Source organism: Salmo salar, chromosome 15 (genome assembly GCF_965601325.2).
Source record: "Salmo salar chromosome 15, fSalSal1, whole genome shotgun sequence".
In the NCBI taxonomy this organism is placed as follows: Eukaryota; Metazoa; Chordata; class Actinopteri; order Salmoniformes; family Salmonidae; genus Salmo; species Salmo salar.
In genome coordinates this window covers 24,534,355-24,678,533 of record NC_138305.1, presented here as the reverse complement: position 1 = coordinate 24,678,533, position 144,179 = coordinate 24,534,355, and the positions used below count along the sequence as shown (strand labels likewise).

General features: G+C 43.7%; 3 protein-coding genes across 4 annotated transcripts; 1 reads left to right on the top strand and 2 right to left on the bottom strand.

Annotated features, from left to right (window-relative positions):
* Positions 1-36,851: 36,851 nt before the first annotated feature.
* LOC106571041 (dihydrolipoyllysine-residue succinyltransferase component of 2-oxoglutarate dehydrogenase complex, mitochondrial) lies at positions 36,852-58,530 on the bottom strand. 2 transcript variants are annotated; one of them, XM_014143684.3, is made up of 15 exons: positions 58,188-58,530; positions 53,730-53,763; positions 46,545-46,587; positions 46,242-46,306; positions 46,067-46,141; positions 45,892-45,947; positions 45,391-45,499; positions 43,782-43,910; positions 43,562-43,641; positions 43,277-43,374; positions 42,876-43,006; positions 42,419-42,492; positions 41,123-41,206; positions 40,024-40,191; positions 36,852-39,846 (listed from the first exon to the last, which is right to left on the bottom strand). In XM_014143684.3, the coding sequence occupies exons 1-15, from the start codon at positions 58,320-58,322 to the stop codon at positions 39,712-39,714; spliced, it is 1,416 nt and encodes a 471-aa protein (XP_013999159.3). In that variant the 5' UTR covers positions 58,323-58,530; the 3' UTR covers positions 36,852-39,711. The 2 variants fall into 2 exon arrangements, with proteins under 2 accessions (XP_013999159.3, XP_013999160.2); XM_014143685.3 differs by having other exon boundaries at positions 46,078-46,141.
* Positions 58,531-59,083: 553 nt separating this feature from the next.
* On the top strand, positions 59,084-74,618 carry LOC106571040 (prospero homeobox protein 1). Its single transcript, XM_014143679.3, has 5 exons — positions 59,084-59,241; positions 60,032-61,616; positions 68,504-68,605; positions 68,922-69,116; positions 73,181-74,618. Exons 1-5 carry the CDS (start codon positions 59,144-59,146, stop codon positions 73,346-73,348), a joined length of 2,148 nt encoding a protein of 715 aa, XP_013999154.2. The 5' UTR covers positions 59,084-59,143; the 3' UTR covers positions 73,349-74,618.
* A 2,639-nt stretch (positions 74,619-77,257) lies between these two features.
* Positions 77,258-131,166, bottom strand: LOC106571050 (uncharacterized). The gene is given in 23 exon segments (XM_082961616.1): positions 77,258-77,744; positions 79,468-79,658; positions 80,136-80,242; positions 81,025-81,076; positions 92,639-92,722; positions 94,749-94,832; positions 95,031-95,114; positions 97,104-97,280; positions 98,288-98,407; positions 104,184-104,246; positions 106,273-106,439; positions 108,148-108,329; positions 111,103-111,283; positions 111,706-111,807; positions 112,013-112,145; positions 114,139-114,283; positions 120,013-123,009; positions 123,182-123,537; positions 123,540-124,079; positions 125,679-125,879; positions 126,324-126,515; positions 126,958-127,179; positions 130,309-131,166. Coding segments are annotated over 22 exon segments (6,909 nt in total). The 5' UTR covers positions 130,882-131,166; the 3' UTR covers positions 77,258-77,744; positions 79,468-79,511.
* Between the last annotated feature and the right edge of the window lie 13,013 nt (positions 131,167-144,179).

The window sequence follows — 144,179 nt, the reverse complement described above, 5'->3', positions numbered from 1 at the left end:
GTTGGTGGATGGTGGATGGTGGTTGGTATAGTTGGTGGTTGGTGTAGTTGGTGGTTGGTATAGTTGGTGGTTGGTGTAGTTGGTATAGTTGGTGGTTGGTGTTGTTGGTGGTTGTTGGTTGGTGGTTGGTGTAGTTGGTGGTTGGTATAGTTGGTGGTTGGTGGTTGGTGGTTGTTGGTTGGTGGTTGGTGTAGTTGGTGGTTGGTATAGTTGGTGGTTGGTGTAGTTGGTGGTTGGTGTAGTTGGTGGTTGGTGTAGTTGGTGGTTGGTTGGTAGTTGGTGGTTGGTTGGTATAGTTGGTGGTTGTTGGTTGGTATAGTTGGTGGTTGGTGTAGTTGGTGGTTGGTGTAGTTTGTGGTTGGTATAGTTGGTGTTTGGTGTAGTTGGTGGTTGGTATAGTTGGTGGTTGGTGGTTGGTAGTTGGTGGTTGGTAGTTGGTGGTTGGTTGGTGGTTGGTATAGTTGCTGTTTGGTGCAGTTTGTGGTTGGTGGTTGGTGTAGTTGGTGGTTGGTGTAGTTTGTAGTTGGTGGTTGGTGTAGTTGGTGGTTGGTGTAGTGGTGGTTGGTGTAGTTGGTGGTTGGTGCAGTTTGTGGTTGGTGGTTGGTGTAGTTGGTGGTTGGTGTAGTTGGTGGTTGGTATAGTTGGTGTTGGTGTAGTTGGTGTTGGTGTAGTTGGTGGTTGGTGTAGTTGGTGGTTGGTGCCGTTTGTGGTTGGTGTAGTTGGTGGTTGGTGTAGTTGGTGGTTGGTGCAGTTGGTGGTTGGTGTAGTTGGTGGTTTGTGGTTGGTGTAGTTGGTGTAGTTGGTGGTTGGTGCAGTTTGTAGTTTGTGGTTGGTGTAGTTGGTGTAGTTGGTGGTTGGTGGTTGGTTTAGATGGTGGTTGGTGCAGTTGGTGGTTGGTGTAGTTGGTGATTGGTGTAGTTGGTGGTTGGTGCAGTTTGTGGTTGGTGTAGTTGGTGGTTGGTGTAGTTGGTGGTTGGTATAGTTGGTGGTTGGTGTAGTTGGTGGTTGGTGTAGTTGGTGGTTGGTATAGTTGGTGTTGGTGTAGTTGGTGGTTGGTGCAGTTGGTGGTTGGTGTAGTTGGTGGTTGGTGTGGTTGGTGTAGTTGGTGGTTGGTAAAGTTTGTGTTGGTGTAGTTGGTTTTTGTGTAGTTGGTGGTTGGTGTGGTTGGTGGTTGGTGTAGTTGGTGGTTGGTGTAGTTGGTGAGAACTAATAATAGTCTCTGAGAACAAAGGAAAGTGTCACCGTCAGTCTCGAGTCTGAGGCGACTGCCGAGGAAGCAACATCCCCCTGCCCCATATTGTTATGTTTGATCATAAGTTGAGTTTGCTCTGTTTTCTGTCAAGTACAGTTGTCCTGGTTTCACTCACTGGTTGTCCTGGCTTCACTCACTGGTTGTCCGGGAATCACTCACTCGACAACCGTAGAGACCTTCACCACGTTAATTACAACAATAGAGACCTTCACCATGTTAACAACAACAGTAGAGACCTTCACCATGTTAACAACAACAGTAGAGAGCTTCACCCTGTTAACAACAACAGTAGAGACCTTCACCATGTTAACAACAACAGTAGAGACCTTCACCATGTTAATAACAACAGTAGAGACCTTCACCATGTTAACAACAACAGTAGAGACCTTCACCCTGTGAATAATAACAGTAGATAACTTCACCATGTTAATAACAACAGTAGAGACTTTCACCATGTTAATAACAACAGTAGAGACCTTCACCATGTTAATAACAACAATAGAGACCTTCACCATGTGAATAACAACAGTAGAGACCTTCACCATGTTAATAACAACAGTAGAGAACAACAGTAGAGACCTTCACCATGTTAATAACAACAGTAGAGACCTTCACCATGTTAACAACAACAGTAGAGACCTTCACCATGTTAATAACAACAGTAGAGACCTTCACCATGTTAACAACAACAGTAGAGACCTTCACCCTGTGAATAACAACAGTAGAGACCATCACCATGTTAACAACAGTAGAGACCTTCACCATGTTAATAACAACAGTAGAGACTTTTACCCTGTTAACAACAACAGTAGAGACCTTCACCGTGTTAATAACAACAGTAGAGACTTTCACCCTGTTAACAACAACAGTAGAGACCTTCACCCTGTGAATAACAACAGTAGAGACCTTCACCATGTTAACAACAACAGTAGAGACCTTCACCATGTGAATAACAACAGTAGAGACCTTCACCCTGTGAATAACAACAGTAGAGACCATCACCATGTTAACAACAGTAGAGACCTTCACCATGTTAATAACAACAGTAGAGACTTTTACCCTGTTAACAACAACAGTAGAGACCTTCACCATGTTAATAACAACAGTAGAGACTTTTACCCTGTTAACAACAACAGTAGAGACCTTCACCCTGTGAATAACAACAGTAGAGACTTTCACCCTGTTAACAACAACATTAGAGACCTTCACCCTGTGAATAACAACAGTAGAGATCTTCACCATGTTAATAACAGCAATAGAGACCTTCACCATGTTAATAACAACAGTAGAGACCTTCACCATGTTAAAAACAACAGTAGAGACCTTCACTATGTTAATAACAACAGTAGAGACCTTCACCCTGTTAACAACAACAATAGAGACCTTCACCCTGTGAATAACAACAGTAGAGACCTTCACTATGTTAGTAACAACAGTAGAGACCTTCACTATGTTAACAACAGTAGAGACCTTCACCATGTTAATAATAACAGCAGAGACCTTCACCCTGTTAACAACAACAATAGAGACCTTCACCCTGTGAATAACAACAGTAGAGACCTTCACTATGTTAGTAACAACAGTAGAGACCTTCACTATGTTAACAACAGTAGAGACCTTCACCATGTTAATAACAACAGCAGAGACCTTCACCCTGTTAACAACAACAATAGAGACCTTCACCCTGTGAATAACAACAGTAGAGACCTTCACTATGTTAGTAACAACAGTAGAGACCTTCACTATGTTAACAACAGTAGAGACCTTCACCATGTTAATAACAACAGCAGAGACCTTCACCCTGTTAACAACAACAGTAGAGACCTTCACCATGTTAATAACAACAGTAGAGACCTTCACCATGTTAACAACAACAGTAGAGACCTTCACCCTGTGAATAACAACAGTAGAGACCATCACCATGTTAACAACAGTAGAGACCTTCACCATGTTAATAACAACAGTAGAGACTTTTACCCTGTTAACAACAACAGTAGAGACCTTCACCGTGTTAATAACAACAGTAGAGACTTTCACCCTGTTAACAACAACAGTAGAGACCTTCACCCTGTGAATAACAACAGTAGAGACCTTCACCATGTTAACAACAACAGTAGAGACCTTCACCATGTGAATAACAACAGTAGAGACCTTCACCCTGTGAATAACAACAGTAGAGACCATCACCATGTTAACAACAGTAGAGACCTTCACCATGTTAACAACAACAGTAGAGACCTTCACCATGTTAATAACAACAGTAGAGACTTTTACCCTGTTAACAACAACAGTAGAGACCTTCACCCTGTGAATAACAACAGTAGAGACTTTCACCCTGTTAACAACAACATTAGAGACCTTCACCCTGTGAATAACAACAGTAGAGATCTTCACCATGTTAATAACAGCAATAGAGACCTTCACCATGTTAATAACAACAGTAGAGACCTTCACCATGTTAATAACAACAGTAGAGACCTTCACCATGTTAAAAACAACAGTAGAGACCTTCACTATGTTAATAACAACAGTAGAGACCTTCACCCTGTTAACAACAACAATAGAGACCTTCACCCTGTGAATAACAACAGTAGAGACCTTCACTATGTTAGTAACAACAGTAGAGACCTTCACTATGTTAACAACAGTAGAGACCTTCACCATGTTAATAACAACAGTAGAGACCTTCACTATGTTAGTAACAACAGTAGAGACCTTCACTATGTTAACAACAATAGAGACCTTCACCCTGTGAATAACAACAGTAGAGACCTTCACTATGTTAGTAACAACAGTAGAGACCTTCACTATGTTAACAACAGTAGAGACCTTCACCATGTTAATAACAACAGCAGAGACCTTCACCCTGTTAACAACAACAATAGAGACCTTCACCCTGTGAATAACAACAGTAGAGACCTTCACTATGTTAGTAACAACAGTAGAGACCTTCACCATGTTAATAACAACAGCAGAGACCTTCACCCTGTTAACAACAACAATAGAGACCTTCACCCTGTGAATAACAACAGTAGAGACCTTCACTATGTTAGTAACAACAGTAGAGACCTTCACCATGTTAATAACAACAGCAGAGACCTTCACCATGTTAATAACAACAGTAGAGACCTTCACTATGTTAGTAACAACAGTAGAGAGCCTCAGTTACAGAAAATCAACAACATCAAAAAGCAATATATGTAAAAATCATTTAAAAAAAGATTCAATAAACAAAACAAATATATCTAAACTTTCACATCAACCAAAAATGTATTAATAAATATCTTTATCTATACTGCATGCGAGATAAGCTAATATTAAGACAAGCTAATAAAGAATATGAAATTGCAAAGATAAATACATCTTCAAAAACACTATGTACTGTCGTAAATAAACATCACTTGTAAAAACATTTATTACCTATTTTAGTCGATCAATAAACCTACAGACAGTTTGGGAGAAGAACAAGGGGACATTTCTTCAGGACCTGAAGCTCAATACCAGAGGCTTCTGTAGCGCTTCCCACAGTCACATGACCAGAGCGCCCTCTAGTGGCCTCATCTTTGGAACGTTATAAATATTCTTCATTACGTCATAATTAATCAACTTTTTTTTTTTACTCTGAAAATCCGGTGTTTCTATGTTAAATGGTTTTGTTATATTTCAGTCTTCTGTGATGTATATATAGTGTATTATTGAGATGCAAACTCAAAATGTAATACATTTCAACTCTATATCTGATATGGTACAGGTGTCTTCTTTATTTTAAACCCAGAACCATGTGTGTGAGGTGTTTACTTTAGGTTCAAAGTAAATTTGTTTAAGACTACCAAGAAACACTCTGTGTGACCCTGATTCAGCCACACTGCAGTAAAAGGTTAAGTTGTTCTATACAGAGAACCAAACAACAACACACACGTCAGACAACATAACAAACCTTAAAGATTCAATTGTTGAAACGGGGGTTAATATGGACAAGATGATTCATGTCAAAGGACTATTTATAAACTAATTCCATTTCAGTTGACAGATCTGAAGGACAGAATATGTTAATGTAATTTATAGTATGCTCCAATTGGCCTATGGATGGATTGGTGCCCTCATCAATATTATAAATAGATCTATCAAGGATTTTAGATCTGTGAACATTGAAGGTGTGGAAGCTAGGGACATAAATGGAACTAAAAAGGAACCAATCCCTGTGATTCTCACCTGCTGGTGGGCGGTTCTTCCTGGTTTTGTAAATCGTAACTATGGCAACCATGATGGTCTGTGCCACAAAGATAACTATGTCGATGGACAACTGGACACTGTTAGTGGTACCTGGACAATAGGACAGACAGTGATCAAACACAAACCTTAACGTATTAACGCCATGCAAAGTTGATTTTCTGTTTAACAGCTGCTCTCGAGTGGCGCAGCGGTCTAAGGCACTGCGTCTCAGTGAATAGAGGTGTCACTACAGTCCCTGGTTCAAATCCTGGCAGTATCACATCCGGCTGTGATTGGGAGTCCCATAGGGTGGTGCACAATAGCCCCGGGGTAGGCAGTCATTGTAAATAAGAATTTGTTCTTAACTGACTTGTGTAATTAGATTAAGATTACAAAAGTTCACAGTTCTTAAAAAAATGCATACAAAATAATAATAGGAGAAGTAGCAAAGATAATGTCCTTAAGCATCAAGTAAAGAGATACATAACTTCCCCTCAGATTATGGAAACTGAACTGTCTCAGACCCAGCCAGGAGAGGCTTCAAATGATACCATCCCACTTTGGACACCAATAACATCTTGACTATGTTATTAGGTGATTGAACTAAGGTTGCTATAGTATTTTTACTAGCCTGTCACTTTTTTATTTTTTATTTTTTTATTCACTCGATTATCTCACTTTTCCAAAAATGAAGTTTGTTAATGAATTTTGTTTGGCCACAGAAACTATGTTTTAAGTGAGAAGTAGGCAGGTCTGATGACCGAACAAGAAATTATAGTCTATATAAAACAAGGTTTGTAACACAAAGCAGTCTATATAAAACAAGGTTTGTAACACAAAGCAGTCTATATAAAACAAGGTTTATAACACAAAGCAGTCTATATAAAACAAGGTTTATAACACAAAGCAGTCTATATAAAACAAGGTTTGTAACACAAAGCAGTCTATATAAAACAAGGTTTGTAACACACAGCAGTCTATATAAAACAAGGTTTATAACACAAAGCAGTCTATATAAAACAAGGTTTATAACACAAAGCAGTCTATATAAAACAAGGTTTATAACACAAAGCAGTCTATATAAAACAAGGTTTATAACACAAAGCAGTCTATATAAAACAAGGTTTATAACACAAAGCAGTCTATATAAAACAAGGTTTAAAACACAAAGCAGTCTATATAAAACAAGGTTTGTAACACAAAGCAGTCTATATAAAACAAGGTTTATAACACAAAGCAGTCTATATAAAACAAGGTTTGTAACACACAGCAGCCACTAGAGGGCACTGAACACCAACAGTCTTTTCTCATGAGTTGTGCATAAATTAACTCTTTAGTTGTTTAGGCTAAATAACATCTGGAGAAGTGGGATATGGCATCACAGAGAGGGAGCAGGACTTGGGCCTGTTGGCCACGTTATAAAATGGGTGAATATCAGTGGTGGCTGGTGGCACTTAAAATTAGAAGATGGGCTCACAGTAATGGCTGGAACGGAATGAACGGAATGGTATCAAATACATTGAACACGTCGTTTCCATGGTGATGCCATTCCATTTACTCCATTCCAGACATTATGCTCATCTCTGACCATCAGGCTTCTTTCTATCTACAAGCCATCAGACTGCTGAACACATGATACCAACAGGCCCAGAGACAGTTTCTATTTAGTGTACAAGCCATCAGACTGCTGAACACAAGATACCAACAGGCCCAGAGACAGTTTCTATTTACTGTACAAGCCATCAGACTGCTGAACACTTGATACCAACAGGCTCAGAGACAGTTTCTATTTACTGTACAAGCCATCAGACTGCTGAACACAAGATACCAACAGGCCCAGAGACAGTTTCTATTTACTGTACAAGCCATCAGACTGCTGAACACAAGATACCAACAGGCCCAGAGACAGTTTCTATTTACTGTACAAGCCATCAGACTGCTGAACACAAGATACCAACAGGCCCAGAGACAGTTTCTATTTACTGTACAAGCCATCAGACTGCTGAACACAAGATACCAACAGGCCCAGAGACAGTTTATATCTACAAGCCATCAGACTGCTGAACACTTGAACTGCATTGACTCTCTGCACCTTAGCACACATGAACTCACTCATACACACACTGATATACAGTGTATACACACACACACACACACACACACACACACACACACACACACACACACACACACACACACACACACACACACACACACACACACACACACACACACACACACACACACACACACACACACACACACACACACACACAGGACAGCTTGCCACCCAGTCTGCCACAAACCCAGCCTGCCACCCAGCCTCTTCACAGTCTGCCACAAACCCAGCCTGCCACCCAGCCTCCTCGCAGTCTGCCACAAACCCAGCACCCAGCTGAATTATCCCTCAGGGGTTTTTACAACATAACATGAGTCACACATTGATGCTAGAGTTCATAGGTCACAATGAGAGATGACTGACCGGTATTGTCCTCTGTATCTAAGTCTACTGGGTGGCAGGCTGGGTTTGTCTGATAGTGGTAGTGGGGTGGTAGATGTCTAGTCTACATTATGGCTCTAATCTGATAGTGGTTGATGTCTAGTCTCCCTTATGGCTCTAATCTGATAGTGGTAGTGGGGTGGTAGATGTCTAGTCTCCATTATGGCTCTAATCTGGTAATGGTAGATGTCTAGTCTCCCTTATGGCTCTAATCTGGTAGTGGGGTGGTAGATGTCTAGTCTCCATTACGGCTCTAATCTGGTAGTGGGGTGGTAGATGTCTAGTCTCCATTATGGCTCTAATCTGATAGTGGTAGTGGGGTGGTAGATGTCTAGTCTCCATTATGTCTCTAATCTGGTAGTGGTAGATGTCTAGTCTCCTTTATGGCTCTAATCTGGCAGTGGTGTGCTAGATGTCTAGTCTCCATTATGTCTCTAATCTGATAGTGGTAGTGTGGTGGTGGATGTCTAGTCTCCATTATGGCTCTAATCTGATAGTGGTAGTGGGGTGGTAGATGTCTAGTCTCACTTATGGCTATAGTCTGATAGTGGTACATGCCTAGTCTCCATTATGGCTCTAATCTGGTAGTGGGGTGGTAGATGTCTAGTCTCCATTATGGCTCTAATCTGATAGTGGGGTGGTAGATGTCTAGTCTCCATTATGGCTCTAATCTGATAGTGGTAGTGGGGTGGTAGATGTCTAGTCTCCCTTATGGCTCTAATCTGATAGTGGTAGTGGGGTGGTAGATGTCTCGTCTCCATTATGGCTCTAATCTGATAGTGGTAGATGTCTAGTCTCCATTAAGGCTCAAATCTTATAGTGGTAGTGGGGTGGTAGATGTCTAGTCTCCCTTATGGCTCTAATCTGATAGTGGTAGTGGGGTGGTAGATGTCTAGTCTCCTTTATGGTTCAAATCTGATAGTGGTAGTGGGGTGGTAGATGTCTAGTCTCCTTCATGGCTCTAATCTGATAGTGGTAGTGGGGTGGTAGATGTCTAGTCTCCTTTATGTCTCTAATCTGGTAGTGGTAGTGGGGTGGTAGATGTCTAGTCTCCTTCATGGCTCTAATCTGATAGTGGTAGTGGGGTGGTAGATGTCTAGTCTCCATTATGGCTCTAATCTGGTATTGGTAGATGTCTAGTCTCCCTTATGGCTCTAATCTGGTAGTGGGGTGGTAGATGTCTAGTCTACATTACGGCTCTAATCTGGTAGTGGGGTGGTAGATATCTAGTCTCCATTATGGCTCTAATCTGATAGTGGTAGTGGGGTGGTAGATGTCTAGTCTCCATTATGTCTCTAATCTGGTAGTGGTAGATGTCTAGTCTCCTTTATGGCTCTAATCAGGCAGTGGTGTGGTAGATGTCTAGTCTCCATTATGTCTCTAATCTGGTAGTGGTAGTGGGGTGGTAGATGTCTAGTCTCCATTATGGCTCTAATCTGGTAGTGGTAGTGGGGTGGTAGATGTCTAGTCTCCTTCATGTCTCTAATCTGATAGTGGTAGTGGGGTGGTAGATGTCTAGTCTCCATTATGGCTCTAATCTGGTAGTGGTAGTGGGGAGGTAGATGTCTAGTCTCCATTATGGCTCTAATCTGATAGTGGTAGTGGGGTGGTAGATGTCTAGTCTCCTTTATGGCTCTAATCTGATAGTGGTAGTGGGGTGGTAGATGTCTAGTCTCCTTTATGGCTCTAATCTGACAGTGGTAGATGTCTAGTCTCCCTTATGGCTCTAATCTGGTAGTGGTAGTGGGGTGGTAGATGTCTAGTCTCTATTATGGCTCTAATCTGGTAGTGGTAGTGGGGTGGTAGATGCCTAGTCTCCATTATGGCTCTAATCTGATAGTGGTAGTGGGGTGGTAGATGTCTAGTCTCCATTATGTATCTAATCTGGTAGTGGTAGATGTCTAGTCTCCCTTATGGCTCTAATCTGGTAGTGGGGCGCTAGATGTCTAGTCTCCATTATGGCTCTAATCTGATAGTGGTAGTGGGGTGGTAGATGCCTAGTCTCCATTATGGCTCTAATCTGATAGTTGTAGTGGGGTGGTAGATGTCTAGTCTCCTTTATGGCTCTAATCTGGTAGTGGTAGTGGGGTGGTAGATGTCTAGTCTCCATTATGGCTCTAATCTGATAGTGGTAGTGGGGTGGTAGATGCCTAGTCTCCATTATGGCTCTAATCTGATAGTGGTAGTGGGGTGGTAGATGTCTAGTCTACATTATGGCTCTAATCTGATAGTGGTAGAAGGCTAGTCTCCTTTATGTCTCTAATCTGGTAGTGGTAGTGGGGTGGTAGATGTCTCCATTATGGTTCTAATGTGTTAGTGGTAGTGGGGTGGTAGATGTCTAGTCTCCATTATGGCTCTAATCTGATAGTGGTAGTGGGGTGGTAGATGTCTAGTCTCCTTTATGGCTCTAATCTGGTAGTGGTAGTGAGGTGGTAGATGTCTTGTCTCCATTATGTCTCTAATCTGATAGTGGTAGTGGGGTGGTAGATGTCTAGTCTCCTTTATGTCTCTAATCTGATAGTGGTAGTGGGGTGGTACATGTCTAGTCTCCTTTATGGCTCTAATCTGGTAGTGGTAGTGGGGTGGTATATGTCTAGTCTCCCTTATGGCTCTAATCTGATAGTGGTAGTGGGGTGGTAGATGTCTAGTCTCCCTTATGGCTCTAATCTGATAGTGGTAGTGGGGTGGTAGATGTCTAGTCTCCTTTATGTCTCTAATCTGGTAATGGTAGTGGGGTGGTAGATGTCTAGTCTCCCTTATGGCTCTAATCTGATAGTGGTAGTGGGGTGGTAGATGTCTAGTCTCCTTTATGGCTCTAATCTGGTAGTGGGGTGGTAGATGTCTAGTCTCCTTTATGGCTCTAATCTGGTAGTGGTAGTGGGGTGGTATATGTCTAGTCTCCTTTATGGCTCTAATCTGGTAGTGGGGTGGTAGATGTCTAGTCTCCTTTATGGCTCTAATCTGGTAGTGGTAGTGGGGTGGTAGATGTCTAGTCTCCTTTATGGCTCTAATCTGGTAGTGGTAGTGGGGTGGTAGATGTCTAGTCTCCCTTATGGCTCTAATCTGATAGTGGTAGGTGGGTGGTAGATGTCTAGTCTCCATTATGGCTCTAATCTAATAGTGGTAGTGGGGTGGTAGATGTCTAGTCTCCATTATGTATCTAATCTGGTAGTGGTAGATGTCTAGTCTCCCTTATGGCTCTAATCTGGTAGTGGTAGTGGGGTGGTAGATGTCTAGTCTCCATTATGGCTCTAATCTGATAGTGGTAGTGGGGTGGTAGATGCCTAGTCTCCATTATGGCTCTAATCTGATAGTGGTAGTGGGGTGGTAGATGTCTAGTCTACATTATGGCTCTAATCTGGTAGTGGTAGTGGGGTGGTATATGTCTAGTCTCCCTTATGGCTCTAATCTGATAGTGGTAGTGGGGTGGTAGAAGTCTAGTCTCCTTTATGTCTCTAATCTGGTAGTGGTAGTGGGGTGGTAGATGTCTCCATTATGGTTCTAATGTGGTAGTGGTAGTGGGGTGGTAGATGTCTAGTCTCCATTATGGCTCTAATCTGATAGTGGTAGTGGGGTGGTAGATGTCTAGTCTCCTTTATGGCTCTAATCTGGTAGTGGTAGTGAGGTGGTAGATGTCTAGTCTCCATTATGTCTCTAATCTGATAATGGTAGTGGGGTGGTAGATGTCTAGTCTCCCTTATGTCTCTAATCTGATAGTGGTAGTGGGGTGGTACATGTCTAGTCTCCTTTATGGCTCTAATCTGGTAGTGGTAGTGGGGTGGTATATGTCTAGTCTCCCTTATGGCTCTAATCTGATAGTGGTAGTGGGGTGGTAGATGTCTAGTCTCCCTTATGGCTCTAATCTGATAGTGGTAGTGGGGTGGTAGATGTCTAGTCTCCTTTATGTCTCTAATCTGGTAATGGTAGTGGGGTGGTAGATGTCTAGTCTCCCTTATGGCTCTAATCTGATAGTGGTAGTGGGGTGGTAGATGTGTAGTCTCCTTTATGGCTCTAATCTGGTAGTGGGGTGGTAGATGTCTAGTCTCCTTTATGGCTCTAATCTGGTAGTGGTAGTGGGGTGGTATATGTCTAGTCTCCTTTATGGCTCTAATCTGGTAGTGGGGTGGTAGATGTCTAGTCTCCTTTATGGCTCTAATCTGGTAGTGGTAGTGGGGTGGTAGATGTCTAGTCTCCTTTATGGCTCTAATCTGGTAGTGGTAGTGGGGTGGTAGATGTCTAGTCTCCCTTATGGCTCTAATCTGATAGTGGTAGTGGGGTGGTAGATGTCTAGTCTCCTTTATGGCTCTAATCTGGTAGTGGTAGTGGGGTGGTAGATGTCTAGTCTCCATTATGGCTCTAATCTGGTAGCGTGGTGGTAGATGTCTAGTCTCCTTTATGGCTCTAATCTGATAGTGGCAGTGGGGTGATAGATGTCTAGTCTCCCTTATGGCTCTAATCTGATAGTGCTAGTGGGGTGGTAGATGTCTAGTCTCCATTATGGCTCTAATCTGGTAGTGGGGTGGTAGATGTCTAGTCTCCTTTATGGCTCTAATCTGATAGTGGTAGTGGGGAGGTAGATGTCTAGTCTCCTTGCCTTTAATCAAATCAAATCAAATTGTATTTGTCACATGCACCGAATACAACAGGTGTAGTAGACTTTACAGTGAAATGTTGAATACAACAGGTGTAGTAGACCTTATAGTGAACTGTTACTTACAAGCTGTCACAACGTCCACAGAAGGTGGCGCCTCTCCTCGGTCGGGCGGTGCTCGGCGGTCGTCGTCGCCAGCCTACTAGCTGCCACCGATCTATGTTTCAGTGTCTGTTAGTTATGTTTGTTTTTTGGTTGCACCTGTTTCGTGTTTGTCATTAGTGGGGAGGGTATTTAGTTCTTCTGTGTTTAGGTAGGATTCGTGCGGGATTGTTTTATGTTACGTGTGAGAGGGGTTGGAATTATTTAACGTAGTTGCATTTTGCTACGTATCGTTTAGCCATTAGGGTTGCCGGGCTGCGCCCCGTATGTCTTTTAGAGTGGAGTTTTCCTCTCGTCATGTGACTTCTGTGCACCCTGCCTTCTATGTGGATTTTGCCCCTTGGCAGTATTAAATGACGTTTGTTCAAAAGGACCTCAGTCTCCTGCGCCTGACTCATCCTTCAAGTGTTCTATCTGCCCGTGACACAAGCTCTTAACCAACAATGCAGTTTTAAGAAAATACAACAAAAAAAGTAAGAGATAAGAATAACAAATGATTAAAGAGCAGCAGTAAAATAACAAAAGCAGGGCTATATACAGGGGGTACCGGTACAGAGTCAATGTGGAGGCTATATGCAGGGGGTACCGGTACAGAGTCAATGTGGAGGCTATATACAGGGGGTACCGGTACAGAGTCAATGTGGAGGCTATATACAGGGGGTACCGGTACAGAGTCAATGTGGAGGCTATATGCAGGGGGAACCGGTACAGAGTCAATGTGGAGGCTATATACAGGGGGTACCGGTACAGAGTCAATGTGGAGGCTATATACAGGGGGTACCGGTACAGAGTCAATGTGGAGGCTATATACAGGGGGTACCGGTACAGAGTCAATGTGGAGGCTATATGCAGGGGGTACCGGTACAGAGTCAATGTGGAGGCTATATACAGGGGGTACCGGTACAGAGTCAATGTGGAGGCTATATACAGGGTTACCGGTACAGAGTCAATGTGGAGGCTATATACAGGGGGTACCGGTACAGAGTCAATGTGGAGGCTATATGCAGGGGGTTAGGTACAGAGTCAATGTGGAGGCTATATACAGGGGGTACCGGTACAGAGTCAATGTGGAGGCTATATGCAGGGGGTACAGGTACAGAGTCAATGTGGAGGCTATATACAGGGGGTACCGGTACAGAGTCAATGTGGAGGCTATATACAGGGGGTACCGGTACAGAGTCAATGTGGAGGCTATATACAGGGGGTACCGGTACAGAGTCAATGTGGAGGCTATATGCAGGGGGAACCGGTACAGAGTCAATGTGGAGGCTATATACAGGGGGTACCGGTACAGAGTCAATGTGGAGGCTATATACAGGGGGTACCGGTACAGAGTCAATGTGGAGGCTATATACAGGGGGTACCGGTACAGAGTCAATGTGGAGGCTATATGCAGGGGGTACCGGTACAGAGTCAATGTGGAGGCTATATACAGGGGGTACCGGTACAGAGTCAATGTGGAGGCTATATACAGGGTTACCGGTACAGAGTCAATGTGGAGGCTATATACAGGGGGTACCGGTACAGAGTCAATGTGGAGGCTATATGCAGGGGGTTAGGTACAGAGTCAATGTGGAGGCTATATACAGGGGGTACCGGTACAGAGTCAATGTGGAGGCTATATGCAGGGGGTACAGGTACAGAGTCAATGTGGAGGCTATATACAGGGGGTACCGGTACAGAGTCAATGTGGAGGCTATATACAGGGTGTTACGGTATAGAGTCAATGTGGAGGCTATATACAGGGGGTACCGGTACAGAGTCAATGTGGAGGCTATATACAGGGGGTACCGGTACAGAGTCAATGTGGAGGCTATATACAGGGGGTACCAGTACAGAGTCAATGTGGAGGCTATATACAGGGGGTACCAGTACAGAGTCAATGTGGAGGCTATATACAGGGGGTACTGGTACAGAGTCAATGTGGAGGCTATATACAGGGGGTACCGGTACAGAGTCAATGTGGAGGCTATATACAGGGTGTTACGGTACAGAGTCAATGTGGAGGCTATATGCAGGGGGTACCGGTACAGAGTCAATGTGGAGGCTATATACAGGGGGTACCGGTACAGAGTCAATGTGGAGGCTATATACAGGGTTACCGGTACAGAGTCAATGTGGAGGCTATATACAGGGGGTACCGGTACAGAGTCAATGTGGAGGCTATATGCAGGGGGTACAGGTACAGAGTCAATGTGGAGGCTATATGCAGGGGGTACCGGTACAGAGTCAATGTGGAGGCTATATACAGGGGGTACCGGTATAGAGTCAATGTGGAGGCTATATACAGGGGGTACCGGTACAGAGTCAATGTGGAGGCTATATACAGGGGGTACCAGTACAGAGTCAATGTGGAGGCTATATACAGGGGGTACAGGTACAGAGTCAATGTGGAGGCTATATACAGGTGGTACCGGTACAGAGTCAATGTGGAGGCTATATACAGGGTGTTACGGTACAGAGTCAATGTGGAGGCTATATGCAGGGGGTACCGGTACAGAGTCAATGTGGAGGCTATATACAGGGGGTACCGGTACAGAGTCAATGTGGAGGCTATATACAGGGTTACCGGTACAGAGTCAATGTGGAGGCTATATACAGGGGGTACCGGTACAGAGTCAATGTGGAGGCTATATGCAGGGGGTACAGGTACAGAGTCAATGTGGAGGCTATATGCAGGGGGTACCGGTACAGAGTCAATGTGGAGGCTATATACAGGGGGTACCGGTACAGAGTCAATGTGAAGGCTATATTCAGGGGGGATGCAAATAGTCCTGGTAGCCATTTTATTAGCTGTTCAGGAGTCTTATGGCTTGGGGGTAGAAGCTATTTAGGAGCCTCTTGGAACTAGAATTGGCGCTCTGGTACCGCTTGCCGTGTGGTAGCAGAGAGAACAGTCTATGACTAGGGTGGCTGGAGTCTTTGACAATTTTCAGGGCCTTCATCTGACACCGCCTGGTATAGAGATCCTGGATGGCAGGAAGCTTGGCCCCAGTGATGTACTGGGCCGTACGCACTACCCTCTGTAGTGCCTTGCGGTCGGAGGCCGAGCAGTTGCCATACCAGGCAGCTCTCGATGGTGCAGCTGTAAAACCTTTTGAGGATCTGAGGACCCATGCCAAGTCTTTTCAGTCTCCTGATGGGGAACGGGTTTTATTGTGCCCTCTTCACGACTGTCTTGGTGTGCTTGGACCATGTTAGTTTGTTGGTGATGTGGACGCCAAGGAACTTGAAGCTCTTAACCAGCTCCACTACAGCCCCGTCGATGAGAATGGGGGTATGCTCAGTCCTCCTTTTCCTGTAGTCCACAATAATTTCCTTTCTCTTGCTCACATTGAGGGAGAAGTTGTTGTCTTGGCACTACACTGCCAGGTCTCTGACCTCCTCCCTATAGGCTGTCTCATCGTTATCGGTGATCAGGCCTACCACTGTTGTGTCATCAGCAAACTTAATGAAGGTGTTGGAGTCGTGCCCGGCTGTGCAGTCATGAGTGAACAGGGAGTACAGGAGGCGACTGAGCACGCACCCCTGAGGGACCAACGTGTTGAGGATCAGCGTGGCGGATGTGTTGTACTCCTCAATAACATTGGAAAAATCCCGGAACATATTCCAGTCTGTGCTAGCAAAGCAGTTATGTAGTTTAGCATCTGCTTCATCTGACCACTTTTTTATTGATCTGGTGCTTCCTGCTTTAATTTCTGCTTGTAAGCAGGAATCAAGAGGATAGAATTATGTTCAGATTTGCCAGATGGAAGGTGAGTGTGAGCTTTGTACGTGTCTCTGTGTGTGTGTAAAGGTGGTCTAGAGTTGTTTTCCCTATGGTTGCACATTTAACATGCTGGTAGAAATGAGGTTAAACTGATTTAAGTTTCCCTGCATTAAAGTCCCCGGCCACTAGGAGCGCCACTTCTGGATGAGCATTTTCCTGTTTGCTTATGGCGGAATACAGCTCATTGAGTGCGTTTTTAGTGTCAGCATCGGTCTGTGGTGATATGAAGACAACTACGAAGAATACAGATGAAAACTCTCTAGGTAGATAGTGTGGTCTACAGCTTACCATGAGATACTCTACCTCAGGCAAGCAAAACCTTGAGACTTCCTTAGATATCATGCACCAGCTGCTGTTTAAATAAATGCATAGGCCCCCGCCCTGTTTCTTACCAGAAGCTGCTGTTATGTCCTGCCAATAGAGAGTATAACCAGCCAGCTGTATGTTGTTAATGTCATCGTTCAGTCACGACTCAGTGAAACACAAGATACAGTGAGGGAAAAAAGTATTTGATCCCCTGCTGATTTTGTACGTTTGTCCACTGACAAAGAAATTATCAGTCTATTATTTTAATGGTAGGTTTATTTGAACAGTGAGAGACAGAATAACAACAAAAAAATCCAGAAAAACGCATGTCAAAAATGTTATAAATTGATTTGCATTTTAATGAGGGAAATAAGTATTTAACCCCCTCTCAATCAGAAAGATTTCTGGCTCCCGGGTGTCAGTTGGCAAACGTACAAAATCAGCAGGGGATGAAATATTTTTTTCCCTCACTGTATTACAGTTTTTAATGTCCCGTTTGTAGGATAAATGTGCTTCCAGTTCGTCCCATTTATTTTCCAGCGATTGAACGTTAGCTAGCAGGATGGAAGGCAAGGGCAGATTTGTCATTCGTCGCCTGATCCTCACAATGCACCCTGATCTCTTTCCGCGAAATCTTCATTTCCTTCTTCAGCTAATAACGGGGATCTTGGCCTGATCAGGTGTCTGTATTATTATTATTATTATTTTATTACTTATTGATTACTTTACATGTATAATAAATTGTATATTTTGGGGGTCAATGAAGGGTGAATAGGAACTTGGTGTGTGGAAAGTTACCGAGTGAGACAAGGGGAAGTACAGAAAGGTCATATTCTGTTCAAACATGTTATTGCTGAATATTAATATTTCTAACGAGGAACAGTCTAGTGTCAGTTCCGGATAAGGCAGGCCGGTTGCTGAGGAACCAGGACAAGGAGGGATGTGGAACTCAAATTGAGATGAGGTCAATAGTTGAAGAGAAAATAAACCTCTGGGAGGGGTGGGGGGCAGAGGGGCCCACCCCAAAGACCATTTAACTACCGTCCTATCTCACACACACTTCCACGCCTATGAATGTTCTAGACTTCGGCAGGGGCCATGACAATACCAGTAGGAGGAACAGACTGTGTTTCTGCCCAGCAACAGAGGAGTGTTAATCTTAGTCATACGAGGAGGGGGTATGTTGTGTCTGCAGTGAAATCACCCAGTGGGCTGAAAAAACTTGGTTTGAACCTAACAAAAGGGAAAACCATTCAAAAAATGACATGGCCTCCTAAAACTGGTTATAACACATGTTCTGTTTGTGATATTAAGATTCTAACGACAGTGTGTTTTATAGACTTACTTAAGAAAAGTCAAGGACGGAGCGGGATTTGACTTTAATTATGACTGCTTAGTGGTTTTAGTGTGGGTTTTATAGTAAAAACATGTAAAAATGTATTACCTTGTCATGTGACATGAACACATCCATTCATGATCAAATCAAATCACATTGTATTTGTCACATGCGCCGAATACAAGTGTAGACCTTACAGTGAAATGCTGACTAACAAGCCTTTAATCAACAATGCAGTTTTAATAAAAATATGTATTAAGAAAGTATTTACTAAATAAACTGAAGCAAAAAAAGAAAGAAAGAAAAACTAAAAATATCAAATAATTATAGAGAAACAATAAAATAACAGTAACGAGACTATATACAGGGAGTACCGGTACAGAGTCAATGTGGAGGCTATATACAGGGGGTACCGGTACAGAGTCAATGTGGAGGCTATATACAGGGGGTACCGGTACAGAGTCAATGTGAGGGGGCACAAGTTAGTCGAGGTAATTAAGGTAATATGTACAGTTGAAGTCGGAAGTTTACATACACCTTAGTCAAATACATTTAAACTCAGTTTTTCACAATTCCTGACATTTAATCCAAGTAAAAATTCCCTGTCTTAGGTCAGTTAGGATCACCAGTCTATTTTAAGAATGTGAAATGTCAGAATAATAGTAGGGAGAATGATTGATTTCAGCTTTTATTTCTTTCATCACATTCCAAGTGGGTCAGAAGTTTACATACACTCAATTAGTATTTGGTAGCATTGCCTTAAACAATTTAAACTTGGGTCAAACGTCAAACCTTCCACAAGCTTCCCACAATAAATTGGGTGAATTTTGGCCCATTCCTTCTGACAGAGCTTGTGTAACAGAGTCAGGTTTGTAGGCCTCCTTGCTCGCACACGCTTTTTCAGTTCTGCCCACAAATTTTCTATGGGATTGAGGTCAGGGCTTTGTGATGGCCAATCCAATACCTTGACTTTATTATCCATAAGCCGTTTTGCCACAACTTTGGAAGTATGCTTGGGGTCTGTGTCTATTTGGAAGACCCATTTGCGACCAAGATTTAACTTCCTGACTGATGTCTTGAGATGCTGCTTCAATATATCTACATAATGTTCCTCCCTCATGATGCCATCTATTTTGTGAAGTGCACCAGTCCCTCCTGCAGCAAAGCACCCCCACAACATGATGCTGCCACCCCCGTGCTTCACGGTTGGGATGGTGTTCTTCGGGTTGCAAGCCTCCCCTTTTTTCCTCCAAACATAACAATGGTCATTATGGCCAAACAGTTCTATTTTTGTTTCATCAGACTAGAGGACATTTCTCCAAAAAGTACAATCTTTGTCCCCATGTGCAGTTGCAAATTATAGTCTGGCAATTTTATGGTGGTGTCACGGTTGTCGTAAGAACGGGACCAAGGCGCAGCGGATGTTGAGTTCCACATATTTATTACAAAGTGAAACTTTAAGCAAAAACAATAAATCAATGAATGAACAACGAAACGTGACTACGGTTCCGTACCGTGGACCGTCACTGGAGGTTCCGGACCATGGACCGTCGCTGGAGGTTCCGGCCCGTGGACCGTCGTAGGAGGTTTTGGTCTGTGGACCATCGTTGGAGGTTCCAGACTGTGGACCGTCACAGGAGGTTCCGGACCATGAACCATCGCCGGAAGCTCTGGACTGGGAAACGTCGCCGGAAGCTCTGGACTGGGAACCGTTTCCGGAAGCTCTGGACTGGGAACCGTCGCCGGAAGCTCTGGACTGGGAACTGTCGCCGGAAGCTCTGGACTGTGAACTGTCGCCGGAAGCTCTGGACTGTGAACTGTCGCCGGAAGCTCTGGACTGTGAATGTGCACTGGAGGCCTAGTGCGTGGAGCCGGTACAGGTGGCACCGGACTGGTGACACGCACTTCAGGGCGAATGCGAGGAGCAGGCATAGGACGTACCGGACTGGGGACGCACTTCAGGGCGAGTGCAAGGAGCAGGCACAGGACGTACCGGACTGGGGAGGCGCACTGAAGGCCTGATGCGTGGAGCCGGCACAGGTGGCACCGGACTGGTGACACGCACTTCAGGGCGAGTGCGAGGAGCAGGCACAGGACGTACCGGACTGGGGAGGCACACTGGAGGCCAGATGTATGGAGCCGACACAGGTTTCACCAGACTGCTAACCGGATCTTCTGTTCGAATGTTGAGCAGAACACACTTGCACAACATCTCTCACCTCTCTCTCTCCCCCAACTTCTCCATTGCCTCCCTGACAGTCTCTGGCTCTTCCCGCGGCTGAGCCGCCTGCTCCATGTGCCCCCCCCCCTAAAAGAAATCTTGGGGTTTCGGTGGCCATGGTCTGACGACACGCTCCTCCAGAGTTTGCCATTCGGGCTCTGGAACTCTCCTTGGCTCGACCGGCCACCCCTTGTGCCCCCCCCCAAAAAAAATGTTGGGGTTGTCCTTGGGCTTTCTGTGGCCACGAACCCTGGCGTCGTCGCTGTCCTCCATTATTACCTTCCGTCTGCCGCCAAGGAAGGGTTTCGCATCCACCCATCACTTCTTCCCATGTCCAAAACTCCTTTACCTGGTGAACACGCTGCTTGGTCCTGGTTTGGTGGGATATTCTGTCACGGTTGTCGTAAGAACGGGACCAAGGCGCAGCAGATGTTGAGTTCCACATATTTATTACAAAGTGAAACTTTAAGCAAAAACAATAAATCAATAAACGAACAACGAAACGTGACTACGTGGTGCACATGCACAAACACAAAACAATATCAAACAAAACACAGGTGGGGAAATGGCTACCTAAATATGATCCCCAATCAGAGGCAACGATAAACAGCTGCCTCTAATTGGGAAACATATTAGCACCAACATAGAAATAAACATACTAGATCACCCCCTTGTAATGCCCTGACCTACTACACCATAGAGAACCAAGGGCTCTCTATGGTCAGGGCGTGACAGGTGGTTTTGGAGCAGTGGCTTCTTCCTTGCTGAGCGGCCTTGCAGGTCTGGGATTGATTTGCGCTTTTCGCACCAAAGTACGTTAATCTCTAGGAGACAGAACGCGTCTCCTTCCTGAGCGGTATGACGGCTGTGTGGTCCCATGGTGTTCATACTTGCGTACTATTATTTGTACAGATGAACATGGTACCTTCAGGTGTTTGGAAATTGCTCCCAAGGATCAACCAGACTTGTGGAGGTCTTTGCTAATTTCTTTGGATTTTCCCATGATGTCAAACAGAGGCACTGAGTTTGAAGGTAGGCCTTGAAATACATCCACAGGTACACCTCCAATTGACTCAAATGTTGTCAATTAGCCTATCAGAAGCTTCTAAAGCCATGACATCATTTTATGGAATTTTCCAAGCTGTTTAAAGGCACAGTCAACTTAGTGCATGTAAACTTCTGACCCACTGGAAATGTGATACAGTGAATTATAAGTGAAATAATCTGTCTACAAACAATTGTTGAAAAAATTACTTGTGTCATGCACAAAGTAGATGTCCTAACCGACTTGCCAAAACCATAGTTTGTTAACAAGAAATATGTGGAGTGGTTGAAAAATGAGTTTTAATGACTCCAACCTAAGTGTATGTAAACTTCCGACTTCAACTGTATGTCAATACATTGCAGTCCATTGAATATATTGACATAGCTCATCTTTTCCCATTGAGTGCAATGTATCGACACAAGCATCAGTTGACAGTTATCTTTTCCCATTGGCAACGGCAAAGCTTGATAGGAGCATGGCCAGTTGACACAAGCATCAATCGGTTGATCCCTAACTGATAATGAGCTTCAATGTATTTCTCTTGTAGGACTTCCTTGCAGATCGAAAAGAGGGCCTAGTAGAGTTGTTCCAGGGATTAGATAAAGAGGGAAGCAGGTCTGTGGAGGAGCACAGGAAGCAGGTCTGTGGAGGAGTTCAGGAAGCAGGTCTGTGGAGGAGTTCAGGAAGCAGGTCTGTGGAGGAGTTCAGGAAGCAGGTCTGTGGAGGAGCTCAGGAAGCAGGTCTGTGGAGGAGTTCAGGAAGCAGGTCTGTGGAGGAGTTCAGGAAGCAGGTCTGTGGATAACAAGGAGTTCAGGAAGGCTGAGCAGGTCTGACACCACGAGCAGTAGACTGACAGAATACTGTCACTCACAATCACAATTGATTGAACATGAGTAGATCAATCAATCAGCCAAACAACCGATAAATCAATCAACCAAACAACAACCAATGAATCAATCGATCAAGATTCTTTTGAATTTAGTGGTTAAAATAAGCATTGTGTTTGTGTATTGCAGCAAGTTAACATACTTATTGTTTCAACTGCAGATTGCCCCTTTAAGGAGATTAGAAAGTCATAGTTTGTACATAGAGTCAAATGTGTTTTGTCCATGTGTCACAACTCCTACCGAAGGTAGCTCCCCTTCCTGCTCGGTTGGTGCTCGGCGGTCGTCGTCACCGGCCTACTAGCTGCCACTGATTCCCTTTTTCCACCTTTCTGTTTATTGTTTGCACCTGTTGTGTGTTGGGCTGATTAGCTGGGTTATTTTAGCCAGTAGGCCCGCCTGCTCTGTGTGCGGGATTGTTTTGTGTATTTTGCGTCTGTGCACGCTCGTGTTTGAGGTGCTTTGAACGTGGGTTTCCTCGGACTGTTTCAGTCCCCAGTGTTTGGGGCATTTTGTTTTTGTGTGCGCCCTGTACCTCCGTGGGGTGGCTTTGTGTTCGCCGTGTGTGACATTAAAAGCACTACCCTGTACTCTCTGCTTCCTGCGCCTGACTTCGCACCCACTACGCCCAGAGCCTTACAGAATCCCGCACCATCTGAATGGAGTCAGCAGGAGCAGCTGCCACCCCCCTTCCCTCGATGGAGGAACACGTCCTCCATCACACCACCGTTCTCCATCGGATCGGATCTGCGATGGATCAGATGATGGAGAGAATGGACCGATGGGAGAGGAGTGGTCTCCTCTCTCCACCTCCGGTTCCTCCGACGTATCCACCTCCTCCTCCCCCTGCGTCCGGCTCCGGCGCGCTTCGTCTTGCGCTCCCGAGGGATTATGATGGAGCGGCGGCTGGGTGCCAGGGATTTCTGCTCCAGCTCGAGCTGTACCTGTCTACCGTGAGACCTACTCCCTCGGGGGAGGAGAGTGTGAGTGTCCTCGTCTCCTGCCTGACGGGCCGAGCTCTGGAGTGGGCCAACGCGGTCTGGAATGGCCCAGACTCGGCGAGGGATCATTATCCAGAGTTCACCCGCCACTTTCGGGCCGTATTCGACCACCCTCCGGAGGGCCGAGCAGCGGGTGAGCAACTATTCCACCTTAGGCAGGAGACGAGGAGCGCGCAGGACTTCGCGTTGGAGTTCCGGACCTTGGCCGCTGGGGCTGGGTAGAACGACAGGGCCCTGATAGACCATTACCGGTGTAGTCTCCGGGCGGACGTCCGCAGGGAGCTAGCGTGTCGGGACACCGCTCTCTCCCTCGATGAACTGATAGACATGTCTATCCGGCTGGACAATCTGCTGGCTGCCCGCGGGCGTTCGTAAAGGGTCCTGTCTGTTCCACCTCCTTGCATTCCCGCCCCTATTCCTATGGAGTTAGGGGGGGGGCGTGCCGAGGGGTACCGGAGGAGGAGGCTCCTCCTGCACCAGCTGTGGTCGGAGAGGACACACGGCCGACCGGTGCTGGAGGAGCCAGTCTGGGAGTCGAGAGGGCAGGCAGAACACTTCTCGGTCACACCAGGTGAGTCAGCACCAAACTCACCCAGAACCCCCTGTTGGTCACATGTTTGTATTTATTTGTTTTCGTGACTTTTCTCCCTCTTCCCAGCATAAGGCGCTATTCGATTCAGGTGCAGCTGGGAACTTTATGGATCGCGAACTCGCCATCAAGCTGGGAATTCCGCTAGTGCCGATAGATCCCCCCTTCCCCATGCACTCCTTAGATAGCTGGCCATTAGGGTCAGGGTTGGTCAGGGAGGCCACGGTTCCACTGGACATGGTAACGCAGGGGAATCATAAGGAATGGATTAGTCTCTTCCTTATCGATTCGCCTGCGTTTCTGGTGGTGCTGGGGGTTCCCTGGCTGGCTAGTCACAATCCCCGGATTTCGTGGAGACAGGGGGTTCTCCAGGGGTGGTCAGAGGAGTGTTCAGGGAGGTGTATGGGAGTTTCCATCGGTGCCACGTCGGTGGAGAGTCCAGACCAGGTTTCCACTGTGCGCATTCCCCCTGAATATGCCGATTTGGCTATCGCTTTCTGTAAGAAGAGGGCGACCAAATTACCACCTCATCGACAGGGGGATTGTGCGATAAATCTCCAGGTAAACGCTGCCCTTCCCAAGAGTCACGTGTACCCATTGTCACAGGAGGAGACGTTGGCTATGGAGACATATGTCACGGAATCTCTGGGACAGGGGTACATTCAGCCCTCCATTTCACCCGTCTCCTCGAGTTTCTTTTTTGTGAAGAAAAAGGAGGGAGGTCTTTGTCCGTGCATTGATTATAGAGGCCTAAATGCCATCACGGTGGGGTTTAGTTACCCGCTACCTCTCATCGCTACTGCGGTGGAATCATTTCACGGAGCAAGGTTTTTCACAAAACTGGACCTCAGGAGCGCGTATAACCTGGTGCATATTCGGGATGGAGACGAGTGGAAAACCACGTTTAGTACCACATCGGGCCATTATGAGTACCTCGTCATGCCGTGTGGGTTAAAGAATGCTCCAGCCGTCTTTGAATCCTTTGTAGACGAGATTCTCAGGGACCTGCACGGGCAGGACGTGGTTGTGTATATCGATGATATTCTGATATATTCCGCCACCCGCTCCGCGCATGTGTCCCTGGTGCGCAAGGTGCTTGGTAGACTGATGGAGCATGACCTATACGTCAAGGCTGAGAAGTGTGTGTTCTCCAAACGACCCGTCTCCTTCCTGGGTTATCGCATTTCCACCTCGGGGGTGGTGATGGAGTGTGACCGCATTAAGGCTGTGCGTAATTGGCCGACTCCAACCACGGTGAAGGAAGTGCAGCGGTTCTTAGGGTTTGCCAATTACTACCGGAGGTTTATCTGGGGTTTTGGCCAGGTAGCCGCTCCCGTTACCTCACTGCTGAAGGGGGGGGCGGTGCGTTTGCGGTGGTCGACAGAGGCTGACACAGCCTTCAATAGGTTGAAGGCGCTGTTCACCGAGGCACCCGTGTTGGCGCACCCGGACCCCTTTCTAGCAATCATAGTGGAGATGGACGCATCCGAGGCTGGGGTGGGTGCCGTGCTATCACAGCGCTCGGGTACGCCACTGAAACTCCGCCCCTGTGCTTTATTTTCGAAGAAGCTCGGTCCGGCGGAGCGTAACTATGATGTGGGGGACCGGGAGTTGTTAGCGGTGGTAAAGGCCCTGAAGGTGTGGAGACACTGGCTTGAGGGGGCTAGGCACCCTTTTCTCATCTGGACCGACCACCAGAATCTGGAGTATATCCAGGCAGCTAGGAGACTGAATCCGCGTCAGGCAAGGTGGGCCATGTTCTTCACCCGATTCAGGTTCACCATTTCTTATAGACCAGGCTCCCTGAACACGAAGGCCGACGCGCTGTCCCGTCTCTATGACACGGAGGACCGGCCCATCGATCCTACTCCCATCATTCCAGCCTCTAGGCTGGTGGCACCGGTGGTATTGGAGGTGGACTCGGACATCGAGCGGGCGTTATGGGTGGAACCTGCGCCTCCACAGTGTCCCACGGGTCGCAAGTACGTGCCGGTTGGTGTTCGTGATCAATTGATTCGGTTGGCTCACACACTACCCTCTTCGGGTCATCCTGGTGTGGCGAGGACAGTGCGGGGTCTCAGGGGGGAGTACTGGTGGCCCATCTTAGCTAAGGATGTTAGGTTCTACGTCTCTTCCTGTTCGGTATGCGCCCAGAGTAAGGCTCCTAGGCACCTTCTTAGAGGGAAGCTACAGCCCCTCCCTGTTCCACAACGGCCATGGTCTCACCTGTCAGTGGACTTCCTGACTGATCTTCCCCCGTCTCAGGGGTCTCCCTACGGCCCTACAGACTGCGGAGGCGCTATTTACCCACGTCTTCCGGCACTACGGGGTCATCGTCTCTGATCGAGGTTCCCAATTCACGTCCAGGGTATGGAAGGCGTTTATGGAGCGTCTGGGGGTCTCAGTCAGCTTGACCTCCTTTTATCACCCCGAGAGTAATGGGCAGGCGGAGAGAGTGAACCAGGAGGCGGGTAGGTTTCTGCGGTCGTATTGACAGGACCGGCCAGGGGAGTGGTCTAGGTACATTCCATGGGCGGAGTTGGCCCAGAACTCCCTCCATCACTCCTCTACTAACCTATCACCCTTTCAGTGTGTTTTGGGTTACCAGCCGGTCCTGGCACCATGGCACCAGAGTCAGACCGAGGCTCCTGCGGTGGAGGAGTGGGTGCAGCGCTCCAAGGAGACCTGGAGAGCCGTCCAGGAATCCCTCAAGCAAGCCGGTGGACAGCAGAAGAGGAGTGCTGACCGCCACCGCAGTGAGACCCCCGTGTTCGTACCGGGAGACAGGGTCTGGCTTTCGACCCGAAACCTGCCCCTCCGCTTGCCCTGCCGGAAGCTGGGGCCGCAGTGTGTGGGGCCTTTCAAAGTCCTGGGGAGGATAAACGAGGTGTGTTATAGATTACAACTCCCTATCACCGTATTAACCCCTCGTTTCACGTGTCTCTCTTCAGGCCGGTGGTAGCTGGTCCCCTGCAAGAAGGTGAGGTGCCGGAGGTCCCTCCGCCCCCTCTAGACATCGGGGGGTCCCCAGCGTACACTATACGGGCCATTCTGGACTCGAGACGCCTGTTGAGGGGCCTGCAGTACCTCGTGGACTGGGAGGGGTATGGCCCGGAGGAGAGGTGCTGGGTACCGGTGGAGGACGTCTTGGACCCGTCACTGTTGAGGGATTTCCATCGCCTCCACCCGGATTGCCCTGTGCCTCGCCCTCCGGGTCGCCCTCGAGGCCGGTGTCGGCGCGCTGCGGGAGCCGCGCGTCGGGGGGGGGGTACTGTCACGACTCCTACCGAAGGTAGCTCCCCTTCCTGCTCGGGTGGTGCTCGGCGGTCGTCGTCACCGGCCTACTAGCTGCCACTGATTCCCTTTCCCCCCCCTTTCTGTTTATTGTTTGCACCTGTTTTGTGTTGGGCTGATTAGCTGGGTTATTTTAGCCAGTAGGCTCGCCTGCTCTGTGTGCGGGATTGTTTTGTGTATTTTGCGTCTGTGCACGCTCGTGTTTGAGGTGCTTTGTACGTGGGTTTCCTCGGACTGATTCAGTCCCCAGTGTTTGGGGAATTTTGTTTTTGTGTGCGCCCTGTATCTCCGTGGGGTGGTTTTGTGTTTGCCGTGTGTGACATTAAAAGCACTACCCTGTACTCTCTGCTTCCTGCGCCTGACTTCGCACCCACTACGCCCAGAGACTTACACCATGGCACTATTTAATCTACTGTCTTTGTCACTGCTGGATTCATTCCACAGTCAGTTTACTGAGCAGTAATAGGCAACCATTGGTAGTGAGAGAAGCAGAACAGTGACCACTGGTGTAAAGTGAACAAGATGGAGGACAACATAAATAAACATCAGGCTGTGAACCAACGAACAAACAAAACAAAACTGAATATTCAAGGTGGTATTGTAGGGATCTACACTCGTCTTCCCCACTCAAACCCTTCGTGGTGATTGGTGAATATGTTTGACCTTTAACCCCCCCAGCCAGCTGCGACGCAAGGAGGGCACGTCAGTTCAGCCAGGTGTTCCAGAGCCTGATCTCTCCCTCTGTCTCTCTTCCGGGCTCTCCTCATCGCCTCCGGCCCATTCTACAGCCAGCATTAATCTTCTGCTACGACAACAATAGACCCAGAGAGAGATACACAGACTGAGAGGCAGGAGGAGGAAGAATAGAAGGCCTTGGTCCAGGCCCGTATCAAAGGCAGCCAGAGGGAGGCAGGAAGAATAGGGCCAGATGCAGACAGGCGTGTGTCTGCTTTGTGAATGTGAATGTACGCATGGCCTGTAAAGGAGACGAATGGACGGACAAATTCTTGATGAATATGCACGCAGATCATTACTTATGCAGGCACAGCGTTGGGTGGAAATAAGGCTGATTGTGTCTCAAGGTGTGTTTCTTTATGGAGAGATTATGGAGAGATTATGGAGAGACTTTCAGTAGCTGAAAAGGCTTCAGTATAACAGCAGCTGGTGAGTAACGGTGCCTGTGGTTTGGGAGTAACGGTGCCTGTGGTTTCGTGAGTAACGGTGCCTGTGGTTTGATGAGTAACCATGCCCATGGTTTGGGAGTAACGGTGCCTGTGGTTTGGTGAGTAACCGTAACTGTGGTTTGGGAGTAACGGTGCCTGTGGTTTGGGAGTAACGGTGCCTGTGGTTTGGTGAGTAACTGTGCCTGTGGTTTGGGAGTAACCATGCCTGTGGTTTGGTGAATAACGGTGCCTGTGGTCTGTGAGTAACTGTGCCTGTGGTTTGGGAGTAACAGTGCCTGTGGTATGTGAGAAACCATAACTGTGGTTTGGGAGTAACGGTGCCTGTAGTTTGGGAGTAATGGTGCCTGTGGTTTGGTGAGTAACCATAACTGTGGTTTGGGAGTAACAGTGCCTGTGGTATGTGAGTAACCATAACTGTGGTTTGGGAGTAATGGTGCCTGTGATTTGGGAGTAATGGTGCCTGTAGTTTGGTGATTAACCGTGCCTGTGGTTTGGGAGTAACGGTGCCTGTGGTTTGGGAATAACGGTGCCTGTGGTATGTGAGTAACCATGCCTGTGGTTTGGGAGTAACGGTGCCTGTGGTTTGGTGAGTAACCATAACTGTGGTTTGGGAGTAACGGTGCCTGGGGTTTGGTGAGTAACCATGCCTGTGGTTTGGGAGTAACGGTGCCTGTGGTTTGGGAGGAACGGTGCCTGTGGTTTGGGAGTAACGGTGCCTGTGGTTTGGGAGTAACGGTGCCTGTAGTTTGGGAGTAATGGTGCCTGTGGTTTGGTGAGTAACCATGCATGTGGTTTGGTGAGTAACCATAACTGTGGTTTGGGAGTAACAGTGCCTGTGGTATGTGAGTAACCGTAACTGTGGTTTGGGAGTAACGGTGCCTGTGATTTGGGAGTAATGGTGCCTGTAGTTTGGTGATTAACCGTGCCTGTGGTTTGGGAGTAACGGTGCCTGTGGTTTGGTGAGTAACCATAACTGTGGTTTGGGAGTAACGGTGCCTGGGGTTTGGTGAGTAACCATGCCTGTGGTTTGGGAGTAACGGTGCCTGTGGTTTGGTGAGTAACGGTGCCTGTGGTTTGGGAGGAACGGTGCCTGTGGTTTGGGAGTAACGGTGCCTGTGGTTTGGGAGTAACGGTGCCTGTGGTTTGGTGTGTAACGGGGCCTGTGGTTTGGTGAGTAACGGTGCCTGTGGTTTGGTGAGTAACGGTGCCTGTGGTTTGTGAGTAACGGTGCCTGTGGTTTGGTGAGTAACCATGCCTGTGGTTTGGGAGTAACGGTGCCTGTGGTTTGGTGAGTAACGGTGCCTGGGGTTTGCTGAGTAACGGTGCCTGTGGTTTGGGAGTAACAGTGCCTGTGGTTTGGTGAGTAACCGTGACTGTGGTTTGGTGAGTAACAGTGCCTGTAGTTTGGTGAGTAACGGTGCCTGTGGTTTGGTGAGTAACGGTGCCTGTGGTTTGGTGAGTAACCGTGCATGTGGTTTGGGAGTAAAGGTGCCTGTGGTAGGTGAGTAACCATGCCTGTGGTTTGGGAGTAACCATGCCTGTGGTTTGGTGAGTATCCGTGCCTGTGGTTTGGGTGTAACGGTGCCTGTGGTTTGGGAGTAACGGTGCCTGTGGTTTGGTGAGTATCGGTGCCTGTAGTTTGGTGATTAACGGTGCCTGTGGTTTGGGAGTAACGGTGCCTGTGGTATGTAAGTTAACATGCCTGTGGTTTGGGAGTAACGGTGCCTGTGGTTTGGGAGTAACGGTGCCTGTGGTTTGGTGAGTAACGGTGCCTGTGGTTTGGTGAGTAACGGTGCCTGTGGTTTGGGAGTAACTGTGCCTGTGGTTTGGTGAGTAACGGTGCCTGTGGTTTGGTGAGTAACGGTGCCTGTGGTTTGGGAGTAACTGTGCCTGTGGTTTGGTGAGTAACGGTGCCTGTGGTTTGGTGAGTAACGGTGCCTGTGGTTTGGGAGTAACGGTGCCTGTGGTTTGGTGAGTAACAGTGCCTGTGGTTTGGTGAGTAACCATGCCTGTGGTTTGGGAGTAACGGTGCCTGTGGTTTGGTGAGTAACGGTGCCTGTGGTTTGGTGAGTAACCGTGCCTGTGGTTTGGTGAGTAACGGTGCCTGTGGTTTGGTGAGTAACCATGCCTGTGGTTTGGGAGTAACCATGCCTGTGGTTTTGTGAGTAACGGTGCCTGTGGTTTTGTGAGTAACGGTGCCTGTGGTTTGGTGAGTAACCATGCCTGTGGTTTGGGAGTAACCATGCCTGTGGTTTTGTGAGTAACGGTGCCTGTGGTTTGGTGAGTAACCATGCCTGTGGTTTGGGAGTAACCATGCCTGTGGTTTGGTGAGTAACGGTGCCTGTGGTTTGGGAGTAACGGCGCCTGTGGTTTAGTGAGTAACGGTGCCTGTGGTTTGGTGAGTAACGGTGCCTGTGGTTTGGGAGTAACGGCGCCTGTGGTTTGGGAGTAACAGTGCCTGTGGTTTGGTAAGTAAATTTATAAGGTAAACCAAATTCCAAATTTTCCTAATTGAAAATAATTTAAATTGTAATCTTAGAAGGCGTTTAGACAGGCAGCCTATTTCTGATATCTGTTCCAATAATTGGTCTTTTGACCAATCACATCAGATGTTTTCACAAATTATAGTTGTCAGAGCTGATCTGATTGGTCAAAAGACCAATTAGTGAGAGATTTTTATTTTTTTTATCAGAATTGGGCTACCTGTCAAAAACACAGCTTTTGTGTACTATCTGAATTGACTGGAATGAAAATGGAATTGACCCCAACCAGGACCGTCTCTGGTAAAGAGGCATCACAAGTCGTCCGATGATGAGAATGATGTTCTCACCCTTCTCCTGATGTTTTGATGTGACGGATGTGTGTGTTCAGCTCAGATAGTGTGGATGGAACATGACTACAAACACTTGTTTCCTAAAGTGCTTTTAACCCACTGATTTGGTTTTTTGTTTACTGTTGGGACTGTCATGTGAGGTAATATCTGGTAGAAAGGCTTTTGTCTTTTAAAAATAGATTTGATTTGGCACTACGTTTCACAGTGAAAAGATAGATACCTATTATATTGGTAACGACCAAGCCATCTGTAATGCGCTAAATTGACATTTTGTGGATCTGATGCATCTTCTGCTAACCTGATAACTGTTCATTGTGCTCTGTAGTAAAGAGGCCCCCATTGCACCAAGACATAGTGGTTTTGACACCGGATCAATCAGCTTCTTCATGTGATACTGTTAGCCATGGAATAGTGATGGTAATATAGTAGTACTGTATTCAACCAGATACAACAGGAGTATAATACAGCTCTATTCCCTACACTGAAGAAGTTGTATCCATTATAAAATATCCCTTTAGATGCTAATGCAGGGTAAGCTCACCTAAACCCAGAAAAGAGGACTCACCAACAGAGAATAACAAGACTAGTCCAACAGAGAATAACAAGACTACTCACCAACAGAGAATAACAAGACTAGTACAACAGAGAATAACAAGACTAGTCCAACAGTGAATAACAAGACTAGTCCAACAGAGAATAACAAGACTAGTCCAACAGAGAATAACAAGACTAGTCTAACAGAGAATAACAAGAATACTCGCCACAGAGAATAACAAGACTAGTCCAACAGAGAATAACAAGACTAGTCCAACAGAGAATAACAAGACTACTCGCCACAGAGAATAACAAGACTACTCGCCACAGAGAATAACAAGACTAGTCCAACAGAGAATAACAAGACTAGTCCAACAGAGAATAACAAGACTACTCGCCACAGAGAATAACAAGACTAGTCCAACAGAGAATAACAAAACTAGTCCAACAGAGAATAACAAGACTAGTCCAACAGAGAATAACAAGACTAGTCCAACAGAGAATAACAAGACTAGTCCAACAGAGAATAACAAGACTAGTCCAACAGAGAATAACAAGACTAGCCCAACAGAGAATAACAAGACGAGTCCAACAGAGAATAACAAGACTACTCGCCACAGAGAATAACAAGACTAGTCCAACAGAGAATAACAAGACTAGTCCAACACAGAATAACAAGACTAGTCCAACAGAGAATAACAAAACTAGTCCAACACAGAATAACAAGACTAGTCCAACAGAGAATAACAAGACTAGTCCAACAGAGAATAAGACTACTTGCCACAGAGAATAACAAGACTAGTCCAACAGAGAATAACAAGACTACTCGCCACAGAGAATAACAAGACTAGTCCAACAGAGAATAACAAGACTAGTCCAACAGAGAATAACAAGACCAGTCCAACAGAGAATAACAAGACTAGTCCAACAGAGAATAACAAGACTAGTCCAACACAGAATAACAAGACTAGTCCAACAGAGAATAACAAAACTAGTCCAACAGAGAATAACAAGACTAGTCCAACAGAGAATAAGACTACTCGCCACAGAGAATAACAAGACTAGTCCAACAGAGAATAACAAGACTACTCGCCACAGAGAATAACATGACTAGTCCAACAGAGATAAACAAGACTAGTCCAACAGAGAATAACAAGACTAGTCCAACAGAGATAACAAAACTAGTCCAACAGAGAATAACAAGACTAGTCCAACAGAGAATAACAAGACTAGTCCAACACAGAATAACAAGACTAGTCCAACAGAGAATAACAAAACTAGTCCAACAGAGAATAACAAGACTAGTCCAACAGAGAATAACAAGACTAGTCCAACAGAGAATAAGACTACTTGCCACAGAGAATAACAAGACCAGTCCAACAGAGAATAACAAGACTACTCGCCACAGAGAATAACAAGACTAGTCCAACAGAGAATAACAAGACTAGTCCAACAGAGAATAACAAAACTAGTCCAACAGGGAATAAGAAGACTAGTCCAACAGAGAATAACAAGACCAGTCCAACAGAGAATAACAAGACCAGTCCAACAGAGAATAACAAGACCAGTCCAACAGAGAATAACAAGACTAGTCCAACAGAGAATATCAAGACTAGTCCAACAGAGAATAACAAGACTAGTCCAACAGGCCTGTTCGGAAAAAAAATGGAAGAAAAACAAAATACTCGAATAATTTAGGTAAATTACCTCTCTGATGTTGGCTTAATGAAAACCAATAGTTATTTCTGCCGTTCCTAATGGTCCATCTGTCATCTGAATTAACACAAAGCCTTTTTGAGGCCTTATTGGACAAGCTTCATTGGATATTCATATGTTGGGGCCAAATTTTCAAGACAAATACAACAAACAAAAAAAACTCCATCACAACCGAATGAATGAATATCTATGCACCTTGCAGTGTAGGCTTGGTCTAACGGAGCATATACAACACATAAAAAAAACTATCTTGATCGGCGCTAAAAGAATCTGGAGTGGCCAATAAAAGTAAATCATTAAATGAAAGACCCCATTGGTGTTATTGATCCCTGTATTCATTAACCATTAATTAAGGCCTCCTGTATTATCATGCTAATCTAACGTTATCAACCTGTTGTTTTTTTTATTTTATTGAAATTTCGAGTGAACGAACTTGTGTGTTTTATTTTTTTTTTCTCCTTCCAAATGGCGTTGTTCAAACGTTTGTGTACTGTAGGTGCTGGCACAGAAACAAAGACGCAGCCATTAGTAGCCATTGTCCTCAATGATTATTAAAGTAAACAGAGAGTATAGAGGGGAGCGCTCGCCTTACGGAGGCAGCTGCAGGCACTTGAGGGGAGCGTCCGTGAAGAGGAGAGGAAGAGAGGGGAGGAAGGGCCCGGGCCAAGCAACCCACAAGACTCTCTGTTAGAGAGGTGAGCCCATTATTCTGAGGCTTCTAGAGAACAGCAGAGCGCTAAGATAATTAGCTTAGAAGATCATGGTGGTTTTCATTACACACCAAACTGAAGAAAACGGATTAAAACGGAGAGACTATCAGGACTCAATAAAACTGCTTGTTATCCCTTTCTGTTGAAAAAGGTTTTGCTACAGTGTGCCTTAATGAATAGGGCCCCAGATCTATCTCTGGGTTAGGATTCATCTGGGTATAGTTCAGCAGTGTGATGACAGACACGGCAAGGAACAAAACGTTCTGTTCCCACTTCCTATTAAGGGCCAATCTGTCATTGCTACAATCATTTCTGGACTTTTAAATTAATTATATACACTGAGTATTCAAAACAATAAGAACACCTGCTCTTTCCATGACATACAGTGACCAGGTGAATCCAGGTGAAAATGTTGATCCCTTATTGATGTCACTTCAATGTCTCCTCCCCCGAATGGGAGAAGACAGGTTAAAGAAGGATTTTTAAGCCTTGAGACATGGATTCTGTATGTGTGCCATTCAGAGGGTGAATGGGCAAGACAATAGATTTAAGGGCCTTTTTAAATGGGGTATGGTAGTAGGTGCCAGGCGTACCGGTTTGTGTCAAGAACTGCAATGCTGCTGGGTTTTTCACGCTCAACAGTTTCCCGAGTGTATCAAGAATGGTCCACCACCCAAAGGACATCCAGCAAACTTGACACAACTGTGGGAAGCATTGGAGTCAACAAGCATTGGAGCCAGCATCCCTGTGGAAGGCTTTCGACACCTTGTAGAGTCCATGACCCGACGAATTGAGGCTGTTCTGAGGACAAAAGGTGTTCTTAATGTTTGGTATACTCTGTGTGTACCAATTGATTCTTCAAGAATACAACGTATAAATGCCTTGTGAGCATAGTTCAACTGTCATACCCCAACAGAAACCAAACTACACTCTTGTTTGTAAAAATAAAATGGCAGAAAACAACAATTATAGCCTACAAAATATTGTTAAAGACCCCATGCAGTCTTTGTAATTGTATTATTTATTCATCACTGTATGTCTAATAAATCATAAATTTCAGGAACAATAAATGTTAATTTCAGGAACATTTCCCTGAGCCTCCTTTGACCCATGAAATGCTCAGTCTGATTGTGTGTGCGTTAGGAAACAAATTGGAAGATATTTCCATACACAGCCCTAGTTGGCTGATAGGACGGTTTAGAGCCCACCCCCTTTACCCAGATGAACAGTCATTGGTCTATTATAATCAGATCACATTGTGAAGTCATGATGTGGGCCAAAAGTTCCATCCCACCTGAACAGGCTGAAATTCCAGGAACTTTTTTTCCTAACCAGTTCTTAGACAAAAAGGGCATGACCATCATTTTCACAATTTGAGAGTGTAATTTCAACGTCATAGTGAGGAAATATATATATTTTTAAAACAGGTAAATATATATTTTTCACTGCTCTTCCCCTTTAAAAACAATTTGAATATCATCAATGGTGAGTCCTTGCATCCATAGCTCTGTCTATGTATTTGAGTGGGGTTACATTTACACTCTCCTTCCAGACTCACATCAAACATCTCCAATCCAAAATTAAATCTAGAATTGGCTTCCTATTTCGCAACAAAGCATCCTTCACTCATGCTGCCAAACATACCCTCGTAAAACTGACTATCCTACCGATCCTTGACTTCGGCGATGTCATTTACAAAATAGCCTCCAACACTCTACTCAACAAACTGGATGCAGTCCATCACAGTGCCATCCGTTTTGTCACCAAAGCCCCATACACTACCCACCACTGCGACCTGTACGCTCTCGTTGGCTGGCCTTTGCTTCATAATCGTCGCCATACCTACTGGCTCCAGGTCATCTACAAGACCCTGCTAGGTAAATTCCCCCCTTATCTCAGCTCACTGGTCACCATAGCAGCACCCACCTGTAGCACACGCTCCAGCAGGTATATCTCTTTGGTCACACAGAAAGCCAATTCCTACTTTGGCCGCCTTTACTTCCAGTTCTCTGCTGCCAATGACTGGAACGAACTACAAAAATCTCTGAAAGTGGAAACACTTATCTCCCTCACTAGCTTTAAGCACCAGCTGTCAGAGCAGCTCACAGATCACTGCACCTGTACATAGCCCATCTATAATTTAGCCCAAACAAATACCTCTTCCCCTACTGTATTTATTTATTTTGCTCCTTTGCACCCCATTATTTATTTCTACTTTGCACTTTCTTCCACTACAAATCTACCATTCCAGTGTTTTACTTGCTATATTGTATTTACTTTGCCACCATGGCCTTTTTTGCCTTTACCTCCCTTATCTCACCTCATTTGCTCACATCATATATAGACTTATTTTCTACTGTATTATTGACAATATGTTTGTTTTACTCCATGTGTAACGCTGTGTTGTTGTATGTTGTCAAACTGCTTTGCTTTATCTTGGCCAGGTCGCAATTGTAAATGAGAACTTGTTCTCAACTAGCCTACCTGGTTAAATAAAGGTGGAATTTCTCCAGCCTTCTCTGTTGTTTACCGAAATAGTGTTTTTTTTGGGGGGGGGGGGGGGGGTTCTGTTCTGTTATTATTTGAACTGCAGATGCCCCTTTAATTACACCCCGTTACCAGTCCACTAAGAGGGTAGTCACGCGGTCTGGTTGACTGGTTCCTCATAAGGTTTCTTCCTTTTCCTTATGAAATAAAGAGTCGACACCAGAACACTGATAAAAGCTCCCACAGTTTAATTGCGCAACGTTTCGACCCATGATGCATCTGTCCTTTATTTCATGGTTATTTTAATGTTTTTTTTTTGTTGTACCCAGCACCTGCATGTTATTGGATGTTTGAAACCAATCTGCCTTTTCCTTGCCACTGTACTTCTGCTTTCTCTACAGGGGGGGGGGGGTCTGTGATCCAGGTAGGGAAAACTATAAATACATCAGATAAAATCAGAGAGGAGAAGAAAAACCCAAGACGAGAATCTGTACATAAAACTCTGGGATGTTTTAAATGGGTTTCCTTTCAAATTAGTTACAAGTATTGTATACAGCACATTGAGAATCTGCTTCCTGGGTTCAACGAAGAAGAGCATATCATGAAATACAATTGTGCATGCTGCTAAATTGTGCGACTTGAAGACTGAACCAAAACACTGGCCTGGGTGTTACACTGCATGTTGCCTTGTCATGGACTGACAGAACTATCTCTAGAGGGGGAAGGAAGGGAAGTGGTTTCTCTTCTCTACCAAAAAAAGCTTCAATACAATGTGGATATGTCTGTTTATGAAATGGCACCCTACTCCCTGTATAGGGGCCCTAACCTTGTAGTGTCCTAATATAGTGAATCGGATTCTATGTAGTATGCAAACAATGTTTGCGGTGGTTTGGATGAGAGGAGCAATGACACTCAGTGGACAATCATCCCAAAGAGGCAGGAGAAGTTCCTGCAACGGGGGAAGCCAAGAGACTAGACATGAAGAGGTGACCCTTTAACCCCCAGGAATAGAACTGTCAAAACACAGAGCCATGACATGGGACAGCCATACAGTACAGAGCCATGACATGGGACAGCCATACAGTACAGAGCCATGACATGGGACAGCCATACAGAACAGAGGCATGACATGGGACAGCCATACAGAACAGAGCCATGACATGGGACAGCCATACAGAACAGAGCCATGACATGGGACAGCCATACAGAACAGAGCCATGACATGGGACAGCCATACAGAACAGAGCCATGACATGGGACAGCCATACAGAACAGAGCCATGACATGGGACAGCCATACAGAACAGAGCCATGACATGGGACAGCCATACAGAACAGAGCCATGACATGGGACAGCCATACAGAACAGAGCCATGACATGGGACAGCCATACAGAACAGAGCCATGACATGGGACAGCCATACAGTACAGAGTCATGACATGGGACAGCCATACAGTACAGAGTCATGACATGGGACAGCCATGCAGAACCATGAAATGGGACAGCCATACAGTACAGTCATGACATGGGACAGCCATACAGAACAAAGCCATGACATGGGACAGCCATACAGTACAGAGTCATGACATGGGACAGCCATGCAGAACCATGAAATGGGACAGCCATACAGTACAGTCATGACATGGGACAGCCATACAGTACAGTCATGACATGGGACAGCCATACAGTACAGAGCCATGACATGGGACAGCCATGCAGAACAGAGCCATGACATGGGACAGCCATGCAGAACAGAGCCATGACATGGGACAGCCATACAGTACAGAGCCATGACATGGGACAGCCATACAGAACAGAGCCATGACATGGGACAGCCATACAGTACAGAACCATGACATGGGACAGCCATGCAGAACAGGCGATTTAGAATGGACTTCATCTTGTCCGACTGAGCAATTCTTTAGGCTAGAATGATAAAAACACGTATTTGGCGTTAATAATCGGTAGCATGGATAGACTACATTTACAGCTGATTGACAAGCCCTCTGGGTGCTAAGAGGAACACCGTAAAATCATTACGCTTTTTTGGCATGTGACCATTTCTTGATGTAAGTGCTTTGAATGGAAAAGTCTAATATTGAGACAGATCACACCTGGTCGGTTCATCAGAGAATCAGTCTAATATTGAGACAGATCAAACCTGGTCGGTTCATCAGAGAGTCAGTCTAATATTGAGACAGATCAAACCTGGTCGGTTCATCAGAGAATCAGTCTAATATTGAGACAGATCAAACCTGGTCGGTTCATCAGAGAATCAGTCTAATATTGAGACAGATCAAACCTGGTCGGTTCATCAGAGAGTCAGTCTAATATTGAGACAGATCAAACCTGGTCGGTTCATCAGAGAATCAGTCTAATATTGAGACAGATCAAACCTGGTCGGTTCATCAGAGAGTCAGTCTAATATTGAGACAGATCACACCTGGTCGGTTCATCAGAGAATCAGTCTAATATTGAGACAGATCAAACCTGGTCGGTTCATCAGAGAGTCAGTCTAATATTGAGACAGATCAAACCTGGTCGGTTCATCAGAGAATCAGTCTAATATTGAGACAGATCAAACCTGGTCGGTTCATCAGAGAGTCAGTCTAATATTGAGACAGATCAAACCTGGTCGGTTCATCAGAGAATCAGTGATACATTGTATGATGTTGAATCAATCTGACATTTCAATCTGAGCAAAAACTGCTGAATGAAACCAACTAATAATAAGTGAATAATCTTAACATTAATTTCTCTCTTAGCCTCAGTTCCATATCTGTTTGTGCCTTTCAGCCAACTATAATGTCTTTGTCACAGAAACAGATCGAGGACTCTCTCTTCAATCTAAAGTAAATAACAATGGATTTGGCTGTTGCTTGTTTTTTGGGATGGGTTGGTTTTATACAGATGCTGAGCGATGTTTTAAAATCGCTGGGGGTGAGTTCAGCAGGCCACAACGTTGTGGAGCATGATGTACAACGAGGGAGTCATGACAGTTCTATTCACAACACTGCTATTTGTAATGCTCAACAACGTTAGTGCCTACTGAACGTGGCCCTGCTGCAGTGATGGAAGGTTGGAATCACATGTCGAGCAGAAGAAAGCGGGGATCCTCCACCACAGACTTGATTTTACGTAGGAAGGTGACGGCCTCTCTGCCGTCGACCAGCCGATGGTCGTAGGTCAGAGCCACATACATCATGGGCCGGATCTCCACCTGATGGAGAGAGAGAGAGAGAAATAACTATACAGCAGACATTAGAAACAAACTGTTGATTAAAATGTATAAAATTTGCCTTCGGGTTCAAAATAAAATGTCCAATTCAACTTCTGGATGAAGATGAATTTAACTTGTTGACATACAGATGGGAAATGCACTGCGGGTGAGACCCACCTTGCCGCCGATGGCCACAGGCCTGTCGAAGATACCGTGCATGCCCAGGATGGCAGACTGGGGTGGGTTGATGATGGGCGTGCCGAACATGGAACCGAACACTCCCCCGTTACTGATGGTGAAGGTCCCTCCGTCCATGTCCTCCACAGCCAGCAAATTATTACGAGCCTGGTGGACAAAAACACAGCAGTCAAGCTTGGTCATTATTCAATGCCATTCGTTTCATTGATTTTCTTGAAGAACTTCTTGGCAGCTTTGATCTCAAGGTGATGTCATCATATTGACGTTGTGACAAAACGAATCAAAATCAAACTTTATTAGTTACCTGCGCCGAATACAACAAGTGTAGACCTTACAGTGAAATGTTACTTACAAGCCCCTAACCAACAGTGCAGTTTCAAAAATTACAGATAAGAATAAGAGATCAAAGTAACAAGTCATTAAAGAGTAGCAGCAAACAAATAACAATATATACGGGGGGCGGGGGTGCCGGTAGAGAGTCAATGTGCGGGGGCTCACTGTTACGAGCATGGAGAAAACACAAGGGGGTCAATGGCCATGTCTCAATACTTTAAAATGGCTTTCCATAAATTGGATTGAGTAAATGGCCATGTCTCAATACTTTAAAATGGCTTTCCATAAATTGGATTGAGTAAATGGCCATGTCTCAATACTTTAAAATGGCTTTCCATAAATTGGATTGAGTAAATTGCCATGTCTCTACAGTCTAAAACGGTTCCCTAAATTGGATCACGTTGGCACTTTGGGTTGAATCTTTTTTGTTTTCACGGATCTCCGTTAAACTTCTTGGTGCCGTTTATCACAAGGTCACGCACTCATCCTCTGTGCCAAAGTTGGTATAGCATGGTGCTTGTAAACATCAGGGTTGTGGGTTCGATTCCCGGGACCACCAATCCGTAAAATGTATGTACGCATGACTAAGTTGCTTTGGATAAAAGCGTCTGCTAAATGGCGTATGTTATTATTTTATATAATTATCATTGATGTGACCAAAAGTAAAGCACAACCTCATGAACTGATGTATCATCAGTGGATTATAGTGAGACTCATTCATCCCATTCAGACAAAGCTTTGTTACCTTCTCTCCCAGACCGTTGATGGTTTTCTCAATGTCAGCAAAGTTCATGGTCTCTACGTTGCGAATAACTGGTACAACCAGTCCCTGGTGAAGAGGAGCACATATACAAGTAAAAGACGCAGACCTGTGTGGTCAAAACACCAACAGAACCAACCAGACACAACCAACCAACCAGGCACAACCAACCAACCAATCAAGTCAACACCGGATTTCTGAAGGAGCTCCAGCCCTTCAGAAATACATATATTTTTTTAAACTATTGAATGTATAGATTAGGTCACACCTCCTACCAACAGCCCTAGACCCAGACATGACAAATAGGGGCAATTGCAAAAAAATATATATACCGTAATTTTCAGACTATTAAGCGCACCTGAATATAAGCCGCACCCACTGAATTTTTAAAAATATATTATTTTGAACATAAATAAGCCGCACATGTCTATAAGCCGCAGGTACCTACCGGTACATTGAAACAAATGAACTTTACACAGGCTTTAACGAAACACGGCTTGTAACAAAAATAAATAGGCTTTAACGAAACACGGCTTGTAACAAAAATAAATAGGCTTTAACGAAACACGGCTTGTAACAAAAATAAATAGGCTTTAACGAAACACGGCTTGTAACAAAAATATATAGGCTTTAACGAAACACGGCTTGTAACAAAAATAAATAGGCTTTAACGAAACACGGCTTGTAACAAAAATAAATAGGCTTTAACGAAACACGGCTTGTAACAAAACAAAAAAATAATTTGCAGTAAGCTTTAGTTGTCTTTTTGCACTGAGTCAATTCCTCACGCTGCTGTTTCCAACGTCTTATCATCGACTCATTAAGACCAAGCTCCCGTGCAGCAGCTCTATTTCCTTTTCCAACAGCCAGATCAATCACCTTCAACTTGAAAGCTGCATCATATGCATTTCTCCGTGTCTTTGCCATGATGAGGGTGACAAAATGACTGCCGTAATCAGAATGATGGGAAGTTTGAGAGCGCTCGATTTAATCTAAACAGTAAACAAAAAAGTTGTTTGACCTTAACCCGTTCAGCATTTTCATTGGTCTAATGAAAGCTTCATGCCGCCAAAAAACTGAGCACGTCACAGAATGTGTTTTATTTTTTTGAAAAAAAAATTGAAAGCGGGAAAAATCCATATATCAGCCGCGTCATTGGTTAAGCCGCGAGGTTCAAAGCCTGGGAAAAAAGTTGCGGCTTATAGTCCGGAATTTACGGTAGGTTCATAATTAAGTTAAGAGAAGACAGAATGCATAGGTCACATGTCCTTTGAGCCTTACCTTGGGAGTGGCCACAGCCACACTGATGTCGACATAATCCCTGTAAACAATCTCTTTGGTTGTATCATCGATCACTGGGAAGAGCAAAATAACAAATATCAATCATTCTCACTTTTTACTTCAATAGCATTACCGTTTCAATCCAATCCAATGCATTCTGGGCTCTCTGGCAGACATTTGAGTTAGAAGTCTCAAAGCTATTATGACTTGATGTGTATAAGCTTCCTCCTATAAACAGAAGACCCTAACTTCATCAAAGCCAGTTTACTTTAACATGTAACCATTGAAATAAGTGTCTGTGGTGTTGGAAACAGAGTTAACAATTGGTGAAATTTTCTGTTGTTGTTGTAAATGACATAGTTTCGAGGATTCCAGATTTCCTGCTTATTCCTGGAATTTTCCAACTAGGATTTCTGGAAAACCTTAGTAGGGAGAAAGACAGAGAGAGAGTCTTAACCTCCGTTGACAGAAGGCTGGTCCATGAGAGCGTGGGCTGAAGCCTTAACGAAGGCCGACATGAAGCCAAGCTTGATGTTATGTCTCTTCAAGAAAGCATCTTTATGGAGCTTCCTCATCTCCTGGATGTTGCTACAGGGGGAGGGGAAAGAAGAAGCGTTAAAGCAGGCTGTGTCTGTAGGAAGCATCTTTATGGGGTTTTCCCATCTCCTGGATGTTACTGCGGGAGAAATGACTGTAAGAGGACTGGGTCGGTCTTTGGAAAACATGCCATTTTGAAGTGTCTATGTCTTACGCATCTGTATGGTGGCACGTGCATCCGTGAAACCACTGGGCCTTCTGGGATGAATAAAGTGATATTGTATTGGACATCAACAGCAGCATTGTGTTGCATCGTCTCACCTCATGTCTATCTCGTTGAAGGTGGTGAGCATGGCACAGGTCTGCTGAGCCTCCTTCAGTCGCTGGGCGATCCTCAGCCTCATACGATTCATCTTTACCTGGACGAATAACGAGACAAAATCGGTTGGTTGGTGATTGGACGCATCTGTACATTTCTTTTCAATAAACAAGAGAGACACTTCTCTTGGTTTGAAACCAGCCTAAGGCTTTACCCCTGCTATTTCATCTCGTTCTGTGAGTATGGGAGTGTTGGCCTGAAGCTGGCCTGGTGTAGAGAGGTCGTACCCTGCTCTCTGTCCTGGCCCCGTGGGCTGCTGCTGGTGGTGCTGCTGGTGGTACTGCAGCAGTGGGCTTGACCGCAGAAACTAGAGAGAAAAAAAAAAGAAGACTTTATTAAGCAAAAAAATAAGTTTAAGTGAGACCCCAACCCACTTAAATGTTTTAATCATTCTACTAAAGTTAACATGAATGAAATGTTTGTTTATAACAGCAGCTGACGACGTACCAGGTTTGGCTTGTGCTGCCAAGGAGGGTACGGCGACAGGGACGGCGGCCAGCGTTTGGGGAGGGGCAGCGGCGGATGCTGCAGGGACCTCTGCTACTGGGGCGGCAGTGGCTTTGGCTGCTGCTGCAGCTGACCAGAGAAGAAGAGACATTCAGATCTAGCTACAGATTGCTACACCAGACAATGTGGCAGAACCAGAGATTGTTGATATCCATTATACTGGCCGTTCCAGGTTTGCCTATCTTTGTTCTCCATTCTGGCCAAATATGCATCTACTAAAATCTCTGTGTCCATTTGCAGGCGGTGCGTTTGAATTAATTAAAATAAATACATGTTTTTCCATCTTGTCTAGTTCAAATCTTCCCCCATTGATCGAGAGAGGGGAGTGGGGTGTGGATTCACTTGTCTCAATGACTCAACACGACACACATCAGCTACCGCAGCGACTGAAATGACTGCAACACTTAAAGAGCTGCAGTTAGTTTCAGAGTGGATGACAAAGAATAAGTTAGTCCTAAATATTTCAAAAACTAAAAGCATTGTGTTTGGGACAAATCCTTCACTAAACCTCAACTAAATCTTGTAATAAATAATGTGGAAATTGAGCAAGTTGACGTGACTAAACTGCTTGGAGTAACCCTGGATTGTAAACTGTCATGGTCAAAACATATTGATGCAGTAGTTGGGGAGAAGTCTCTATAATAAAGCGCTTCTCTGCCTTGTTAACAACACTATCAACAAGGCAGGTCCTACAGGCCCTAGTTTCTACCTTCTTAACAACACTATCAACAAGGCAGGTCCTACAGGCCCTAGTTTCTACCTTCTTAACAACACTATCAACAAGGCAGGTCCTACAGGCCCTAGTTTCTACCTTCTTAACAACACTGTCAACAAGGCAGGTGCTACAGGCCCTAGTTTCTACCTTCTTAACAACACTGTCACCAAGGCAGGTCCTACAGGCCCTAGTTTCTACCTTCTTAACAACTGTCACCAAGGCAGGTCCTACAGGCCCTAGTTTCTACCTTCTTAACAACACTGTCAACAAGGCAGGTCCTACAGGCCCTAGTTTTGTCGCACCTGGACTACTGTTCAGCCACAAAGAGGAACTTAGGAAAATTGCAATTGTCTCAGAACAGGGCAGCACGGCTGGCCCTTAAAAGTACACGGAGAACTAACATTAATGATATGAATGTAAATCTCTCCTGGCTCAAAGTGGAGGAGAGATTGACTTCATCACTACTTGTTTTTGTAAGAAGTGTTGACAAGCTGAATGCACCGAGGTGTCTGTTTGAACTACTGGCACACAGCTCGAACACACATGTATACCCCACAAGACATGCCACCAGAGGTCTGGTCACAGTCCCCAAGTCCAGAACAGACTATGGGAGGTGCACTGTACTACATAGAGCCATGACTACATGGAACTCTATTCCACATCAGTTAACTGATGCAAGCAGTAAAATCAGTCTACCTCCTTTTATTGATTCTACAAGGCCATCAGACTGTTAAACAGCCATCACTAGCACAGAGCGGCTGCTGCCAACATACAGACTTGAAATCATTGACCACTTGATGAGAGAGAAAGATGGAGAGGGGGGAGAGAGTGTACCTCCTTTTTTGAGTTTGAAGAGGGGATTCCCGGCCTCTACCCTCCCTCCATCTGGCACCAGGAGCTCCGTGATCACACCGGCCGCCGGAGATGGCACCTGCAACGAGGTCTGAGACAAAACGCATTCTTGTTATCAAGCCGTACACACAGTTAGTCAAATTACAAACAAACTACGGTCCAGTATTTGATAGCTTGACTTTTCTAAATATCTGATCATCATAAGGCTAGGCCCCTTTTTTCTCCACTTCCTGTCTGAATGACGTGCCAAAAAGTAAACTGCCTGTTACTCAGGCCCTGATGTCAGGATATGCATGTAATTGGTACCATTGGAAAGAAAACACTTTGAAGTTTGTAGAAATGTTAAATTAATGTAGGATAATATAACACAATAGATATGGTAGGAGAAAATCCAAAAGAAAAACCAACCCGGGAAATGTTTTAAACAGTTAAAGGCTATATTGTGTATTCCTATATAATGTGACTTCTTAGTGTTTACAGGACCTTGTCAGTCTCGATCTCACACACCACCTCATCCTCTTTCACTGAATCTCCAACAGCTGGAAAAGACCAAAGGAAGGTATTACTGTCCTGCACAAAACCTAGATGGCAACAAGATAGTAAACATGAGCCGAGTGGATTTTCCTGAGACCCCCTCCCCCCTCCAACAAAAAACTACCTTTCTCCCACCTGACATCCCCTTCTGTGATCGACTCAGAGAACGGAGGTGTGTTGACGGTGACAACTTTCTCCCCTGATCAAAAAAAAGAAAAAAAGATGTGAGGCAGATTTGATTTAAAACAGTAACTTGTTTAATACACAGAGAAAGACTAGAGAGATGTTTGAATACATACTACGTGCTGCAGATGTCTTGAAGTATCTGATGTGGAAGACAACAATTGATGACGGAGACTCACGTCTAAAACACAGAGGAAGAAAACATGTTTATTATGTAGCAGCCTATAAACTAGCCTATGAAGTAGCCTCTTGTAAAACAAAGGGGTTTAAAACCAGTGCATCACCCATTAAAAGACTCTCAAACATAATTATTGAAACAAACATTTCCTGTATCAAACAAAAATGCATGTGAAACCTTTGTTCATCAGCCTAAGGCCAAACATACTGAGATAAACTCAGGACCAAGAGAAGACACTTACAACTTAATGTTCCTGTAGACGGCCCTGTTGCCAGTGGAGAGGCCTTCAACGACATAACAGGAGAGAGAGAAAGAGAGGAAAAAATTGAGTGGGAGAGAGAGCAGAAGAGAAAAGAGTGAGAAAGAGAGGAAGAGCGAGGAAAGAGAGTGAAAGAAGGAGAGCGGGGAATTGAGGATATTATTATTAGTATCATCAACAAAGTGATAAACACAGTTGAGTCAGTCTATTCTTGAGAACACTGGCTGTATTGCTACATTAACAGCTGCTTGATGATGGGGATATTTATCTACTTACAGGCCTTACAGTGCTCTTTGATACTTTAATGGACATCACAGTCATCATCCATACAGAGTGTTACGGATACAAGTGTGTATCCTGTGTGTTTTCTTTTCTCTCCTTCTCCCCATCACAGGTGACAATCATCAGTCCCCAATCAGAAGACACCTGTTCCTTCTCCCTCAACCAATCACAGTCCCTTTCCCTTGGTTTAAAAACCCAGTCAGTTGTTTTCTCCCGGAGCTCATTTTTATCTCGCGAGCTCATTCTCACTCTGTGATCAATCTTTGTGCTCATTCGCTCTTGTGTCCACTCTCTATCTCCCCGTGTCTCTCTCTCTCTGTATTGATCTCTTTTGTTTTTGCAAACTACATGTCACATTTGTCCGGTAATCCTGTGAGTATTGTTTTGTTATTTGACTGTTTGTTTGTTTGGTGGGAAAAGGGGGTACCAAGACAAGTCGCCCATGGGCATACATTACCCGTAGGAATACTGTGTCTAAGTACCATAGTTAGAACTGGGCGGACCACCCACTGTATTTTTGGTTAGTTAGCTAGCTGTTGTTGAAATAGGCTAGTCTAGCTTAGGGGTGGTTTTGGATTATTGTTTCGTTGCTTGGGTCCAGCTCAGCCCCTTTTCCCACACCCCTTTACCGTGTGTTTAAAATAAACCTTTTGAGTTTGACGGTAGATTTCAGTTGTCTGTGGTTTTTGGTTCTCACTGTTACATGTCACGATTATAATTTGCATGATTTATGTTACGGGTCTCGTATCCATCCCCCCTAGACCGCTGGGCCAAAGAGGTTCGTAACATAAGTGGGAACTCATCCGGGATCTGTCATTACTGACGCCCATACCGCTCATGCAGATTGTTATTGTGTGGTTAGTCAGTGTTGAGCGTCATAAGCATTAGTGTTTGCTATTTGTTGGCTTTTGTGTTTGGTAGTAGTTCAAGATGGCTACTTTTGAGTTGAAATCCTTTTTGGATAACCCTTTGTGGGAGGTGTTTAATAAATGTCGTAAAATTGATTTAATGACCTTGGCAGAACATTATTCATTGTCTATTTCTCACAATTTAGTTAAGGCGGAGGTTAAGAAACTAGTGTTAAATGTATTGTTGAAAGAGCAGGTGCTTGTGTTACCGCTGCCTGAGCCTACTACCCCTGTAGGGGATGTTGCTGCTCCTGTAAGCCCGTCGGTGTCTGAGACCGAAGGCGAGGCTAAAGCTCCAGCTACATTGCCCCGTTTTGATCCACTCTCCCCACTGTCAACTGGTGATGCCAGAAGGGATGTCCGTTCTATACAGTTTCAACTGGAGGCAGAAGAGAGAGCCCAAATTAGGCGAGAAAATCTCCAGTTAGAAATGTGTAAACTTGAGGCAGAAAAAGAAAGAGAACAGCGGCAGTTGGAAATCTGTAAAATAGAGGCTGAAAAAGAAAGAGAACAGCGGCAGATGGATTTCAAAATGCGCCAAATGGAACTGGAAGCAGAGACAGCGAGGCTAGCCTTCGTTCCTACTGTGCCTGTTAGTGAGTCGTCCTCACCAGCTGTAGCTTCCAACACGTTTGACATTAGTAGGCAGATTGCCTTAGTACCTTTGTTTAGAGAGTCAGAGGTTGACTCCTATTTTTGTGTGTTTGAACGTATAGCTGTAGCCTTGAAATGGCCTGAAGAAGTATGGTGTTTATTGCTACAATGTAAATTAACTGGTAAAGCCCAAGAGGTTTTATCAGCGCTACCTCTGGAAGATAGTTTGAACTATGAAGTGGTCAAAGCTACCGTTCTTCGCGCTTATGAGCTTGTGCCTGAGGCATACCGACAGAGATTTAGGTCTCATAGAAAGTCTTCTAATAAGACTTATGTGGAGTTTGCTAGAGACAAGGGAAATCTGTTTGATAAATGGCATGCTGCTAGTAAGGTAACTGATTTCAACTCTCTCCGGGAGTTAATTTTGTTGGAAGAGTTTAAAAATTGTTTACCCGAACGCATTGTAGTATACCTAAATGAACAGAAAGTATCCTCCCTGTCAGAAGCGTCTGTGTTGGCAGACGAGTTTGTGTTGACGCACAAGAGTGTGTTTTCGGCTCATACTGAGAGTAGAGCTACTGAGTTGCCTACTTTTAGTCCTGGTCGGCCCGCAGTATATCAAGCACGCCAGAAAAATGAGCGTCCCTGTTTCTATTGTCATAAAGTGGGACATATGATTAATGATTGCTTCCTACTAAAACGCAAACAAGGGATGCCTATTCGTGCAAAGCCGCCGACAGGTGTTGGGCTAATTCGTACTGTTGTGAGGTCTGAAACGAAACCAGTGCCTCAGGGTAAATGTAGTTTGAAAGTCTCAGTACCCGACCGCAGTTACGAACCGTTCATTTTCGAGGGGTTTGTGTCCATAGCGAATGACGAAGCATCTCAGCGTCCTGTTAAAATCCTTAGAGATACTGGTGCGGCACAGTCATTTATATTGTCTGATGTGTTGCCCTTATCCGACAATACATACTGTGGTTCCAGTGTGTTAGTTCAGGGTATTGAAATGGGTTTTGTCCCAGTGCCATTGCACTTTGTGAATGTACACTCTGAGTTGATCAGTGGAATATTCAGAGTGGGGGTACGTCCTATGTTGCCAGTAAAAGGTGTGACCTTTATAATGGGTAACGATATTGCTGGAGGAAAGGTAGTACCCGTATTGGAAGTGTTGGATAAAAGTGACCACTCTCTCTCCAATGAGTTGGCACAGAGTTATCCCCATGTGTTCCCCGCTTGTGCTGTCACTCGTGCTCAGGCAAGACAAGTGGGTGACGTGATAGATTTGTCGAACACTGTTCTGTTCAAAGAAGATGATCAAGAGGATGGGTTGTGTACTACCTCTGCGAAGCTGATCACCTCTGACAAACAGACAAGGGAAGAATCGAAGTATGTTGAACTTATTGCTGAGGCAATACAGTTACCAGTCACTCGTGAGCAGCTGATTGCTAACCAGAAGGTTGACAACAAGCTTGCTAAATGTTTTTCTAGTGTTGTCTCATTGGAAGAGGTAAAGAAGAAGAATGTGGCTTACTTTCTTGATGGTAATCTCCTCATGCGTAAATGGACATCCCATGGTGGCGCGGAGGGAGATTGGAATGCTGTTTACCAAATAGTGATTCCTACAGCCTTTCGACACAATGTGTTATCCCTTGCTCATGATCACCAGTGGTCTGGACACTTAGGGATCACGAAGACTTATGATCGGATCCTTCGACATTTCTTTTGGCCAGGTTTAAAACAAGATGTGGCTCAGTTCTGTCGGACATGTCACACATGTCAGGTTACAGGAAAACCAAATCAGGTTATTCCTCCTGCTCCTCTTTGTCCTATACCTGTCATAGGTGAACCATTTGAACATGTGGTGGTTGATTGTGTTGGACCGTTACCGAAGACAAAATCGGGTAACCAGTTTCTGTTAACGATAATGTGTATGGCAACAAGATACCCCGAAGCCATTCCTCTGAGAAGGATTACAGCTCCAGTGGTGAGTAAAGCCTTAATTAAGTTCTTCACGACATTCGGGTTACCTAAGGTGGTACAAACTGATCAAGGTACAAATTTCCTGTCAAAGCTCTTCAAGCAGGTGTTAAAATCCTTGTCAGTTGCGCACCGTGTATCAAGCGCATATCACCCAGAGTCTCAGGGTGCGCTTGAACGATGGCATCAGACACTGAAGTCTATGCTACGTAAATATTGTTTGGAATCTGAGAAAGATTGGGATGAGGGAGTTCCTCTAGTTTTGTTTGCTGCTCGTGAAACTGTACAGGAGTCCCTAGGGTTCAGCCCAGCTGAACTAGTGTTTGGTCACACAGTGAGAGGACCAATGAAAGTCCTTAAAGAACAGTTTTTGTCCCAAGAGTTGTGTACGGAAGAAGAGAATGTGTTGGACTACGTTAGTCGCTTTCGTGAGCGCCTACACCAAGCCTGTGCTCTCGCTAAGGAAGCTCTGTCTTCCTCACAAACAAGTATGAAAAGACACTATGATAAACAGGCTGTTTCTCGTCCACTACAGCCAGGTGACCAAGTGCTGGTGTTATTGCCTGTTCCAGGATCTTCACTGTCAGCTCGTTTCTCTGGTCCTTATTTGATTGAAAAGAAGTTAAGTGAAACTGATTATGTGCTTCAAACTCCTGATAGAAAACGGCAATCTCGTGTGTGCCACATTAACATGTTGAAAGCATACCAAACCCGACCCATCACCCAGGTAGATGGTTCAACCACAGCGGAAGTTACTGCTATTTCTGCTGCTTCTACGGCTATGATAGTGGACTGTCATATTGATGATGTTGATGGAGATGGATTGGAGTTGCGCAATACTCAGCAGCAGTGTGTTAGATTGCCCAACTCAGAAATGCTGATGTCTCTCCAGTCAGGTCTGGTTCACTTAACGGAAGGACAGGCCGACGATATTGTGAGGCTACTCCACAGTTTTCCATGTCTCTTTAATGACGTTCCTACTCGCACAAATGTGTTGGAACATGACATTAATGTTGGAAATGCTGCCCCTATCAAGCAACACCCATATCGTGTCAATGCTTCTAAGAGGAAGATAATGAGGGATGAAGTGAAATATTTGTTGGAAAATGACCTGGCCACGCCAAGTTCAAGCCCTTGGAGTTCTCCTTGCATTCTGGTTCCTAAACCTGATGGTACGTCCAGGTTATGTACGGATTATCGAAAGGTAAATTCTGTCACATTGCCAGATTCTTTCCCGTTACCCAGACTGGACGACTGTATTGACACTGTTGGTGCTGCTACTTATGTAACTAAGTTGGACCTCTTAAAAGGTTACTGGCAGGTTCCGTTAACCTCACGTGCTTCTGAGATTTCTGCCTTTGTTACCCCAGACAACTTCCTACAATACTCTGTCATGGCTTTTGGGATGCGAAATGCACCAGCCACTTTTCAACGACTGGTTAACACCGTATTAGCTGGCGTTCCTAATTGTAGTGCATATCTAGATGATCTAGTGATTTATTCATCTGAGTGGACAGATCATGTTAACTCTCTAAGGGTAGTATGTGAACGTTTGGCCGCTGCTTCTTTAACCCTGAACTTGGCAAAGTGCGAGTTTGGGAAGGCCACTGTTACCTATCTCGGCAAAGAGGTAGGCCATGGACAGGTGCGCCCTGTTGATGCTAAGGTCTTGGCTATCACTGCATTCCCTGCGCCTACCACCAGACGAGAGCTACGCCGCTTTTTGGGGATGGTTGGCTACTACCGTAGCTTCTGTAAAAACTTCTCTGCGGTAGTTGCTCCATTGACCGATTTGCTCAGTCCGGCAAGATCGTTTGTGTGGTCCCCGGACTGTAAGGTAGCTTTTGAAACTGCTAAAGCACTATTATGTAATACCCCTGTACTTGCAGCTCCGTATTTTGAAAAACCATTTAAACTTGAGGTAGATGCTAGTGCCAGAGGTGCTGGTGCTGTTCTACTTCAGCAGGACAAGAGTGGACTGGATCATCCGGTGTGTTATTTCTCCAGAAAATTTAACAAATGTCAGACAAACTATGCCACCATCGAGCAAGAAGCTCTAGCGTTGTTGTTAGCTCTGCAATATTTTGAGGTGTACATAGGGTCTAGTGCCCTACCTGTGACTGTATATACGGACCATAACCCCTTAGTGTTTCTCCACCGTATGTACAACCAGAACCAGCGCCTTATGCGTTGGGCTCTTATTGTACAAAATTATAATTTGGAGATTTGCCACAAAAAGGGTTCTGAAAATATGTTAGCAGATGCTTTGTCTCGTGTGTAATAATTTTTGTATGTTTCGGAAGATTGACTTTGATTTTGTGAGTATTCATTGTAGATACTTTTGTATAAACTGTGTACATACTTTTAGTCGCAATCCCCCCTGGGGGTTGCTCTTTTAAGGGTGGGAGTGTTACGGATACAAGTGTGTATCCTGTGTGTTTTCTTTTCTCTCCTTCTCCCCATCACAGGTGACAATCATCAGTCCCCAATCAGAAGACACCTGTTCCTTCTCCCTCAACCAATCACAGTCCCTTTCCCTTGGTTTAAAAACCCAGTCAGTTGTTTTCTCCCGGAGCTCATTTTTATCTCGCGAGCTCATTCTCACTCTGTGATCAATCTTTGTGCTCATTCGCTCTTGTGTCCACTCTCTATCTCCCCGTGTCTCTCTCTCTCTGTATTGATCTCTTTTGTTTTTGCAAACTACATGTCACATTTGTCCGGTAATCCTGTGAGTATTGTTTTGTTATTTGACTGTTTGTTTGTTTGGTGGGAAAAGGGGGTACCAAGACAAGTCGCCCATGGGCATACATTACCCGTAGGAATACTGTGTCTAAGTACCATAGTTAGAACTGGGCGGACCACCCACTGTATTTTTGGTTAGTTAGCTAGCTGTTGTTGAAATAGGCTAGTCTAGCTTAGGGGTGGTTTTGGATTATTGTTTCGTTGCTTGGGTCCAGCTCAGCCCCTTTTCCCACACCCCTTTACCGTGTGTTTAAAATAAACCTTTTGAGTTTGACGGTAGATTTCAGTTGTCTGTGGTTTTTGGTTCTCACTGTTACATGTCACGATTATAATTTGCATGATTTATGTTACGGGTCTCGTATCCATCCCCCCTAGACCGCTGGGCCAAAGAGGTTCGTAACACAGAGCATGTTTTATCAGATTTATAAACCATAATAAAGGCCCATCATCTTACATTAGTCCTGGGTGGGCCGTGTTGATCAGGCACAAAACAAAACAAAAAAAGGACTGAAAACAGTTAATGGCTTACCTGGACGGGATTACCTGGACTTGTCTAAAGAGGGAAGCTTGTTTTCGTTACGGTGTGCGCTAACAAAGAGGTCCTTGTAACGCTAAACCCTAACGACCTGAACAGAGAAGGAGAGAGAGAGAAAGGCCTACTCACCTGAAGCAGTCCTTCCAGCCAGCACATTATTACCCTGAAAATAAATGTTGAAGGGAGAAAGATAAATATCCTGTTTAATTCTCCACTGGGCTGCTTCAGAATCAATAGTCCTACATATTAATTCTATATGTGTGCTTCCATGAAGTTTCCTTTGAATCTGTAGCAGTTGAGGCAAATAGCATACAGCGCCGTTGTGTTTATATCCTATAACGCCCTCCCACAGGACTATAACTGTCTCCCCACACCACCTCCTACAGGCCCCAACACCACCTCCTAACACCACCTCCTACAGGCCCCAACACCACCTCCTAACACCACCTCCTACAGGCCCCGCACCACCTCCTACAGGCCCCAACACCACCTCCTAACACCACCTCCTACAGGCCCCAACACCACCTCCTAACACCACCTCCTACAGGCCCCAACACCGTCTCCCCACACCACCTCCTACAGGCCCCAACACCACCTCCTAACACCACCTCCTACAGGCCCCAACACCGTCTCCCCACACCACCTCCTACAGGCCCCAACACCACCTCCTAACACCACCTCCTACAGGCCCCAACACCACCTCCTAACACCACCTCCTACAGGCGCCGCACCACCTCCTATAGACCCAACACCACCTCCTACAGGACTATAACTGTCTCCCCACACCTCCTACAGGCCGCACCACCTCCTACAGGCCCCGCACCACCTCCTACAGGCCCCGCACCACCTCCTACAGGCCCCGCACCACCTCCTATAGACCCAACACCACCTCCCACAGGACTATAACTGTCTCCCCACACCACCTCCTACAGGCCCCAACACCACCTCCTAACACCACCTCCTACAGGCCCCGCACCACCTCCTATAGACCCAACACCACCTCCTACAGGACTATAACTGTCTCCCCACACCTCCTACAGGCCCCGCACCACCTCCTACAGGCCCCGCACCACCTCCTACAGGCCCCGCACCACCTCCTACAGGCCCCGCACCACCTCCTACAGGCCCCGCACCACCTCCTACAGGCCCCGCACCACCTCCTACAGGCCCCGCACCACCCCCTACAGACCCAACACCACCCCCTATAGACCCCACACCACCTCCTATAGACCCCACACCACCTCCTATAGACCCCACACTACCTCCTATAGTTATAGGTGGCAGGTAGACTACCGGTTAGAGTGTTGGGCCGATAACCGAAAGGTTGCTGGCTCACTACCTGAGCCGGCAAGGTGAAATGTCTGTATTGTGTCCTTGAGCAAGGCACTTAACCCTACTTTGCTCCAGGGGCGCCGTACTACTATGGCTGACATATCCGGTGTATGTGACAACAAAAACATATTTCTTTAATAGGACTATAAATATCTCCTATAGGCCACAAACAGCTTTGACGTCAAAGGGTAAAGTTCAAAACCACAAAAGAACTGGGGTGCGTTCAGTTCAACGGTTCACTTTTCCACAAAACGGTGCAAATTGCACATCATGTAGCGAGGCTACATACAGTAGAGAGGCTACATACAGTAGAGAGGCTACATACAGTAGAGAGGCTATATACAGTAGAGAGGCTACATACAGACACTGGTTAGTCAGGCTGATTGAGGTAGTATGTACATGTAGATATGGTTAAAGTGACTATGCATATATGATGAACAGAGAGTAGCAGTAGCGTTAAAGTGGGTTTGGCGGGTGGTGGGTGGCGGGACACAATGCAGATAGCCCGGTTAGCCAATGTGCGGGAGCACTGGTTGGTCGGGCCAATTGAGGTAGTATGTACATGAATGTATAGTTAAAGTGACTATGCATATATGATAAACAGAGAGTAGCAACAGCATAAAAAGAGGGGTTGGGTGGCACACATTGCAAATAGTTAATGGTCACTCTGCATCTCAGTAATGAGTCCCTACATGTTCCAATAACATTTACACGTTAGTCACTTAGCAGACGCTCTTATCCAGAGAGACTTACGTTAGTCACTTAGCAGACGCTCTTATCCAGAGAGACTTACGTTAGTCACTTAGCTGACGCTCTTATCCAGAGAGACTTACGTTAGTCACTTAGCAGACGCTCTTATACAGAGAGACTTACACGTTAGTCACTTAGCAGACGCTCTTATCCAGAGAGACTTACGTTAGTCACTTAGCAGACGCTCTTATACAGAGAGACTTACGTTAGTCACTTAGCGGACGCTCTTATCCAGAGAGACTTACGTTAGTCACTTAGCGGACGCTCTTATACAGAGAGACTTACACGTTAGTCACTTAGCAGACGCTCTTATCCAGAGAGACTTACGTTAGTCACTTAGCAGACGCTCTTATCCAGAGAGACTTACGTTAGTCACTTAGCAGACGCTCTTATACAGAGAGACTTACGTTAGTCACTTAGCAGACGCTCTTATACAGAGAGACTTACGTTAGTCACTTAGCAGACGCTCTTATCCAGAGAGACTTACGTTAGTCACTTAGCAGACGCTCTTATACAGAGAGACTTACGTTAGTCACTTAGCAGACGCTCTTATACAGAGAGACTTACACGTTAGTCACTTAGCAGACGCTCTTATCCAGAGAGACTTACGTTAGTCACTTAGCAGACGCTCTTATCCAGAGAGACTTACACGTTAGTCACTTAGCAGACGCTCTTATCCAGAGAGACTTACCGGAGCAATTAGGGTTAAGTGCCTTGCTCATGGACACAGATTTGTCACCTAGTTGGCTTAGGGATTCGAACCAGCAACCTTTTGGTTACGGGCCCAATGCTCTTAACCGTTAGGCTACCCGTAATAACATGCAGGAGTTCAATGCCACAGAACTGACAGATAATCAGTGAGTCACCTCCGATACGCTCTCCCCCTCTTTCCTCCCCCTCCGATACACGCTCTCCCCCTCTTTCCTCCCCCTCCGATACACGCTCTCCCCCTCTTTCCTCCCCCCCGATACACGCTCTCCCCCTCTTTCCTTCCCCGCCGATACACGTTCTCCCCCTCTTTCCTTCCCCGCCGATACACGTTCTCCCCCTCTTTCCTTCCCCGCCGATACACGTTCTCCCCCTCTTTCCTTCCCCGCCGATACACGTTCTCCCCCTCTTTCCTTCCCCTCCGATACACGTTCTCCCCCTCTTTCCTTCCCCTCCGATACACGTTCTGCCCCTCTTTCCTTCCCCATTGATACACGTTAACCCCCTCTTTCTTGTTATGTATTGGCCTTAGGCTTAGCTCTGATCAGGCCATTGACAACAAACTAGTTTGGCAATGTGTGTTTACTCAAACGGGGAGCTAGAATAAACCCTCTTCGGGAAAGTAATGTGTGTGTCATAGTGTTTAACACAAACACCTCAATCAAGTAGCTAATGATTTGTCATAGGCATAGAAATCTGACTCTTCTCTTAGCTATCTGGTAGTGGGTCAGTGTGAAATATTCAAAGAATAGCTAGCTATAGTTATGCTTACACTGGCCAAGGCATAGGTTAGGTTGTGTAAGTTGGTGTAGGTGAAAATAGGGGTTGCAGAGACACCTGAAGACTCGCTAAACTACACACAAGGCTAGTTCATGCATGGCATGACAAGGGCTATTTCTAGCATAGGTTTCAAACAGAGGTCAAGCTGTAAAAATGGACGAGAAAGTAAAATACTGCTAGCTGGGTAATAACTCGCTTCAATCTGTGCATGAGCGTTGTGGCTCGACAATGATGTGAATGTGTATAGCTAGCTAGCTAACGTTGCTACCTAAGGCAGTGGTTCCCAACCAGGGGTACTTGAGAAAACTCATGAGACCATAGGCTTACTACAGTAAAATGCATATGAGGGGGTAGGCTACCTCAGGGGTACCACCCGGGCAGAGCACAATTCAGTTGGTGGTACAACAACCGAAAAGGCTTGGGAACCACTGACCTAAGGCATTAGATCCGTGTTACATGCCTGACAAGTCACACTCACATCCGTAACGTTAGTTAGCTAATAACATAGTTAATTTGGCTAGTTTGTTAGCTAGCAATCTCATGGTAGCTAGGCTAGCTAACTAACTAGTTAACCGGCAAAGCCATGCTAACGAACAAACTTGACCCCAGAGTTAGAAAACCAATAATGTTAGCAATACTAGCTAATTAGTTAGCAAATACGCTCAGAATCGCTAGCTAGCAAGCTAACGTTAGCGTCACCGATTGAGCTAACATTAGTTCTCTGTTCGATCTTCAAATAATTCACTTAGCTAGCTAAGTGAATTGTACTAGTGATATTCCTACCAACTATGCACAGCTAGCTATGCAAATATGTATATTTCATAAATATAGTTTATTAAGAGGGAAACGCAAGCCATTTCCTTAGCAGTTTAGCTAGATACGGGACAAGTGGTAATCTGTCCTTGGGTTGGGCTAAGGCCTATTCCCTGGTAGCTAACGTTACGGCCTTGGGAAAAAACCTTTCCCGAACCCAACTATTCGGTACACGTGGAAATTGAATTGGTATTTCTCTCCTACCTGACTTAGAGCAGACAGAGAGCGCCCAAGTATCCTGCAAAGACATCTGGAATGCGATAACATAGCGTCAACAGCGGTGGCTAAACCGACCAAGGAAGTAGTACGGAAGTTCAGAAAACCTGGACCTTGGGTCATGGCTAGAAAGGATACATCTTTTGTCAAATGAACGTCAGATTTTACTTTTCGTAGCAGCAGATTAGGAGCATTTACGCAGTGTGTTAATAAGATAATTAACGTGGCAAGTTTAGGATCATTAGGTTAGGGTTAGATAAAACGGTCTATTTTTGACGTTCATTTGACAAAAGATGGATCTCATCTAGCTATGACTGCTGCCGACTGCCCCGACAGGAAAGAACGAGGGACAAACCAATGTCGTTTTTATGATAGGGGAGATAGCTCATCCCAAATAAATGATGTACAACTAGACAGTCCACAAGTCCAGAAGGCCAGTCCAGTCCAGAAAGCTGCCTTTTGTTGTCTAAAATATTTAACAAACCTTTAAATAAGGGTTTAATTTACTGTATTATTGACTGTATATTTGTTTTACTCCATGTGTAACTCTGTGTTTTTGTATGTTGTCTAACTGCTTTGCTTTATCTTGGCCAGGTTGCAGTTGTAAATGAGAACTTGTTCTCAACTTGCCTACCTGGTTAAATAAAGGTGAAATAAAATTGCTTTAGAGGCGTATTAATTCAATCGTCTTGGGGTTTTATGTGACCAATGTATGAAAAGAAAATGCGTGTGTGTAAAACGGTGTGGGGGGGGGGGGGGACAAAAATAAGAACCTCACTTACATACTTTCTAGATGCAAAATTGACATAACATTTTCCAAGAAATGTCGGATGTTCTTGTCTTTCATCCAGTTCCCACAGAGGCAGTAATGGTACGTGCTAATTTATATGAGGTTGATATAATTATAAGGTGCCACGCCCCCTCCTCATGTGGATTGATTGTGGATGAAATACAGTAACCCTGTTTATAATAACCCTTCTCCCCTGTGGCAAGCATCGTCTCTGGACAGCTACTGGACGCCTACATTCACTCAGAGCAACTGGTAGGCAGGCATCCTTTTTTTGTTTGTTGTTGTCGGTGTTTGTGGAGTCTTTGGAAGTAGACACGTGAAAAGTAGGCACTAGGCTGCAACAAAAAAAATCTCAACATGCTCATTTAAAGTAAGTGCGCAGATATTCATGTTCTTTTTTAAAATTAAAATAAATAGTGTGATTAGATTTGATCAAATTAATAACAGATATTCTCGTTTGTGTCTTAACTTGTCTGCTGCTACTTTGATATATTGAGCGTTTATATATATATATAAAAAGAAAATGCTCGTGCCAGTCATTTCAGTGAACAGTTTTCTTTAAAAAAAAATGTGATTTTTAATTGTGCTTCTACAGGATGCATATTTGCATAATTCTAGCATTGACATTACCTTAACAATCTTTTGAGGTAAAATGTGAGTAATATTGTTTGTTTCTGCATCATTGCTGCACATTACGAACACCATACAAATATTATTGTCTAGTAAATGACTTCACAAAACTTATAACTTTCAAACTGCCAGTAAAATACAGTATTTCATAGTTATTACCAATGGCAAAATTATAGTTTTAATCACAAATACACTATTTTAGATAATCTGTTTTAAATATAGTTTTGTTTTGTCATTAAAATTATATGTTGTTTTCTGGGGAACATTTTTGCAGTTTTGATGATTTTCCACGAACAATATTGTTTTCCTTTAAAGATTTTATTACAACAGTTTCTAATGTTAAATGCTTTCTAAAGACCTGTTTTTTCTTATAAACTATATTTGTGGTTATGTATGTTTATTTTGCATGAAGCATGGAGCCAAGCCTTTTGGACCACAGCATGCATCATTCCTCCAGCAGCACCTACCCAGAGGACAGGACAGAGAATCCTCCCTCCTTTCTACACAACAACGCATACAAATCCTCTCCCCCTCAGTCAAATGGTGGATCCCTTATTTCTACGCTCCTACGGACAACCATAGAGAGTAAAAGAACCCTGCAGGAGAGCACCACTGCATATTACCTCCCAGACGCTCCCATGTCCAGCTCTGCCTTGACAAACCTTAACCAGGTGGACCACCACAGCAGCAGTACCACCATGGCACCTCTGTCTCCAGCCAGCCAGGCATCCACCGGGGCCAGTCCCACTAGATTCAGACCCAATGAGGCCGGGTTGACCCAGGACTGGATGCTGGAGCTGGTTGACAGACACCGGGCGAAGCGTGCCAGAGTGGAGAACATCATCAGAGGAATGGCAGGCTCTCCTCTCAGTGTTTATTTCACAGGTGAAGGGTTTGGTGAAGGGGAGACCACTCCAACCAGTCACCTTCAGAGTGAGATGTTGGAAAACAAGAGGAAACAGAGGGTGCCACAGCACCAGGACCTCCCCAGGACGGAGGGCGTTAGCGGGAAGAGTACGGACGAGGGACATACACTGAGGAAGCAGCTTCAGACCATGCAGAGGCTCCTGGGTCAACTCCAAGCCAGGTTTATCCAGGTCTACGAGAATCAGACTAACGAGTCTGAAGAGGAGGACCACCATAGTACTTGGAACAAAGAATATGTGGAGACAGAGATATCTCCTGGTGAGGTGTTCTTGGACCCTTACAGTGAGTTTAACAATAAGATGCCTTTAGATAGAGGTCATCTGGGGTGGAAGAATAACAAGCTAACTGACTACCTTCACTCAAACCCAGACAACGAAGACAAACTCCTAGCAGACATTCTCAAGTATGAACTCTCCAGAGCTGTAAACTCGAGCGTTGACTCAATTTTCAAAAACATATCACATACTTTCATCAAGTCACCACAACTACACGCCGAGGACGGTGGAATGGTGGAAACAGACGACGAGACCGTGTTCCTCAGCTCTCGCGAGCCAGCGTCAACATCCACCCATGTAGACAGCATGTCACGACTCCCCCCATGTTCCGAGAGTGGTATGGCCCAACAATTACAAGAGATTCAAACCGAGGCTCTATCTCTGGTGGTTCAAAAGCCTAAATCAATGACTCGCCCATGTTCTCTAAACCTAACAGTGACAAGGCCTCTCCATTTCTACCAGCCTCCATTCCTACACAACCACCCCACTGCTCTACAGGAAAACCACCAAGTACTGGACAACGTGAAACACAACAGCTCCCATCACGATACCTTCGGAGAGCTTCAGTGTAGACCTAGTACCATGGGTCTGCCTACCCCAGAGATAGTTGACTTACCGTGGGATCCGGTCATTGTGAGGTCCAAGGTGACCTCCAGGCCACCCGGGAGTCCTCAGGCTCACAAACCCATGACCACAGGGCATCATGTGCTTCTGGACAGTCTCGGTCTCCCTCACATCAAGATGGACTGTGGTAGCTTTCAGAGTATGGTGAAGAGGACCTCGTATGTGCTGAATGTATCCTTTACAAGAGTGTTCTATTCTTTTCTGATTCAAGGGCTTTTCCCACTTTATTCAGACAGGAAATGAGGTGGGGTGACAGGCAAGTGGGAGAAACGGTGTTTAACTATAGAATACTACTATATACTTTGAGTGAAGTCAGTGAATCTGTGATATTATAGTTAGTCAGTGAAATCAGTAATTTATTAACCGTAATTTTACCAGGTAAGATGACTGAAAACATATTCTCTTTTACAGTAATAACCTGGGGAAGAGTTACAGGGGGATGAATGAGACCATTGGAAGCTGGGAATGATTAGGTGGCCATGATGGTATGAGGGCCAGATTGGGTATTTAGCCAGGACACCGGGGTTAACACCCCTACTCTTACGATAAGTGATGAACCAACATTTACAGAATGGTTACATGGAGGAAAATGGAGAGGGTCATGCTTTTTCAATTTCAGTCAAGGGGAGGGTTTAGTATTTTTTAAATGTAGTCTAGGGGAGGGTTTAGTATTTTTTTAATGTAGTCTAGGGGAGGGTTTAGTATTTTTTTTTAATGTAGTCAAGGGGAGGGTTTAGTATTTTTTTAATGTAGTGGAGGATTTAGTCTTTTTATGTAGTGGAGGGTTTAGTATTTTTTTAATGTAGTCAAGGGGAGGGTTTCGTGGTTTTTAAATGTAGTCAATGGGAGGGTTTAGTATTAATGTAGTCTAGGGGAGGGTTTAGTATTTTAATGTAGTCAAGGGGAGGGTTTAGTATTTTAATGTAGTCTAGGGGAGGGTTTAGTAGTTTTTAAATGTAGTCTAGGGGAGGGTTTAGTCTTTTTTATGTAGTGGAGGGTTTAGTGTTTTTTTTTCATTTATCCTTAGCCTATAGGCTAGTTAGAGTGGTCTCAATCACATGATCCTTAGCCTATAGGCTAGTTAGTGTGGTGTTTTTATGCAGCTTAACCAGTGGCTGTGCTGTGTAGGGCTACGGCGGCAGTTCAGGAGGAGAGTCAAAGGCATCTGCCTGAAAATAATGTTTGATGACTTGCCTAGTTAAAAAAAAGGTTAGTCCTAGTCCAAATAAAAACTTGCGCATGGACTAACCTATGTTCTGTTCAGCTTGAGAAGGAGAGCGCGAAGACGAAAAGGAGGACCGGAGGTTAACTTTGATTAGCTTGCTACTACTATAATCTATTTTATTAACAACAATATGTTTCTTGCTCATTATGTATTTATCAGAGTTAAGTCATATATCAGGGAACGGCAGGGAGCCTAGTGGTTAGAGTGTTGGGACAGTAACCGGAAGGTTGCTACATTGAATCCCCGAGCTGACAAGGTAAAAATCTGTTGTTCTGCCCTTGACCAAGGCAGTTAACCCACTGTTCCTAGGCCGTCATTATAAATAAGAATTTGTCCTTAACTGACTTGCCAAGTTAAATACAGATAAAATTAAATAAATCAAAAAATATATATAAGTGTTTTGGTCCGTGATGCTTTATGCTAGAAACAAGCTGTAAAATTCCCGGGAGAGACGTGACTCCGATGCAAATGGGGATATCATTGTTTCATTGCTTTGACATTCAGAGGCTGAGCTACAACCTTCTATAGCCAAGAAGACAAAAAATGTACTTTGCTTGGGAAGTAATCTAATTCTGTCACTATCAACTGATTAAGCTAATCACTTTCTGTGTAATAGAAGATGTATAAACTCAGACAGCTTTAAGGGAAACACTTGTGACCTCCTCTCGTTGGGTTAAGCCACAGAAGAAGAGTAGCCAGCAGGGGTGGAAAGGTAGGCCCTACTCTGTCTGGGGTGGAAAGGTAGGCCCTACTCTGTCTGGGGTGGAAAGGTAGGCCCTACTCTGTCTGGGGTGGAAAGGTAGGCCCTACTCTGTCTGGGGTGGAAAGGTAGGCCCTACTCTGTCTGGGGTGGAAAGGTAGTCCCTACTCTGTCTGGGGTAGAAAGGTAGGCCCTACTCTGTCTGGGGTGGAAAGGTAGGCCCTACTCTGTCTGGGGTGGAAAGGTAGGCCCTACTCTGTCTGGGGTGGAAAGGTAGGCCCTACTCTGTCTGGGGTGGAAAGGTAGGCCTACTCTGTCTGGGGTGGAAAGGTAGGCCCCACTCTGTCTGGGGTGGAAAGGTGGGCCTAACTTTTGAAAGTACCTTGCTTAGATTTCTAATGACATTGCAGATTTAATCATTTGCAAACAGGGACAGTTTCATTGCAAACAACACACACTGATGGGCACACAATGCAAATAGTCCGGGTAGCCACCTATTCAGGAGTCTTATGGCATGGGGGTAAAAACTGTTGAGAAGCCTTTTTGTCCTAGACTGGGCACTCCGGACCGCTTGCCATGCGGTAGTAGAGAGAACAGTCTATGTCTGGGGTGGCTGGGATCTTTGACAATTTTTGGGGCCTTTCTCTGACACCGCCTGGTGTAGAGGTCCTGGGTGGCAGGCAGCTTACCCCCAGTGATGTACTGGGCCGTACGCACTACCCTCTGTAGTGCCTTGCGTTCAGAGGCCGAGCCGTTGCCGTACCAGGCAGTGACGCAACCAGTCAGGATGCTCTCGATGTTGCAGCTGTTGAACCTTTTGAGGATCTCAGGACCCATGCCAAATCTTTTTAGTTTCTTGAGGGGGAATAGGCTTTGTCGTGCCCTCTTCACAACTGTCTTGGTGTGTTTGGACCATTCTAGTTTGTTGGTGATGTGGACACGAAGGAACTTCAAGCTCTCAACCTGCTCCACTATAGCCCCGTCGATGAGAATGGGGGCGTGCTCGGTCCTCCTTTTCCTGTAGTCCACAATAATCTCATTAGTCTTGGTTACGTTGAGGGATAGGTTGTTATTCTGGCACCACCTGGCCAGGTCTCTGACTTCCTCCCTATTGGCTGTCTCGTTGTTGTCGGTGATTAGGCCTACCACTGTTGTTGTCTGCAAACTTAATGATGGTGTTGGAGTCATGCCTGGCCGTGCAGTCGTGGGTGAACAAGGAGTACAGGAGGGGACATAGCATGCACCCCTGGGGAGCTCCAGTGTTGAGGATCAGCGTGGCAGATGTGTTGCTACCGTCAGGAAGTCCAGGATCCAGTTGCAGAGGGAGGTGTTTAGTCCCAGGATCCTTAGCTTAGTGATGAGCTTTGAGGGTACTATGGTGTTGAACGCTGAGCTGTAGTCAGTGAATAGCATTCTCACATAAGTGTTCCTTTTGTCCAGGTGGGAAAGGGCAGTGTGGAGTGCAATAGAGATTGCATCATCTGTGGATTTGTTTGGACGGTATGCAAATTGGAGTGGGTCTAGGGTTTCTGGGATAATGGTGTTGATGTGAGCCATTACCAACTTTTCAAAGCACTTCATGGCTACAGACGTGAGTGCTACGGGTCTGTAGTCATTTAGGCAGGTTGCCTTTGTGCTCTTGGGCACAGGGACTATGTGGTCTGCTTGAAACATGTTGGTATTACAGACTCAATCAGGGACAGGTTGAAAATGTCAGTGACGACACCTGCCAGTTGGTCAGCACATGCCCGGAGCACACGTCCTGGTAATCTGTCTGGCCCCGCAGCCTTGTGTATGTTGACCTGTTTAAAGGTCTTACTCACTTTGGCTATGGAGAGCGTGATCACACAGTTGTCTGGAACAGCTGATGCTCTCATGCATGCCTCAGTGTTGCTTGCCTCGAAGCGAGCATAGAAGTGATTTAGCTCGTCTGGTAGGCTGTGTCACTGGGCAGCTCGCAGCTGTGCTTCCCTTTGTAGTCTGTAATAGTTTGCAAGCCCTGCCACATAAGACGAGCGTCGGAGCCGGTGCAGTATGATTCAGTCTTAGCCCGGTATTGACGCTTTGCCTGTTTGATGTTTCGTCGCAGGGTATTGCAGGTTTTCTTGTAAGCTTCCGGGTTAGAGTCCCGCACCTTGAAAGCGGCAGCTCTACCCTTTAGCTCAGTGCGAATGTTGCCTGTAATCAATGGCTTCTGGTTGTGGTATGTACGTACAGTCACTGTGGGGACGACGTCCTCGATGCATTTATTGATAAAGCCAGTCACTGATGTGGTGTACTCCTCAAAGCCATCGGAAGAATCCCGGAACATGTTCCAGTCTGTGATAGCAAAACAGTCCTGTAGTTTAGCATCTGCTTTATCTGACCACTTTGTTTATAGAACGAGTCACTGGTGCTTCCTGCTTTAATTTTTGCTTGTAATCAGGAATCAGGAGGATAGAATTATGGTCGAATGTATAAAATGGAGGGCGAGGGAGAGCTTTGTACGCGTCTCTGTGTGTGGAGTACAGGTGATCTAGAATTTTTTTTTCCCTCTGGTTGCACATTTAACATGTTGATGGAAATTTTGTAGAACTGATTTAAGTTTCCCTGCATTAAAGTCTCCGGGCCACTAGGAGCGCCGCCTCTGGGTGAGTGGTTTCCTGTTTGCTTATTTCCTTATACAGCTGACTGAGTGCGATCTTAGTGCCAGCATCTGTCTTTGGTGGTAAATAAACAGCCACAAAAAGTATAGCTGAAAACTCTCTAGGCAAGTAGTGTGGCCTGCAATTTATCACAATATACTCTAGAGACTTCCTTAGATTTCGTGCACCAGCTGTTTACAAATATGCAAAGACAGCCACCCCTCGTCTTACCGGAGTGTGCTGTTCTATCTTGCCGGTGCAGCGTATATCCCGCTAGCTGAATATCCATGTCGTCATTCAGCCACAATTCCGTGAAAACATAGGATATTAGTTTTTGATGTCCCGTTGGTAGGATATTCGTGATCGTACCTTGTCTAGTTTATTGTCCAATGATTGCACGTTGGCGAGTAGTATTGACGGTAACGGCAGCTTTCCCACTCGCCTTTTCCAGGTCCTGACCAGGCATCCGGCTCTTTGTCCTCTGTACCTGCGTCGCTTCCTCTTGCAAATAACGTGGATGTCGGCCCTGCCGGGTGTTTGGAGAATGTCTTGTGCGTTGTCTTTGTTGTAGAAAAAATCTTTGTCTAATCTGAGGTGAGTGATCGCTGACCTGATATCCAGAAGCACTTTTTTGCCGTAAGATACGGTTGCAGAAACATTATGTACAAAATAAGTTACAAATAATGAAAAAAAACCCACATAGCACAATTGGTTAGGCGCCGTAAAACTGCTGCCATTTTTTTCCAGCGCCATTTTGTAAAATGACTATCATGAAATGTTTATAAAAGGCTATTTCTTCCTCGGACCTGCAAATACGATGATAGATTAATTATTTTAGATTCATTCAATGCTTTTACTATGAAAGGAGATCTTTCCACCCCATGCTCTTGTCCACGGTGATCTGTGAACCCACAACCTTCTGGCCCGCAATCAAAATTCCTGTGTTGCCATGTAATGCTGACAGGACGAAGAACAGTTTCTAAAACTGCATATCTAAGTCTCTGGTCTGTCAAAGAGGTGAGGGTAAAGGGTAGACATGTTCTCTGCTATCCACATTGTTTTAATTGTTATTTTGGGTATAGGGCGGGTCACTTTTTTTTTAAGCATTCATGGAGGGTTTTGGTCAGATATATTTTGCTGAAGGGAAGGCCATTCATTTTCATTTCACGGAGGTCCATTCACTCCCTAATTGCAATGGGATCTGTAGTGACCACAGAGAGTCAGGACAGCCGTTTTAACGTCCCATCCGAAAGACGGCACCCTACACAGGGCAATGTCCCCCGCACTGCCCTGGGGTATTGGGATCTCCTTAGACCAGAGGGAAGAGTTCCCCCTACTGGACCTCCAACACCACTTCCAGCAGCATCTGGTCTCCCATCCAGGGACTGACCAGGACCAACCCTGTGGGATGCAGGGTGGTATGCTGCTGGTGTAGAATATTAGAGTTAGTCAGTAATATTAGTCAGTAATATTACAGATAGTCAGTGAATCAGTAGAATGAGTGTTTATATGTTGTGGTCCTGAACTGTGTTTTTCAAATGCATGGCATTTCCACCAAGAGATTATTTGGTAGGCTTTCTTTAGTGAGCCAATTGTCTTCTGATATAGTACAACTCATATCAATAATACTGTGTCTAAGAAAGCTTCTGCGATGTCTTTGAGGTTTAGCTAAGTGTCTCATAATAATAATAATAATAACCTTCCTCTGCCCAAGGATAGTCCATAAACAAATATCCAATGTTCTTCTCTCTTTCCAGGAGAACAATATCTATGAGGCTTGGGGAAGCATTAGTAGCTGTAGGATGCATTTCAAGGAGAATTTGCCCTTTGATCTTGTGATCTCTACTCCTAAGGAAATTGCTTCTACTATCCGAGTGTAGTCTAATGATTGCAGAACAGAGAAAAACATTGATTTAAAAAGAATACCCGTCTTAAGAATTGTCAGGATTCAGGAACCAAAGCTTGTTTTCAAAGGAAGTCTATGCTTAGGGTATAATGAAGTGTACCAATATAGTGAAAACCTATTTTGTGATGAAAACAATCAAAGGGTGCAGGACATGATTCACTCTAGGAATACAATATATTTTTTTCATCCGTTCATATTCTGATGTATGCATGGTTCGAGTACATTGTGTTAGCTACGTAACCTGACATGGTCTGACCACACAGCACCTGAATGTGTTAGCTTCATTCCCCCCCCATTTTTTAAATTGAACCTTTATTTAACTAGGCAAGCCAGTTAACAACATATTCTTATTTACAATGATGGCCTACCCCAGGCGTTCCCGGACGACGCTGGGCCAATTGTGCGCCGCCCTATGGGACTCCCAATCACGGCCTGATGTGATGCAGCCTGGATTTGAACCAGGGACTGCAGTGATGCGTCTTAGCACTGAGATGCAGTGCCTTAAACCACTGTGCAACTCGGGAGCCCCAAATTCATAACCTGTCATGTAGGAGAGTCTGACCACACAACACCTGAATGTTTGCTCCATAACCTGACATGTAGGAGGGTCTGACCACACAGCACCTGAAGAAAGCCAAGTTGATGTTCTTCTACACTCGCTACCCTAGTTCCAACGTACTCAAAACCTTTTTCTCCGATGTCCAGGTATTTAAAAAGTATCTTGATAATGAATGACCTATCCTATGGCGCGTTCTACTGGTAGAGTGAATGCCTGAATGGGCAAACCAACGTTGAGATAAAATCCCCTCATTGAAAACAATCACTGAACACATAACTGTGGGCAATTTGCTTTTATTCAAATAGTTCATACATGATTTATTGACAAAGACAGTCGAAACAGTGGGATGACCAACACACACACACAAATCAACTAAATAAAACGCTACAAAATGAAATGACAAAAAGCATCAATAACTTAGAATGTACTTACCCAAACTGTTTCTTTTGTGTCCCCGTATAGCTCACTCGGTGCATCACGTCCCAGCTGATTAAATGGTTCAGTAACTTCAGAGAGTTCTACTATATTCAGATGGAGAAGTTTGCCCGTCAGGCCCGAGTGGAAGGTGTTAACAGTGTGAAGGACGTAGCAGTGAGCAGAGACTCGGAGCTCTTCAGAGCACTCAACATGCACTACAACAAGGCTAATGACTTTCAGGTAGGCTAAAACATCTCGCTTGTGTAGTCATTTAGCCTCATATGACCATCCTGATCTAGAGAGTTTACATTCGGTTTTGCTAAGTGGATTCACACCGATTTAAAAAAATATATATATATATATAATTTTTTAAAATCTGTATAGCGGATGGTCGTAAGAGGCTAGTATTCATTGTGCTGCTCATGTCTTCACCTCATGTATTTTTATAATGCATATCTTCACCAATAAATACACTTGAAGTTTGCTCAGGTGGATCAGACAGTCAATCTGATCAAAGGATAAAATGGCATAATGCATTGTTTATGGGTGGTTGGCATGTACAAAAGGTATGTTAGTGGAAGTCTGCATGTACAACAGGTATGTTAGTGGAAGTCTATACGTACAACAGATACACAGCACTATGTGGACAGATCTTCAAATTAGTGGATTCGGTTATTTCAGCCATACCCGTTGCTGACAGGTGTATACAATAGAGCACACAGCCATGCAATCTCCATAGACAAACATTGGCAGTAGAATGGCCTTATTGAAGAGCTCAGTGAATTTCAAAGTGGCACCGTCATAGGATGCCATCTTTCCAACAAGTAATTTCATCAAATTTCTGCCCTGCTAGAGCTGCCCCTGGTCAACTGTAAGTGCTGTTATTGTGAAGTTGAAACGTCTAGGAGCAACAACGGCTCAGCTGCAAAGTGGTAGGCCACCAAAGCTCACAGAAAGGGACCGCAGAGTGCTGACGTGCGTAGAAATCATCTGTCCTCGGTTGCAACACTCACTACCGAGTTTCATGAAATGGGTTTCCATGGCCGAGCAGCCGCACACAAGCCTAAGATCACCATGCGCAATGCCAAGCGTCGGCTGGAGTGGTGTAAAGCTCGTTGCTATTGAACTCTGGAGCAGTGGAAAAGTGTTCTCTGGAGTGATGAATCACACTTCACCATCTGGCAGTCTGACGGACAAATCTGGGTTTGGCGGATGCCAGGAGAACGTTACCTGCCCGACTGCATAGTGCCAACTGTAAAGTTTGGTGGAGGAGGAATACTGGTCTGGGGCTGTTTTTCATGGTTCAGGCTCCTTAGTTCCAGTGAAGGTAAATCTTAACACTACAGCATACAATGACATTCTAGATGATTCTGTGCTTCCAACTTTATGGTAACAGTTTGTGGAAGGTCCTTTCCTGTTTCAGCATGACAATTCCCCCGTGTATAAAGCGAGGTCCAGAAAGAAATGGTTTGTCAAGATCGGTGTGGAAGAACTTGACTAGCCTGCAAAGAGCCCTGACCTCAAGCCCGTTGAACACCTTTGGGATGAATTGGAACGCCGACTGCAAGCCAGGCCTAATCGCCAAACCGCAGTCCCTGACCTCACCAATACTCTTGTGGCTGAATGGAAGCAAGTCTCTGCAGGAATGTTCCAACATCTAGTGGAAAGCCTTCCCAGAAGAGTGGAGGCTGTTATAGCAGTAAAGGGGAGACCAACTCCATATTAATGCCCATGATTTCGGAATATGTTCGACGAGCAGGTGTCCACATACTTTTGGTCATGTAGTGTAGTGTACTGTATTTTAGTGGAAGTCTAAACACACAGATTTTTGTTTGAGCGTTATCTGTACACATCTACAAAGATCAATGCTGTATGGTGAGTTGGTGAACACACACAAATAAACAAACAAAAAAAACCCACTTGTTTTGTTTATAAAGATGCGTTATAAAGGTTTTGTTTTGAAAGTCACAAGCCAAAAACAGGTCCCCGACTCAAAATAGCCCCATAATATCAAAGATCCACCACCATACTTACATACAAAATACTACAGTTTACTATAGAATACTCTTGTACTTACTATAGAATTATATTGTATACTGTAGAATACTATACTACTCTAGTATCCCTTGATCATGTAGTGCTTACTGTATAATTGTGTAGTATACTGTAAAATATTATACTCCACGCTGTAGTATACCTCGGTCATGTAGTGCTTACTATATATAGCATTTGGTAGTATACTGTACGCCAAATTGTATCGATATGCTAATATTAATTTGCATATGCCTTGCCCCTTCCCCTCCCCCATATCCCAATTTGTGCCACCCAAGAGTGAGAAACCTGCATGCCAAGTATAGTCTATATATTGTGTTCCCTACAGGTTAGAGAAAAGAGTACAAGCTATGAACCGAGCTGTTCAGACCCCAGTCCAATTTACAGGTTTTGGACAATTTGCTTTTAATATTTGTCCAGTAGATTTCCTCAAGGAGAAAGCCTTATAAAAACTAGAAAAATAAGATAAAACATAAATACCATGGTAAATACTACAGTCTACTGCAGTAGTTCACAAAAATACTACAGTGAATACTACAATCATATCAACAAAAACACCATAGAGTAAATACTACAGTATTCACTGTAGTGTTTTTTTTGCACAAACATAAACAGTAGTACTTTTTTCTCTATGGGTATTTTACAGTAGTCATGGGGTTATTTTCTTCAAATGGATCATTCTTTCAACAACAACCAACCACTGATGTGCTTGGCCAAAGAGCTCTATTGTTATCTGACCATAACACTGGTTCCAATCCAAGTGCCAATGCTGTTTAGCTAACTCCAGGTATTTTTTACATTTGTTGGATGATATTACACTAGAATGATGCAGAAAATAACCTCACATTTGATGGTGGATCTTTGAAGTTACGGGGCTATTTTGCTTCCAATGGTCCTGGGTCCTTTTGTTTAGGTCAACAGCATCATTAACTTTACTTTCATCATTAACTTTAATAATTTAGCCTAAAACCTGGTTGCCTCTGCTAGAAGACTGAAACTTTGCTGCAAGTGGATATTCCAGCAAGACAACAAACCCAAGCACACATCAAAATCCACCAAGAAATGGTTCATTGACCACAAAAATCTAAATTTTGCAACGGCCATCTCAGTCTCCGGACTTGAACCCCATTGAAAACCGGTGATTTGAATCAGAGGACAGTTCATAAGCGCAGACTAAGAAAATCAAGGGTCTGGATGGAGGAATGATCTCAGATGTGTTCTAGAATCTCATAAAAACATTGTAGAAAAACGCTCAGCACCATTATCCTCACAAGGTGAGGTATTGAAAACAGGGGTACCAATATAGATCCCCCCCATATTTTAGATAATTTGTTGTAAATCTCTTTCTCTGTGCTAAAATATATCCACATTTTTATTGTACAATCGCTCAGCATTTGTATTATTTATTTGCAATTTTGTTGTTGTTGCTAATCTTTATCTCGGGTGCCAATAATTTTGGGCCTGATGTACAGAGGGGTAAGAGTTGGAGAGTGGTCATTACTTTTTGTTGTTGTTGCTAATCTTTATCTCGGGTGCCAATAATTTTGGGCCTGATGTACAGAGGGGTAAGAGTTGGAGAGTGGTCATTACTTTTTGTTGTTGTTGCTTATTCTGTCAGATGTCTTGCTTGCTAAAGCTGGTTGGAGACTAGAAGTTTTCATTAGTCCATCAATAGAGATTGAAATGTTTATTGTGCTCTGTCCCCCCCCCCCCCCCCCCCCTTTCAAACAAGCCTGCTGCCGGCCTGTTTACTTACCCAAGCATTGTGATCTCCTCTCACAGGCCACTGAGCACATGACACTACAAGTCATTTAGAACAACAGATGGTGCCAATGATCCACAGAAAGGAATACATTTCCCGCTGAAGAAATATCCATGTATTTTGGCATAAAAAGCATGTATAACTTACCTTACCATCAATGTCTGACAAAAGTACATTGTATATCAGAAAATGTTCCATATCCTAATCAGATGTCATCATACAGTCCTTGGTCTGTATAGGTTAGTTTTAATGGAAGGTCAGTCCTTGGTCTGTATAGGTTAGTTTTAATGGAAGGTCAGTCCTTGGTCTGTATAGGTTAGTTATAATGTTGACCTCAGGGATGGTCAGTCTTTGCATCTATAGCTCTGTTTATACATTTGCAAGTGGTTACATTTCTCCAGCCCCATCTTTTTATCGAAAATGGTGGCGGCTTTGTTTGAATTGCAGATTTCCCTTTTGAAATCTAACCGATTGTGCCTTTTATCCACAGGTCCCTGACAGGTTCCTTGAGGTGGCTGAGATCACACTACAGGAGTTTTACATAGCCATCACTCTGGCCAGAGACTCAGACCCATCCTGGAAGAAAGCCATCTATAAGGTTATCTGTAAACTGGACAGTGATGTACCGGCTGAATTCAAAGCCCGCTTCATAACATAGAAAGAGCCAGACAGAGAGGAGTTTAACCCAGGATGATTGGCGCTGTATTAAAACAAAACTATTTTCCTGCATGTCCCACTGAATTTAAGCATCCTTCAAAAGCTCACCTCACAACATAGACCTTTTCGCAATTTGATTTCCACAATTCCTCTCCTCCTTTAAAAAAAACCCCAAAACAAATGAGGGAAGAGGAAACTTGTAAACAAATGCACGGGTAAGAAAAGACTCCTATAGTCAGAGGTGTGTTTAATCCTTTATGTATAAATATTTTCCCTCATGGGACTGACTTTGTGCCAGAGGCCTCTACTGAATATGTGTGTCACTACCAATGTTGACAGTTCTGGATAAAAGCATCTGCAAAATACCATATTAACTGCAGTAGCCCAACAGCTAAAATACCATATTAACTGCAGTAGCCCTACAGCTAAAATACCATATTAACTGCAGTAGCCCAACAGCTAAAATACCATATTAACTGCAGTAGCCCTACAGCTAAAATAGCATATTAACTGCAGTAGACCTACAGCATCTGCTAAAGACCATATTAACTGCAGTAGGGAAATTCCATATTAACTGCAGTCAGCTTACAGTTAAAAGACCATTTTAACTGCAGTAGACCTACAGCTAAAATACCATATTAACTGCAGTAGACCTACAGCTAAAATACCATATTAACTGCAGTCTAGTCTTCAGCAGCCTACTATCTATGCCACAAACAGAAAGATCTGCCATGTGCGAGTGGCTGTAGTTGTGTGAATCTCTGGGCAAATTACATTTCTGTTCGACAGACAAGTGAATCGAAATGGAATTGGCCTGTCGAGCAGACAGCCTTATCGAACCAGTATGTCATTTTAAAACAGGCATAATGAATTGTACAATGTGTATTTTTTTTCTGTTATATCAACACAATTAACAATAATACAAGAGGCCTTGGTTCATGTTTTTTTTTTTAATACATACATCAATTGAAGCAGGCATATTAAGTACCTGCAGTATGCTAGGATTATTTCATTAGATAAATCAAAATATCTGTTCTCCAACTCTCAAGAGGACAGAAGGCAGACTGTGGCAAAGGAAAAGACACAGAGACAACAAAAAAGCCACAAGAACAATATTATTTAATATTAAAACACGTATGGTCTTAAGGAAACAAGTGTGCATGTTTTTTCTTCTACTCAAGACAATTTAGGTTTTTACAAAATTGCAATTGATGTGACATGTATAGAGTAACAATATTCAAAAAATACACTGTAGAAAAATCCCATTTCACTTCATACAGCTGAAACGAAAGACAGTTGAATGACACTGAACAAAAAAATATAAAAACGCAACATGTGAAGTGTTGGTCCCATGTTTCATGAGCTGAAATAAAAGATCCCAGAAATGCTCCATACGCACAAAAAGCTTATTTCTATAAAATGTTGTCCACACAGTTGTTTACATCTCTGTTAGTGAGCGTTTCTCCTTTGCCAAGATAATCCATCCACCTGACAGGTGTGGCATATCAAGAAGCTGATTAAACAGCATGATCATTACACAGGTGCACCTGTGTGCCGTTGTCACAAAACACAATGCCACAGATGTCTCAAGTTTTGAGGGAGCGTGTAATTGGCATGCCGACTGCAGGAATGTCCACATGAGCTGTTGTCAGATAATGTAATGTTCATTTCTCTACCATAAGCCGCTTCCAACGTCATTTTAGATCATTTGTGAGTACGTCCACCCATGTATGGTTTGCTGATGCCAACGTTGTGGATAGAGTGCCCCATGGTGGGGTTATGGTATGGGCAGGCATAAGCTACGGACAACGAACACAATTTAATTTTATTGTTGGCAATTTGAATGCACAGATACCATGACGAGATCCTGAGGTCCATTGTGAGGCCCATTTTTTTTAAAGGTATCTGTATTCCCAATAATGTGAAATCCATAGATCAGAGCCAAATGTATTTATTTAAATTGACTGATTTCCTTATATAATCTAAGTAAAATCTTTGAAATTGTTGCATGTTGCATTTATATTTTTGTTCAGTCTAAATATCCATTAGCTACTACATATTGATTGGTAGAAATGTGCTTTATTAGGTATTTTAGTTTTTAGAAACATTCTGTAACTAACCACATTTTTTAATTCAATATTACTCACCTTGACGTCTCTCTGCTGAAAGTTCCAGTCATTGCCCAGGAAACGTCTAAGCTCCATATAAGGTCTTCAACAGGTGTTCCGGTGATATCTTCATAGCCAGCAACATCTGTTGATTGTCACTTAAAAGCAGATGCTTCAGAGGCATGTAGTCTAGGTCTTGTGTATCTTAAGTAAAATCGCATCACACAGCAATAGGACAATAGCTATATTCCTGGGGCAAAGAAGATGTATAGAGAACGCAACGTTGTATTTGTCCCATTTATGGCGTCTGTGAGCGCACAGGCAGCGACCATTGGAGGCCATCTCCATTTTAAAAGTTGTACCTTGATCTTCTACCACTTCTATGAGTAGATAAACAAACTGAAAGGGTCCATACTGCCATCTGGAGTGTATTGTTTGTACAGATATAAAAAGACAAGGTTGGTGAAGTACTGCCACCTACAGTTATGGAACATTTCCTCACAAGTATAATTATTTGGCTGATCCCACCTGATGACCAGGATTAAATTGTGTGATCCTTCCTGAACCTAGAGGTAGTCTCACCCAGTTGACTACTTCAAAATGGTGAAAGTCCTCAATGGACGCTGCCCATGCTAAAACGTTTTTTTTTTTTTGGGGGGGGGGGGCACTAGAGTATAGACCAGTTGTTTAAATTTAAAAAAGGAAGTGTGCCCTTCTATACAGTGAAACAGGTGGCACCGCAGAGACAGCCCCTATGTGCTCTGGTCAAAAGTAGTGCACTATAAATGGGAATATGGAGTCATTTGGGATGCAGCCTTTGAGCTATAGTACAGAACATTTGGTACAGTATGCCATTCAACAACTATTTACAACTACAGGATACAGTGTATTCCTCTCAGATAATCATAATTGACAATATTCACTCAATATGATCATATAACCACTGCTTGATAATCTCAGATTGACAGGTCAGAAACAGTCTGGATTATATCTGTGTAGTCAGAATTTATTTCAGTCAATTAGCAATAGGAATAAAAGTCATGTGACGAGAATACAGAAGGAAAAAGTCCCTTAGTGGAGTTAGGGCCGGTAATGCTTGATATTGCTGACGAGAGCCTACTGTAAAAAAGTGACCATTGATGGCTTAGTTTTCTTTTTTGGCTCGATACCAATTAGGGAATCTTCACAAAATATTAGGAACACGGCCTTTGCTTCAGTTAAGAAGTTGATAGTGTAGAATTTACCATTATCAGAAACTTTATATTTTTGGTTGTGTTTCACATGCAAGGTGATTCTGTGTGACTGTCACGTTATAACATGGATTGTTTATTTGTAAGATCATGTAACGGCATAAAATATATACTGGACTTTCAATTCAGTATTTTATTTGTTGCAAGAAACAGTGAGTGTGAACTTTCTTATGTTAAAGTTTAGGAGATTAAGTTATGTGAAATGCAATGGGGGGGGGAAACAGATTTTGAATTAAAATCAAATTAAAGATAAAGTGATACTATGTGGTTTGATTGAGTACTGAAAACTCATTTCATTTTGCGTTACCCAACCCCCCCCACCCCCACTGAGAGGCAATGAGTAAGACACAGTGCAGCCTCCCTGTAGCAGTTTGAGAGTTCCTTGCTCATGGGCACAATGGCAGCCAGTGGCTCAGACACCAACAGTCCAGTTTCCACTTCATCGCCTGGCTCAGGGCTTGAACCAAGAACCTTCCTGATCCACCACTCTAACCTAGGCTACATACTTCCTGTAACACAGTAGGACCTTAGAGATACGAACACACCGGGAAATGGAGGATGTTTTGAAATACTGTAATGTTCGTAACTTTGAAAAAGAGACCAAAAAAAATATCACCATAAAAATGAGGTTTGTATCTTTGAGGTTCTACTGAATGTGGTTCACATGAAACAGACATCACAGAAGACTCTCCATGACGTAGCCCACATGACCACTCACATGAGACTCTCCTGGTTGTTTTGTGTGTGAAACCTTTATTGTTTCTTCGGTTTATTTCTTAAAATAAGCAACAGTGCTAACATACATGTAGACATTACAGCTTGTACAGTATAAAATGAGAAGCACACTGGTGCAAGAACTTGCCAATCGAAAGCATAGGAGGAAAGAAAATTAAAAAACTACAAATATTCTAAATGAACATCAAGAATGTCTAACGCAACAGAAAGCTATATCCTGTATTCTAATAATGGAATAAACAGCTATGGATTTCCTAAACGTCGGCTTGTAGTCCTGATGACTTCTGATATTCAGTCTGCAGACCTAGAGGGAAAAAAATGAAAACTGATTGAAAAATATGCAACATATATAAAAAAAAAACTAAAAAAAGGGGTAATCTGCAATTGCTACATCCATCCAAATGGACTTTTTCAATTAATGATCTTACAATAACAATACATCTTCCAAAATTAGGAAAACATAATATAGACAACGGCTGGAAAAAAGCGGTGTTTTGTTATGTGTAATAAAATTGTGACAATTTAATAACTACACTGAGTAAAAATAAACGCAACATGTAAAAGTATGAAATAAAAGATCCCAGAAAAGGATCCATTTGCACAAAATGCTTATTCCTCTCAAATCTTGTGCACAAATTTGTTTTACATTCCTGTTAGTGAGCATTTCTCCTTTGCCAAAATAATCCATCCCACCTGACCAGGTGGCATATCAAGAAACTGATTAAACAGTATGATCATTACTCAGGTGCTGGGGACTAACGACCACTATAATGTGCAGTTTTGTCACAACACGATGCCTCAAGTTTTGTGGGATTGTGCAATTGGCATGCTGACTGCAGGAAGGTCCACCAGAGCTGTTGCCAGAGAATTTAATGTTAATTTCTCTACCATAAGCCGCCTCTCCAATGTTGTTTTAGAGAATTTGGCAGTACGTCCAAACGGCCTCAACCACAGACCATGTGTAACCATGCCAGCTTCTTCACTTGCGGGATTGTCTGAAACCAGCCACTCGGACAGCTGATGAAACTGTCGGTTTGCACAAACGAAGTTCTACAAAAACAGTCAGAAACCGTCTCAGGGAAACTCATCTGCGTGCTTGTCATCCTCACCAGGGTCTTGATCTGATCGGCGTCATAACCGACTTCAGTGCAAATGCTCACCTTCGATGGCACACTGGAGAAGTGTGCTCTTCACAGATGAATTCCGGGTTTCAACTGTACCGGGCAGATGACATGGCGTCGCGTGGGCGAGTGGTTTGCCGATGTCAACGTTGTGAACAGAGTGCCCCATGGTGGCGGTGGGGTTATCGTATGGGCAAGCATAAGCTACGGACAATGAATACAATTGCATTTTATTGATGGCAATTTGAATGCAGAGATACTGCGATGACATCTTGAGGCCCATTGTCGTGCCATTCATCCACTGCCATGTTTCAACACACAGCCCAATGTTGCAATCTGTACACATTCCACAGGCCACAATCAACAGCCTGATCAACTCTATGTGAAGGAGATGTGTAACGCTGCATGAGGCAAATGGTGGTCGCACCAGATACTGACTGGTTTTCTGATCCACGCCCCTACTTTAAAAAAAATATATTTTTTTTAAGGTATCCGTGACCAACAGATGCTTTTGTGCATTCCCAGTCATGTGAAATCCATAGATTGGGGCCTAATTAATTTATTTAAATTGACTCGAGTTCCTTATATGAACTGTAACTCAGTCAAACCTTTGAAATTGTTGCATGTTGCGTTTATATTTTTGTTCAGTGTAGATGCATTCTCTCAGTCAAGATTTAAGTCACTGCTTTTCGACCAAAAAATAGTAGTTACTTGAAATCAAATCACATTTTATTGGGTGCTTTCACATAGAACATATGTTTCATAACTCCCAAATGAAGTCAAAGTAACTACTAGCCCTCTCTCCTAACTGTAATAAACGAAGACACGTCATTACGTCAATGCACCTCCAAAAAACACAACGATACTGTATCAAATTAGATTATTAATAGAATGTAATGGACATACCTATAAACCAAGAAGCAGGGGATGAGGGCAATGATCTTCTGTTACTAGAAATACTTAGTGCGGTTCAGAGCTCTCTGAGCTATCTGTCCGCTCTGGTCGGTGATTTTCTCCCAGTCTGTTTGACCCACCACAAAGCCGATATCGCGCTTGCGTTCGGCGTCCTTCTGCTCTTCGAGGTCAGCCCAGCGAACCTAGAGGAGAGGAAGGAAAAACATCCAGCGGGGTCATGAGCAGGAAATGAACGAAGTGTAGGCATGCTATGTTCATGCTAGCTAGCTGGTCTGACATTGCATTTCAAGTTAAATATTCTAGTAATTTTGCGAAACAGTATTTAGGGAGCACACCAAACCACGATCAAAACCACATTTTTCACCAATAGATAATCCAGATTTTGTGATGAAATTCTCCAGGCGCCTTGGATTATAGAGATGTTGTGACTGGTCAAACGATCACATTTTATGGTCTGCAAACCATGATCTCTATAGTCAGTCAGGCTGTCATTGTAAATAAGAAAGAGTTGCCTAAATAAATAAAGGTTATATAAAACAATATAATAAATAAGACGCCACATGATGGAGATGTTTTGGGAAATGTCAAACAATCAATATATCATGGTTTGTTAAAGAGAAACAAGTAAGACAAGAATATAATATGGTATGCCGCTTTACCCTCTTCTTGCCAGGCTCAGAGTGGCGTGTGGCGTAGTCGTCTGTTAGCTGAAAGTCGTCTCCCTCCCTTTTCCTCTTCCCCCCCATCACCAGGCCGTCCAGCTTGTCTGTAAGGAGAAGAGCGCTCGCCACGTCACCTCACGACTCAGCAAAATAATAAACACTATGCTACTTCACCGATATCACGGTCACCGTGACGACGATGACCCACCGATATCACGGTCACCGTGACGACGATGACCGTGCTCCTTAGATTCTGTATTTTGACATTTCTTTTTCTGTCTATAAATATTTAGAATGTTCTTAAGAAAGTTTACATGTTGTCCGGTTTTATTACCAAGGATCCCTTCAAATCAAAGTCGCTTCCTCTCATTTTGATATTGAAGCAAGGAGAACAGGATATTGAAGCACTTTTTTTTTGCCCTTCAAACTGTGTACACAGTTTAAAGCAAGCGCAAATGGTAATTGTAAATATGAGTTGATGTTATTTATTTGAAATGTACTATTGTGATCACACCTGTGTGTTTTGATCAGATCATTTTGTATTCAGCATGTCTGCCTATAATAAAAGGAGACTGGAAACTGTTTAGACAACAGGTGTCAAAACCTCTCCTAGGGGATCCCCAGCCGTTCCACGTATTTGAACCATTCCAGAGCTAACACACCTGATTCAACTTCTTAAAATCAGGTGAGCTAGTTTAGGGCTACAACAAAATTGTGAAACGTCTTGGGGGGGTGGTGCGGGGGGGGGGTCCCCCGACGAGAGGTTTGAAAACCAATGGCTTAGATCATGAAGTTGAAGATCATATCACTGTGGCGTAACAGGAACATTACTGGAAGCTAGAGTTGTTAGTGAACATCATGTACATTAGTAAGAGGGAATACCTACCTAGTTTCGCATCAGAAGTGTCCATCTCCCATTTGCTTTGTGGAATGTAACCCTAAATTATACAGAGAAGAGACTGCACCGGTTAGGCCTCTGAACGGCAAGGAGCTAGGGGGTCAGGAGGAGAGAGAGAGAGAGGGTGTGGGAAGGGTTTCGGTGACGGGAGAGAAGGCGTTCAAATAGTTAGGTTAAATCAAACAATACCAGCACAATCACGACAAAAATCGCAAGAATGACACGACATGAAATAAGCTTTAAAAAAAGATGTTGACATGCAAACAATGTCAGATGTTATTACGACACCTCAGTTGAGAGGATGTGCCTTTGGTATAAAGCCACGATCAAAGCATTTTAGAGACAGTTATGACTTCAGAAGCCAGCTAGTTGATACACAAGCTAGCCTCTACTGCAAAAGCAACAACTATATTTCATCAACACCTTGTGTGTTCATCGTGGTTCCACTTTGGTAGGACACCAAGTTGAAACAACTAATTTCATTATATTGCCTAGTTGCCCTACTAAAGAAAAATAGAAGAGACTACTAGTTAGGGATTAACACACTGGTATACACAAGTTGGACCTTAGTCTTTGATTCTGACGTATTTTCTAAATAAATGAAGCAATAAGTGAATTCTGACTAAAAACTCTAACGCATGTTAGAAAAGGTCAAAATCCGGCTAGTTATTTAACCTTCCCAACCATTTCCTTAATAACAGATACCTGTAGTACATATAGCCATTTCCTTAATAACAGATACCTGTAGTACATATAGCCATTTCCTTAATAACAGATACCCGTAGTGGATATAGCCATTTCCTTAATAACATACCTGTAGTACATATAGCCATTTCCTTAATAACAGATACCCGTAGTGGATATAGCCATTTCCTTAATAACAGATACCCGTAGTGGATATAGCCATTTCCTTAATAACAGATACCTGTAGTGGATATAGCCATTTCCTTAATAACAGATACCTGTAGTGGATATAGCCATTTCCTTAATAAGATACCTGTAGTGGATATAGCCATTTCCTTAATAAGATACCTGTAGTGGATATAGCCATTGCCTTAATAACAGATACCTGTAGTGGATATAGCCATTTCCTTAATAACAGATACCTGTAGTGGATATAGCCATTTCCTTAATAACAGATACCTGTAGTGGATATAGCCATTTCCTTAATAAGATACCTGTAGTGGATATAGCCATTTCCTTAATAACAGATACCTGTAGTGGATATAGCCATTTCCTTAATACCAGATACATGTAGTGAATTATAGCCATTTCCTTAATACCAGATACCTGTAGTGAATTATAGCCATTTCCTTAATACCAGATACCTGTAGTACATATAGCCATTTCCTTAATACCAGATACCTATAGTTCATATAGCCATTTCCTTATAACAGATACCTGTAGTGAATTACAGCCATTTCCTTAATACCAGATACCTGTAGTGAATTATAGCCATTTCCTTAATACCAGATACCTGTAGTGAATTATAGCCATTTCCTTAATAACAGATACCTGTAGTACATATAGCCATTTCCTTAATAACAGATACCTGTAGTACATATAGCCATTTCCTTAATAACAGATACCTGTAGGAGATATAGCCATTTCCTTAATAACAGATACCTGTAGTGAATTATAGTAATTTCCTTAATAACAGGTACCTGTAGGAGATATAGCCATTTCCTTAATAACAGATACCTGTAGGAGATATAGCCACTTCCTTAATAACAGATACCTGTAGGAGATATAGCCATTTCCTTAATAACAGGTACCTTTAGTAGGTATAGCCATTTCCTTAATAACAGGTACCTGTAGTGGATATAGCCATTTCCTTAATAAGATCCCTGTAGTACATATAGCCATTTCCTTAAGAACAGATACCTTTAGTAGATATAGCCATTTCCTTAACAGGTACCTGTAGTGGATATAGCCATTTCCTTAATAACAGGTACCTGTAGGAGATATAGCCATTTCCTTAATAACAGATACCTGTAGTACATATTGCCATTTCCTTAATAACAGGTACCTGTAGTACATATTGCCATTTCCTTAATAACAGGTACCTGTAGTACATATTGCCATTTCCTTAATAACAGGTACCTGTAGTACATATAGCCATTTCGTTAATAACAGATACCTTTAGTAGATATAGCCATTTCCTTAATAACAGATACCTGTAGTGGATATAGCCATTTCCTTAATAACTGATACCTGTAGTGGATATAGCCATTTCCTTAATAACAGATGCCTGTAGTGGATATAGCCATTTCCTTAATAACTGATACCTGTAGTGAATTATAGCCACTTCCTTAATAAAAGATACCTGTAGTACATATAGCTATTTCCTTAATAACAGATACCTGTAGTACATATTGCCATTTCCTTAATAACAGGTACCTGTAGTACATATAGCCATTTCCTTAATAACAGATACCTGTAGTAGATATAGCCATTTCCTTAATAACAGATACCTGTAGTAGATATAGCCATTTCCTTAATAACAGATACCTGTAGTGGATATAGCCATTTCCTTAATAACAGGTACCTGTAGTGAATTATAGCAATTTCCTTAAAAACTGGTATGTAGAAACTTGCTCTAACTATAGTATGTTTCAAAACATGAAGCGTTTTAATCTTAAAAATAGTACCATTGTGATAAGTCAAACTTTTCCATTTTGTGTTTAGGTCGTTAAATCACGTCAAATGCTCCAAAAACTATGCATAAAAAAAAAATATATATATGAATTTAGTCAATTTATCTAAGCATTTTTTGTCATAATCCCATTTATTTACAGCTAGTAGTATAGCACAGCTACAGCCCAGTTAAACAAGTTGGAAAGTACAACTTAAAATATATATAGTAAAAGTAGCAAACTGAAGTGAAGCCTTCTTACACTTTTTATATGCTACATTTTGAAATCCTTAAAATGTTAGCCTCTGATACGGCTTAATAAATACTACTTTAATATGCTTCAAAGATTTTGATATTCAAAAATCACACTTACACAAAGCTACTTTCTGGCATATTTGCTGGAAACTACATGGTGTGCCACAAAATGTAGACAGATATTTTTGCCACTAGTGGTGAAATTGTGGCAAACCTTTGGCAACAATAATATTTATTGCCACGAGTGGCAAAAGGTTTGCCAGAGGTTGTTTTCTGGCCAAAAATTCTCAATATTGTACTGGTGTCTGTTGCAAACCTGTGGCAACAATATCTATTGCCAATAGTGGCAAATAGTTTACCAGAAGCCGTTTCTGGTGAACACGAGTTCCAACACCAGTAACCATTGATGACCAATCAGGGGGATTAGAAAATTATGTTGGAAAATGGAAACCAAGCTATCTAGCTAGCTAGCTACCTACCTAAGTTGTCCAGTGAGTGTCTAACTTAATTAAACTTCCTAATATACTTAAATTATGTTAGCTAATTGATGCTTGGCTAGCAATGTCATGTTTTATAGGATAGAGTGAAACATTTTGTAGATCCCAGTTTCAAATCAGTCAGCGCCACCGATTGGCTAGCGCTAAACTAGCTAACTTCAGCGATCATATTTTTGCACAATTAATGTGAAAGCTTCCTAGCTAACGATTTTCCTAAACACTTTTTAGGTGAATACGTTTCCTGTCTTTTAAAAATCAATATGCATGTCAATATGCTAGAGTCATTGTGCAGTAGCATGTTAGCTAGCACAACAGCTAAGGTAGCAACAATATGAGCTGACTTGACATCAAAGCATAGACTTCACTTGTGCAGATGGATACCCTCTCCCTACCCGTAATGTGGTCAGAGGCTGTATTGGGAGAAGGATGCATCGAAACCCTGGAAAGATGTTTGGGATGCACTCAATCATACTCATTTATAAAAAATTTAAAAATTAAAATAAAAAAAACATGGTCTTCAAGCTTGATAAAGTTAAGTAAATGCATGTACTATTCTCAGAAATGTAGTCCATACGTTCATTCTTTGTAACAATTAAATATTTAATTGCTTTAAACTAGTAGGTAGCTCATCTTTATCACGCGTTGTTCCTCATCTCTTTCTATTAAGCTATCAGTTACAAGGCAAAAATACAGACTGAGGCCTTCAATCAAACTGAAGACAGAAATGTGTGTTCACACCAGGTCAAGGCTTCTTACATGCATGGCTTTGAGATGTAAGTTAACAATTCATTTAGGAAATATTATATGAATTGCCATATTAGGCATAGCTCAATTTTATGTTGCTTTACTTCCATCCAAGCCATATACACTTGAGTCAGGAAGAAGAGACAACTACAGTAGTAGACAACTACTGGCTCTTAACGATGAAGTCCCCAGTCGAGATTGAATATCATAATTAGTTGATTAGTTGTGTTGAGGCTTGGCTAGAGACAAATATTGTACTCTAGGAACAATTGGCCACATATTTAAAAAAGGTAAATTTAGAAGGCCTAAGTCCATCGTTTGTTTATATAGCATTTAGACAAGGCAGAAACATTGTTTCCTTGCTGAAAGAAATATAGAGAATGACAGTTTCGGTAAGAAGCATAGCATCATCATCCACTGATGATATTGATCTGTTACGACATTGAATACACATTGAATGTTGAGTATATTTACTACATTTAATATGTTTAGTTCTCTGTGAGAAGCAAGTTCATTTAAAATTGTGTGCGATTTGGTTTTGTAGATGCATTTCAATGTTGTTAACACACAGTAACCAAAAACCTGAATTAACTTACATATTCATACTGAGTTTGCAGCAAATTTGCTGCAAACAGTAGAATGTTAGCCATAAGTTTCCCAGAATTGTTTACCAGAAGTTCACAAGTCGCAAATTTACCGCAACAGTTTGCCACAAAACTCATTTGCATGGGAAAATGAGCAAATTGGTCAAAAGTTTGCCACAACTGTTTGCCAGAAGCCTGCTTTTCGGTAAGGGCAGTCACTTCCCCTACCGATTTAGTGTTGACGAAACTACCACGGCATGCCGAAAGGCACTCTGACAGCCAATCCCTTTGCACCTAACCTCGTCCACCAGACTGCACTCTGCCTATATTCTGTATCAATAGCCTGGGGATGAGGATACCTTGTTACTAACAGCACAAAGCTAATGGAGGACTGAGTTCCAGCAGGTTTGAGGTAAATTCTATTTCAATTCAGAAAGTACACTGAAATTCCAATTCTCTTCATTGCTGTTCAATGAGGGAAATGTGGAATTTGGTTTACTTTCGTAAATTGAAATGGAATTGACCCAAAGCCTGTATCATGATATTTCCTAATGTCCAATCCCATTCAACTTCTGAGTGAGAGTTGTTTCCTGGTGTACTGTAGCTGTAACAATTTCTAATACACTGAATAAAAATAGAAACAACATGTAAAGCGTTGGTCTCATGTTTCATGAGCTTAAATAAAAAGATCCCAGAAATGTTCCATACATACAAAAAGCTTATTTCTCTCAAATTTTGTGCACACATTTGTTTATATCCCTGTTAGTGAGCATTTCTTCTTTGCCAAGATAATCCATCCACCTGACAGGTGTGGCATATCAAGAAGCTGATTAAACAGCATGATCATTACACAGGTGCACCTTGGGCTGGGGACAATAAAAAGCCACTAAAATGTGCAGTTTTATCACACAATAATGCCACAGATGTCTGTGTAGTTGCAGGAGCGTAGTTGAGCGTGCAATTAGCATTCTGACTGCAGGAATGTTCACCAGAGCTGTTGCCAGAGAATTTAATGTTAATTTCTCTACCATGAGCCGCCTTCAACATCATTTTAGAGAATTTGTCAGTACGTTCAACCGGCCTCACAAAACGCAGACCACGTGTAACCACACCAGCTCAGGACCTCCACATTCAGCTTTTTCACCTGGTCTGAGACCAGCCACCCGGACAGCTGATTAAACTGTGGGTTTGAACAACTAAAGAATTTCTGCACAAACTGTTAGAAACCATATCAGGGAAGCTCATGTGTGTGCTCGTCGTCTTCACCAGGGTCTTGACCTGACTGCAGTTCGGCATCGTAACCGACTTCAGTGGGCAAATGCTGACCTTCCGATGGCCGCTGGCACACTGGAGAAGTGTGCTCATTGTCGTGCCATTCATCTACCACCATCTCCTCCTGTTCCAGGTAATAATTCACGGCCCCATGTCGCAAGGATCTGTACAGAATGCCTGGAAACGTCCCAGTTCTTCCATGGCCTGCATACTCAGCAGACATGTCACTCATTGACCCTGTTGGGATGCTCTGGATCGGCATGTATGAAAGCGTGTTCCAGTTCCCGCCAATATCCAGTAACTTCGCACAGCCATTAAAGAGGAGTGGGACAACATTCCACAGGTAACAATCAACAGCCTGATCAACTTTATGCGTAGAAGATGTGTCGCTGCATGAGGTAAATGGTGGTCACACCAGATACTGACTGGTTTTCTGATCCATGATCCCACTTTTGTTTTTATAAAGATACTGTATCAGTGACCAACAAATGCATATCTGTATTCCCAGTCATGTGAAATCCATAGATTAGGGCCTAATGAATTTATTTCAATTGACTGATTTCCTTATATGAACTGTAACTCTGTAAAATATTTACAAATTGTTGAGTTAGTCTATTTACAAAAATATTATCTAACGAATCATCTTAATAATAATAGTTTGGAAGCCCTCCCCCGTTTCAGCTGTGATTCTGGTGCTGGTTGAGATTAATTATATACTAAGAGATTGATTCAATTAAAAGACATGGAAAATTAAACCCAAAGAATCAGACCAGTTATAAAGGAGTAGGGCTGGATTGAAAAGGGTTTCAGGAGGAACATTTTGTTTCTTTATTTTCTAAACACATGACAAAAACATTATACAGCAAAACTTTTAACATGGTGCTGTTTGTAAAAAATAGCTTCACAAATTGTTATCACCTGGACTGTGGAAGTGCATATTATCAAGTCATATCCGTTATTTGCATCAGAAATTAGAGAACGAATGATAAAATCGGCCGAGCCGATATAAAATCGGGATGATATTGTCCTTTTCTAGATTAAATCGTCCATTCTCTATCGGTTTTGCAGATAGTCCCTCTACATAGCAAAACTGCTGCTATGCCAGCCGCCATTCACCGCCTGAGCATTACACAATGCTGAGGAATGTCAGCAGCAAGCTATCTTATTCTCCAACAGAAAGGTGCAGTATTGAGAAATGGTTGACCTGACAGTGACCAAAATCCAAATATTAAATTTAGTTAATTCACTAATAATAAGGCTTGTGTCTATGTGCTCGGACATGCATGCAATAAGCAAGCTAGCTAGCTAAGCAGATAGCGATGAGACCTGTTAGCAAAGATTACGATAACTAACCCTTTCATCTGTGGTGTTAGCTAGCTAACTATATTAGCTACTATGCTAGCTAGCTAGCTGGCTAGATAAACAGTGCTAAGATATCAGCTAGAAGCTAATAGCTAACGTAGCTAGCTAACATTAGCGTAAATTGACAGTCGGATTAGATGATTGTCGTAATAGGGAAAGAAGGAAGTGTTTTAAAATGCCTAAATAAAAAAAATAAAAAAGGTTGGCCATAGGTTTAGCTACCTAAGAATATTCCTGTATGTTTATGGACCAAGAAAATTGTAGATCAGTGTGTGCATTCTCACTTATCAAACTACGGACAGATTGGAGTAATTTCAGACAGAACGAGCATCGTTGTTTCATCTTTTTCCCCACCCTCGCTCTCCTTGTTAGACATTATGCACATTTATGGCTTGGTAGCAAATGTCATTGTCATTGAGCAAGTTGTCATCGTAGCAGTAAACAGCAGTAAGTGATACTGGAGGGAGATGTGAAAGGGAGCAGAGTTATAGCCTTGTAGTAGTAGGATCAAGTTACAATCCGCCAATTTCCTTGACAGATATCTGAACAAGGCAATTGAGTCGTTTCTAATTTCATCATGGCAGCTGAGTTATTAAGAGAGGAAGAAATGATTTCCAGATAACGGAAAAATGACTAAAAATACATAAGCTTCCGTGATCACAGAATTATGACGTTACGTTAGACCCATTTGCATTGAATAGATGTAATTTTATATTGTCAAACTAACAGCAATACCTACATGATGTCCTTACATACAGGCGTGCCATGCTGGAGTGATGCCTCTACGCAAAGGTTGTTGATCAGTAGGCTAATATGAATCCCAAAATGGAGGGATCAGCCAAATCAAGCTCAACAACTCAATGCATGAAACACTCCTATTGAATATGCATTCACCGGTATTGAGAGTAGGCCTATGCCATCTTAAAATGTACCCAGTTTAAAATTACCATTATGTTGGTAAAAAACAAAGTCACATTTATTGTTTTGATTGATGCCACACATGGCTGATCTTGTCATCACATTTTTCAAATTGAACCATACTGAATATCAGTCTGAAAACATCGGCAGAGTGCTACCAGTAGGGTGACCATACGTCCTCTTTTTCCCGGACATGTCCTCTTTTTGGACCAAAAAAAAAATGCGTCCGGCCGGGATTTCTAAATCGCCCAAAATGTCCGGGATTCGGCTTTTGCGTGCGTTTTTGGGGTTTTACATTGCTTTGACCTTTCTCTTTAGGTCCCGCCTTCTCACACGCCACCATTGGTGGGTCATGTAGGGCCTACGCAAACATTGGTCAAACTGCATCTCAATCATTACCCTCACCATGGCAACAGCCAAGAGACAGAGCATCAGCTTGCTTGTCAACAGTGGCACATGGCTCCAGAACAGCGTAAAAATGCCCAAATGGAAATGTAAATTCACAGTCGATTTACAGAGACAATTCCCGTGTTTTCGTCTTGGTCGGGATCCGTGTGAAGCAGAATGCATGACCTGTAAAGCTGGCACGTACGTGTGTCAGTGTCAAATAAAGGTGCTAGCGACCTAGAAGCCCACATAAGCTCCGCAAAACACAAAATTGCAGCTAAAGGAGCGAGTTCGTCAGGTAAATTAACTAGGGTGACCATACGTCCTCTTTTTCCCCAGACATGTCCTCTTTTTTGAAAACTAAAATATGGTGACCCTAGCTAGTAGGCTAGTCGTTTTCAAGAAGTCAAGTTTGATGAAAGACTCGTGTGAAACCTCTCATATGCTTCAGGAGGAGTTTCACATCTTTTTCATTCCATTTGATTACCTACCATTTGAAAGTTTGACCTGCACACCACAATAAGAGTTTTACACGGGTCTCCTATGTACCACACCACAATAGAGTTTTACATGGGTCTCCTATGTACCACACCACATTAGAGTTTTCCATGGGTCTCCTATGTACCACACCACAATAGAGTTTTACATGGGTCTCCTATGTACCACACCACAATAGAGTTTTACATGGGTCTCCTATGTACCACACCACAATAGAGTTTTACATGGGTCTCCTATGTACCACACCACAATAGAGTTTTACATGGGTCTCCTATGTACCACACCACAATAGAGTTTTACATGGGTCTCCTATGTACCACACCACAATAGAGTTTTACATGGGTCTCCTATGTACCACACCACAATAGAGTTTTAGATGGTTCTCCTATGTACCACACCACAATAAGAGTTTTACATGGGTCTCCTATGTACCACACCACAATAGAGTTTTACATGGGTCTCCTATGTACCACACCACAATAGAGTTTTACATGGGTCTCCTATGTACCACACCACAATAGAGTTTTACATGGGTCTCCTATGTACCACACCACAATAACTGTAGAAATTAATTTGGATATAGGATGTGTTAATCACAGACTTTCAAGATTATCACCCTTTGGCCAAAAAAAAAAAAACTGAATGGAAATCTCTGAATCTTAATTCTAAAAGCTATGCTTATACTTACCATTTAATAAGGAACTAACACCATATTTGATGGCATATTTTGTCTTACTAGAAGTAGAGTTCGATTACAGAAGAAATCCAGAACTAATTTAGGCTTATTTGATTAACAATCAAAAAATATCTAGGATATTTCAAATCACTTACAACCATTATCCTCAGAACCAATCCACATTACCTTGACAAAGGTTATCACGAAATGTTTCATCTATTTATTTGGAATATATATATATATATATATATATATATATATATATATATATATATATATATATATATATATATATATATATATATATATATATATATATATATATATATATATATATATATATTTTAAATGGGTGGAAAATCCACTCCTTTAGTTATTCGGGGTTTTACTTGAACAGAAGAAAAAATAAAATAATTGGTGACGAGACAACAGGAAAGTTCAGAGTCAGAAGGGTTATGGGTTGGATTCGAACCTGACTCCGGTAAGTATGTGTGTGTGTGTGTGTGTGTGTGTGTGTGTGTGTGTGTGTGTGTGTGTGTGTGTGTGTGTGTGTGTGTATGTATGTGTGTGTGTGTGTTGGGGTCAGTCAGGGGCACTAACCATTAGCCCACACTGCTTTCTCAATTTTGATTTCAGAATCTCATGATCTTCCTCTGGTACACTTGCCTTATGTATCACTGTATAGGATGTTCGACTTGGCAAAAGTTTCTGTGAAGTTATCAAGTTTTTTTTTTTATAAATATGATTAAATCTCAGGACACAAAGAATACTAAAATCGACCAAACAAGACCAAAATAAAAACAAACCAGAGACATTCAGCTTCTTGACGTAAACCTATTTATTGCCATAGCTGCAGTTCATTCGTTAACAGCCTATGGTCTTTAAAAGAGCCAAGGGCTTAAGTCATCAAGTCACTCACTGTACCTGCAAACTACCTAGCATGTCGGTCCACCGTACCTGCAAACTACCTAGCATGTCTGTCCACCACATGTCTGTCCACTAACCTACAAACTACCGAGCATGTCTGTCCACCGTACCTGCAAACTACCTAGCATGTCTGTCCACCGTACCTGCAAACTACCTAGCCTGTCGGTCCACCGTACCTGCAAACTACCTAGCCTGTCGGTCCACCGTACCTGCAAACTACCTAGCCTGTCGGTCCACCGTACCTGCAAACTACCTAGCCTGTCGGTCCACCGTACCTGCAAACTACCTAGCCTGTCGGTCCACCGTACCTGCAAACTACCTAGCATGTCTGTCCACCGTACCTGCAAACTACCTAGCATGTCTGTCCACCGTACCTGCAAACTACCTAGCCTGTCGGTCCACCGTACCTGCAAACTACGTCAGTCCTGGAGAGCCTAATCTCCTGTAGGTTAACACCAGGGCTCTCCAACCCTGTTCCTGGAGAGCTAATCTCCTGTAGGTTTACACCAGGGCTCTCCAACCCTGTTCCTGGAGAGCTAATCTCCTGTAGGTTTACACCAGGGCTCTCCAACCCTGTTCCCGGAGAACTAACATCCTGTAGGTTTACACCAGGGCTTTCCAACCATGTTCCTGGAGAACTAACATCCTGTAGGTTTACACCAGGTTTCTCCAACCCTGTTCCTGGAGAGCTACTGTCCTGTAGGTTTTCACTTCAACCCTAATCTAGCACACCTGATTCTAATAATTAGCTGGTTGATAAGATGTGAAAACCTACAGGAGGTTAGCTGTAAGGGCATGTTTAGGAACATTGACCACCACCTATAAGAGCATGCTGACTGGGTCCTACCTTAATGTCTTCTTCCTCCTCCTCCTTCTTCTTCTTGGGTTTCTTCAGCGACTCATCATCAGGATTGAAGTCTTCCATCTCAACCTTCAAATACAAAATGTTTCTATTGAATTTGATGTGGGTCCTCCTGTAGCTCAGTTGGTAGATTACTGCGCTTGTAAACGCCAGGGTAAAACGCACGTACAGTGCCTTGCGAAAGTATTCGGCCCCCTTGAACTTTGACCTTTTGCCACATTTCAGGCTTCAAACAAAGATATAAAACTGTCATTTTTTGTGAAGAATCAACAACAAGTGGGACACAATCATGAAGTGGAACGAAATTTATTGGATATTTCAAACTTTTTTAACAAATAAAAAACTGAAAAATTGGGCGTGCAAAATTATTCAGCCCGCTTAAGTTAATACTTTGTAGCGCCACCTTTTGCTGCGATTACAGCTGTAAGTCGCTTGGGGTATGTCTCTATCAGTTTTGCACATCGAGAGACTGACATTTTTGCCCATTCCTCCTTGCAAAACAGCTCGAGCTCAGTGAGGTTGGATGGAGAGCATTTGTGAACAGCAGTTTTCAGTTCTTTCCACAGATTCTCTATTGGATTCAGGTCTGGACTTTGACTTGGCCATTCTAACACCTGGATATGTTTATTTGTGAACCATTCCATTGTAGATTTTGCTTTATGTTTTGGATCATTGTCTTGTTGGAAGACAAATCTCCGTCCCAGTCTCAGGTCTTTTGCAAACTCCATCAGGTTTTCTTCCAGAATGGTCCTGTATTTGGCTCCATCCATCTTCCCATCAATTTGAACCATCTTCCCTGCCCCTGCTGAAGAAAAGCAGGCCCAAACCATGATGCTGCCACCACCATGTTTGACAGTGGGGATGGTGTGTTCAGGGTGATGAGCTGTGTTGCTTTTACGCCAAACATAACGATTTGCATTGTTGCCAACAAGTTCGATTTTGGTTTCATTTGACCAGAGCACCTTCTTCCACATGTTTGGTGTGTCTCCCAGGTGGCTAGTGGCAAACTTTAAACAACACTTTTTATGGATATCTTTAAGAAATGGCTTTCTTCTTGCCACTCTTCCATAAAGGCCAGATTTGTGCAGTATATGACTGATTGTTGTCCTATGGACAGAGTCTCCCACCTCAGCTGTAGATCTCTGCAGTTCATCCAGAGTGATCATGGGCCTCTTGGCTGCATCTCTGATCAGTCTTCTCCTTGTATGAGCTGAAAGTTTAGAGGGACGGCCGGGTCTTCGTAGATTTGCAGTGGTCTGATACTCCTTCCATTTCAATATTATCGCTTGCACAGTGCTCCTTGGGATGTTTAAAGCTTGGGAAATCTTTCTGTATCCAAATCCGGCTTTAAACTTCTCCACAACAGTATCTCGGACCTGCCTGGTGTGTTCCTTGTTCTTCATGATGCTCTCTGCGCTTTAAACGGACCTCTGAGACTATCACAGAGCAGGTGCATTTATACGGAGACTTGATTACACACAGGTGGATTCTATTTATCATCATTAGTCATTTAGGTCAACATTGGATCATTCAGAGATCCTCACTGAACTTCTGGAGAGAGTTTGCTGCACTGAAAGTAAAGGGGCTGAATAATTTTGCACGGCCAATTTTTCAGTTTTTTATTTGTTAAAAAAGTTTGAAATATCCAATAAATGTCGTTCCACTTCATAATTGTGTCCCACTTGTTGTTGATTCTTCACAAAAAATTACAGTTTTATATCTTTATGTTTGAAGCCTGAAATGTGGCAAAAGGTCGAAAAGTTCAAGGGGGCCGAATACTTTCGCAAGGCACTGTACGTACGACTAAGTCGCTTTGGATAAAAGCGTCCCCTAAAATGGCTTCTAGAATTCTAGAACACAATTACAGCCACACAAGAGGATAAAGTGCATCTAAAATCATGGAGGACCGACAGGTAGTACACACCTCGTTCCCTGGTCCTCTGCCATAGAGAGGACTAAGGTTCACTCTTAAAAACAGGAACCCAGAACCTAGCTGTATTTCATTAAGTCTCAATTAATAGAAAACCATTAGCCCGACATATTGATAAAATACATAAAAAAATATAAAAAAAATGTATGTTTCCATTCTACATACCTCCTCAATAGCAGCATCCTGAAGCAGGGAGCGGACATCCAGCCGCATCATGTGACGTGGAGACGACTCCCAGTTACTGGACATCTATATAGACAACAGATAATAAATTATTAATACAAATATAAAAACAGAAAATGAATAGATATACTTATGGACTGTCCCTGTTGTATACAGAGTACAGAAAATGAATAAACACAATATGTATGGTCTATCACTGTCATTATCAATGAAAATGTATGAGAGCTCTGCGCTTGTGGATTTCAAGGACACTCAGTACGGTACCTTTTGGATATCCTTTATCTTCCGCCCGTGGGCATTTCTTTTAGCGCAAATTTGATAGTCTGCTGAGATTTCAGCCAAGTACACCTAAGAAAATAAACATTTACACGTTTATAATATACAGTTCCTTGCAAAAGTATTCAGATCCCTTGGATTTCTTCACATTTTATTGTGTTACGAAGTGGGATTAAAATAGATTACTGTATTTTATATATATTTATAAAACCAATTTTTTAAATCTAAAACAAAATAAAGTCAAAGTGGAAGAAAAACTAAAACTAAAATAGTCGTTGAATAAGTATTTCGGCCCCTTTGGTTACGCAAGCCTAAATTAGTCCAAGAATAAAATTTGGCTTAACATATCACATGAGTTACATGGACTCACTGTGTTAAATAATAGGAGTTGCCATGATTTTTGAATGACTAACCCTTCCTTTGTCACCCATACAACATCTGTAAAGTCCCTCAGTCAAACATCGAATATCAAGCACAGCTGCAACTATGAAGACCAGCGAGATTTTCGAAAGCCTCAAAGGGCAGTGATTGATAGAAGGGTGGCAACAAATCAGATATTTAATATATCTTTAAGCATGGTCAAGTTAATCATTATTACATATTAAACCACCCAGACACGTCGAACTGAGCTGCAGGACAGGAAGGAAACTGCTCAGGGATTTCACCATGAGGCCATTGGTGATTTTAAAACAGCTACAGTGTTCAATGTCTAATGGTAGAAAACTGAGGATGGATCAACAACATAGTCCACAATAATGACCTAAATGACAGAGTGAATAGAATACAAATATACAGAATCAAAATATTCCAAAACAAGGCATTAAAGTAATACTGCAAAAAAACACAGGAATAAACTTTTTGGCCTAAATGCAAAGCCTTATGTTTGGGGGTAAATCCAAACAACACATCACTGATTAACTGTCTTGTTATTTTCAGGCATGATGGTGGCTGGACCACGGTATGTGTATACTTGACATCAGAAAAGACGGAGGGTTTTCAGAGTAAAAAGAAACAGGATGGAGCTAAGCACAGGCAAAATCCTAGAGGAAAACCTGCTTCAGTCTGCTTTACACCAAACACTGGGAGACAAATTCACCTTTCAGCAGGACAATAGCCTAAAACACAAGGCCAAATCTACACTGGAGTTGCTTACCAAGAAGACAGTGAATGTTCCTGAGTGGCCGAGTTACAGTGTTTGACTTAAATCTGCTTGAAAATCTATGGCAAGACATCAAAATTGCTGTCTAGCCATGATACCCAACATCTTGACAGAGCTTGAAGAATTTTTTAGAAATATTGTACAATCCAGGTGTGCAAACCTCTTAGAGACTTAGGTGTTTCTAACATGTATTGACTCTGGGAGCTGAAAAATTTGCAACGACTATATTTTAGTTATTTCATTTCTATTAATCTTTAAAGAAATGTGAATTTTTCGTCCACTTTGACAAGAGTATTTTGTGTAGATTGTCGACATGAAAATACAATATCTGTTCCAATATCAACACTAGGACACTACTTAAAATGAAGTCATTTTACTATAATTTTTTTTACACCCCTTTTTCTCCCCAATTTCGTGATATTCAATTGGTAGTTACGATCTGTCTCATCGCTGCAACTCCCCTACGGACTCGGGAGAGGCAAAGGTCGAGAGCCATGTGTCCCCCGAAACACGACCCTGCCAAGCCGCACTGCTTCTTGACACACTGCTCGTTTAACCCGGAAGCCAGCCGCACCAATGTGTCGGAGGAAACACCGTCCAACTGACGACCGGTGTCAGCTTGCAGGTGCCTGGCCCGCCACAAGGAGGTACTCGAGCACGATGAGACAAGGAAATCCCAGCCGGTCAAACCCTCCCGGATAACGTTGGCCCAATTGTGCGCCGCCCCATTGGTCTCCCGAACCCGAGGCTATAGTGGCGCCTCAGCACTGCGATGTCTTAGACCGCTGCGCCACTCGGGAGGCTTGGGCATGTATTCTAAACGGTATGCTAGTTTGCAAATTGGAAGGTAGACTTGCATCTCTTTTGATATTTCAAGATATTAAAAACAAACATTAACTCACCTCAAAGCCTTTAGTCTTGGCAGCACTCCAGAACTGATCAAAGTATTTAACCCTGTCATTAATTGCGTCGATGATGATGAAGGGGAAGAAGCCGTCGTCCAGTGTTTTCCTGAATGTTTTTAGCATACTGTTCCTGTACGTGTCTTCCATCTCGGCTTCATACTCATATTCCAGACACTGACAAAAGGAAAATGTTATGAATTGATATTACAAATAAATAAAGTAAAAAAAATATATATTTTTTTTAAATCACCTGGCAAAGATTGCGTAAACTACATTGAGCAAATGTAGCTTCAGTGAGCCATTATGTAATACATGCGTAGGTGTCTTTAGGCTTTCTTTGGCTGCATTTACACAGGCAGCCCAATACTGATCATCTGCCCAATTATTGGGTAAAGAGCTGATCTGACTTGCCAAAAGACCAATTAGTGGAAAAATATCAGAATTAGGCTGCCTGTGTAAATGTAGCCTTTTAGGCCATCTATCTACAGAGCGATAGTATCTGACTAAACTAGATAGTAGTGGTGTTCTCTAGTGATTGGCTTGGACTGAAATAGGTGCTGGAACTCATTTTGAGTGGCGGTACGGTTTATACATTTCTGGTGCAGGAACTCTTCAATACGTTTCATCTCACATTCTATAAGAGATACAGGAACTCAACATACAGTAGGAACAGAGAGGATTAAAATGGCTTCACAAAGGAACAGAGAGGATTAAAATGGCTCCACATAGGAACAGAGAGGATTAAAATGGCTTCACAAAGGAACAGAGAGGATTAAAATGGCTCCACATAGGAACAGAGGATTAAAATGTCTCCACATAGGAACAGAGAGGATTAAAATGGCTCCACATAGGAACAGAGAGGATTAAAATGGCTCCACATAGGAACAGAGTGGATTAAAATGGCTCCACATAGGAACAGAGTGGATTAAAATGGCTTCACAAAGGAACAGAGAGGATTAAAATGTCTCCACAAAGGAACAGAGTGGATTAAAATGTCTCCACAAAGGAACAGAGTGGATTAAAATGGCTTCACAAAGGAACAGAGTGGATTAAAATGGCTCCACATAGGAACAGAGAGGATTAAAATGGCTCCACATAGGAACAGAGAGGATTAAAATGTCTTCACAAAGGAACAGAATGGATTAAGTAAGTAGGTCAGAGGGAAAGTAGGAAGGACCGACCTTGAGTTTGACTCGTTTCCCTGTATCTTGGTCCTTCTCCATCTTCTCCACCTCCGTCATGAAGTAGTCATCTAATCCCAGCACTCTGGGTGGAGCCCCTCCACACTCTACCTCCTTGTCCTTAACCGTGCAACAACATTTAACATTTTAGTCATTTAGCAGATGTTCTTATCCAGAGAGATTTACAGTTAGTGCATTCAACTTAAGATAGCTAGGTGGGACAACCATACATCACAGTAAGTCAAACTTTTTTTTCTATAAAGCTGCTATCAGCAAGGTCAGAGCTAGTAACGACAAGGTATTTCAGTGAGAGAAGTTTCAGGAAGTGATGTGTTTTGGGCACAGGATGAAGACAACTATGTTGGGTTTGTTTACAACGTGAGGGGCAGGTATTTGTTATCCTGACTGCTGTGCTCTCGTAAACTCGTGAGATACGGACAATTAAACAAGGTTATGGACAGTATTGTCTGAAAATATTGACACCCTTGATAAAAATGAGGAATAATGACAGTAAAAAATAAATAATTCAAATAGTGAGCTCAAAAACATTTGGTAAATTATATTATTTTATACTAATACAAATGCTCAGAGAAATACATTTTGTTTAACTAGTAATAATTGTTTTCCTCAAAAAAAGGTAGGGGTGAAAAATTATTGACACTAAGAAATACTTTTATTTTATATGCAAAGTAGTAAAAAGTGTAGTATTTGGTCCCATATTCATAGCACGCAATGTCTACATCAAGCCTGTGACACTACAAACGTGTTGGATGCATGTACAGTTAATTTGGGTTGTTTCAGATTATTTTGTATTATTTTGGAGTCACTTTTATTTGAAATAAGAATAGAATATAAATAATGATGAGTGAGAAAGTTACAGATTGTCAAATATCATACCACCAAAACAACCTCTCACCATTACCAATAACAGGGGAGGTTAGCATGTCTTGAGGGTATGATATAAAATGCTAACGTCCCCTGTTATTGTAATGGTGAGAGGTTAGCATGTCTTGGGGGTATGATATACAATGCTAACATCCCCTGTTATTGTAATGGTGAGAGGTTAGCATGTCTTGTGGGTATGATATACAATGCTAACATCCCCTGTTATTGTAATGGTGAGAGGTTAGCATGTCTTGTGGGTATGATATAAAATGCTAACCTCCCCTGTTATTGGTAGAGGTTAGCATGTCTTGGTGGTATGATATAAAATGCTAACATCCCCTGTTATTGTAATGGTGAGAGGTTAGCATGTCTTGGGGGTATGATATAAAATGCTAACCTCCCCTGTTATTGTAATGGTGAGAGGTTAGCATGTCTTGGTGGTATGATATAAAATGCTAACCTCCCCTGTTATTGTAATGGTGAGAGGTTAGCATGTCTTGGTGGTGTGATATAAAATGCTAACATCCCCTGTTATTGTAATGGTGAGAGGTTAGCATGTCTTGAGGGTATGATATTTGACACTCTGTAACTTTCTTACTCATCATTATTACTGCCGATTCAGTCAGGATGTTTAGAAACAATTCTATTCTTATTTACAACAAAAGTGACTCCAAAATGACACAATACACAATTAAATTCTATTGGGGAAAAATAATCTGAAACACAACCAAAACAAATTTGTTGAGTCACAAGCTTGATGTAGTCATTGCGTGGTAGGGATATGGGACCAAATACTAAAAACGTTTGACTCCTTTATTTCTAAGAATCTTTATTGGTGTCAATCATTTTGACTCCTACCTTTGACCTTTTTTTTCATTTTCTTGTTAAACAAAATCTTTTCCCCTGAACAATTGTATTAACATAAAATAATTGTATTTACCCCCCATTTTTTGTTGCACACAATATAGCTCAGTATTTGAATAATTGTATACAGTAATTTCAGACCCCAATGTATTTTAACATTATGAAATAATGCTGGTATAGGCCTCTACGGTCATTGTAGCCATTCTATTCCCCATTCAGTGTTAATGGGGTTCTAACATGGCTGCTATAGAATGTTGTAGTGTTAATGGGTTTCTAATGTAACAGTGTAGTAACAGTGTAACAGTGTAGTAAAATGCTGTTTTTATATATAAATATGAACTTTATCGAACAAAAGAATGCATGTATTGTGTAACATGATGTCCTAGGTGTGTCATCTGATGAAGATTGTCAAAGGTTAGTGCTGCATTTAGCTGTTTCTTGGTTATTTGTGATGCATGTGGTTGGTCGGAAAATGGCTGTGGCTACTGCCACAGTGACCCCAAACTATTGAACGGTAGTGTACATTACACTGTGACCTGCTGCGTGGTGGGGAGGACCGGAGGGTGGGGAGGACCAGAGGGGTGTGTCTGTGTTGAGAGAGCACTACAGCTATTGGCTGAGTTACGTGAGCGAGAGGCGAAGGAGCAGCACGTCCTGACAACTTTTTTACCAGTTGTAGGTAGGCTATTTAACTTATCCTTACGGAGACACCCTTTTCCGTAAAACATTAATTACCGTAATTTCCGGACTATTAAGCGCACCTGAATATAAGCCGCACCCACTGAATTAAAAAAATATATATTATTTTGAACATAAATAAGCCACACGTCTATAAGCCGCAGGTGCCTACCGGTACATTGAAACAAATGAACTTGACACAGGCTTTAACGAAACACGGCTTGTAACAAAAAAATAATAATTAGCAGTAAGCTTTAGTTGTCTTTTTGCACTGAGTCAATTCCTCACGCTGCTGTTTCCAACGTCTTATCATCGACTCATTAAGACCAAGCTCCCGTGCAGCAGCTCTATTTCCTTTTCCAACAGCCAGATCAATCGCCTTCAACTTGAAAGCTGCATCATATGGATTTCTCCGTGTCTTTGCCATGATGAGGGTGACAAAATGACTACTGTAATCAGAATGATGGGAAGTTTGAGAGCGCTCGATTTAATCTAAACAGTAAACAAAAAAGTTGTTTGATCTTAACCCGTTCGGCAATTTCTTTGGTATAATGAAAGCTTCATGCTGCCAAAAAACTGAGCACGTCACAGAATGTGTTTTTTTGGAAGAAAAAAAATTGAAAGCGGGAAAAATCCATATATTAGCCGCGTCATTGTTTAAGCCGCGATGTTCAAAGCGTGCGAAAAAAGTTGCGGCTTATAGTCCGGAATTTACGGTATGCTGGAACTGACACACTTTCAAGAAATAATGGAGACAAAGCACTGGAAAATGACTTTAGGCGCATTACATACATTTGCCCGGAGGTGGTTTAAATTGCATTCTAATTCTAATGACTTTACTTAAAGAAAACGGAATCAAGCGAAGTCCTTTATGCATGCTCAGTTAAATCTAGGGGACTGCCTGAGTAGAAATTTGAAATGGAAGTCACGGATCTTCCTCGCGGGCTTCTTTTTTTAATGGGGAAAAGTCCTCAATGTAACTGACATTAAAATGTGGAGAACGATACATTTGCCACTGTTGGCCATCGAGTAGCCTATTCATTTATATATGCCGTTGTAGGCTACCATTTGAAACAATAAATGTTGAAATGAAGATAAATTGATTTGCAATAACTCGTGTTATGCTACTTGTGTAGGCTACCTGGAGCTGGCAAACCAATTTAATAAATAGCCTATAAATTCAGTTTATTATTGTAGCCTAATTATGCAATTATTATTAATTAACATGTTTAGTTAATTAAATTGGAAGTTATCAAAGCTTTATCGCAATTGCCGATAAATTGAACGCATTAGATTAACGGTAACACGCATTAGATTAACGGTAACATGCATTAGATTAACGGTAACACGCATTAGATTAACGGTAACACGCATTAGATTAACGGTAACACGCATTAGATTAACGGTAACACGCACTAGATTAACGGTAACACGCATTAGATTAACGGTAACACGCATTAGATTAACGGTAACACGCATTAGATTAACGGTAACACGCATTAGATTAATGGTAACTAGTCAGATGTGGCTACAGGTAAACTAAAATAAATAAAACACTGGCTGTTGTTGACAAGCATATTCAGTTCATACACCTATTATTAATATTGAAATTCAGTGATTGAAATTGTGACCCCATCCTCAGTAGCCTATTCCAGCAGGCTATTGGGAAACAAGCACTTCTTACCTCAAATCGCCTCGCTATTCATGTTGGACTTTAATAATGGAACACTAGTCACTTTAATAATGTTTACATACTGCTTTACTCATCTCATATGTAAATACTGTATTTTAGCCAATGCCACTCCGACATTGCTCGTCTTAATATTTATATTACTTATTTTTATTCTTTTACTTTAGATTTGTGTTTATTGTTGTGAATTGTTAGATATTACTGCACTGTTGGAGCTAGGAACACAATACCAATAACATTTTATTTCATTTGAATAGATTTGTTAATTTGAACTAAGCAAGCTGCTAAATCGTTTAGTTTACATATTACCTACATCTTGTCTAGGCTACTGTAGACTATATGAAATGAGCTGTAGGCCAATCAAGGGCTATTTTATCAGCTACCTGCCTTTATCTAAGCAAACTATGGCAAAATTCAGCTAGAATCACAAATCCAGATTTTAGTCTGAAATGACAAGTCAATCTGGCAAATAGACAATTTCGAACTGTTTGTAGTCTTAACACCTGGCACATAGTAACGGCACAATTGCTAGAAAATCGTTTAAGCTCGTCCAAGTGTTTCTTGCTCAGAGATTGAGATCCTCTGTCCAACTTTCCATCACTGAAACTCTTCCTGTCAGGATTTATTTACAATTATAAACCTGGTTCGAGCCCTGAATGCTGATTGGCTGAAAGCCGTGCTATATCAGACTATATACCAGTGGTATGAAAAAAATAAAATAATTATGTTTACTTTTCTAATTACATTGGTAACCAGTTTATAACAGCAATAAGGCACCTCAGGGGTTTTTGGTCTATGGTCAATATACCACAGCTAACGGCTGTATCCAGGCACTTTGTGTTGCGTCATGGTTAAGAACAGCCCTTAGCCGTGGTATATTGGCCATATACCATACCAGTTGTGCCTTGTGCTTAATCATAGCAGTCAAACGAGTTAAATTGACATCCATTGATGGAAAATGATCTGGAGAGTTTAATCAGTGTGAATTATCTTTTCTCTCTTGACACATTTTAATTTCCTTTATTATGTCATGTCATAGCTCGGAATGGAAAACCAACATTTTTTGGTTACTATGTTACTACTATGATATTCATTCTTAAAAATTGGCTCTATAACTTTATGGAAAAAGGGTTTATTGTCTAAACATGGAAACTCGTCTTTTGCTGCAAAAAACAACAACATTGGGCTAGTTTTCAGGCCTTTTGGGCGGGTTTTGAGTGTTCATTGGGCAAACCTTTTTAGCTCGTCCTGGCAACCCTATGATTTATAAGTCTGATGCACTGAAGACTGTTGGTCAAATAACAGTGTGCCGTAGGATCGATGACATGGGCGTCAATATTATTGATCAATTGGTAAAAATAAAATAAACATTTTTTTACAGGGGATGTTGAAAGAGGTCCTATGATGCAAATAGTAAGCTCACATTTATCCAAACTCAGCAGTGAATTCAACTCCTACTTCCCTGACATAGAAAACAAGTCTGCCAAACTTGACTGGGTGCATAAACCAATTTTTTTTGTAAAATTTACACATAATTTAGGAATCATGCCGGTCGCACATGCATGAGGGGGTACTTCAAGCAGGTCAAAGTGTATTAGGGGTACAGAATCCCAAAAAAGGTTGGGAACCACTGATTTAGAGCAATACTCTTCCCTTCCAGTTGTGCTACTGGTCAACAGGAAACGCATGACAGAAAATACCATTTAATCCCAGATGAGGCAACACTAACACAACAGAAAAAGCAAAGCTCAGACGATAGTAACTTTAGGTTCTACTCACCCGTATCAGCTTGGCTACATGACTTTTACCACTTCCTGGTAGGCCTCTCATTATGATGACAATCTGAGAAAACACCATTATAGAAGTTATGGAACTCAGTCATACAGCAGACAAGTATCTGGGAATATACTGAGGGATATGTGATATTTGTGTACTCCTGTTGTACTTGTATTGTCCTACAGGTTGAGAATGTTATTATCCTGGCAACACATTTCTTATTTGTCCCTGAGAGGGACAGGTAGCCTAGCAGTTAAGAGCATTTTTTGGTTCAAATCCCCGAGGTGACAAGGTGAAAAATCTATCGATGTGCCCATGAGCAAAACACTTAAACCTAATTGAATCTGGAAAATATGTATTCAATTGAATGGGAAAATAAGTGAATGAAGTGTAAATAAAGTTGTATTGAATAAGGAAGTTGGTGAATTAAGTCAGGGGACACACTATAAGTCAAAGTGGGCGGCGCTATACAGCAAGGTGGGTCGGCGATACAGGGGCAAGGTGGGTCGGCGATACAGGGGCAAGGTGGGTCGGCGCTACACGGCAAGGTGGGTCGGCGCTACACGGCAAGGTGGGTCGGCGCTACACGGCAAGGTGGGTCGGCGCTACACGGCAAGGTGGGTCGGCGCTACACGGCAAGGTGGGTCGGCGCTACACGGCAAGGTGGGTCGGCGCTACACGGCAAGGTGGGCGGTGGTTTCAAAAAGAGAATGATACGAGGCCTCTAGTGGCCAAAACGACATTAGCATGGACACCGCCATTCAGGGCTTCCACCATTTCAATATAGTCAACTGGGTGGGACTTCCAAGTTCATTGGCTGAACCCTCCTGATGAACCTGTTGGGTGTCATGTCCAACCGGGTCATCAGGAGGGATCAGCCAATCGGGAAGAAGAAAATTGACTCAATGGTTGTCAAATATAACAGATACAAAGATGAGTCGAATCATCTCTATGGGTTCAATGTGCAAGAACTGTCCGATGCGCGTCCACATTCAACCCAGAACAGCCCGCCTGCAGTCTGGGTACCAGTCGTTTTAACTAACATTCCGCTCCTGTCATTTGTCAATATCATTCCTGTTCATTTCCCAAGTCTTTGGCAGATGTAAACTATAAAGTATAAACCCACCAGCTTAATTTATGAATGGAGGTTCCATCATTTGTATTTGTCAAACGGCAGCCAAGCATCGTGTCCCCAGAATAAGACCCTCGATTGGAAAGAAGCATCAAGCTCATCACCTTGCACATTCACTACCCTGTGAAGTTCATCACAACTTATATGGGTATTGTGTATAGAATGATGAGGATTTTTTATTTTATGTAATCCATTTTAGAATAAGGCCGTAATGTAACAAAACATGGAAAAAGTGAAAGGGGTCTGAATAATTTCCGAACGCTGCCCCCCAAAAGATACCTGGGGCCAAATCTGCAGGTGAAGATGTTTTTCTTCTTTCTGCTCACCAAGCGAGGTGGTCAACGAGAGTGTCGAAACAAAATGTAATGACTTATTTGCTACATCATCGAATAGACGTTTCGTAATGCTTAGGTTGTTACGAGTGTAATTATATAAAAGTAGGGGACATGACATCGGAGTTGTGCCCATTGTTCAAATGGTTATCTGCCCTATCATTGGCTACAACGGTCCCACCTGATCTAGCCTCCACCCGACTACCCTCCATGTTTGAAGACATTCTTTCATTGTTAGTGGCCACTACAGTATTATCATATAATGATCTGGCCACTACATTATTATCATATAATGATCTGGTCACTACAGTATTATCATATAATGATCTGGTCACTACAGTATTATCATATAATGATCTAGTCACTACATTATTATCATATAATGATCTGGTCACTACAGTATTATCATATAATGATCTGGCCACTACATTATTATCATATAATGATCTGGTCACTACATTATTATCATATAATGATCTGGTCACTACAGTATTATCATATAATGATCTAGTCACTACATTATTATCATATAATGATCTGGTCACTACAGTATTATCATATAATGGATCATTTATGGTGAAGTGTAAAGTGATTACGAGTGAGTGAGCGAGAAGCCATTTATTTTCACCCTTTCTGGACGAGTGTCTCGGCCTGGTAGTTTGAGAAGATCCTCCACGTTCTTGGTCTCTGGTTTCTTCTCCATCCTGGAAGGAGGAGCAGTCGGTGGGGGGGGAGGAGGGTGGGACGACGTGGGGCCTCCTCCTCCTCTCTCTTCTGGGTAACTCCTCCGTTCACCTGGACCACAGGACAGGACAGTCGGTACAAAAAGGAACAGATAATACTGGTCTCTCCATTACTTCACAACCAAGTGGCATGAAAAGACAAAGACAATGGAAGATGCCTTAAATACCATTTTGATTGTTTTCTGCATTTATAAAGTATTCACACCCCTTGAATACAACATTTTGTTGTGTTACAGCCTGAATTTAAAATGGCTTAAATTTAGATTTTTTTTGGTCACTGGCCTAAACACAATATTTTTACAAAGAAACAAAAAATTACAAGCTGAAATGTCTTGAGACAATAAGTATTCAACCCCTTTCTTATGGCAAGCCTAAATAAGTAAATACATTTGCTTAATAATTTGCATAATAAGTTGCATGGACTCACTCTGTGTGCAACAATAGTGTTTAACATGATTTTTGTAATGACTACCTCATCTCTGTACCCCAACACATACAGATAATTGAAAAGTCCCTCAGTCGAGCAGTGAATTTCAAACACAGATTCAACCAAAAAGACCAGGGAAGTTTTTCCAATGCCTAGCGAAGGGCAACCTTTTGGCAGATGGGTAAAAATACAAAAGCAGACATTGAACTTTGGACGGTGTATCAATACACCCAGTCACTACAAAGATACAGGCATCCTTCCTAACTCAGTTGCTGGAGAGGAAGGAAACCGCTCAGGGATTTCACCATGATGCCAACAGCTACTTTAAAACAGTTACAGAGTTTAATGGCTGTGATAGGAGAACACTGAGGATGGATCAACAACATTGTAGTTACTCCACAATACTAACCTAAATGACAGAGTGAAAAGAAGGAAACCTGTAAAGAATACAAATATTCCAAAACATTCATCCTGTTTGTAACAAGGCACTAAAGTAATACTGCAAAAAAATGTGGCAAAGCAATTCACTTTTTAACACTTGATATTTTCAAGCATAGTGATGGCTGCATCATGTTATGCGTATGCATGTAATCATTAAGGACTGGGGAGTTTCTCATGATCAAAAATGAATGTAATGGAGCAGGCAAAATCCTAGAGGAAAACCTGGTTTTGTCTGCTTTCCACCAGACACTGGGAGATGAATTCACCTTTCAGCAGGACAATAACCTAAACCACAAGGCCAAATCTACACTGGAGTTGCTTATCAAGAAGACAGGGAATGTTCCTGAGTGGCCGAGTAACAGTTTTGACTTGAACATTATTGGCAAGACCTGAAAATGGTTGTCTAGCAATGATCAACAACCAATCGATAGAGTTTGAATCATTTTGAAAATAACAAAATGGGAAAATGTTCCACATTCCAGGTATGGAAATCTCTTAGAGACTTTCCAAGAAAAGACTCAACTGTAATGGCTGCCAAAGGCGCTTCTACAAAGTATTGACTCAGGGATGTGAATACTTAAGTAAATGAGATATTTCTAGTTTTCATTTTCAATAAATTAGCAACATTTTATAAAAACTTGTTTTCATTTTATCATTATGTGGTATTGTGTGTAGAAGGGTGAGAACTTGTTTTAATATAATTTTGAATTCAGGCTGTAACAACAAAATGTGGAATAAGTCAAGGGGTATGAATACTTTATGAAGGCATGGTAGCTTCAGAGACTTCTTTCTTTTGGACAGTGTAAAAAAAAATGTTTAGGTACAAATTAGCCTCACTCACATACCGAGACGTTTGCATTGCACCAAGTCTGTTTGTTTGAGACTGTCTTACCGTATGGTGAGGGACCATGGTCGTAGCGCTCAGGCCCACGCTCAGGCCCACGCTCGTACGGAGGTCTGTCATAACCCCCAGGCCTTCCATAAGGATCCTCTCCATCTCTACTGGTCCGGCTGCCCTCCCTCATGTCCCTCTCCCTGTAGCCCGGGCGAGGTGGAGGATGGCCGGGGGGTGGTCTGGAGAGATAGACAGGATCAGAACACTGCATATCTGGACACCTATTTATAAAGAGTTTTAGATTATAATAAATATGATTAAATGCACAGGGAGGACCTGATCCTAGATCAGCACTCAGTTTTATGAATCCGGGCCCTGGAGCAGGCAATATTCACAAGGCTACACAGACCAGCTGGACTAGTCACAGTAACACAGTGTGATATAATACCAGCTGGACTAGTCACAGTAACACAGTGTGATATAATACCAGCTGGACTAGTCACAGGGTGATATAATACCAGCTGGACTAGACACAGGGTGATATAATACCAGCTGGACTAGTCACATGGTGATATAATACCAGCTGGACTAGTCACAGTAACACAGCGTGATATAATACCAGCTGGACTAGTCACAGTAACACAGGGTGATATAATACCAGCTGGACTAGTCACAGTAACAGTGTGATATAATACCAGCTGGACTAGTCACAGGGTGATATAATACCAGCTGGACTAGTCACAGGGTGATATAATACCAGCTGGACTAGTCACGGGGTGATATAATACCAGCTGGACTAGTCACGGGGTGATATAATACCAGCTGGACTAGTCACAGCGTGATATAATACCAGCTGGACTAGTCACAGTAACACAGCGTGATATAATACCAGCTGGACTAGTCACAGTAACACAGGGTGATATAATACCAGCTGGACTAGTCACAGTAACAGTGTGATATAATACCAGCTGGACTAGTCACAGGGTGATATAATACCAGCTGGACTAGACACAGGGTGATATAATACCAGCTGGACTAGTCACAGGGTGATATAATACCAGCTGGACTAGTCACATGGTGATATAATACCAGCTGGACTAGTCACAGTAACACAGCGTGATATAATACCAGCTGGACTAGTCACAGTAACACAGGGTGATATAATACCAGCTGGACTAGTCACAGTAACAGTGTGATATAATACCAGCTGGACTTGTCACAGGGTGATATAATACCAGCTGGACTTGTCACAGGGTGATATAATACCAGCTGGACTAGACACAGGGTGATATAATACCAGCTGGACTAGACACAGGGTGATATAATACCAGCTGGACTAGTCACATGGTGATATAATACCAGCTGGACTAGTCACAGTAACACAGCGTGATATAATACCAGCTGGACTAGTCACAGTAACACAGGGTGATATAATACCAGCTGGACTAGTCACAGTAACAGTGTGATATAATACCAGCTGGACTAGTCACAGGGTGATATAATACCAGCTGGACTAGTCACAGTAACACAGTGTGATATAATACCAGCTGGACTAGTCACAGTGTGATATAATACCAGCTGGACTAGTCATAGGGTGATATAACACCAGCTGGACTAGACAAAGTAAAACAGGGTGATATAATACCAGCTGGACTAGTCACATGGTGATATAATACCAGCTGGACTAGTCACATGGTGATATAATACCAGCTGGACTAGTCACAGTAACACAGGGTGATATAATACCAGCTGGACTAGTCACATGGTGATATAATACCAGCCGGACTAGTCACAGTAACACAGGGTGAGATATTACCAGCTGGACTAGTCACAGGGTGATATAATACCAGCTGGACTAGTCACAGTGTGATATAATACCAGCTGGACTAGTCACAGGGTGATGTAATACCAGCTGGACTAGTCACAGGGTGATGTAATACCAGCTGGACTAGTCACAGGGTGATGTAATACCAGCTGGACTAGTCACAGGGTGATGTAATACCAGCTGGACTAGTCACAGGGTGATAAAATACCAGCTGGACTAGTCACAGTGTGATAATACGTTTTATCAACACGCATGGAATGTTTGCTTGAAGAAGTAAGAACAGAACACAAAAACAAAATGTTTCACATTTACTGTGGCTTGGTAGTTTCACTTAGTATTCTGTAAAAGCACTCCAACTTCTGAGGAAAAAGGGCTTTATGAAAATATTTGATAGAACAACTAGATCTCAAACCCTCCTAAAAACAGAACCAGATATCTCAAACCCTCCTAAAAACGGAACCAGATATCTCAAACCCTCCTAAAAACGGAACCAGATATCTCAAACCCTCCTAAAAACGGAACCAGATATCTCAAACCCTCCTAAAAACGGAACCAGATATCTCAAACCCTCCTAAAAACGGAACCAGATATCTCAAACCCTCCTAAAAACGGAACCAGATATCTCAAACCCTCCTAAAAACGGAACCAGATATCTCAAACCCTCCTAAAACGGAACCAGATATCTCAAACCCTCCTAAAACGGAACCAGATATCTCAAACCCTCCTAAAACGGAACCAGATATCTCAAACCCTCCTAAAACGGAACCAGATATCTCAAACCCTCCTAAAATAGCTCAAACCCTCCTAAAATAGCTCAAACCCTCCTAAATGGAACCAGATAGCTCAAACCCTCCTAAATGGAACCAGATAGCTCAAACCCTACTAAATGGAACCAGATAGCTCAAACCCTCCTAAAATAGCTCAAACCCTCCTAAAATAGCTCAAACCCTCCTAAAACGGAACCAGATATCTCAAACCCTCCTAAAATAGCTCAAACCCTCCTAAAATAGCTCAAACCCTACTAAATGGAACCAGATAGCTCAAACCCTACTAAATGGAACCAGATAGCTCAAACCCTACTAAATGGAACCAGATATCTCAAACCCTACTAAATGGAACCAGATAGCTCAAACCCTCCTAAATGGAACCAGATATCTCAAACCCTCCTAAAACGGAACCAGATATACCTGTCATCTCGAGGCGGATAGCGTTCCCTCTCGAATGGTTCTCTTTCAAAGTCCATGGGAGCTTTTTCTCTGTACATCTCCCTCTCTCTGCTGTACTCCCTGCGCTCTATGTAGGGGTCTACTGGTCGTCTGTCGTAGTACAGGTCTCTGTGGTAGGGGTCTCTCAGGGGGCCCAGGGGTTCTACAGGGGAAAGGAGGATATCGTTATAACAACAATAATATCTACCATTTAGCAGAGCTTTTTTTCCCCTTTCTTCCAAAACCAACATTTTTACATATTGGTGGTCCCAGCGGGAATCGCACCCTTGACGTTGCAAGAGTCAACAACTGATCTACAGATTGGCTCAGGAAAAAAAATATATGAACCCTCCTTATGTCACTGTTGATAGTAACGCGTAACATTTACATTTTAGTGATCTAGCAGACCTTATTCAGATGGACAGTGTGTTCAGATGGACAGTGTGTTCAGCTTATTCAGATGGACAGTGTGTTCAGCTTATTCAGATGGACAGTGTGTTCTACTAAAGTACGTAAAAACAAACCAAGTATAAGCTGCTACGGAGTCTCAAAATGATCACCATCCAAGAATAAATATCAACTCACCTTTTTCATAGCTCCTCTCTCGTTCTCTGTCAGGTAAGGGATCGGGTCTCAACACAATCCTCTCGCCGTAAGAGATCCTCTCCACTGTGGAAGCACCGAGGTCTGAGAGAGCGAGAGAGAAAAATAAAAAAATTCCAGTCAATTCAGGAAGTACACTGAAATTCCAATTCTCTTCATTGCTTTTAAAAAAATTAGGAACATCTGAATTTGGATCTGGAATTTAGTTCACTTTCTGAATTGACTGGAATTAAAAAATGGAAAATGACCCCACCAACCCTACTCTTCATTTCCATGTTTCTCTCCCTACCATGTCCATGTCCATAGTCCACAGTCTTGGAGATGACTGGAGGAGCCGTGGACAAGTAACCAGTATCTGGAGGCTTGGTGTCACCCCAGGTCACTGTTTTATTAGGAGCAGTGCTGGACATGAGGTTGGTCGCCTGGGGTGGACAAAACAGTGCAGTGGGTTAACAGACGTAAAAAAATAAACAAAAAAAAGAATAAAATAAAAAACAAAGGGGTAAAAATTTATATTTTTTAACTGCCAAAAAAAAAAATCAACAATGGACAATAATTAGTCTCCTTCAAATATATTGTTGGACGATGACTAGCAACTGATAATTTAAAATACACTAATTACTTGAATATACAGCTTGGAAACAAACACATTTCTAATTTTACCTGCAGCTATATTATACATGTAATGTCCAACAGTTACATTATACACTGCTCAGAAAAATAAAGGGAACACTAAAATAACACATCCTAGATCTGAATGAATGAAATAATCTTATTAAATACTTGTTTCTTTACATAGTTGAATGTGCTGACAACAAAATCACACAAAAATAAATCTATGGAAATCCAATTTATCAACCCATGGAGGTCTGGATTTGGCGTCACACTCAAAATTAAAGTGGAAAACCACACTACAGGCTGATCCAACTTTGATGTAATGTCCTTAAAACAAGTCAAAATGAGCCTCAGTAGTGTGTGTGGCCTCCACGTGCCTGTATGACCTCCCTACAACGCCTGGGCATGCTCCTGATGAGGTGGCGGATGGTCTCCTGAGGGATCTCCTCCCAGACCTGGACTAAAGCATCCGCCAACTCCTGGACAGTCTGTGGTGCAACGTGGCGTTGGTGGATGGAGCGAGACATGATGTCCCAGATGTGCTCAATTGGATTCAGGTCTGGGGAACGGGCGGGCCAGTCCATAGCATCAATGCCTTCCTCTTGCAGGAACTGCTGACACACTCCAGCCACATGAGGTCTAGCATTGTCTTGCATTAGGAGGAACCCAGGGCCAACCGCACCAGCATATGGTCTCACAAGGGGTTTGAGGATCTCATCTCGGGACCTAATGGCAGTCAGGCTACCTCTGGCGAGCACATGGAGGGCTGTGCGGCCCCCCCACACCATGACTGACCCACCGCCAAACCGGTCATGCTGGAGGATGTTGCAGGCAGCAGAACGTTCTCCACGGCGTCTCCAGACTCTGTCACGTCTGTCACATGTGCTCAGTGCGAACCTGCTTTCATCTGTGAAGAGCACAGGGCGCCAGTGGCGAATTTGCCAATCTTGGTGTTCTCTGGCAAATGCCAAACGTCCTGCACAGTGTTGGGCTGTAAGCACAACCCCCACCTGTGGACGTCGGGCCCTCATGGAGTCTGTTTCTGACCGTTTGAGCAGACACATGCACATTTGTGGCCTGCTGGAGGTCATTTTGCAGGGCTCTGGCAGTGCTCCTCCTGCTCCTCCTTGCACAAAGGCGGAGGTAGCGGTCCTGCTGCTGGGTTGTTGCCCTCCTACGGCCTCCTCCACGTCTCCTGATGTACTGGCCTGTCTCCTGGTAGCGCCTCCATGCTCTGGACACTACGCTGACAGACACAGCAAACCTTCTTGCCACAGCTCGCATTGATGTGCCATCCTGGATGAGCTGCACTACCTGAGCCACTTGTGTGGGTTGTAGACTCCGTCTCATGCTACCACTAGAGTGAAAGCACCGCCAGCATTCAAAAGTGACCAAAACATCAGCCAGGAAGCATAGGAACTGAGAAGTGGTCTGTGGTCCCCACCTGCAGAACCACTCCTTTATTGGGGGTGTCTTGCTAATTGCCTATAATTTCCACCTGTTGTCTATTCCATTTGCACAACAGCATGTGAAATTTATTGTCAATCAGTGTTGCTTCCTAAGTGGACAGTTTGATTTCACAGAAGTGTGATTGACTTGGAGTTACATTGTGTTGTTTAAGTGTTCCCTTTATTTCTTTGGGCAGTGTATATACATACACATACAGCTATATTATACATGTAATGTCCAACAGTCAGTCAGTCAGTCAGTCAGTCAGTCACACGATATAGACCTTATGTCTTGTCAAAAGAAGTGCACTATACAGAGAATAGGGACACACTGAGTTGTAGTTTAGCCTACCTGGAGGGCACTCCGGACCTCGGGGGGGATCTCCAACCCCAGTAGCCCAGCAGGGAGCTCCGTCTTGGGGTCAGACATGATGGGTAGGGCCTCTCCCTCAGTCTTATTCTCCTGCATTTCTCTGTTCAGTACCAGAGAAACAGACCTACATTGTATTAGAAATTACATGTGATACATTTGCTAATATGCATACACGTAGCCTGGAATCCATAACCTATTTTGTGTTAACATTCCACACCTTGTACTCCGCGCATTTGCCAAATATGGCATGACAAGGAGTGGAATTATAGCACAAATAGACTAGTACCCAGGCTAAGTATAGAGGTCTCTCACAAAAACAGTTGTGAAAAACATTACTGAATATATATATATATATATATATATATATATATATATATATATATATATATATATATATATATATATATATACGTACACACACACACACCTAGTGTACAAAACATTAAGAACACCTGCATAGACTGACCAGGTGAAAGCTATGATCCCTTATTGATGTCACTTGTTAAACCCACTTCAATCAATCAGTGTAGATGAAGGGGAGGATGACAGGTCAGAAGGATTTCTAAGCCTTGAGACAATTGAGACATGGATGGTGTGTTTGTGCCATTCAGAGGGTGAACGGGCAAGACAAAACATGTACGTACCTTTAAACGGGATTTAGTAGTAGGTGCCAGGCGCACCGGTTTGAGAGTCAAGAATTGTAACACTGCTGGGTTTTTCACACTCAACAGTTTCCTGTGTGTATCAAGAATGGTCCACCACCCAAAAAACATCCAGCCAACTTGACACAACTGTGGGAAGCATTGGAGTCAACATGGGCCAGCATCCCTGTGGAACGCTTTCGACACCTTGTAGAGTCCATGTGCCGACGAATTGAGGCTGTTCTGAGGACAAAAGGGGGTGGTTCAACTCAATATTTTGTTCCCGAGTGACGCAGCGGTCTAAGGCACAGCATTGCAGTGCTAGAAGACTCACTACAGACCCGGGTTTGATCCCAGGCTGTATCACAAACGGCCGTGATCGGGAGTCCCATAGGGTCGCACACAATTGGCCCAGCGTCATCTGGGTTAGGAGAGGGTTTGGCCAGGTTTTTTTTTTAAATTGTTTTCTTAACCGAAATATATATACATACATACACACTACCGTTCAAAGGTTTGGGGTCACTTAGAAATGTCCGTGTTTTTGAAAGAAAAGCTAATTTTGTCGATTAAAATAACATCAAATTGATCAGAAATACAGTGTTGACATTGTTAATGTTGTAAATGACTATTGTAGCTGGAAACCGCTGATTTTTAATGGAATATCTACATAGCCGTACAGAGGCCCATTATCAGCAACCATCACTCCTGTGTTCCAATGGCACGTTGTGTTAGCTAATCCAAGTTTATAATTTTAAAAGGCTAATTCCCGGAGTTGCCTCTTCACTGTTGACATTGAGACTGGTGTTTTGCGGGTACTATTTAAGAAAGCTGCCAGTTGAGGACTTGTGAGGTGTCGGTTTCTCAAACTAGACACTAATGTACTTGTCCTCTTGCTCAGTTGTGCACCGGGGCCTCCCACTCCTCTTTCCATTCTGGTTAGAGCCAGTTTGCGCTGTTCTGTGAAGGGAGTAGTACACAGCGTTGTACGAGATCTTCCAGTTTCTTGTCAATTTCTCACATGGAATAGCCTTAATTTCTCAGAACAAGAATAGACTGACAAGTTTCGAAAAAAAAGGTCCTTTGTTTCTGGCCATTTTGAGCCTGTAATCAAACCCACAAATGCTGATGCTCCAGACACTCAACTAGTCTAAAGAAGGACAGTTTTATTGCTTCTTTAAATCAGCACAACAGTTTCCAGCTGTGCTAACATAATTGCAAAAGGGTTTTCTAATGATAAACTTGGATTAGCTAATACAACGTGCCATTGGAACACAGGAGTGATGGTTGCTGATAATGGGCCTCTGTGTGCCTATGTAGAGATTACATTAAAAATCAGCTACAATAGTCCAGCTACAATAGCCATTTACAACATTAACAAATGTCTACACTGTATTTCTGATCAATTTGATGTTATTTTAAAACATTTACAAAAAAAAGTGCTCTTCTTTCAAAAACGAGGACATTTCTGTGACCCCAAACTTGTGAACGGTAGTGTATGCACATACATACATACACAGTACCAGTTAAAAGTTTGAACACCTACTCATCCAAGGGTTTTTCTTTATTTTTACTATTTTCTACATTGTAGAATAATAGTGAAGACAAACTATGAAATAACACATACGGAATGATGTAGTAAGCAAAAAAGTGTTAAACAAATCAACATATATTTTATATTTGAGATTCTTCATAGTAACCACACTTGGCCTTGATGACAGCTTTGCACACTCTTGGTATTCTCTCAACCAGCTTCACCTGGAATGCTTTTCCAACAGTCTTAGAAGGGGTTTCAACATATGTTGAGCACCTGTTGGCTGTTTTTCTTCACTCTGCAGTCCAACTCATCCCAAACCATCTCAATTGGGTTGAGGTCAGGTGATTGTGGAGGCCAGGTCATCTGATGCAGCACTCAATCACTCTCCTTCTTGGTCAAATAGCCCTTACACAGCCTGGAGGTGCGTTTTGGGTCATTGTCCTGTGGAAAAACAAATGATAGTCCCACTAAGCGCAAACCAGATGGGATGGCGTATCGCTGCAGAATGCTGTGGTAGCCATGCTGGTTAAGTGTGCCTTGAATTCTAAATAAATCACAGAGTGTCACCAGCAAAGCATCCCCACACCATTACACCTCCTCCATGCTTCACGGTGGGAAATAAACATGCAGAGACTATCCGTTCACCTACTCTTCGTCTCACGAAGACACGGCGGTTGGAATCAAAAATCTGAAATTTGGACCAAGACAGATTTCCACTGGTCTAATGTCCATTGCTCGTGTTTCTTGGCCCAAGCAAGTATCTTTTTGTTGTTGTCCTTTAGTAGTGGTTTCTTTGCAGCAAGAAGGCCTGATTCACGTAGTCTTCTCTGAACAGTTGATGTTGAGATGCGTCTGTTACTTGAACTCTGAAGCATTTATTTGGGCTGCAATCTGAGGCTGGTAACTAATGAACCTATCCTCTGCAGCAGAGGTAACTCTGGGTCTTCCTTTCCTGTGGTGGTCCTCATGAGAGCCAGTTTCATCATAGCGCTTAATGTTCTTTGCTACTGCACTTGAAGAAACTTTCAAAGTTCATGAAATATTCCAGATTGACTGACCTTCATGTCTTAAAGTAATGATCGACTGTCATTTCTCTTTGATAATTTGAGCTGTTCTTGCCATAATATGGACTTGGTATTTTACCAAATAGGACTATCCTTTACTATACCACCCCTACCTTGTCACTACACAACTGATTTGCTGAAACGCATTAAGACGGAAAGAAATTCCACAAATTAACTTTTAACAAGGCACACCTGTTAATTGAAATGCATTCCAGTTGACGACCTCATGAAGCTACCACTTTCAAGGAGCCCGGACACTAATCCGGATGCTTATAAGAAAACCCGCTATGCCCTCAGACGAACCATCAAATAGGCAAAGCATCAATACAGGACTAATAAGATTAAATTCTACTACACCGGCTCAGACGCTCATCGGATGTGACAGGGCTTGAAAAAATATTACGGATAACAGAAGGAAACCCAGCCGCGAGCTGCCCAATGACACGAGCCTACCAGACAAGCTAAATGCCTTTCACGCTAGCGTCAAGGCAAGCAACACTGAAGCATGCATGAGAGCACCAGCTGTTCCAGATGACTGTGTGATCACACTCTCCGTAGACGATGTGAACAAGACCTTTAAAAAGACGAATTACCAGGACGTGTACTCAAAGCATGCGCGGACCAACTGTCAAGTGTCTTCACTGACATTGTTTTTAAGAATGCGAAAGTAACCTGGCTAAATGATTACCGTCCCATAGCACTCACATCGGTAGCCATGTAGTGCTTTGAAAGGCTGGTCATGGCTCACAACATCATCATCCCGGAAACCCTAGACCCACTCCAATTCACAAACTGCCACAAACAAATCCAGAGATGACACAATCTCAATCGCACTCCACACTGCCCTTTCCCACCTGGACAAAAGGAACACCTATGTGAGAATGCTGTTCATTGACTACAGCTCAACATTCAACACCATAGTTCCCACAAAGCTCATCACTAAGCTAAGGACCCTGGGACTAAACCCCTCCCTCTGCAACTGGATCCTGAACTTCCTGACGGGCCGCCCCCAGGTGGTAAGGGTAGGCAACAACACTGGGGCCCCCAAGGGATGCGTGCTTAGTCCCCTCCTGTACTCCCTGTTCACCCACGACTCCAACACCATTATTTTGCAGACGACAACAGTGGTAGACCTGATCTCTGAGAACGATGAGACAGCCTATAGGAAGGAGGTCAGAGACCTGGCAGTGTGGTGCCAGGACAACAACTTCTCCCTCAATGTGAACAAGACAAAGGAGCTGATCGTGGACTATAGGAAAAGGAGGGCCGAACAGGCCCCCATTAACATCGACGGGGCTGAAGTGGAGCGGGTCGAGAGTTTCAAGTTCCTTGGTGTGTACATCACCAACGAACTTTCATGGTCCAAACACACCAAGACAGTTGTGGAGTACACGACAACACATTTTCCCCCCCTCGGGAGACTGAAAAGATTTGGCATGGGTCCCCAGATCCTCAAAAAGTTCTATAGCTGCACCATCGAGAGCATCCTGACCAGTTGAATCACCGCCTGGTATGGCAACTGCTCGGCAACTGACCGTAAGGCGCTACAGAGGGTAGTGTGTACGGCCTAGTACATCACTGGAGCCAAGCTTCCTGCCATCCAGGACCTATATAATAGGTGGTGTCAAGAGGAAGGCCCTAAAAATTGTCAGACTCCAGTCCTCCAAGTCATAGACTGTTCTCTCTGCTACCGCACGGCAAGCAGTACCGGGACGCCAAGTCTAGGACCCAAAGGTTCCTTAACAGCTTCTACCTACAAGCCATAAGACTGCTGAAGAATTAATCAAATGGCCACAGACTATTTACATTGACACCCCCCTTTGTTTTTACACTGCTGCTACTCAGTCAATTGACTCAGTACCGGTACCCCCTGTATATAGCCTCGCTATTGTTATGTAATTTTCTTGTTACTTTTTCTTTCTTACTTTAGTTTATTTAGTAATTATTTTCTTAACTCCATTTCTTGAACTGCATTAAGTGCTTGTAAGTAAGCATTTCACGGTAAGGTCTGCACCTGTTGTATTCGGCGCATGTGACAAATACAATTTGATTTGAAGCTGGTTGAGAGAATGCCAAGAGTGTGCAAAGCTGTCATCAAGGCAAAGGGTGGCTACTTTGAAGAATCTCAAATATAAAATATATTTTGATTTGTTTAACACTTTTTTGGGGTTTCTACATGATTCCGTATGTGTTATTTCATAGTTTTGATGTCTTCACTATTATTCTACAATGTAGAAAAGAGTAAAAATATAGAAAAACCCTGGAATGAGTAGGTGTGTCCAAACTTTTAACTGGCACTGTGTATATATACATATGTAGTGGCCATACAAAATTTTACAGGTATACGGAAAGACCCAAAGATAGTTTCTATCTTAGGGGGGAAAAACACGATAAGACCAAAGACAGTTTCTATCTTAGGGGGGAAAAACACGATAAGACCAAAGACAGTTTCTATCTTTGGGGGAAAAACCCGATAAGACCAAAGACAGTTTCTATCTTTGGGGGAAAAACCCGATAAGACCAAAGACAGTTTCTATCTTAGGGGGGAAAACACGATAAGACCAAAGACAGTTTTCCATCTTAGGGGGAAAAACAGTGAGCCTCTATAATTTACCGGATGAGCTTCAGCTCCTGGGCAGCTTTCAGGATGATCTCATGTTGTCGTTGTGACAGAGCCAGTATGCCCGGTCCAGTTCCCTGTGAGGCTGGTTCCGAGGAACTGTCTGGTCCAGTACTGGGAGGAGCAGGGGCCTGGGAAGTTGTGGATGGAGGGATACCTAGATCTGATCTAGGGGGCTCGGGTCGCCCGTCGTAATGGGGCCTATGGTCCTCAAAGTCTGGCGGGTAGTTTCTCTCTGGAAGGGGTGGTCTGGGTCTCTCCCATTCCGCAGGGGGTGGGTAGGGGGGTTCATCGTGCCTGTACAAAGGGTCGTCCGGGAAGTCACGACTTCGGAGCTCTCCTCCTCTTCCACGCTCTTCTCCCTCGTAGGGGTATGGAGGACGGTCTCGGTCTCTCTCATCGGCCCACTCGTCGTCTCTGAAACGGTCCGGGGGAGGACCGCGGGGAGGGTAGGGAGGGTAGTCCCTCTCTGGTAGTGGTCCTCCTCTCTCCCTATCCCACTCCCCAACACGAGGAGGCGGCTCACGGGGATAATACTCATCCTCACAGTCGTACTCATGTGGGGGGTGGTCCGGCCAGTCACGTGGCGGCAGCTTTCTTCCATACCCGTCATCACCGGGACCACCAAACTCCTCCCCATACCCCTCATGGGGGTACCCCTCCAAGTCCTCGAGTGAGCGAGGTGGGTGCCGCATCATGCCCCGGCCCATTGGGGCGCCCCGAGGGCCCAGCGGACGCCTCCTCATCCCTCCCCGCCCCATCATCTCATGGGGAGGCGGAGGGGGACCTCTTGGCCCGTCTCTGCCGAGGTGGGGGGGTCGTCCAGGGCCCGTGGTCCAGCCAGAGTCCCTCTCCATGTCGTGGTATGGAGGATGACCACCAGGCCCCCTCATGTCTCTCTCCATAATATCGTGGTGCATGGTCGGCCCTCGGGGGTTGTAATCCCGATGCAGTGGGGGTCCCAGAGGGTCCATGTCATCGTCAGGCCCCATGGGGGATCCGAGAGGTTCATGGAGGTCCATGGCTCCGTGAGGAGGAGGAAGGGGGCGTCTGGGACCCCCCTGGTGCATGAAGCCAGGCCTGCCTCGTGGGGGGCGACCACGCCCAGGGGGAAAGGGGGCTCGGGGGCCTCCTCTCATGCCATGAGGGGGCCTCCGGTCCATCCAGTAGGGATCTCCTTCCTCTCCCCAGTACTCTGGAGGTGGGGGGTCTGCTTCCTCCCAGTGGTGCCCGTCTAGAGGCTCTCCTCTCCCCATAGGGGGACCTCCTCTCCCTGGGTCTTCGTAGTAGTCTTCTGGAGGGTAGTAGTGTTCTTCAGGGACCCACATCTCCTCTTCAGGCAGAGGAGGATCTTCAGGTTTCTCCAGTGAAGGGTCCTGTTGCCACTCCTGCTGCTGCCAGTCCTCCTCTGGTCCTCCATGTTGTGATCTCATCTCTTCATGTGGAGGTCTGTAGTCGTAAGGAACCCCCTCCATGTCGTCCTCCGTCCTCCCACCTCCCAGAGGGATAGTGTTGGGACTGAAGTCTGGGATACCCGACTGTTTCCCTCCACGTCCCCACAGACCACCTCGCCCTCTCATCCCTCCGTCCGCTTCCCCTCGGCCTCTCCCTCCCCTCATCCCTCCGTCCGCCTCCCCTCGTCCTCTCCCTCCCCTCATCTCTCCGTCCGCCTCCCCTCGCCCTCCCCTCATCCCTCCGTCCGCCTCCCCTCGTCCTCTCCCTCCCCTCATCCCTCCGTCCGCCTCCCCTCGTCCTCTCCCTCCCCTCATCCCTCCGTCCGCCTCCCCTCGTCCTCTCCCTCCCCTCATCCCTCCGTCCGCCTCCCCTCGTCCTCTCCCTCCCCACATCCCTCCGTCCGTCTCCCCTCGCCCTCTCCCTCCCCTCATCCCTCCGTCCGCCTCCCCTCGTCCTCTCCCTCCCCTCATCCCTCCGTCCGCCTCCCCTCGCCCTCTCCCTCCCCTCATCCCTCCGTCCGTCTCCCCTCGCCCTCTCCCTCCCCTCATCCCTCCGTCCGCCTCCCCTCGCCCTCTCCCTCCCCACATCCCTCCGTCCGCCTCCCCTCGCCCTCTCCCTCCCCACATCCCTCCGTCCGCCTCCCCTCGTCCTCTCCCCCCCCTCATCCCTCTGTGCGCCTCCCCTCGTCCTCTCCCTCCCCTCATACCTCCGTCCTCCTCCCCTCTTACAGGCCCTAGAGGCTGGCCACGTCCCCCTCTACCACGGCCCATGTGCCCCAGAAGGCCAGGTGGTTGGTTGGTCATTGAGTCGGTCTTTGGCGGCTCCGGTCCGTGAGGCTTAGGCCCCTGTGGTCCCCGAAGCCCGTTGTTGTTATTGACGTTGGTCTTCAACGGCCCAGCCGGTCCACCTGGGTTGAGAGCGTTCTTGGCAGGGGAAGCGGTTTTCGGGGATACAGAACTGGTGATGGACACGGGGTGCTTGGCACCGGCAGCAGCAAGGGGGCTCACCTCTTCCTTTTTGGCAGTGGAGTCCTTACTAGCAGCAGCAGCAGCATCAGCCTCTGCTTTCGTCTGAGGGATAGGGTCGTTTTGGACGAAGAAGCCCTCGAGGGACTCCAACATGTCCTCTGGCATATCCCCTGGTTCTGCCAATTCACCTTGCTTAGTTGTACTGTCTGCTACTGGTTTAGCTGGCCCAGTAGATTTAATACCAGGAGGCTTGGAGCCTGCTGGCATCTCAGTCTTAGCCTGAAATAGTTTGGTGTCTTTGCCAGTGTCTGGTTTAGGCTGTGGGCCTATATAGGGTGCTGAGGGACCTGGGGGTCTTTCAAAGCGGGCTGGTGGGCTCTGTCTTGGGGGGTGGTCGAAGTGGGGCCCCTGCTGTCCGAACCGAGGCCCTGGTCCTCTGGGGCCAAGCTGATCAAACCTTGGGTGCTGCTGGTTGAACCTGGGACCTGGTGGAGCGTTGAACCTCTGCTGTTGAACGGACTGCTGCTGCTGGTCAAACCGCGGGCCGTTCCCTCTCGGACCATCAAACCTGGGTGGAAAGAAAACACATTAATGTTTGAACAGCCTGTAAGTAGAAATGTTTTATTTAACCTATTTTTTTAAATCCAAGTTCAGGTACAAACAAAATCTCTCCCAAAGGGAGATCTGGTCAAGAGGGTAGGGGGGTTTGAATATCATTATGTCGTGAATACACAAGTTACCTTGATCCTCTGGGGCCTTGGTAGGATGGAGGCTGTCCTCCTTGTGGACCTGGTGGTCTGGCCAACCCTCTCCCTCCTGGGCCTGTCCCTCTACCAGGGGGTCCAGATAGGTTGTATTGCTCTGACTGAGGGCCCTGGTGCCCGGGTGGAGGGCCCTGGTGCCCGGGTGGAGGGGCCTGGTGCCCGGGTGGAGGGCCCTGGTGCCCGGGTGGAGGGCCCTGGTGTGGTTCTCCTGTGGGGGTTCCCATGCGTTGGGCGTTGGAGGGGCCCTGGTGCCCTGGTGGAGGGCCCTGGTGCCCTGGTGGAGGGCCCTGGTGCCCTGGTGGAGGGACGTGCTGCCCTGGTGGAGGGCCCTGGTGTGGTTCTCCTGTGGGGGTTCCCATGCGTTGGGCGTTGGAGGGGCCCTGGTGCCCTGGTGGAGGGCCCTGGTGCCCTGGTGGAGGGCCCTGGTGCCCTGGTGGAGGGCCCTGGTGCCCTGGTGGAGGGCCCTGGTGCCCTGGTGGAGGGCCCTGGTGCCCTGGTGGAGGGCCCTGGTGCCCTGGTGGAGGGCCCTGGTGCCCTGGTGGAGGGCCCTGGTGTGGTTCTCCCTGTTGGGGGTTCCCACGCGTTGGGCGCTGGAGGGGCTGTGCTGCCCTGGTAGAGGGCCCTGGGACATGGGTCCAGACGTGGACGAGGGCTGGCTACCTGGCTGGGACGGCATGGACGGGCTCACCATGTGACCTTGTTGAATCTGCGAGTCCGATCCAGAGTGTGGGTACTGACCATATTGGCTGTACTGGTCCCCGTACCCTCCACTACCATACCGGTCACTACTACTGTATTGGTCAGCGCCGTACTGACCACTGCTGTCGCTACCTCCGTACTGTTGCTGCATGGCTCGCAGGGTGGTGACCCTCTCCTGCAATCAAATCACATTTAAGGAGCCCATTAAAATAAATAAATATATATATTTTACATCAAGTGTTATCACATTAAGCTGGCTAGGGTGTATTCAGCAATGTGAAACATTCAGAACTGAAAAAATTGAAATACAATAACTAGAGTGAACACAGTTGTCTATTGTATATGACAGATGTCACCTTCATCAGGGATCATCAACTAGATTCAGCTTCGGGCACATTTTTTCTTGAGCAAGTGGTCAGGGGGGGGCGGAACATGATTACTAATAATTTATAGACCGCAAATTGACTGCAAGAAGCCCCCCCAAAAAATAACAGATGACTAAACAATCACTTCAAACCTTGCTTACATTTATATACAATCACATTATATTCCTCTTTCAGGTGAGGTAATACTTCGGGACGGATTTCCAAAATTAAAATCAATTGGAGCTCATTTGTTGGTATTTTATGTCTAACGATATAAATATATTAGAACAAAAAAATATTTAAGTTTTTGGTTTGTTTTTTCAGAACAATTGGGGGATCCAAATAAAAATCACCTGCGGCCCAAACTCGTCCCGCAGAGGAACCCCGTTCTACTCTACATCCTACTGAACAAGTCGGGGGAACCCCGTTCTACTCTACATCCTACTGAACAAGTCGGGGGAACCCCGTTCTACTCTACATCCTACTGAACAAGTCGGGGGAACCCCGTTCTACTCTACATCCTACTGAACAAGTCGGGGGAACCCCGTTCTACTCTACATCCTACTGAACAAGTCGGGGGAACCCCGTTCTACTCTACATCCTACTGAACAAGTCGGGGGAACCCCGTTCTACTCTACATCCTACTGAACAAGTCGGGGGAACCCTGTTCTACTCTGCATCCTACTGAACAAGTCGGGGGAACCCTGTTCTACTCTGCATCCTACTGAACAAGTCGGGGGAACCCCGTTCTACTCTACATCCTACTGAACAAGTCGGGGGAACCCTGTTCTACTCTGCATCCTACTGAACAAGTCGGGGGAACCCCGTTCTACTCTACATCCTACTGAACAAGTCGGGGGAACCCTGTTCTACTCTGCATCCTACTGAACAAGTCGGGGGAACCCCGTTCTACTCTACATCCTACTGAACAAGTCGGGGGAACCCTGTTCTACTCTGCATCCTACTGAACAAGTCGGGGGAACCCCGTTCTACTCTACATCCTACTGAACAAGTCGGGGGAACCCTGTTCTACTCTACATCCTACTGAACAAGTCGGGGGAACCCTGTTCTACTCTACATCCTACTGAACAAGTCGGGGGAACCCCGTTCTACTCTGCATCCTACTGAACAAGTCGGGGGAACCCCGTTCTACTCTACATCCTACTGAACAAGTCGGGGGAACCCCGTTCTACTCTACATCCTACTGAACAAGTCGGGGGAACCCCGTTCTACTCTGCATCCTACTGAACAAGTCGGGGGAACCCTGTTCTACTCTACATCCTACTGAACAAGTCGGGGGAACCCTGTTCTACACTACATTCTATAACACTACATCCTACTGAAAAGGTCATAGATGCAAAGGGGAGGTACACACAAATAGAGGTGGAGTTTGTCTGGTTGTACTGTACCTGTAGGTGTGTTGAGGTGGAGTTCATCTGTTCCTGCCACTGTTTCCACTGTAACTCATAGTCCTGTAGCTGGTCTTTATGTGGGTAGGACTGGAACTGCTCTTGCCACAGGCTGAAGGTGCGGCCCCAGTCTGCAAACACCGGGCCAAACTTCTGCTGCTGCGTCTCATAGTGGCTCAGCTGCATGGCAATAGACATTGTCTACACAGGGAGGAATTTGAGAAAAACTGTTGTCCAAAACAATGTGGAAATTTGCCTTGGGCATAGGCCTCATAAAGAAGAGGACATCTCAGAGAATAGAATAGGTTTAATTAATTGTCCATCTTTCGAAGGAAATTAGAATTTTGCTTTCATAATATCAGCAAACAGACAACACCACATGCTAGAATAACATGCTCTTCAATCACGCAAACTGTATTTTATCCATGCAAGATGTTGCGCAATTAAAGTTAATTACTATAATAATAAAACGGACTGAAATAGGCACAGAACTGATACAACTTCAGCTATATTGTAAAAAAATAATAAAAAATAATTACATTTAAAAAAAGAGGGGAAGAATCTTGAATCTTTAACATTTTCAGTGTGTAAAAAAATACATTTAAAAATAAAAAAAAAGTCTCAAAACAAATGTCATAGAGATACCTCTAGCTGTGCAGGTTGTTGGATACACTGCTGGTACTGGTTGAGGATGGCCTGAAGCTGAGCATGGTGCTGCATCAGGGCTTGGTACTGGTAGCTCGCTCTCTGCTGCTGGGCCTGCTGCCACTGGGCCGCTGCGCTCTGGAGCTGCTGCAGGCGGGCCACCTCTACTGGGTCCTGGGTCGTGGGGGCAGGCTGCAGGAGGAGGAGAGGACACTAGATTTGTATAGCCCTTTTCAGTACAACAGGAATCTCAAAGACACTCGTAAATACAAAACATTTGAGTTAGCCTATTGGCTAAATTCTTAGGCTGGAAGATCTTCCACAGGTCACATCTTTCTGTCTCCACGCTGCACTTCAAGGACAGAGGTGGAAGTTCACCCAACATATTCATTTACTTGTCTTCCCCCCCCAATGACATTGGGAAACCTATATGTGAATACCTACCATATCATTGAATTGTTACAGCACATCATCGGAGTACGTTCTGACGATATTGCAAAGGAATGTTTGAAAACTTCTCATTCACAGGAGATCCTGTAAATTTTAACAATGTCTATAATAGACCGAGATGCTCACCTACAATACCAATCACAGTCTATCCTCAGACATGTGAAACAGTCAGGTTTCTCCTTACCGTTTCGTCATCAGGTGGAGGTGGTGGTGGGGGCTGCTCTTTGGGTGGGGGTGGTGGAGGGGCGTTCTTGGGTGGTTCCGATGGAGGGGGAGGGGCGGCTGACGCCGAGTGAGGCTGGGGTTTGGGAGGTGCTGGGCCATCGCCCTGGCCCTGTTTAGCCTTCTCCGCTTTCAGCCTCTGCAAGTTCTGGAGATGCTGCTTGTACCAATACTGCTGCTGCTCCTGGATGACAAAACATACATCATATCAACATGACAATATCAGACGTTCTGGTTAGCATGGTGTTCTAGCTACACAGCGCTTCTCTGAGACGCAATGACAGCTTGTGCAGGTAGACGAGGTCTCATCACAACACTATGAGAAACTAGCTTGGCCCCAGATAGATCTTTATGCTGTTCCGTCAACTCTGTCCCCGACAACAACAAAAATCTTAGTCGACCAATAGCCCGTCTGTTCTTTCGACCAATCGATGTTAAACGTGTATTTTTCCATCTATATACACATCCGGTGTGTTTAAATCAAATCAACTATATCCACTGAGCTTGTCTGATGCTTTAAGCAAACTGTTTGATTATATAATTAAGACATACAAATGGCTAGAGGGAGTCCGACCAGCAATTGATTGGATTGTGCCGGGCCGGCCTCAGACTATCTGCGCCGTGTCATTTTTTATTTTAAAGACAGCGAGTGACTGAGAAGCACTCGTTGTCTCTCCCTCCCTCTTCCCTGCTGCAGCGACCACCACAGAATATCAAAGTGTTTATCACGCTGTCCGTGTTACTGAAGCTGTAACATAATTGCAGCCATTTCTGACTGAAAAGTTCTGTTACTGAAATCCCTCTTTTGTTTAGGAAAAACATTCCCTATTCCCTCAAGCCGTGCTCTCTTTATGTGACACATGTACGCGCCGCATGCACGTGACCAAAGACCTATTCACAATGGACTAGTATTACCAGGGAACGTTGGTGATGTAATTATTGCTCCAGAATGTCCGTTATTCCAGAAGACGATTTTAGTCCCCCCCAAACGGCCCCCATGTAATTCTTATTTCCAATAAATTGACAGTTATGACAGAAGCCTGCAGGTTTTTATTCTAGGTGTGAAGATACAGTATTTCAACATGTCAAGGTGATGGGGCCACACTGATAACTCCAGCTTGGTTCCCAAGTTTCTAAAACATACCAAACCATTGTTCCTACAGTGTCGCCAAAATATTTGAATTGAGGAAGTATGATCATAATCATTAGGACATTTTAGCGATCCGCAGTACGTCCTAAATGTCCCTCAGCCTTCAGATGTGAGCTAGACAGTGCAACTGCACTTGAGATGCATTTTAGTTAACTTATCATTTCAAAATGTTTAGGTACAGTTGAATGCTGCTGTTTTGCAATCTATTAACAGCAAGGGTTGCATTAAACAGGCTCAATGTTTTTTTACTGATGCATTTGGTAATATTCAGTTCATACACACAAAACATATGAACAAAAGCATTCACTGATAGTTGATTGACTACATGCAGCCTATTCATATATAGTTAATGCGCAGCACTTAGTTCAATTTATCCAATCAGTTATCGTTTTCTTGTGCAAACCGCAAGCAACAGCTGTCAAACTGAGACATTTCTCTCAAAAACACAGGGATGTCGATTCACACAGGGCTAGTATTATCAGAGGGCTTTTGGAGTTCTCCCCCCCACCCCAAAAAATAGTAGGTTATTCTGTCTGGAATTGTTACTCTACTGCCATGTATAAAATACTGACAAGGCAGATTCGGATGTGACTAATTGTGGAAAATACTGGAGATCAAGAAAAAGAAGGTAAGGATTAAGTGCTGTGTGTATATTATGTGCGCCAAACAGGTGGTGTATAGACTACGCGATAAATTGTTCTGACCGTTTGGAACAATGTAAACACTAAATAAATTATAAGCATACCACAGTCTGTTGTAATGTTTTTTTTTGTTAAGCCTTTATTACAGCAAAGAATACGAACGATCGTATTCATTTGTGGACGCAATTTCTAAAATGGAACGATTGATTGATTTATTGTTTAAGCTAATTATTCAAGGCTCGCTTTATTTTATTTTAATACTAAAATGCTCGATTACATTTCAAATCACGAATGACTCGTCTGCTGTGTGATGACATGAACAAATGAATGATTGATACAGTAGCCTACATAAGTATTGAAATATAGTCAGTTACGCTATTAAGATTAAACAGGATGTGCTCTTAGGCCTAGAGCTCAATGGTGGTTATACGAGGCTGCTATACTAAGTCTACTAATGATAATGACATTACTTATTATTATAATAATGATCATGATAATAGTAATAATAACAACAACAAGGAGATCAAGGAAAAGGAGCTTTATTATAATAAATAATCCACATTATTGTAATCAACATTAAATAAATTATAAACAATTTAGTTGTCTATACTAAATTATTATTTCATTCCAAGTCATCGTCTCATCTCTTTAGAGCACGCTGTCTGACAAAAAAAAAAAAAAAAAAACACTATTTAGTAGTTTTTCAAAGTAAATAAGGCATACTTTTATGACTACTGAATGCAAACTATGAATCACTGATCATGTATTTTCAGGTAGAGATACCTAGCAAAGCAACAGCTGCTTTCTATATCCCCTCAAGATCGCGTATTCCTGTCTCTGCATAAAAGAAACACAGACCGGACAAGTATACGTGCAATGGATTATGGTCATTGCAGTTAATTAAAAAGTTCTATACACTAAACTATGTAAAACATTGTCTTGTTGGAAACTACAACTCCCTGCTACGTCGCACAGTTAAGGCTGGATCCTTATAGAGCTAATAAATAAATAAAATAAATAAACGGAAAAAAAGAATAATAATTGTAATCGAAGTTGGTCGATTAGATGTTTTAAAACCGAAAAATAACCGATATTTTGGTTAATTGCTCAGCACTAATGGAGACATAACATCCCTAGTTTAAAAGCCGACCGGGCTATAGCAGGTTGCCATTAGCAACTACATTTTACAACTTATTTTGTTTGTAATTTTACAATAATCGGTTCAAGGACATAACATCTAGTGTATTAGAAACAAGTATTGGTAACCATGATTGTCTTCGAAATTGGTATTATTATTATTATAATACATGTTTTTTTTTTGTTTACACGACCACGAAGATCGCCATTTTTCTATTTAATTACAATGGGATCGTGTTTTCTGTTATCAATGCCTGCAGTACCGCGGTCGCCCTTGAACCTCCGTGGCTTCAATGAGAGGGGGGGCCAGTCATTCTCCCTGATCCGACTTTCCAATGTCGGGAAATTTAAGTATTTTGGGGTCAAATATTCTTTCTATGTTTACCTCTTTAGTCGTGGGTGTACCATTGTTCTGAGTGGGTACCTGTGGGTTCGCCTCTGATGGGGGTGGGTTCGCCTCTGATGGGGGAAGCTGGGTCTCTTTGGGCTGCGGTGGCTGAAGTTGTGGGCTGGTCGCCCCGGTTTCCATGGACTGATACTCATCTTGATAAGGAGAAGGGCCTTGCGTGGACTGATACTCATCTTGGTAAGAGGAAGGGGCACCGGCCCCCGTTGAACCATACCCATATCCCGAGTTGCCTTGCCACAACTCGGCTGTAGGACCACCGCCACCTCCACCATAGGGGTTTTCATTTACGTTCCTGTCGTGGTGCAGCACAGATTGAAGCTGTTTTTGGTGGAGCTGTTGCAGTTGCTGCATCTGCTGGAGATGCTGTTCCCGCAGGCTGTTGAACGTTGACCCGGGTGTAGCTGCGGGTGTAACAGCTCCATAACCCCCGAATCCTCCCCCGAAACCTTCGCCTTGAGGAGACTGACCCCTCGGCGCACCGAAGTGCTGCTGCGAAGGTGGTTGATGGCCGCCACCACCACCATAGTTACTACCCCAAGAGGGATACATGCGTTGGAAGCAGCGAGTAATGTGTAGGCCTTTGTCCTCACATAAAGCTGGTGCAGTTAAAAAAAAAATTATAATATTAAAGCTACGTTATCCTCGATAGAGGTACGTTACCACGCGTGTTATCCGTAAACAAAACGTTGATTATTGATGTCGTTTGATGTATCAATAAATACTAACAAATGAAATAAAAACGCGTTGTTTCGTGGTGGGTTTTCGGGTTCCGTATCATTTAGCTACAAAACTAGCTGGTTGTGGAGGGAAACGTAAACGCTGATTGGTTGGCATGTAGTCTTACACACATCATTTCCGGTTCGCCCAAATATTTTTTTTTTTCTTCCATTCCACAAGAGGGTGACATTTCTTTATAAATATACAAGCCTCATACGCCACAGCCAAATTTCAGTAGTCCAGCCAAGGATTGTCTATTATATTGACAAGATAGTCAAGTGACCGAACTGACAATGGACAATATGTCCTCAAAGATGGAAGGCGAGATCAGATGGGACCATTCTAGCCAGTGAGAGGGCAGATAACCGTGAACAACAGGCCGTAGAGATAGGCAGGGGACTCATCTTTGTATCTGTGCCTTTGTAGCATCTGTGACGGCATAAAATACAATTGTATTTGTCACCTTGAAATGCTTACTGATGAGCCCTTTCCCAACAATGCAGAGTTAAAAAGTAAAAAACATTTGCAAAACAAAAATAATTAAAAGACAGCACCATTGTGGCTATATCCGTTTTAAAGCCTCAGTTATCTTCTTCATTGGCTGATTGCACCAAACGCATAGGAATCCCCATCCAGTTGACTACTTTAAAATGGTGGAAAGCCTCTGGCAATATCCATATCCACCATGAGTCCTCAATCTATGACAACAGGCACAACTATATGCCTCCTCCCCCGACCGTAAATTGGAGAATTGTTGTATTTTTCAAACACCTGAAACCTATTTTTCCTGCAATCTAGAGCCATAATCATTTGCCTAATTCTATGTAAAAATAAAATAAATAACATTTTTATTTTTCTGTATATCTAAGTATACATCTTGAGCTGTCTGATTCCTCCTAACTGGTGTTTTTTTGTTTTTGTTTAGAAACTAAATATGCTTTCCTGCATCTCTGCTAAAATCTGGGTAAAAACAACTTCATAAAATTGTTAAGTGGCTATTAGTATTACAAAGAAACGACAACAAAACATTTAACAGGACAAATCTGAGGGGGCACACCAATGGGCATGACGCCTGAATTTCTTTATAATAGGCCTATTTTTTTTTATGACCATCACAAAAGTCTGAACCGTGAACAAATTATAGGAGCGTTGTGACGGTTTTGGAATCCTTTTGGTTTTTCCCCTTGAGCCTTTCAAGTTCAGCTGAGATAGAGGGAAGGACGGCGGGGGGCTCACGGCCACAGACTTTCACCCTACCCTTCACCCAGTGTTACTGTTTTGCCCTCAGTTAGAATTAGCTCCACCAGTAAATCTGTATTAATTTTAAGCAGAACCACTTAAAAAGAATCGTTAAAGCGGATTAATCAACCGCCGCCCCGTTTAATGTCTCACGTTAATGAGTTTGTCAGCAGTGTTTTAATATCTCCTAATGACCTCGTATTTTAGTGATGACATTAAAAGGGTGTTGGAGAAGAAATGTCCCATTCAGGATCCAAAGAAGCCCCTCAATGACACCCTATTCCCCTATATAGGGCACTACTGTTGACCAGCCCTGTGTGGGACTATTCCCCTATATAGTGCACTACTGTTGACCAGCCATGTGGGGGACTATTCCCCTATATAGTGCACTACTTTTGACCAGCCCTGTGGGGGACTATTCCCCTATATAGTGCACTACTTTTGACCAGCCCTGTGGGGGACTATTCCCCTATATAGTGCACTACTGTTGACCAGCCCTGTGGGGGACTATTCCCCTATATAGTGCACTACTGTTGACCAGCCCTGTGGGGGACTATTCCCCTATATAGTGCACTACTTTTGACCATCCCTGTGGGGAACAATGCACAATAGAAGGACTAGGGTTCTATTTGGGATGCAGCTTTTTCTACTCTCTAGACGGGACGACCTTCCCGACGCAAGGACAAGGTCACACTACGAGCTCTGGCCTTCAGGGAGAGATGCAGATACATTATCAAGGGATGTGAGAGGAGGGTGGAGGAGTCCCTATGGAGGAGCTCTGCGCTCTCTCCTTTTATAAAGCATGATTGGCACAATGTGACACAACAGCCTGGACTCAGAGCCATACAAAACATACTTTATGTATTTCTGAGCACCTCCAAGACTTATGATACTTACTGGTCTAGTTACTTGAGACAGAAATAAAGAAGGGAGGATGGTTGGGCGTAATCCGCGACAGTCTAGCAATACAAAGGTTGCGTGTTCGAGTCACGTCATGGAAAACTTTATAATTTTTCAGCTAACCCTTATTCTGAACTTAACCAAAATTCACCTAACCTGCTACGTAAATTCACCTAACCTGCTACGTAAATTCACCTAACCTGCTACGTAAATTCACTTAACCTGCTACGTAAATTCACCTAACCTACTACGTAAATTCACTTAACCTGCTACGTAAATTCACCTAACCTACTACGTAAATTCACCTAACCTGCTACGTAAATTCACCTAACCTGCTACGTAAATTCACCTAACCTGCTACATAAATTCACTTAACCTGCTACGTAAATTCACCTAACCTGCTACGTAAATTCACCTAACCTGCTACGTAAATTCACCAAACCTGCTACGTAAATTCACTTAACCTGCTACGTAAATTCACCTAACCTACTACATAAATTCACTTAACCTGCTACGTAAATTCACATAACCTGCTACGTAAATTCACCTAACCTGCTACGTAAATTCACCTAACCTGCTACGTAAATTCACCTAACCTGCTACGTAAATTCACCTAACCTGCTACGTAAATTCACCTAACCTGCTACGTAAATTCACCAAACCTGCTACGTAAATTCACTTAACCTGCTACGTAAATTCACAAATTGATATAGGGAAGACAGATGGATATCTGTGGATTAGGTGAAGGAGGGGTTGAGATCAGGGTTTCCATCCAGCCATTTCATGCGGATGAATAACCTGACGCATTTTTTAAAAAAAGAGGCTGACGGAAACAGCATAATGCCGGTACAATTTTATAAATGCCGACAGATATTTTGTTCGTTCGACATGGTGTGATCTTTTTTGTGTCTGTAAAATTAATTATGCAAGAAATGGCATTGGAAACACTTTTATGCACAAATATTGAAATAATAACCATCGTATCGAAAGTTAACTTGGGAGACTTAAAGATAATATAATGTGTGGTCCTCTGACTACGACTCAGGAAACCATGCAGTAAGCTACAGATTAAATACATTTTGATGAACTTCACAGGCTGGTGAATGTGCACTCGATGAGCTTGATGCTCCTTTAAATATCGAGGGTTTTATTCTGGTGACATGATAATCGATGCTTGGTTACACGTTTGACAAATACAATTAATATCTCTCTTATCCATAATGGTGTAATCACATAGGTAGCCTACCCACACTGTATCTGCAAGCTGTTGGCTACAGCGCACGTACCTAGACCAGAGTGGGCACGTTTAGTGTAACATGTTTGTAATAACTTCCTTTCCTGAGGATGGCTCACCTCTCACAGTTCTGGGTGACTTTAACCTCCCCACGTCTACCTTCGACTCATTCCTCTCTGCCTCCTTCTTTCCACTCCTCTCCTCTTTCGACCTCACCCTCTCACCTTCCCCCCCTACTCACAAGGCAGGCAATACGCTTGACCTCATCTTTACTAGATGCTGTTCTTCCACTAATCTCATTGCAACTCCCCTCCAAGTCTCCGACCACTACCTTGTATCCTTTTCCCTCTCGCTCTCATCCAACACTTCTCACTCTGCCCCTACTCGGATGGTATTGCGCCGTCCCAACCTTCGCTCTCTCTCTCCCGCTACTCTCTCCTCTTCCATCCTATCATCTCTTCCCTCTGCTCAAACCTTCTCCAACCTATCTCCTGATTCTGCCTCCTCAACCCTCCTCTCCTCCCTCTCTGCATCCTTTGATTTCCTCTGTCCCCTATCCTCCAGGCCGGCTCGGTCCTCCCCTCCTGCTCCGTGGCTCGACGACTCACTGCGAGCTCACAGAACAGGGCTCCGGGCAGCCGAGCGGAAATGGAGGAAAACTCGCCTCCCTGCGGACCTGGCATCCTTTCACTCCCTCCTCTCTACATTTTCCTCTTCTGTCTCTGCTGCTAAAGCCACTTTCTACCACTCTAAACTCCAAGCATCTGCCTCTAACCCTAGGAAGCTCTTTGCTACCTTCTCCTCCCTCCTGAATCCTCCTCCCCCTCCCCCCCCCCTCCTCCCTCTCTGCGGATGACTTCGTCAACCATTTTGAAAAGAAGGTTGACGACATCCGATCCTCGTTTGCTAAGTCAAACGACACTGCTGGTCCTGCTCACACTGCCCTACCCTGTGCTTTGACCTCTTTCTCCCCTCGCTCTCCAGATGAAATCTCGCGTCTTGTGACGGCCGGCCGCCCAACAACCTGCCCACTTGACCCTATCCCCTCCTCTCTTCTCCAGACCATTTCCTGAGACCTTCTCCCCTACCTCACCTCGCTCATCAACTCATCCTTGACCGCTGGCTACGTCCCCTCCGTCTTCAAGAGAGCGAGAGTTGCACCCCTTCTGAAAAAACCTACACTCGATCCCTCCGATGTCAACAACTACAGACCAGTATCCCTTCTTTCCTTTCTCTCCAAAACTCTTGAACGTGCCGTCCTTGGCCAGCTCTCTTGCTATCTCTCTCAGAATGACCTTCTTGATCCTAATCAGTCAGGTTTCAAGACTGGGCATTCAACTGAGACTGCTCTTCTCTGTGTCACGGAGGCTCTCCGCACTGCTAAAGCTAACTCTCTCTCCTCTGCTCTCATCCTTCTAGACCTATCTGCTGCCTTTGATACCGTGAACCATCAGATCCTCCTCTCCACCCTCTCCGAGCTGGGCATCTCCGGCGCCGCCCACGCTTGGATTGCGTCCTACCTGACAGGTCGCTCCTACCAGGTGGCGTGGCGAGAATCTGTCTCCGCACCACGTGCTCTCACCACTGGTGTCCCCCAGGGCTCTGTTCTTGGCCCACTCCTATTCTCGCTATACACCAAGTCACTTGGCTCTGTCATATCCTCACATGGTCTCTCATATCATTGCTATGCAGATGACACACAATTAATCTTCTCCTTTCCCCCTTCTGACAACCAGGTGGCGAATCGCATCTCTGCATGTCTGGCAGACATATCAGTGTGGATGACGGATCACCACCTCAAGCTGAACCTCGGCAAGCTTGAACCTCGGCGGAGCTGCTCTTCCTCCCGGGGAAGGACTGCCCGTTCCATGATCTCGCCATCACGGTTGACAACTCCCTTGTGTCCTCCTCCCAGAGTGCTAAGAGCCTTGGCGTGACCCTGGACAACACCCTGTCGTTCTCCACCAACATCAAGGCGGTGACCCGATCCTGTAGGTTCATGCTCTACAACATTCGCAGAGTACGACCCTGCCTCACACAGGAAGCGGCGCAGGTCCTAATCCAGGCACTTGTCATCTCCCGTCTGGATTATTGCAACTCGCTGTTGGCTGGGCTCCCTGCCTGTGCCATTAAACCCCTACAACTCATCCAGAACGCCGCAGCCCGTCTGGTGTTCAACCTTCCCAAGTTCTCTCACGCCACCCCGCTCCTCCGCACACTCCACTGGCTTCCAGTTGAAGCTCGCATCCGCTACAAGACCATGGTGCTTGCCTACGGAGCTGTGAGGGGAACGGCACCTCCGTACCTTCAGGCTCTGATCAGGCCCTACACCCAAACAAGGGCACTCCGTTCATCCACCTCTGGCCTGCTCGCCTCCCTACCAGAGGAGGAGGCGAGCAGTTCCCGCTCAGCCCAGTCAAAACTGTTCGCTGCTCTGGCACCCCAATGGTGGAACAAGCTCCCTCACGACGCCAGGACAGCGGAGTCAATCACCACCTTCCGGAGACACCTGAAACCCCACCTCTTCAAGGAATACCTGGGATAGGATAAAGTAATCCTTCTAACCCCCCCCTTAAAAGATTTAGATGCACTATTGTAAAGTGGTTGTTCCACTGGATATTATAAGGTGAATGCACCAATTTGTAAGTCGCTCTGGATAAGAGCGTCTGCTAAATGACTTAAATGTAAATGTAAATGTTTGCTATATACTGTAACATGTTTGCTATACACTGTAACATGTTTGCTATATACTGTAACATGTTTGCTATACACTGTAACATGTTTGCTATACACTGTAACACGTTTGCTATATACTGTAACACGTTTGCTATACACTGTAACACGTTTGCTATATAATGTAACATGTTTGCTATACACTGTAACACGTTTGCTATATACTGTAACACGTTTGCTATACACTGTAACACGTTTGCTATATACTGTAACATGTTTGCTATATACTGTAACACGTTTGCTATATACTGTAACACGTTTGCTATACACTGTAACATGTTTGCTATATACTGTAACACGTTTGCTATATACTGTAACACGTTTGCTATACACTGTAACACGTTTGCTATACACTGTAACATGTAACACGTTTGATATACACTGTAACACGTTTGCTATATAATGTAACATGTTTGCTATATACTGTAACACGTTTGCTATATACTGTAACACGTTTGCTATACACTGTAACACGTTTGCTATATACTGTAACACGTTTGCGATATACTGTAACATGTTTGCTATATAATGTAACACGTTTGCTATACACTGTAACATGTTTGCTATATACTGTAACACGTTTGCTATATACTGTAACACGTTTGCTATACACTGTAACACATTTGCTAAATACTGTAACACGTTTGCTATACACTGTAACATGTTTGCTATATACTGTAACACGTTTGCTATATACTGTAACACGTTTGCTATATTATGTAACACGTTTGCTATATACTGTAACACGTTTGCTATATAATGTAACACGTTTGCTATACACTGTAATACGTTTGCTATACACTGTAACACGTTTGCTATACACTGTAACACGTTTGCTATATACTGTAACACGTTTGCTATATAATGTAACACGTTTGCTATATACTGTAACACGTTTGCTATATAACACTTTTGATTTATGTGACAAAACCATCAGTAACATTGAAAATGCGATGGGAACCCATTTAACTTATTTTTTATTTAGTATATGGGGATTTAACCGCAAAGTAATTTTCATGTGCACCTCATCATCACTTACAGACTGTTATCCACAATTAGTCATTTTGATGGAAACATTGGCCTATTATTTTATTGCAGATTTTTAAGAATATTCGCATGAAAATCTGTGGTAACTTAGCAACTTGCAAACTTTCTTCTTATATTTTGAACTTCAACAATCCCACCGTGAAGTCAGCGGGTTTTCAATTTCTAACCACTTTTAATAAAACATCTGGGTGTTTACACGTGGATTGATCTATTTATTCCGCATCCAACGATACCAACCATTGGTCATGTGTGATTAACAAGGGCTGAGCTAGAGCTGTGTCTGGGAGACAAAGGATGGATCCTGAAGGGACCCGGGGACAGGTCATTTTTTTAAAACCATAAACATATGTAGAGTCCGAATGGTTTGAGTTACAAACTATTAAAAGCCATCTGTGAAAAGTTGAGACTCACAAACACACACACGCTTTGCTCTATGACCCTCACAAGCTACACAAGAGTCGTTAACAAGGTAGTAAGGGGTTTTTCTACATAGAATATCACAGTAAATCCCAGGTCATAGTGTCTATAATACTGTAACACGCTCACATAGTTGCTGTCACAAACTCCACACTGTTGTCACTGAATAGATGAATAATCATTTCGCTATGAGCAAACAATATGTCAATAAAACTCATGAATGCAACTGTTTATGTCAAATTGTTTTTTCTTCTAGCTGGAGCCCTGGTTGTCCTGAACAGAACGTGGTAGAACCCTTCAGACATGCTGTCAAGGTTGGCTCAAGGAGGCAGGAGAGGTAGAGTCAAGCGCAGGGGACAGAAAATCCGTGAACACACTTTTAATGGGCATCCACTCAGTACGAAACAAGGCAGGGCAGGGCGCATAAAACAAATGCTCCAAAAACCCAGCTCAACACAAAGTAGGGACGCAGCCCACAATAACCTCTGCGGGGAAAAAACACAGGCAGAGGGAAACACTTGTTCCTCCAACGATATACGTCCTGACACAGAACAATCACGCACAAAACACAAACCTACCTAGCTAGACTAAATACCCCCCCCCCCCCCCACTGTTCCCTGGCTGGCTGTTCCCTGGCTGGATGTTCCCTGGCTGGATGTTCCCTGGCTGGATGTTCCCTGGCTGGCTGTTCCCTGGCTGGCTGTTCCCTGGCTGGATGTTCCCTGGCTGGATGTTCCCTGGCTGGCTGTTCCCTGGCTGGATGTTCCCTGGCTGGCTGTTCCCTGGCTGGATGTTCCCTGGCTGGATGTTCCCTGGCTGGCTGGTTGTTCCCTGGCTGGCTGTTACCTAGCTGGCTGTTCCCTGGCTGGCTGGATGTTCCCTGGCTGGCTGTTCCCTGGCTGGCTGGATGTTCCCTGGCTGGCTGTTCCCTGGCTGGATGTTCCCTGGCTGGCTGTTCCCTGGCTGGATGTTCCCTGGCTGGCTGTTCCCTAGCTGGCTGTTCCCTGGCTGGATGTTCCCTGGCTGGCTGTTCCCTGGCTTGCTGTTCCCTGGCTGGCTGTTCCCTGGCTGGGTGTTCCCTGGCTTGCTGTTCCCTGGCTGGCTGTTCCCTGACTGGCTGGCTGTTGCCTGGCTGGATGTTCCCTGGCTTGCTGTTCCCTGGCTGGCTGTTCCCTGACTGGCTGGCTGTTCCCTGGCTGGATGTTCTCTGGCTGGCTGGCTGTTCCCTGGCTGGCTGGATGTTCCCTGTCTGGCTGTTCCCTGGCTGGATGTTCCCTGGTTGGATGTTCCCTGGCTGGCTGTTCCCCGGCTGTCTGGCTGTTCCCTGGCTGACTGGCTGTTCCCTGGCTGTCTGGCTGTTCCCCGGCTGTCTGGCTGTTCCCTGGCTGACTGGCTGTTGTCTAGCTGTCTGTCTGTCTCTTTGGCTGTCTGTTCCCTGGCTGTCTGGATGACTAGCTGGCTGGCTGCTTCCAAAACGCTTTGCTTTGTTTGACAAATCAATTTTCCCATAACCCTGCGAGGGGAAAAGTGATGCCGATTGATTTGCCTCTTGACTTTGTTTTCCAGAATATTGTTTGATGGCTGGATAGATTAATTGGTGCGACATTTGAAAGCCTTCCACTCCTCTCTCTCTCTCTCTCTCTCTCTCTCTCTCTCTCTCTCTCTCTCTCTCTCTCTCTCTCTCTCTCGCTCTCTCTCGACTGTCAGCAGCATCCTCTCCTCTCCTCTCCTCGCCTCTCCTCTATTCTTCTCCAATCGAACCCCAGAGGTGCATCCCAAATAGCACCCTAATTCCCTTTTTTAGTGCACTACTTTTGACCAGAACCCATAGGGTATTGTTTTGTTTTTTAAAGTATTGTAGTGCACTGTATACTAATCGTATGGCCTGTAAGAGAGTATTTGTTCTGGAATGCAGTCACTTCTCCAATTAGGAGACAGCGCATCTGAAAGGTATTCCTAATAGAACATATAATAACACAGCTGCAGCGATATGTGCTGCTACTCAATCAAGTGTTAGTTTGAGTGGTGGGATGTCGTCTTGATAACATGAAGCTGATTAATAAAGAACGTCACCAATAACGCAGAGTCAGCATTCATGCCTGCTTTCAGCAGCCCGGTATGAATTGTCAAATGTACAGTAAGCCTACAGAGACAGATGGAGGCCCGATGTTAGTGAGAAGAAAACACACACATTGACAGATGATTCTTTGCATGGTTGGTTGAAGAGAAAATACACGTTTACAACATGGGGCTCGTCGGTGGACTGTCTTTTTGGATTCGGTTTGGGATTCTTTCTGAAGAGGTAGAATAACTTTAAGGAACTGAGATCAACCTGGTCCTTTCTAAATACTATATCTGGTCCTTTCTAAATACTATATCTGGTCCTTTATAAATACTATACCTGGTCCTTTATAAATACTATATCTGGTCCTTTCTAAATACTATATCTGGTCCTTTATAAATACTATATCTGGTCCTTTCTAAATACTATATCTGGTCCTTTCTAAATACTATATCTGGTCCTTTATAAATACTATACCTGGTCCTTTATAAATACTATATCTGGTCCTTTCTAAATACTATATCTGGTCCTTTATAAACACTATGTCTGGTCCTTTATAAATACTATATCTGGTCCTTTATAAATACTATACCTGGTCCTTTATAAATACTATATCTGGTCCTTTCTAAATACTATATCTGGTCCTTTCTAAATACTATATCTGGTCCTTTATAAATACTATACCTGGTCCTTTATAAATACTATATCTGGTCCTTTCTTAATACTATATCTGGTCCTTTCTAAATACTATATCTGGTCCTTTATAAATACTATATCTGGTCCTTTCTAAACACTATGTCTGGTCCTTTATAAATACTATATCTGGTCCTTTCTAAATACTATACCTGGTCCTTTATAAATACTGTATCTGGTCCTTTCTAAATACTAGACCTGGTCCTTTATAAATACTATATCTGGTCCTTTCTACATACTATACCTGGTCCTGTCTAAATACTATACCTGGTCCTTTCTAAATACTATATCTGGTCCTTTATAAATACTATACCTGGTCCTGTCTAAATACTATACCTGGTCCTTTCTAAATACTATATCTGGTCCTTTATAAATACTATGTCTGGTCCTTTATAAATACTATATCTGGTCCTTTCTAAATACTATACCTGGTCCTTTATAAATACTGTATCTGGTCCTTTCTAAATACTATACCTGGTCCTTTATAAATACTATACCTGGTCCTTTATAAATACTGTATCTGGTCCTTTCTAAATACTATATCTGGTCCTTTATAAATACTATATCTGGTCCTTTATAAATACTATATCTGGTCCTTTCTAAATACTATACCTGGTCCTTTATAAATACTGATCGGCCCATCTCCGGTCCTTTCATACAATCGGCCACTATACCTGGTAAACTCTGGACACCGTTGAGAGAGGAAATGTAAACTCTGGACATCGTTGAGAGAGGAAATGTAAACTCTGGACACCATTGAGAGAGGAAATGTAAACTCTGGACACCGTTGAGAGAGGAAATGTAAACTCTGGACACCGTTGAGAGAGGAAATGTAAACTCTGGACACTGTTGAGAGAGACTCAGAAATAACCATCGTAGAAGATGTCAACTGTAGCGAAGCCATAGAGGTATTAAAAGAAGCGCAAGAGCATTCTACCAATTCGGCTCCAATATGAACTATGGATAGAATTGGACAGCATTTCCCTGCTGACGGAAAAATCCAACTCATTAAAGAATTCAGAGATATTATTATGAATTGGGCAAAATGACGTGAAAGAAAAATGCATCAGCGTGACTCATCTTCATTTGGGTGTTGTTTCCTCCCTGATGATTGAATACTCTGGTTTCATTTAGTAGGATAGCTTCTCTGTTATCCTGTCCTACACCTCTCCTACACCTCTCCTCTCCTCTCCTCTCCTCTCCTCTCCTCTCCTCTCCTCTCCTCTCCTCTCCTCTCCTCTCCTCTCCTCTCCTCTCCTCTCCTCTCCTCTCCTCTCCTCTCCTCTCCTCTCCTCTCCTCTCCTCTCCTCTCCTCTCCTCTCCTCTCCTCTCCTCTCCTTTCCTCTCCTCTCCTCTCCTCTCTTCAACCTCCCTTTACACATGGTACCTTGTTCCCTCTCTATCCCCTCAGCAACACCCACTCGCCTTTCAAAACCTGTAATTGAATGAGTTTATGTCGTCAATTTGATGAATCATATTAATTTGTATTTATTAGGGGCCGCTTGAAACGATGACAATGAGATTAATGAAATTAGTTAATTTTCCCTCCCCTTTATACTGAGAGAGAGAGAGAGAGAGAGAGAGCGAGAGAGAGAGAGAGAGAGAGAGAGAGAGAGAGAGAGAGAGAGAGAGAGACCGTTATGATGACATTGCCAATCAAGATTTGGTTGCTAATTGAATGTCTGCTTTTATTAATGAGAAGATTTATTAAAAGTCCTTGAGAGAGGAATATTAATTAATGAATCAACACAAACTACAAATTAAAGGGGAAGTGTAGGTCTACAAGGCAGCTGGTTTATCCTCCATATTCTGTTTTGACTTTTTCATTTTAATTTATTCTATAAAGAAACAAAATAAACTGTTTAAACTGACCTTTTGCTAAAATATTACATCCATAAGATATTTTACCTAATTTGTTTCTGATAATAGCTTAATAATAATACCTGTCAAGCTCTGACTTAAGAGATCTGTTTTTCTCTGTTTAGTTAGGTCAGGGTGTGATAGGTGGGTGGGCATTCTATGTGTTTTGTTTCTATGTTTTGGCCGGGTATGGTTTCCAATCAGAGGCAGCTGTCTATCGTTGTCTCTGATTGGAAGCCATACTTAGGCAGCCCTTTTTCCCCCTTTGGTTTTCGTGGGTAGTTATTTTCTGTTTCGTTTGTATTTACCTGACAGACCTGTTGGCTGTCATTTGGTTTATTTTGTCTAGTGTTCGTTTTCATTAAAATATAACGATGAACACTCAACACGCTGTGCCTTGGTCTCCTCTATATGACGCCGGTTACAAATACCTATATTTATATCAGGGGTTTCCAACAGGTTGATCAGGAGCCTGTAGTAGCCCACCTACACTAGATTACCAGAAGTACGTGAACACCTGCTCGTTGAAAATCTCATTCCAAAATCATGGGCATAAATATGGAGTCAGTCCCTCCTTTGTTGCTATAACAACCTCCACTCTTCTTCTGGGAAGTTAGAACATTGATGCGGGGGGACCTGCTTCCATTCAGCCACAAGAGCATTAGTGAGGTCGAGCACTGATGTTTGGCAATTAGGCCTGACTCGCGGTCGGCATTTCAATTCATCCCAAAAGTGTTCAATGGGATTGAGGTCACAGGCTCTGTGCAGGACAGTCAAGTTCTTACACACCGATCTTGACCAACCATTTCTTTATGGACCTCGCTTTAAAAAAATATATATATATATATATATATATATATATATATATTTTTTTACTGGGATTTTTCAATTTATTTTGTATTATGCCTCGCTTTTGTGTGCAAAGCGGCACCAGAATTGAAGTAA

Coding starts and splice junctions, on each gene's coding strand:
- LOC106571041 (XM_014143684.3), bottom strand. CDS start 58,322: ATGACCCAAGGTCCAGGTTTTCTGAACTTCCGTACTACTTCCTTGGTC. Junction 46,307..46,544: donor GTCTACAGGAACATTAAGTT/GTAAGTGTCTTC, acceptor TCTGTGTTTTAG/ACGTGAGTCTCCGTCATCAA. Junction 40,192..41,122: donor TCAACGGTCTGGGAGAGAAG/GTAACAAAGCTT, acceptor TTTGTCCACCAG/GCTCGTAATAATTTGCTGGC.
- LOC106571040 (XM_014143679.3), top strand. CDS start 59,144: ATGAAATACAGTAACCCTGTTTATAATAACCCTTCTCCCCTGTGGCAA. Junction 61,617..68,503: donor GGACCTCGTATGTGCTGAAT/GTATCCTTTACA, acceptor CCTGACATGTAG/GAGGGTCTGACCACACAGCA. Junction 68,606..68,921: donor CCTTTTTCTCCGATGTCCAG/GTATTTAAAAAG, acceptor GTCCCCGTATAG/CTCACTCGGTGCATCACGTC.